The sequence below is a fragment of the Zalophus californianus genome, chromosome 6 (genome assembly GCF_009762305.2).
Source record: "Zalophus californianus isolate mZalCal1 chromosome 6, mZalCal1.pri.v2, whole genome shotgun sequence".
In the NCBI taxonomy this organism is placed as follows: Eukaryota; Metazoa; Chordata; class Mammalia; order Carnivora; family Otariidae; genus Zalophus; species Zalophus californianus.
Window position 1 is genome coordinate 122157920 of NC_045600.1, and position 142945 is coordinate 122300864.

Here is a 142945-nt window from a genome sequence, read left to right on the forward strand (position 1 = left end):
TGGAGTGGTTGGGGGGTGGGAGGGATGGGGTGGCTGGGTGATGGACATTGGGGAGCGTATGTGCTACGGTGAGCGTTGTGAATTGTGCAAGACTGTTGAATCACAGATCTGTACTTCTGAAACAAATAATGCAACATATTTTAAGAAAAAAGAAAAAGAAGAAGATAACAGGAGAGGAAGAAAAGGGGAGTATGTCAGAGGGGGAGACGAACCATGAGAGATGATGGACTCTGAAAAACAAACTGAGGGTTCTAGAGGGGAGGGGGGTAGGGGGATGGGTTAGCCTGGTGATGGGTATTGAGGAGGGCACGTTCTGCATGGAGCACTGGGTGTTATGAACAAACAATGAATCATGGAACACTGCACCAAAAACTAATGATGTAATATATGGTGATTAACATAACAATAAAAAATTAAAAAAAAAAAAAAAAAAAAAAGAAAAAAGGTAAAAACCTGCACTCTGAAAACTATAGAATACATATGAAAGAAATTAAAGATGACACAGAGAAATAGAAAAACATTGCATACTCAATGATTGGAAGAACAAATAATTGTTAAAATGTCCATACTGTCCAAAACAATCTACACAATTAATGCAACCCCTATCAAAATAACCCCAGCAGTTTCCACAGAGCTAGAATAAACAATCCCAAAATGTGTATAGAACCACAAAAGTCTCCAAAATGCTAAAGAAATCTTGAAAAAAACAAAACAGAAATGGAGGCATCATGGTTCTGGATTTCAAGCTATATTATAAAGCTGTAGTCATAAAGACATTATGGTACTGGCACATAAAGAGACAGATAGGTTGATACAGAATAAAAAACCCAGATGGACCCACAACTATATGGTCAAGTAATCTTTGACAAAGCAGGAAAGAATATCCAATGGATAAAAGACAGTTTCTTCAACAAATGGTGTTGGGATAACTGGACAGCAACATGCAGAAGAATGAAAATGGACCACTTTCTTACACCATACGCAGAAATAAACTCAAAATGGATTAAAGACATAAGTGTGAGATAGGAAACCATCAAAATCCTAGAGGAGAACATGGGCAGCAACCTCTTTGACATTATTCATAGCAACTACTTACTAGATACTCTCCAGAGGCAAGGGAAACAAAAGCAAAAATGAACTATTGGGAATTCATCAAGATAAAAACTTCTGCATAACAAAGGAAACAATAAAAAAAAAACTAAAAGGCAGCCTACAGAATGGGAGAAGATATTTGCAAATGACATATCTGGTAAAGGGTTAGTCTCCAAAATATATAAAGAACTTATCAAATTCAACACCCTAAACACAAATAATCCAATTAAGGAATGGGTAGAAGACATGAATAGACATTTTTCCAAAGAAGACATACAAATGGCTAACAGACACATGAAAAGATGCTCAAATCACTGATCATCAGGGAAATACAAATCAAAGCTACAATGAGATCCCACCTCACAGCTGTCAGAATTGCCAAAATTAACACAGGAAGGAACAGGTGTTGGTGAAGTTGTGGGGAATGGGGAACCCTCTTACACTTTTGGTGGAATGCAAACTGGTGCACCCACTCTCGAAAACAGTATGGAGATTCCTCAGTAAGTTAAAAATAGAAGTACCCTATGACCCACCAATTGTAACTCTCAGTATTTACCCAAAGGATACAAAAATACTGATTTGAAGAGACACATGAACCCCAATATTTATAGCAGCATTATCAACAACAGCCAAATAATGGAAAGTCCAGACGTCCATCAACTGATGAATGGATAAAGAAGATGTATATATAAAATGAAATATTAGCCATCAAAAAGAATGAAATCTTGTCATTTGCTACACGTGGATGGAGCTAGTGTGTATTATGCTAAGTGAAATAAGTCAGTCAGAGAAAGACAAATACCATATGGTTTCACTCATATGTGAAATTTAAGAATCAAAACAGGTGAACATAAAGGAAGGGGAAAATAAAAACAAAGGGAGGCTCTTAACAAACAGGGTTGCTGGAGGGGATGTTGGGGGATGGACTAAATATATGATGGGTATTTAGGAGGGTACTTCTTTGGATGAGTACCTGGTGTTATATGTACATGATGAATTACTAAATTCTAGTCCTGAAACTAATACTACACTACATGTTAACTAACTAGAATTTAAATAAAAATTTGAAACTATAAAAAAACAAAAAACCAAAATTGAATAATCTGAATGCTTTACCAAAGTAGATATATAGATGACAAATAATCACATTAAAAGATGCTCATTAGGACTCCTGGGTGGCTCAGTCAGTTAAGTGTCTCTCTTCGGCTCAGGCCATTATCCCAGGGTCCTGGGATTGAGTCCCACATTGGGCTACCTGCTCAACAGGAAGCCTGCTTCTCCCTCTCTCTCTCTGCCTGCTATTCCCCCTGCTTATGCTCTCTCTCTCTGTATCAAATAAATAAATAAAATCTTTTTTTAAAAGGTGCTTATTAGTCACTAGGGAAATGGTAACTAAAACCACAATGAGATATTAGCTACATGCATATTAAAACAGCTAAAATTTAAAAAATCTGGCAATACCAAATATTAAATGATGGTAATCATGCATAACATCAAGACCTCTCATTCATTGTTGATGGGAATAGAAAATGATACAGCTACTTTGGCACACTTTTTGAATAGTAATTAAAAAATTAAACATATAACTACCATATTGCCCAGCAATCTGGAAGTCTTAGCCAGAGCAATGAGAGAAGAAATTTATATAAAAGGCATCCAAATCAGATAATGGGAAGTTAAATTATCTCTGTTTGCAGATGATATAATTTAGCCAAGGAGTTGAAAGAACTATACCCTGAAAACTATAAGGCATCCATGAAAAAACTGCAGAAGACATAAATAAATATATCTTGTGTTCCTATTTTGGAAGAATATTGTTAAAATACCCATACTACCTAAAATAATCTACAGATTCCACACAATCCCTATGAAGTTTCATCAGGCACTTTTCACAGAAGCAGAAAAAAACTATCCCCCAAAATTTTAGACTTCAACTAGCCAAAGCAGTCTTGAGAAAGGAGAATAAACCTAGAGGCATCATACTTCCCAGTTTCAAAATATATTATAAAGCTACAGTAATTTAAGCATTATAGTACAGCGGGATAAAAACAGATATATAGATTAATGGAACAAAATAGTGAACCCAGAAATAAACCCATTCATATAAACAAGGGTGCTAACAATATAAAATGGAGAAAGCATAGTCTCCAACCAACAGTGCTAGGAAAACTGGATCACCACATGAAGAAGAATGAAACTAGAACCCTATCTTATACCACTTAAAAAATCAACTCAAAATGGATTAAAGGGCTAAGCATAACACCTGAAACCATAAAACTCCTAGAAGAAACAGAGAAAAAGCTTCTTGATATTGGTTTTGGCAATAATTTCTTTTGGAAATAACACTAAAAGCACAGGCAACAAAAGCAAAAATACTACATCAATCTAAAATGTTTCTGCACAGGATTGGAGTTAAGGTGGTGAGGAGTAGGGGGATCCGCAACTTGTCTTGCTGCTCAAACATAGCTAGATAGTTATCAAATCATTCTGAACAAAGAAATCAATCAGAGGTCTGAGAGAACAAAACCTGCAAGTCTACGAGTAGAAAAGCGGCCACTTTTGGAAGCTAGGAGGTGTGGAAAGTTGATTTGGGGGAGATATAACTGGATACTGCGGGGGGGGGGGGAGCGAGTACTGCTTATGAAGGCTATAACTCAGTATTAAAAGCAGCAAAGCATGAAATCTGAACTTTTGGAAGTCTGCTACCATGGAGGTTGTGCCTGGCTTAAAGGTGCTCAGGTGGTGAAGTGGGTCAGAGACCCAGGAGTGATAGTGTGGTCTGAGGATCCCCTGGGTCACAAGAAGAATGGGTGGTGCCAATGTGCTGCCCTGTTCTCAGGCATAGGAACGGGGTTGATGGGTGAAAACAGTGAGTCTTCGTGTCAGCTTTCTGTTCTGTTTTGCCATGAAATCTGAACTGCTGTGTGGTCGTGTGACTGCTTCCCTGGGATGAGCTGGCAATCAGCAAAAGCTCGGCAAGACACTCCCCCAGAGGATCAATGTGGGCCATGCCCTGAGAGTCCCTAAATTTGGAGGTTTGAAACTCAGTCATAGTCTGAGATAAAAAAGCTCAGACACAGGCAGAGTGAACACAGGGCTCTGATGGAAATCAGGGACACAAGAGGGGTGATTGATTGCACTTCTGTGAGGCCTCCCTGAAAAGTGGGGGGCTCAAACTTTCAGTTCTGGGGCTAGAGAGCAGGGTGCAGCCACATGCATACGGCCGTTAATGCTGAATGACTTCAGGGAGCAAAACAGTGCCACCTAGTGGAGTCCAGAGCTACTTACAAGGAGCCCTGCTTCCCTGTGGCCTGGAGGCTTACTTCCACTAGGGCAAGTCCACCTGAGAATTAGCAAAACAGGCCCCTCCCCTAGACGACCAGCACACACAACTTGCTCATACCAATCTACTGATCATAGGGTGTTGCAAAGCTTCAGCTCTAGGGGAAATAGAATCTAGCTTCCTTTTTACTTTTATTTTTTTCATTTATTTTCTTATTTTTTCAATTCCTTTTTAAATTTTTATTATTACATTTTTAAATCTTAATTTATATATATTTTACATATATACATTTTATTTTTATTATTTTTATTTTATTTTATTTTATTATTTTATTTTATTTTAATTGGATCTAGATTCTTTTAACAAGCAGGCCAAAACACACCCAGGATCTAGTGTTTTTATTTTTTGGAGGTTTTTGTTCTGTTTTGTTTGCTTTTCTTTTTTTTTCTTCTTCTTTTCCTTTCTGGACAAAATGATGAGATGGAGAAATTTGTCCCAAAAGAAAGAACGGGAAGTAGAACTCATAGCGAGGGATTTAATCAATACAGATATAAGTAAGATGTCTGAATTAAAACTTAGAACAGCAATTAAAGGATACTAGCTGGGCTTGAAAAAAAGCATTGAAGACATTAAGAATCCCTTACTACAGGGATGAAAGAACTAAAATCTGGTCAGGCCAAAATTGAAAATATTATAATGGAGATTAAACCCAAATTGATGCCATAAAAATGAGGGTGGACAAAGGAAAAGAATGAATCTTTTCATAGATAAAATTATGGAAAATAATGAAGCTGAAAAGAAAAGTGAAAGAGAGGTACTGGATCATGAAGGTAGACTTAGGGAACTCAGTGACTTCTTAAAACATAATAACATTCATATTATAAGAGTCCCAGAAGATGAAGAGAGAAAAAGGGGCAGAAGCTGTATTTTTGCAAATTATAGCTGAAAACTTCCCTAATCTGGGGAAGGACACAGAAATCAAAATCCAAGAAGCAGAGAGCTCCCATTAAATTCCACAAAAGCTGACAATCGCCAAGGCATATCATAGTCAAATTAACCAAATACACAGACAAGGAAAGATTCCTGAAAGCAGCGAGGGATTAAAAAGTCCTTAACCTACAAGGGAAGACAGATCAGGTTTGCAGCAGATCTGTCCATAGAAATGAGCGAGCCAAAACAGTGGCAGAATATATTCAACGTGCTGAGTGGGAAAAATATACAATCAAGAATTCTTCATCTGGCAAGGCTGTTATTAAGAACAGAAAGATAGGGGCGCCTGAGTGGCTCAGTCGTTAAGTGTCTGCCTTTGGCTCAGGTTGTGATCCCAAGGTCTTGGGATCGAGCCCCACATCGGGCTCCCTGCTCCACAGGAGGCCTGCTTCTCCCTCCCCCACTCCCCCTGCTTGTGTTCCCTCTCTCGCTGTGTCTCTGTCAAATAAATAAATAAAATCTTAAAAAAAAGAATAGAAGATAGAGTTTCCCAGACAAAGAAAAACTAAAGACATTCGTGACCATTAACCAGCCCTGAAAGTAATTTTTTTTATTATGCTATGTTAGTCACCATATGGTACATCATTAGTTTTTGATGTAGTGTTCCATGATTCATTGTTTGAGTATAACACCAAGTGCTCCATGCAGTACATGCCCTCCTTAATATCCATCACTGGGTTAACCCATCCCCTATCCCTCTCCTCTCTAAAACCCTCAGTTTGTTTCCTGGAGTCCATAGTCTCTCATGGTTCGTCTCCCCCTTTGATTCCCCCCTCATTTTTCCCTTCCTTCTCCTAATGTCCTCCATGCTATTCCTTATGTTCCACAAATAAGTGAAACCATATGATAATTGTCTTTCTCTGCTTGACTTATTTCACTTAGCACAATCTCTTCCAGTTCCATCCATGTCGATGCAAATGGTGGGTATTCATCCTTTCTGATGGCTGAGTAATATTCCATTGAAAGTAATTTCTCTGAGTGGAGAAAAAAAGACCCAAAGTGACAAAGACTAGAAAAGAGCAGAGAACATCACCAGAAACACCTACTTTACAGGTAACACATGGGACTGAATTCATATTTATCAGTAATCACTCTGAATGTAAATGGACTAAATGTTCCAATCAAGAGATGTAGGGTATCAGAATGGATTAAAAAAAAAAAAGATCCACTTTTATGCCACCTGCAAAGGATTCATTTTAGACCTAAAGATAACCACAGATTGAAAGTGAGAGGATGGAGAACCATCTATCATGTTAATGGACATCAAAAGAAACCTGGAGTAACCATACTTGTATCAGGCAAACTAGATTTTAAACCAAAGGCTGTAACAGGAAGAAGGGCATCATATAATAATTAAGGGGCCTATCCATCAAGAATATCTAACAATTGTAAATATGTATGCTGCCAACTTGGGAGCAGCCAAATATATGATCAATTATATTCAATAAATGGTGCTGGGAAAATGACAGCCACATGCAGAAGAATGAAACTCAACCATTTTCTTACACCACACACTAAGATAAACTCTAAATGGATGAAAGACCTCAGGGTGAGACAGGAATCCATCAAAATCCTAGAGAACATAGGCAGTAACCTCTTCGGCATTGGCCACAGCAACTTCTTTCAAGACACGTCCCCAAAGGCAAGGGAAACAAAAGCAAAATGAACTTTTGGGATTTCATCAAGATAAACAGCTTCTGCACAGTAAAGGAAACAGTCAACAAAACAAAGAGGCAACCCACAGAATGGGAGAAGAAATTTGCAAATTACACTATAGACAAAGGGCTGATATCCAAGATCTATATAGAACTTCTCAAACTCAACACCCCAAAAAACAAATGATCAAGTCAAAAAATGGGCAGAAGATATAAACATACACTTTTCCAAAGAAGACATACAAATGGCTAACAGACACATGAGAAAATGCTCATCATCATTAGCCATCAGGGAAATTCAAAGTAAAACTACATTGAGAAACCACCTTACACCGGTTAGAATGGCAAAAATTGAGAAGGCAAGAAACAACGAATGTTGTAGAGGTTGTGGAGAAAGGGGAACCCTCTTACACTGTTGGTGGGAATGCAAGTTGGTACAGCCACTTTGGAAAACAGTGTGAAGGTTCTTCAAAAAATTAAAAATATGGCTACCCAATGACCCAGCAATTGCACTCCTGGGTATTTATCCCAAAGACACAGATGTAGTGAAAGGAAGGGTCATATGCACCCCAATGTTCATAGCAGCAATGTCCACAATAGCCAAACTCTAGAAAGAGCTGAGATTTCCTTCAACAGACAAATGGATAAAGAAGATGTGGTCCATATATAAAATGGAATATTACTCAGCCATTAGAAAGAATGAATACCCAAATTTTACATCAACATGGATAGGACTAGAGGAGATTATGTTAAGTGAAATAAGTCAAGCAGCAGAGAATGTCAATTATCATATGGTTTCACTTATTTGTGGAACACAGGGAACAGCATGGAGGACATTAGGAGAAGGAAGGGAAAGAGGAAGTGGGGGGGAATCAGAAGGGGAGACCAACCATGACAGACTGTGGACTCCAGGAAACAAACTAAGGGTTTTAAAGGGGAGGGGATTGGGAGGATGGGTTAGCCGGATGATGGGTATTAAGGAAGGCACTTATTGCATGGAGCCCTAGGTGTTATACTCAAACAATGAATCATGGAACACTACATCAAAAACTAATGATATACTGTATGGTGACTAGCATAATAAAATAAAATAAAATAAAATAAAATAAAATAAAATAAAATAAAAAGTGGACAAATTCCTAGAAACATGTAAACTACAAAAACTGAAACAGGGAGGGCGGAGCAAGATGGCGGAGGAGTAGGAGACCTAGATTTCGTCTGGTCTCAGGAATTCAGCTGAATAGGGATCAAACCATTCTGAACACCTACGAACTCAACAGGAGATCGAAGAGGAGCGTAGCAACAACTCTCTGAACAGAGAAGCGACCACTTACTGGAAGGTAGGACGTGCGGAGAAGTGAATCCGAGGCAATATTCGGGCGGATAGATGGCGGGGGAGGGGCCTCCGCCGGCCGCTTCTGGCAAGTGATGGAGCCGCGGAGCACAAAATCGGACATTTTAGAAATTGGCTCGGCTGAGGGGCATTGCTACAGTGGCTAAGCAGAGGGTGGAATCCTCCCGGGACAGTGTGGTCTCAGGACCCTTGGGGTCACAGAAAGACCGGGGGTGCCTGAGTGCGCCAGAGCTCCCAGGTATCAGAGCGGGGAAGCCGGCTGCAGAGACGGAGCCGAGGCGCGGGCTCTCAGCTTGGGGTTGCCATAAACTGTGATCCGTGGCCCAGTTGGGCAACTGCTCCTCCAGCAGGGACCCAACAAGCGGCAGAGCTGGGGAGACTCCCCTTCCTTCCCAGGGAGGAGCAGCACGGGAACGCACTGCAGGGATCTGCTGGGTTTGGAAACTCCACACGGGGTCGGGTGCCAGAGATAGCAACGCTCGGTCACAGGCCGGGTGAGCACGGAGTGCGGCCGGAGACCGGGGACACGGGAGTGACTGCTTTTCTCTGGGGGCACACTGAGGAGCGGTGCCCCGAGGTCTCAGCTCCTCCGGGTGGAGATTGGGATGCCACCATTTTTGCCCTGGTCCTCCAAAGCTGTACCGAGAGCTTGCAGGGAACAAAAGCTCCTGAGAGCAAACCCGAGCAGCTTCCTTAGCCCGGACCGACAAGGGTGGGGCAATTCAGCCTCTGGCAAAGACATTTGGAAACCACAGCAACAGGCCCCTCCCCCAGAAGATCGGCAGGAACAGCCAGCAAGCCAAGACCAAGTTTACCGATCAAGGAGAACGGGAGAACTCCAGCGCTAGGGGAATACTGCACATAGAATTCATGGCTTTTTTTTTTTTACCATGATTCATTAGTTCATCAAAGTTAATTTTTCTTAACTGTTTTTTTTATTTTTCTTTTTCCCTTTTTCAACCAACATCTTATCAATCCCGTTTTTTAAAAAAAAATTTTTTTATTTTTCATTTTTAGAGTCATATTTTATCCCTTCATAGTAGTTACCCTTATTTTTGGCATATATATATATAAGTTGTTCTCTCTTTAAAATTTTGAGATACAGTTTCTTCTAACAGATCAAAATATACCCTAAATCTCTAGTGTATGGCTTTGTTCTAGTCTCCTGCCTGATCACATTCTCTCCCTTTTTCCTTTTTTTTCCTTAAATCTTCTTCTTTCTTTTTCCAACAACTTCTTATCTTATGAAGTACTTTTATAAAATCTTTTATAATTTTCATCTTTACAGTCATCTTCCATCCCTTCATTGTATCAACCCTTCTTTTGTAGATATATGTCTTTCTTCCCTTAAAATTTTAGGAGGCACTTTTTTCTAAGAGACCAAAATACGCCCAAAATCTAGTGTGTGGCACTGATCTATGCACTAGCCTGATCATATTTGATCATATTCTGCTTTTTTTGTATTGTTCTGTTTTTGTTTTTATCTTTTTTTTCTTTTTTTTTCTCTTTCTTTTTTCTTTCTTTCCCTTTCTTTTCCCCTGGTTTCAGGTCTTTTCTGATTTGTATACAGTATATTTGCTGGGGACGTTGTAAACCTGTTACCATTTTGTTCTCTCATTCATCTATTCTCCTCTGGACACAATGACAAGACGAAAAAAATCACCTCAGCAAAAAGAACAAGAGGTAGTACCGTCAGCCAGGGACCTACTCAATACGGACATTAGTACGATGTCGGACCTAGAGTTCAGAAGCATGACTTTAAAGATACTAGCTGGGCTTGAAAAAAGCGTGGAAGTTATAAGAGAAACCCTTTCTGGAGAAATAAAAGAACTAAAATCTAACCAAGTCGAAATCAAAAAGGCTATTGATGAGGTGCAATCAAAAATGGGGGCACTAACTGCTAGGATAAATGAGGCAGAAGAGAGAATCAGTGATATAGAAGACCAAATGATGGAAAATAAAGAGGCTGAGAAAAAGAGAGAGAAACAACTACAGGATCACGAGGGCAGAATTCGAGAGATAAGTGATACGATAAGACGAAACAACATTAGAATAATTGGGATCCCAGAAGAAGAAGAGAGAGAGAGAGGGGCAGAAGGTATATTGGAGCAAATTATAGCAGAGAACTTCCCTAATGTGAGGAAGGAAACAGGTATCAAAATCCAGGAGGCACAGAGAACCCCTCTCAAAAACAATAATAATAGGTCAACACCCCGACATCTAATAGTAAAACTTACGAGTCTCAGAGACAAAGAGAAAATCCTGAAAGCAGCTCGGGAGAAGAGATATGTAACCTACAATGGTAGAAACATTAGATTGGCAACAGACCTATCCACAGAGACCTGGCAGGCCAGAAAGGACTGGCAAGATATCTTCAGAGCACTAAATGAGAAAAATATGCAGCCAAGAATACTATATCCAGCTAGGCTGTCATTGAAAATAGAAGGAGAGATAAAAAGCTTCCAGAACAAACAAAAACTAAAGGAATTTGCAAACACGAAACCAGCCCTCCAAGAAATATTGAAAGGGGTCCTCTAAGCAAAGAGAGAACCTAAAAGCAGCAAAGATCAGAAAGGAACACAGACAACATTCAGTAACAGTCACCTTACAGGCAATACAATGGCACTAAATTCATACCTTTCAATAGTTACCCTGAATGTAAATGGGCTAAATGTCCCAATCAAAAGACACAGGCTATCAGATTGGATTAAAAAACAAGACTCATCCATATGCTGTCTGCAAGAGACTCATTTTAGACCCAAAGACACCCCCAGATTGAAAGTGAGGGGGTGGAAAACCATTTACCATGCTAATGGACACCAAAAGAAAGATGGGGTGGCAATCCTTATATCAGACAAACTAGATTTTAAAACAAAGACTGTAATAAGAGATGAGGAAGGACACTATATCCTACTTAAAGGGTCTATCCAACAAGAAGATATAACAATTGTAAATATCTATGCCCCGAACATGGGAGCAGCCAATTATATAAGGCAATTAATAACAAAAGCAAAGAAACACATTGACAAAAATACAATAATAGTGGGGGACTTTAACACCCCCTGAATGAAAGGGACAGATCATCTAAGCAAAAGATCAACAAGGAAATAAAGACTTTAAATGACACACTGGACCAAATGGACTTCACAGACATATTCAGAACATTCCATCCCAAAGCAACGGAATACACATTCTTCTCTAGTGCCCATGGAACATTCTCCAGAATTGATCACATCCTAGGTCACAAATTAGGTCTCAACCGGTACCAAAAGATTGGGATCATTCCCTGCATATTTTCAGACCACAGTGCTTTGAAACTAGAACTCAATCACAAGAGGAAAGTCGGAAAGAACTCAAATACATGGAGGCTAAAGAGCATCCTACTAAAGAATGAATGGGTCAACCAGGAAATTAAAGAAGAATTAAAAAAATTCATGGAAACCAATGAAAATGAAAACACAACTGTTCAAAATGTTTGGGATACAGCAAAGGCAGTCCTGAGAGGAAAGTACAGAGCAATACTAGCCTTTCTGAAGAAACAAGAAAGGTCTCAAATACACAACCTAACCCTACACCTAAAGGAGCTGGAGAAAGAACAGCAAATAAAGCCTAAACCCAGCAGGAGAAGAGAAATCAAAAAGATCAGAGCAGAAATCAATGAACTAGAAACCAAAAGAACAGTAGAACAGATCAACGAAACTAGGAGCTTGTTCTTTGAAAGAATTAACAAGATTGATAAACCCCTGGACAGACTGATCAAAAAGAAAAGAGAAATGACCCAAATCAACAAAATCATGAATGAAAGAGGAGAGATCACAACCAACACCAAAGAAATACAACCAATTATAAGAACATATTATGAGCAACTCTATGCCAGCAAATTAGATAACCTGGAAGAAATGGGTGCATTCCCTAGAGATGTATCAACTACCAAAAATGAACCAGGAAGAAATAGAAAACCTGAACAGACCTATAACCACTAAGGAAATTTAAGCAGTCATCAAAAATCTCCCAAGAAACAAAAGCCCAGGGCCAGATGGCTTCCCAGGGGAATTCTATCAGACATTTAAAGAAGAAGTAATACCTATTCTCCTGAAACTGTTCCAAAAAATAGAAATGGAAGGGAAACTTCCAAACTCATTTTATGAGGCCAGCATTACCTTGATCCCAAAACCAGACAAAGACCCCATCAAAAAGGAGAATTACAGACCAATATCCTTGATGAACATGGATCCAAAAATTCTCACCAAAATACTACCCAATAGGATCCAACAGTACATTAAAAGGATTATTCACCACGACCAAGTGGGATTTATCCCTGGGCTGCAAGGCTGGTTCAACATCCGCAAATCAATCAACGTGATACAATACATTAACAAAAGAAAGAACAAGAATCATATGATCCTCTCAATAGATGCAGAAAAAGCATTTGACAAAGTACAGCATCTTTTTTGATCAAAACTCTTCAGAGTATAGGGATAGAGGGTACATACCTCCATATCATAAAAGCCATCTATGAAAAACCTACAGTGAATATCATTCTCAATGGGGAAAGGCTGAGAGCTTTTCCCCTAAGGTCAGGAACGCGGCAGGGATGTCCACTCTCACCACTGCTATTCAACATAGTATTAGAAGTCCTAGCCACAGCAATCAGACAACAAAAAAAATCAAAGGCATCCAAATCGGCAAAGAGGAAGTCAAACTCTCACTCTTTGCAGATGATATGATACCGTATGTGGAAAACCCAAAAGACTCCACCCCAAAACTGCTAGAACTCATACAGGAATTCAGTAAAGTAGCAGGATATAAAATCAATGCACAGAAATCAGTGGCATTCCTATACACCAACAACAAGACAGAAGAGAGACAAATCAAGGAGTCGATCCCATTTACAATTGCACCCAAAACCATAAGATACCTAGGAATAAATTTAACCAAAGAGGCAAAGGATCTGTACTCAGGAAAACTATAAAATACTCATGAAAGAAATTCAAGAAGACACAAAGAAATGGAAAAACATTCCATGCTCATGGATTGGGAGAACCAACATTGTGAAGATGTCAATGCTACCTAGAGCAATCTACACATTCAATGCAATCCCCATCAAAATACCATCCACTTTTTTCAAAGAAATGGAACAAATAATCCTAAAATTTGTATGGAACCAGAAGAGACCCTGAATAGCCAGAGGAATATTGAAAAAGAAAAGCAAAGCTGGCGGCATCACAATTCCGGACTTCCAGCTCTATTACAAAGCTGTCATCATCAAGACAGTATGGTACTGGCACAAAAACAGACACATAGATCAATGGAACAGAATCGAGAGCCCAGAAATGGACCGTCCACTCTATGGTCAACATATCTTTGACAAAGCAGGATAGAATGTCCAATGGAAAAAAGACAGTCTCTTCAACAAATGGTGCTGTGAAAACTGAACAGCCACATGCAGAAGAATGAAACTGGACCATTTCCTTACACCACACACAAAAATAGACTCCAAATGGTTGAAAGACCTAAACGTGAGACAGGAGTCCATCCAAATCCTAAAGGAGAACACAGGTAGCAACCTCTTCGACCTCAGCCGCAGCAACTTCTTCCTCGAAACATCGCCAAAGGCACGGGAAGCCAGGGCAAAAATGAACTATTGGGATTTTATCAAGATAAAAAGCTTTTGCATAGCAAAAGAAACAGTCCACAAAACCAAAAGACAACCGACAGAAAGGGAGAAAATATTTGCAAATGACATATCAGATAAAGGGCTAGTATCCAAAATCTCTAAAGAACTTATCAAATGCAACACGCAAAGAACAAATAATCCAATCAAGAAATGGGCAGAAGACATGAACAGACATTTTTCAAAGAAGACATCCAAATGGCCAACAGACACATGAAAAAGTGCTCAACATCGCTCGGCATCAGGGAAATCCAAATCAAAACCTCAATGAGATATCACCTCACACCAGTCAGAATGGCTAAAATTAACATGTCAGGGAACGACAGATGTTGGCGGGGATGTGGAGAAAGGGGAACCCTCCTACACTGTTGGTGGGAATGCACGCTGGTGCAACCACTCTGGAAAACAGTATGGAGGTTCCTCAAACAGTTGAAATTAGAGCTACCATTCGATCCAGCAATTGCATTACTGGGTATTTACCCCAAGGATACAAATGTAGGGACCCGAAGGGGTACGTGCACCCCAATGTTTATAGCAGCAACGTCCACAATAGCCAAACTGTGGAAAGAGCCAAGATGTCCATCGACAGATGAATGGATAAAGAAGAAGTGGTATATATACAGAATGGAATATTATGCAGCCATCAAAAGGAACTGGAGGGTGTTATGCTTAGTAAAATAAGTCAATCAGAGAAAGACATGTATCCTATGACCTCACTGATATGAGGAATTCTTAATCTCAGGAAACAAACTGAGTGTTACTGGAGTGGTTGGGGGTGGGAGGGATGGGGTGGCTGGGTGATAGACACTGGGGAGGGTATGTGCTACGGTGAGCGCTGTGAATTGTGCAAAACTGTTGAATCACAGATCTGTACTTCTGAAACAAATAACGCAACATATTTTCAGAAAAAAGAAAAAGAAGAATATAGCAGGAGAGGAAGAATGAAGAGGAGCTAGTCAGAGGGGGAGACGAACCATGGGAGATGATGGACTTTGAAAAACAAACTGAGGGTTCTAGAGGGGAGGATGGTAGGGGGATGGTTTAGCCTGGTGATGGGTATTAAAGAGGGCACATTCTGCATGGAGCACTGGGTGTTATGAACAAACAATGAATCATGGAACACTACATCAAAAACTAATGATGTAATATATGGTGATTAACATAACAATAAAAAATTTTAAAAAAAACTGAAACAGGAAGAAATAGAAAATTTGAACAGACCAATAACCAGCAAAGAAATTTAATCAGTAATAAAAAATGTCCCAAGAAACAAAAGTCCAAGCCCAGATGGCTTCCCAGGGGGGATTCTCCCAGACATTAAAAGAAGAGTTTATACCTATTCTTTTGAAACTTTTCCAAAAAATAGAAATTGAAGGGTAACTTCCAAACTCATTCTATGAGACTAGCATTACCTTGATCCCAAAACCAAAGACCCCACAAAAAAGAGAATTACAAGCCAATATCCCTGATGAACATGAATGCAAAAATTCTCAATAAAATATTAGCAAATTGAATTCAACAGTATATTAAAAGAATTATTCACCATGATCAAGTGGGATTTATTCCTGGGCTGCAGGGGTGTTTCAATATTGCAAATCAATCAACATATGCACTACATTAATAAAAGAAAGGACAAAAACTATATGATCCTCTTGATAGATGCAGAAAAAGCATTTGACAAAATACTGCATCCATTCTTGTAAAAACCCACAACAAATTAGGGATAGGTAGAATATACCTCAACATCATAAAGTCTATATATGAAAGAACTACAGCTAATACCATCATCAATTGGGAAAAATTGAGAGACTTCCCCCCATTGTCAGGAACAAGACCAGGATATCCACTCTCACCATTGTTATTTAACATAGTACTGGAAGTCTTAGCCTCAGCAGTCAGACAACAAAATAAATAAAAGGCATCCAAATTGGCAAGGAAGAAGTCAATCTTTCACTATTTGTAGATGACATGATACTCTACATAGAAAACCCAAAAGACTCCACCCAAAAATGGCTAGAACTAATACATGAATTAAGCAAACTGGCAGAATATAAAATCAACATACAGAAATCTGTTGCATTTGTATACACCAATTATGAAGCATTAGAAATAAAAATCAAGGAATTGATCCCATTTGCAATTGCACCAAAAACAATGATACCTAGGTATAAACATAAATAAAGAGGTAAAAGATCTCTACTCTGAAAACTATATAACACTTATGAAAGGAATTGAAGAGAACACAAAGAAATGGAAACATATTTCATGTTCATGGATTGGAAGAACAAACATTGTTAAAATGTCTATACTACCCAAAGCAATCTACACATTTAACATAATCCCTATCAAAATACCACCAGCATTTTTCACAGATCTAGAACCAACAATCCTAATATTTGTATTGAACCACAAAAGATCCCAAATAGTCAAAGCAATCCTGAAAAAGAAAAGCAGAACTGGAGGCATCATGATTATGGATTTCAAGCTATATTATAAAGTTGTAGTCATCAAGACAGTATGGTACTGGCACAAAAACAGACACATAGATCAATGGTACAGAGTAGAAAACCCAAAGGGACCCATAACTATATGGTCAGGTAATCTTTGACAAAGCAGGAAAGAATATCCAATGGAAAAAAGAGAGTTTCTTCAACAAGTGGTGTTGGAAAAACCGGACAGCAACATGTATAAGAAAGAAAATAGGCCATTTTCTTACACCATACACAAAATTAATTCAAAGTGGTTGAAAGACCTAAATGTGCGGCAGGAAACCATCAAAATCCTAGAGGAAAACATAGGCAGCAACCTCTTTGACCTTGGCTGAAACAACATCTTACTAGACATGTCTCCTGAAGCAAGGGAAACAAAAGTGAAAATGAACTATTGGGACTTCATCAAGATAAAAAGCTTCTGCACAATGAAGAAACAATCAACATAACTAAAAGGCAGCCTATGGAATGGGAAAAGGTATTTACAAATGATATATGTAATATAGGATTAGTATCCAAAATCTATAAAGAACTTATCAAACTCAACATCCATAAAACAAATAACCCAGTTAAGAAATGGGTAGAAGACATGAACAGACACTTTCCAAAGGAGACATGCAGATGGCTAACAGACACATGAAAAGTGCTGAACATCACTCATTATCAGGAAAATACAAATCAAAACGATGAGCTACCACCTTACACCTATCAGAATGCCTAAAATTTACAACACAGCAAACCACAGGTGTTGGTGATGATGTGGAAAAATGGGAACCCTCTTGCACTGTTGGTGGGGATACAAACTGGTGCAGCCACTCTGGAGAACCATATAGAGGTTCCTCAAAAAACGAAAAATAGAACTACCTTATGATCCAGCAATTTCACTAGTAGGTATTTACCCAAAGGATACAAAAATACAGATTTGAAGGGGTGCACACACACCAATGTTTATATCAGCATTATCCACAATAGCCAAATTATGGAAATAGCCAAAATGTTCATTGACTGATTAATGGATAAAGGTATGGCATATATATACAATGGAATATTACTAAACCATCAAAAAGAATGAAATCTTTACTTTTGTAATGGATGGAGCTAAAATGTATTATGCTAAGCGACATTGTCCATCAGAGAAAGATAAATACCATATGATTTCACCCATATGTGGAATTTAAGGAACAAAACAGATGAACATATGGGAAGGTGGGGGGAAGGAGAGAGGGAAACAAACCACAGGAGACTCTTAATGATAGAGAACAAACAGGGTTGATGGAGGGAGGTGGGTGGGAGATGGGCTGAATGGGTGATGGGTATTTAGGAGAGCTCTTCTGATGAGCAGTTGGTGTTGTATGTAAGTGATGAGTCACTGGATTCTACTCCTGAAACCAATGTTGCACTCTTTGTTAACTAACTAAAATTTAAATAAAAATTTTAAAAAATGCTTCTGCAGAGAAAAGGAAACAGTAAATTGAAAAGGCCACCTATAGGGGCACTTGGGTTGCTCAGTAGGTTAAGCGTCCATCTTGTGATTTCAGCTGAGGTCACGAAATTAAGCCCTGCATTGGGCTCTGTGCTGGGTGTGGATTCTCTCTCTCCCTCTTCCTTTGTCCCTCCCTACGTGCTCCCCACTCACTCTCTCTCTCCAAAAAAGACAACCTACAGAATGAGAGAAAATAGTTGCCAACCATATGTCTGATCATTGATTAATATCCAAAATACATAAGGAACTCATACAGCTTAATAGCAATCATCATCATCATCATCATCCAATTAAAAATGGGCAAAGGACCTACCTTTTCCAAAGTAGACATAGAATGGCCAGTGGGTACATGAGAAGGTTCTCCATATCACTAATTATCAAGGAAATGCAAATCAAAATCATAATGTATGTAATTGTTGAATTGATATGTGTACAATTGGAACTAAGATAACATTGTATGTTAATTATATTTTAGATTACAAATAAACAAACACAAGGAGATATCACCACCATGGAAAACAGTATGGCGGTTCCTCAAAAAATTAAAAATAGACTTCCATATGATCCAGCAATCTCATTATATCAGATTAAGTAAAATCAGTATCTCAAAAAGATGTCTGCCTCTCATGTTCTTTGTAGCATTATTTACGACAGACAAGATATGGAAACAACCTAAGTGTCCATTGTCCAATGATGGATAAATTGATTTAAAAAACATATACATTCAATAGAATATTATTCAGCCATAAAACAGAAGGAAATCCTGCCATTTGTGGCAGCATGGATAAATGTGGTGGACTGCATGGATAAATGAAATTAACCAGTCTGCCAGATAAATACTATATGATATCACTTACATATGTAATCTAAAAAAAAAGCCAATTTTATAGATATAGAATAGAATCATGGTTACCAGGAGCTGGTGAGGGGAGTCCAGGGCATATATGTAAAAGAGTACAAGTTTTGAGTTATAAGATGAATAAATTCTGAGGTTCTAATATACAGAATGGGGACTATATTTAATAATACAATATTGTATACTTAAAATTTGCTGAGAGATTTTAGGCATTATCACCACCCACACCCACACATAGCCACATGCCCACATGAGTTAACTATGTGAGGTGATGGATGTGTTAATTATCTGGATCCTAATAGTGGTTTCATGATGTATAATATATGAAATCATCATGTTCTACACCTTATTTATATACAATTATAGTTGTCAATTATTCCTCAATAAAGTTGGAAAAAAGAAAAAAGCTCTCACTGATTCAAGATATCAAACTATGTACACATACAGCCATAAAACTTTCACAAGATATGGTGACTTTGAACCCTGGTGTCAAAGTTAACTGGAGACTGGGGCATTAATTACTGGGATCTTGAGAAATCACTTTTAAATTATTATTAATTTTTTTCTATTTTATTTTTTTATTAAGTTCAATTAGCCAACATATAGTACATCATTAGTTTTTGATGTAGTGTTCAATGATTCATTAGTTGTGTATAACACCAAGTGCTCATTTTTACAGTATTAGTCATCAAGAGTGAGAACTACATTTCTCGTATATGTATTGCTCGTTTGAACTATTCCATAATTTCTACACAAGGAACTTTATTCTTACTCTAAAAATGCCACCATACTTAGACTGAAGACTCAAACATGGATATAACAAATCAGACAGAATTTGACAATTCTCTGGATATATCTTCAAGGATGAAATATCAAGAACAATAATGATTAATCAAAATGTGTACTATCCTTCATAAAGAAAGAAGTGAACTAATGTAAATATCAGATTTAAATTGAAACAGATATCAGACTGTATGTAATTTATTCAAGATCACATATCATAGGCAAAGCATATATCAGAATCTCAAACTTGAGACCACAAATGCCTGGGTCTTTTAGTTGTAAGTAGTTTATTAATGATCAAAACATATCACAACACTATAACCATCCTGAGATATAACAGGAATGAATTTGCCTACACATGATTTTAAGCTATAATAATATGTCACAAGACAATCACAAAACTTCTCAAGTTTCAATTTTAAGCAAATTCAGAAAAAAAAGTGAAAATTTTCTCATAAGGATTTTGTGATGTAGACCACATTAAAGAGAGGAAAACCCATTATGATATTCATGTTTCTTGATGGAATAAAACTATCTTCAAGCCCTGTTTTCATTAGTCCAGTGGTCTATTTAGAAATTTATAGCCACCACAAGCAGTCACCCACATAAAATCATAGACTAGGATATCTCCTACAAACCAGGCACCCAGAAATGCATAATGAAAAAAAATAATAAAGCCACCAAAACATTAGTTCCAATAATGGCAGAGAATTCAGAAATCAGGCCTAAATATTTGGAAAATGTCTGCCACTTAGGATCAGATGTTAAGAATCTACTGAAGACAAGATTAGGTTTTATCATTACCCAAGATATGGATTCCCACAAATATACATCTCCTTGTTCCTGAAAACTCTTACCAGGAATGGAAATCTTCAATCGTAGTGCAGAAGTGGACCATAGGCAGGCACATTGAGTTCAGGATGCCCGAATTGAAAAAGTGAGCCAAGGACAACAGGCCAAAAGGTCCTCTTCTTTAGTACTCTTTACCTAAGGTGATAGGAGTAGGACAGTACTTAAAGATTAGAAAAATACCTCTCATATGTATGTAGTGTATGCATGACATTCTTTTATTTCTACAAGAGAGATATAGCTAATACAAGAAGCACCATTAATTAGGCTGTAGATAACTTACTCAACAAACACAATAAGGGTAAAATATACCAGTTTCTTCTCCTTGAAGAACCTGTTGAGTTGTTTTATACAGAAATGAAAACCTCATTGATAATCCCTTGGTTATATATTCAGCAAGCCATATCAGAAAGCACTGGCTTCTTCCAGGGCATACCCATTACTTTGCAATGAGCATAATTTAAATACATAAATTCTTGAACTGGGAATCAGATATAAGACTGCACATTCACTTATTTAAATTTCGTGTATCATGGGTAAAACATATACATAAATCTCAAACCCGTGGCCACAATTGTTTCTGTCATTTGGTTATGAGTAGGTCTTCAATAATACATAATATCATAACTTTGCAATAACATAATAAGCATGAATTTTTTCACTACTGCATTTAGACTTCACTAAATATCATACCATCAGGGTGATACCAATGAATCACAAAACATAATATCAAATCAAAGAAAGTTCTGGTAGAGTGAAGAGACTGCTATAAGGATCCCATTAGGTAGGCCACTCAGTAATTGAGGAGAACACTAATGATATTTATGTGCCAGAATGGATGAAAGCAATTATCTTTTAAAAATATTTATTTATTTGAGAGAGAGAGAGTGAGTGAGCAGGAGTGGGGGGAGGGGAAGAGGGAGAGGGAGAGCAACAGACTACCTGCTTACCCTGAGCCTGATGCTGGGGCTCAATCTCACAACCCTGAGATCATGACCTGAGCTGAAGTCAAGAGTCAAATGCTCAACCAAATGAGACATCTTTTTTTTTTTTCATTTTTCCCCCAAAACCAGTTATTTTAAAGGCCAAGTTCACTGGTCATATACTTGACTTGGAATTTCTCAGTCACCAAAGGCAGATACTCACATCTATTTCATGGGGTGATGCATCTCATGATATTCAGCATTCCAAAATGCAACTTGAAGAATAATAACTAAAGTATCAGCCTCAAAATAACAGGAGAATTAAGATTTATAGAACACTAAAATCAGATCAACTGTTCTAAAAGTAAATTCTCTTAAATGAGAATAAATATAGATTACCAAAATAAACTTCTCACCAGGATTTGACAATCTCAAACCCAAAATAAAATTGTCTCAGAACAAACCTAAAGAAAGCACAATCTTAGCAAAAACCATTGTTACCTATCATGGTCCATGGCTTTTAATAAACATGGTTTATAGTCTATTATGTCTTCTCAAAGTAATATGAAATCATATAATTGACCAAACTCATAGCATTCCCCATGCATATACTCCTTGGAATTGAAAAGGCTCATCAAGGATCACAACCTTAAACTTTCATATTAGAGCAGATTAAAGTTTAGGCATATTCAATGTGAGAAACTTGGGTGATGTCAAGTTTCTCTAGAGGCAGTAGGCTAGAAGAGTATTTATTCAGTAGTTCTTATCTAAGAGAACAGAGATAGGACTGTAGTTCAAATTAGAATTAAATTTCTCATTTTATATGATCCATGCATATTGTAACTTAATGGAGAGACACGAGTTGTCAAAAAATGACCCATTACATGAGCTCTAGACCATTGATTCATCAAACACCACAAAGGCAAACATGTAGGTTTTATATTTTGGAGAACCTCTCAGGTGGTTCCATGCAGAAACAAGGTCTTACCATTAGTTACCTCTTCTCTACATATCCAGGAAGCCATATCAATAACAACTGGTATCAACCTTAAGTGTGTACACTTGATGAACCATATGAAATTCAGGATATGGATATCGGATATCAGACAATTCATAATAAATTAAAGGCAGTGCATATACCTGAATTTCAAGGTGGTGACTACAATCCTATTTTCTTTATGTTATAAATGTCCTAAGTAACCCCAAATATCACAAAATCATAGCAACTCGAACATAATATAATAAGGATAAATATGCTTATTCCTGTATTTGGACAAAGAGAATATCACACTGTAAAGATGATATGAATGAATCACAAAACTTCTCAACATTTTATCAATCTAGTTTTGTAAAAAGAAATTTAAGCTTTTATCGTTAAGAATCTCATCAAATAGGTCTATCAGGCACACCATTACAAAGAACCTATAATGCAATTCATGTTGATTTTGTTCATAAACCAAGTCTACTTGAAGGCCTTATTAGTAATAACTGGCATTATTCACAGCCTTTTCTTTCATTATTTTGATAAAAATGGAACAACATGCACTCAGTAAATGAAAAGCAAGTATCAGGTTGCTCATCACTTTATTCCATTTCATGTTTCATGGGATAGGCATATTACTGAATCTTACATTCTCACCCTAATTGTTGGCCTCTTTCTGTTATAACAAGTTCATCAATGGCTAAATATATCCTTACACCATTACAATTTCTTAATGAGATTATAGGGGAAAATGGTCTTCTTATGTATTCAGAACAAAATGGATTTGCACATTGATTAGGGAACCAATGAATCACAAAATTTATCAGGTTTCAATCAAATCAAATTCAGATTAAAAATATAAATTTTCTTGTGAGGATCACAGCAAGCAGGTAAACCACTTACTGAGAAAAAAAAACATAATGATGCTCACCTTGTTTAAATGAGTAAACCTATTTGTCTTAAAAGTGATTTTTCAATCTTCCAATTATTTATTTGGAATTTGTCTTTCAGCAAAGGCAGCCAGTTATCTATAAATAATGGGTTGGTGTATCTCTTACCAGCAGGACTTACAAAAAGGCCCAATGTGAAAATCAAGTACAAGGTTATTCATTATTTTATCCAATTTCAACCTGGGCACATATATTACTGAAAGTTACATTCTTACCCTAATTATGAGGATCCTTAAGTTATGAGAAGTTAATCAGAGATAAAAGGATAATCCAGCGCTCTTAAATACTGTACTAATATTATAGAAAAAAATTGTTGGTCTATTTGTGTATTTAAACCCTACTGAATATAGTGGATTGAACATAATTCCAATGTATCGTAACATTTTCAGCATTCAATTAACAATTTCAGGTAAAAAGTAAAGATTTTTTAAATGAGGATAGCATCAGATATGTTAATTTATCATTGAGAAAAATGATCTATAATGCTGTTCATGTTTCCGGAATGAGTAAGTCTAATTGTTATAGAAGTGAGTCTTCACTAGTCTAATAGTCTCTTTGGATTTTTCAGTTAGCAAAGGCAGCCACTGACTTGTAATAAATAGGATAGAGCTAGTAAGATTTACTGAAAAACTCAATGGAAGAAGAACCAAGGTCTCAATACCAAATGTCAAAAAAGAGGAATTATAGATATTTAACACCTAAAGAATCAGAATTTATGGTTCACTTAGTAATGCAGAGATAGAAATGTGCAAAGAAGCTTCACACAGAGATTTCAATGAGGCCCCAAATTACAATCCTAACAAAGGGAACTAAGGAATCCAAACTTCTTGTCACATGATTGTCACCTATGCTGGGCTTCAGCATAATCCAACTGAGCTTGATTTTTGTGTTTTCACTTCTGTTCAAGACATTAACTCATTATTGACCCAAGCCATCACATTTGTATGCATACATACAGTTAGACTTAATATGATTACCAGAGATAGCTTCCTTAAACACTAGTGCTAAAGTGGATTAAATGCAGGACACTTGGGTGGTATAAACTGCCCCATGGACAACAAGGCAAAGAGTGTTCCTTGTTGATAGTATTTCTCTAAGAGGACAAGAGTGGAACTATAGTTAAAAAGAAGAATTACATCTTTTATGTGTGTATGGCTTCTGCTTGGTCTTTCTTTTTTTTAAAGATTTTATTTATTTATTTGAGAGAGTGAATGCATGAGAGAGAGAGTGAGAGAGAGCATGTGCAGGGGGCGGGGTAGGGGGAGGCTCAGTGGGAGAGGGAGAAGCAGGCTCCCTGCTGAGTGAGGAACCTGATATGGGGCTTGATCCTAGGACCCTGAGATCCTGACCTGAACTGAAAGCAGATGCTTAACTGACTGAGCCACCCAGGCACTCCCTGCTTGGTCTTTAATTTTTATATGATTGATACGTTTGCCACACAAAATATGACCCATAACTTAAGTTGTGGACCAATAATTAGCCACATATGTTAAGAACCAAGAATATAGGTTTATGTTGAAAATCTGAGAAGAAATTATTACATTATTAAATTATTATTATTAAATTAAATAATTATTATATTATTACATTATTACTGGCAGAAACAAAAGCTTCTCATTACCATCTCTTCACTAAATATACAGGGATCCATATCAGTAACAACTGGCATCATACATAGCATATACATTCTTTTATAATAAATGTAATAAAACCACATGAAACTCAGAATATGGAAATAAGATTTTAGACCACCTGTAATTGTGTTCAATTTCACAAATCAAAGGCAAACTGCACATGAATCTCAAGCTATTTCCCATAATTGCCAAAAATCTTTCAGCTGTGATTAGTATCTGAATGATCCACAAACATCATAATACCATAGCAACCAAAAAATAGAATAGTATAAATACATCATTTATTTTTGCATTTATAGCAAATGAATATTTTACTAAAGAGATGACTGTAATAAATTACAAAACTATTCATCTCTAAAACACAGTTAGGATTTAAAAGTAAGTCTTTAATGAGGATCCCATTAAGCAAGCCAGTCACTCATTGGGAAGAATAGGTATTATTTACTCATTTTGCATGAATGAGTGGATTTAATTATTTTAAAGGACAGACCACTAGTCAAATGACCTATCTGCAATTTTTTAATCACCAAGGGTAGAACTTACATCTTTTCCATGGAATGGCCCATCTCTTGCTGGTTGGATATTCTGAAGCCCATGTTGAGGAAAAAATAAGCCAAGATATCAACTCTAACAATGTATAAATATTAAGAATAAAGACACTAAAATCAAAAAATGTTTTAAAAACTTCTCTTAGAAACAGATAAAGATGGATAAAACAAGATTCCCCAAAAGGGTTTCTTTCTACAAATTCCTGAATAGAATACCCCAGAAAAATTTAATGACTGCTTACAAAAAATTAATGACTGCTTACACCTTGTTGCACTTCTTTTGGGCCTTAGCATAATACTACTGAGCATAGTTTTTACAACATTACATCTCCTCAAGACACTCTTCACATATATATCCACTTTGCCTTGTAAATACCAGAATGGCATCCTTAAACTGTAATTTAAAAGGGACAGGAGACCACTTAGATTCACTATACTATACTTGGATGGTAGCACTTCTCTCAGTGTAACATGCCAAAGAGTGCTCTTCCTCAATAGTTCTTATCTAGGAAGAGAGAAGTAAGATAGTAGTTCAAAATCAGAAATATGTGTGTGTATGTCTTATAGATACTATTTATTAGTGGAGAGATGGTTTATACCACCACAAAGACACATTACTAAGGCTCTAAATAATTGATTCATCAACATTAAGACAAAGCATACAGTTTTCTTGACATTGGATACCCTGTAATATCACGTCATGCCATAGAGTAAACATGAGTAAAAATGTTCCATTATTTAAATGAAATTTCAGCAAACAATAAACATTTCTGAAGAAGATGTCATCAAGTAGGTCATTCACTCACTGAGAAGAACCCATTATAGAGCTCATGATGACTGAATTGGTGAACTTAGTCATTTCAAAGTCCATATCAGGAACAACTGTCATCATTTATAGCATATATTTTTATTTTTCTGAAAACAATGGGGTCACATGATATCCATAAGATAAAGTTTAGTCATCAAATTATCCAATTTAAGTTTTATAGGTATCAATTTGGTCATCAAATTATTCAATTTAAGTTTAATAGGCAAAGCACATTACTGAATCTCACAATCTCCTCTATTAGCACAGTACTGCAGTTATGGGAAACTTTATGAGCAACCAAAAGCAACATTAGAATCCCATAATAATAGAGCAAATTTTTTTCTAGACATTTATTTACACCTAAATGAATATTGCATTTTGGACTAGGTAACAGAAAATAAAACAATTGTTCAACATTCAATTATCTGAAGTTCATACAAAAATTACATATTTTGTCAAGAGGATCATATCAAGAAGAAAAAAAAACATATTGATATTCAGTTTTCCTGAGGGAGTAAAACTGCCTTAGGTGTAAATCTTCACTAGTTCAATGTTTATATGAAATATGTATGTCAAAAGAAGCCACTGATCTCTTATAATGGAATGTTATATTTCTTGGAATCAAGTCTTACTGAAACAAAAAATGAGATAAAAAGAGCTAAGAAATGAGATCTGAATATGCCATAGTTTTAGAAAATGCAAATATCTGAAACAAAGCTTAAGGAATAAGAGATGTTTGTTTATTTATAGGTACATAGATACTGTTGGGCAAACAAGTTATTCATGAAATTTTATTATCTCAAATTTAAGATAAAAATTCTCCTGGAAGGGAAATAAGAGTTATTATTATCTGTCCCAGAATTGTCATTTAATTCTAGCCTGTTTAATTCTATTGAGCATAACTTTTAAGTTATTTCTCTTCAAGACAATTTAAGGTCCCATCATTGTCAAAAGCCATGACACTTCCCATGCATACACAAACTTGGACCTGATTACCTTACCAGCAAGTCTTTAGCGTGTACTTATTACATGATCCTTGGGTGATATCAATTGCTCCAGTCACAGCATGCCACAGAATGTTTTTCCATATCATTATCTAAGAGGAAAAAACCAGAACTGTTTTTAAAGGGAGAACTACCTCTCTCTGGTGCCTATGGGTCATGCATATTTTTCATTAAATGAGAAAAAATGTTAGTACTCAAAAAAACCCCTCCTCATTTCAGAGTTTAGTTCATTGATTAACAAAAATTAATGAGGATGAAACTTACAGGTCACTTGACTTTGGAGAAGCAATCCAGTGTCTTCATGTAGAGTCAAGAGAATTTCATTGATCATCCTTTGTCTATATAGTCAAGAAAGTCATAACACTAACATCTGACATGGTTTATTGTATATGAATACTCATAAAGCACTGACACTCTTAAAACCACATAAATCTCAGGATTTAGATATCAGATATTAGGGCACATGGAATTGAATGTATTGTATTCATTAGCTTGGGAAACCCATATACAGGTTTCTTTATCAATGGATTCCATCTTAACATATATGGGCAAAGCAAATTACCACATCTTACATTATCTTTTCCATTGTCAGAGACCTTTAGTGATGATATTTATATCAGAAACCCCAAAGCAGCCTAACATCATTAGAAACTTATAGCATCAATACATGAAAATCAGCCTATTTGTTTATATATTCAAATATATATCTCATACTGGATTGAATACCAAAGAATGAAAAAATCCCTCATTGTTAAAATCACTAAGTTCAGGTAAAAATTAAAAATATTTTCTTGGGATCAAATCAAGTAGTTCAGTCATACATTGAGTAGGAAAACATATGGATATTCAAGTTACTCAAATGAGTAAATCTAATTACCTTAGAGTGAAACTTTATAAGCTTGAAAGTCTACTTGGAAGGTATTTATGACCAAGACTAACACATCTCATCAATTTAATGATGGTTATCTTGTGAAACATCTTACTAAAAGAAACAATAACAGAAAAAGAGTTAAGGCGAGCTCCAAATGTGTCAAATTATTAGAACTTATCGACCATTGAAAGAAATGAAATAATAGGGATGCCTAGGTGGCTCAGCTGGTTAAGGGTCTCCCTTCAGCTCAGTTCATGATCCCAGTGTCCTGGGATTGAGTCCCTCATTGGGCTCCTTGCTCAGTCAGGAGGCTGCTTCTCCCTCTGCCTGCTGCTCCCTGCTCCCCGGCTTGTTCTCTCTCTCTCTCTCTCTGACAAATAAATAAATAAAATCTTTAAAAAAATGAAAAAGTAAATCCATATGAAACTTATTTTTAGAAAACAAGATAACAATAACCACAATTGTTTTTTTCTTCAATCTTTCAACCGATTTATGGGAATTTTCAGGCTCTGGCTGATAAACCATTGTTTTTATGTTAACAGTCCTCATCCATGTCCCACCATCAGCAGAAAAACATAATAATTGGGATGAATATGTCTACTTCTATACTCGTGTATAAGATTATAAATGTTGGAGATAAAACCAACACTCAGAAAATTTATTAAACCCATGACTAGCAAAGAAATTAAATCAGTAGTAAAAAATCTCCCAAGAAATAAGAGTACAGGCCTGGATGGCTTCCCAGAGGAATTCTACCAAACTTTAAAGAATTAATATCTATTCTTCTGACATAGAAATGGAAGGAAAACTTACAAACTTATTCGATGAGGCCAGAATTACCTTGATTCCAAAATTAAGACCCCACTAAAAAAGAGAATTATAGAACAATATCTCTGATGAACATCTATGCAAAAAATCTCAACATGATACTAGCAAATCAAACCCAACAGTACATTAAACAAATTATTCACCATCGCACCTGGGGGGCTTAGTTGGTTAAGCATCTGATTCTTGGTTTTGGTTCAGGTCATGATCTCAGAGTCATGAGATCAAGCCCCACGCTGGACTCTGCACTCACCATGGAGTCTGCTTGGGATTCTTTCCCCTTTCCTTTTCCTCTCCCTCCCCTCTCCTCGTCCCCCTGCTCTCTCTCTCTCTCTCTCTCAAAATAAATAAATGAATAAAATCTTTAAAAAAATTATTCACCACGATTAAAAGGGATTTATTCCCGGGTTCCAGGGTGGTTCAATATTTGCAAATCAATCAATGTGAAACACATTAAAAAAGAAAGGAAAAGAGCCCTATGATCCTCTCAATAAATGCAGAAACAGCATTTGAGAAAATACAGCATCCAATCTTGTAAAAGCCCTCAACAAAGTAGGAATCCTGGACATACCTCAACATCATAAAGGCCATAAATGGAAGACCCACAACTAATATAATTGTCAATGGGGAAATACAGAGTTTTTCCTCTATGGTCAGGAACAAGATGGATATTCACTTTCACCACTGTAATGTAACATAGTACTGGAAGTCATAGCCTCAGCAATCAGACAACAAAAAGAAATAAAAGGCATTCAAATTGGCAAAGAAGAAGTAAAAGATTCAGTATTAGCAGATGACATGATACTTTATATAGAAAACCTGAAAGCCACAAACCTACTAGAATTGATACATGAATTTAATAAAGTCAAAGGGTGCAAAATCAATGTACAGAAATCTGTTGCATTTCTATACACCAATAATGAAACAGCAGGAAAAGAAACCAAGGAATTGATCCCATTTGCAATTGCACCAAAAACAAAAAATAAGATACCTAAGAATAAACCAAGGAAGTAAAAGATATGTACCCTGAAAACTATAGACACTTCTGAAAGAAATTGAGGAAGATACAAAGAAATGGAAAAAAAAAATTCCATGCTCATGGATTGGAAGAACAAATATGAAAAAGATGGAAAAAAGATGGTCTCTTCAACAAATGGTGTTGGGAAAATCAGACAGCAACATGCAAAAGAATGAAACCTGGCCACTTTCTTATACCATACACAAAATAAATTCAATTTGTGTGAAAGACCTAGATATGAGGCAGGAAAGCATTAAAATCTTAGAGAACACAGGCACTAACCCCTTTGACATTGACTGTAGCAACTTCTTACTAGATAGGTCGCTTTTTTGTTGTTTCAAATTTTTATTTAAATTCTAGTTAGTTAATACATTAACAAAAGAAAGAACAAGAACCATTTGATCCTCTAAATAGCTGCAGAAAAAGCATTCAACAAAATACAACATCCTTTCTTGAGTAAAACTCTTCAAATTGTAGGGATAGGTACATACCTTAATATCATAAAAGACATCTATGAAAAACCCACAGCGAATATCATACTCAATGGGGAAAACTGAGGGCTTTTCCTCTAAGGTCAGGAACATGGCAGGGATGTCCACTATCACCACTGCTGTTCAACATAGTACTAGAAGTCCTAGCCTCAGCAATCAGACAACAAAAAGAAATAAAAGGCATCTGAATCAGCAAAGAAGTGAAACTCACTTTTTGCAGATGATATAATACTTTATGTGGAAAACCCAAAGTACTCCACCCCAAAACTCCTAGAACTCATACAGGAATTCAGTAAAGTGGCAGGATAGAAAATCAATGCACAGAAATAAGTTGCATTTCTATACACCAACAACAAAACAGAAGAAAGAGAAATTAAGGAGTCAATCCCATTTATAAACATTGTACATACACTCCCCAATGTCCATCACCCAGCCACCCCATCCTTCCCTCATTGTTAAAATCACTAAGTTCAGGTAAAAATTAAAAACCATAAGATACCTAGGAATAAGTCTAACCAAAGAGGCAAAGGATCTGAACTCAGAATACTATAAAATACACATAGATCAATGGAACAGAATCGAGAGCCCAGAAATGGACCCTCAACTCTATGGTCAACTAATCTTCAACAAAGCAGGAAAGAATGTCCAATGGAAAAAAGAGAGTCTCTTCCACAAATGGTGTTGGGAAAATTGGACAGTCACATGCAGAAGAATTAAACTGGACCATTTCTTTACACCCACAAAAATAAAATCAAAATAGATAAAAGACCTAAATGTGAGACAGGAATCCACCAAAATCCTAGAGAAGAACAGAGGCAACAACCTTTTCGACTCAGCCACAGCAACTTCTTCCTAGAAACATCGCCAAAGGCAAGGGAAGTAAGGGCAAAAATGAACTATTGGGACTTCATCAAGATAAAAAGGTTTGCACAGCAAAGGAAACAGTCAACAAAACCAGAAGACAACCGACAGAATGGGAGAAGATATTTGCAAATGACATATCAGATAAAGGGCTAGTATCCAAAATCTATGAAGAATTTATCAAACTCAACACTCAAAGAACAAATAATCCAGTCAAGAAATGGGCAGAAGACATGAACAGACATTTCTGCAAAGAAGACGTCCAAATGGCCAATAGACACATGAAAAAGTGCTCAACATCACTCGGCATCAGGGAAATCCAAATCAAAACCTCAATGAGATACCACCACACACCAGTCAGAATGGCTAAAATTAACAAGTCAGGACATGACAGATGTTGGCAAGGATGAAGAGAAAGAGGAACCTTCCTCCACTGTTGGTGGGAATGAAAGCTGGTGCAGCCACTCTGGAGAACAGTATGAAGGTTCCTCAAAAAGTTGAAAATAGAGCTACCCTATGACCCAGCAATTGCACTACTGGGTATTTACCCCAAAGACACAAATGTAGTGATTCGAAGGGGCACATGAACCCCAATGTTTATAGCAGCAATGAATTATGGAAAGAGCCTAGATGTCCATCAACAGATGAATGGATAAAGAAGATATGGTATATATATACAGTGGGATATTATGCCGCCATTAAAAAAATGAAATCTTGCCATTTGCAACAATGTGGATGGAACTAGAGAGTATTATGCTAAGCGGAATAAGTCAATCAGAGAAAGACAAGTATCATATGATCTCACTGATATGAGGAATTTGAGAAACAAGACAGAGGATCATAGGGGGAAGGAGGGGAAAATGAAACAAGATGAAACCAGAGAGGGAGACAAACCATAAGAGACTCAATCTCAGGGAACAATCTGAGGATTGTTGGAGTAGAAGGGTGTGGGAAGGATGGGGTGGCTGGGTGATGGACATTGGGGAGTGTATGTACTATGGTGAGCACTGTGAATTGTGTAAGACTGATGAATCACAGACCTGTACCCCTGAAACAAATAATACATTATATGTTAATAAAAAATTTTTTTAAATTCTAGTTAGTTAACATATAGTGTAATATTGGTCTTAGGAGTAACATTAGTGATTCATCACTTACATATAACACTGAGGGCTCATCATAACAAGTGCCATCCTTAATACCCATTTAACCCATCCCCAACCCACCTCCCTCCATCAACCCTCAGTTTGTTCTCTATCATTAAGATTCTTTTATGGCATGCTTCCTTCTCTCTTTTTTTCTCCTTTGCAAATGGTTATCTGTTTTGTTTCTTAAATACCACATATGAGTGAAATCATATGATATTTGTCTTTCTCTAAGACAGTGCAATTGCTGTGTCATATGGTACTTCTATTTTGAACATTTTGAGGAACCTCCATACTGTTTTCCAGAGTGTCTGCACCAGTTTGCACTCCCACCAACAGTGTAAGAGGGTTCCCCTTTCCCTGCATCCTTGTTGACATCTACTATTTCCTGTGTTATTAATTTTAGCCATTCTGACAGATGTGAGGTGCTATCTCATTGTGGTTTTGATTTGTATTTCCCTGATGATGAGTGATGATGAACATCTTTCATTTGTCTGTTAGTCACCTGCATGTCTTTTTTTGAAAAATGGCTATTCATGATTTCTGCCTGTTTCTTAACTGGATTATTTTTTGTGTGTGTTGAGTTTGATAAGTTCCTTGTAGATTTTGAATATAAACCCCTTATCAGATAGGTCATTTGCAAATATCTTCTCCCATTCTGTAGGTTGCCTTTAGTTTTGTTGATTGTTTCCTATGCTGTGTAGAAGCCTTTTATCTTGATGACGTCCCAATAGTTTATTTTTGCTTTTGTTTCCCCTTCTCCAGAGGCATATCTAGTCAGAAGTTGCTACGGCCAATGTCAAAGAGGTTTCTGCCTGAGTTCTCCTCTAGGAATTTGGATTCCTGTCTCACATTGAGGTCTTTCATCTATTTTGAATCTATTTTTGTGGGTGTAAAGAAATGGTCCAGTTTAATTCTTCTGCATGTGGCTATCCAATTTTCCCAACACCATTTGTGGAAGAGACTCTCTTTTTTCCGTTGGACATTCTTTCCTGCTTTGTTGAAGATTAGTTGACCATAGAGTTGAGGGTCCATTTCTGGGCTCTTGATTCTGTTCCATTGATCTATGTGTCTGTTTTTGTGCCAGAACCATACTGTCTTGATCACTACAGCTTTGTCATATAACTTGAAGTCCAGAATTGTGATGCCACCAGCTTTGCTTTTCATTTTCAAGATTGCTTTGGCTAGTCAAGGTCTTTTGTAGTTCCATACAAATTTTAGGATTCTTTTTCTTTTTTTAAATTTAAAAAATCAATTTAATTAACATATAGTATATTATTAGTTTCTGACATAGAATTTGGTGATTCATCAATTGCATATAACACCCAGTGCTCATTATAATCAGTGTGGATTGCTGGAGGGGAGGTGTGGGGGAGGGGGTAACTGGGTGTTAGGATTCTTTTTCTAACACTGTGAAAACTGCCATTCATATTTTGATGGCAATTGCATTAAATATGCAAACTCCTTTGGGTAATATAGACAATTTAACAATATTTATTCTTCTAATCCATGAGCATGGAATGTTTTTCCATTTCTTCGTGTCGTCAATTTCTTTCAACAGTGGTTTATAGTTTTCAGAGTACAGATATTTTACCTCTTTGGTTGGGTTTATTTTTATGACTTTTGGTACAGTTGTAGGTGGGATGGATTCATTGATTTCTCTTTCTGCTGTTTATTATTCATGTATAGTAAGGCAACAGATTTCTGTACATTGATTTTGTATCCTGTGACTTTATTGAATTTGTGTATCAATAATAGCAACTTTTTTGGTGGAGTTTTGGAATTTCTATATAGAGGATCATGTCATCTGCAAATATTGAAAGTTTTACTTCTGCCTTGGTGACTTGGATGCCTTTTATTTCTTTTTGTTTTCTGATTGCTTCCGGGATTATGTTTTATAACAGTGGTGAGACTGGACATCCCTGCCTTGTTCCTGATCATAGATAAAAGCTCTCAATTTTTCCCCATTGAGGATCTTACCTGCGGGTTTTTCATTTATGGCCTTTATTATGTTGAGGTATGTTCCCTCTAACTCTACTTTGTTGAGGTTTTTTTTTTTTTTTTTTTTTTTTATCCAGAATGGATGTTGTACTTTGCCAAAAGCTTTTTCTGCATCTACTGAGATTATATGGTTGTTATCCTTTCTTTTATTAATGTGGTGTATCATGTTGATTGATTTGTGAATAGTGATCCACTTTTGCAGCCCAGGCATAAATCATACTTGTTCATCTCAAACGATTCTTTTAATGTATTGTTGGATTCAATTTGCTAATATTTTACTTAGAATTCTTGCCTCCAGGTTTACCAATGATATTGGCCTGTAGTTCTGGTTTTTAGTGTAGTCTTTATCTGGTTTTGTTATCAGTGTAATGTTGGCCTCATTGAATGAATTTTGAAGTTTTCCTTCCATTTCTATTTTTTTAATAGTTTGAGAAGAATACATATTAACTCTTCCTTAAATGTTTCATAGAATTCAACTGTGAAGCCACATGGCTGTGAACTTTGTTTATTGGGAGAGTATTGATTACTGATCCAATTTTTTTGCTGGTTATCCATCTGTTAAGGTTTTCTATTTCTTCTTGTTTCAGTTTTGGTAGTTTATATGTTTCTAGGAATTTATCCATTTCTTCCAGTTTGTCCAATTTATTGCCATGTAGTTTTATATGCTATCCTTTTATAATTGTTTGTATTTCTGTGGTGTTGGTTATTTCTCCTCTCTCATTTGTGATTTTACTTTTTGTGTCCATTTGCTTTTGTCTTTGATAAGTCTAAGAGTTTATCAATTTTATTATTTTTTTTTTTCAAAGAACCTTCTCTGAGTTTCACTGATCTTTTGTTTCTGAGTTTCTATATCATTTATTTCTGCTCTGGTCTTTATTATTTCCCTTCTTCTGCTGGTTTTAGGCTTTTAAAAAAATTCTTTTTGAGCTCCTTTAGGAGCTCCTTTGAGCTCTTAACCTCACGGTTAGGTTGTTTATTTGATATTTTTCTTGCTTCTTAATGTAGGCCTGAACTGCTATATATGTCTTTTTAAGACCACTTTTGCTGCATCACAAAGATTTTGGACCATTGTCATTTCATTTTCATTTGTTTCCATGTATTTTTTCTTCTTCGATTTCCTTGTTGACCAATTCATTTGTTAGTAGCATGTTGCTTAACCTTCATGTATTTGCGGTCTTCTACAATTTTTTTCTTGTGGTTCAGTTCATGTTTCATAGCATCATATGAAACATATGAAAATATGCATGGTATGATCTCAGTCATTTTATTCTTGTTGAGACCTGATTTGTGAACTAGCATGTAACCTATCCTGGAGAATGTCCCATGTGTGTCTGAAAAGAATGTGTATTCTGCCGCTTTGGGGTGGAATGTTCTGAATATATATGGTAAGTCTATTTGGTCCACATTCAAAACCATTGTTTCCTTGATGATTTTCTACTTAGATATCTGTTCATTGATGTAAGTGGGGTGTTTAAATCCCCTACTATTATTGTATTATTATCAATGAGTCCCTTATGTTTGTTATTAATTGTTTTATATATTTCGGTCCTCCCATTTGGGAGCATAAATATTTACAAATGTTAGATCTTCTTGTTGGATAGACCCCTTTATTATGATATAGTACCTTTCTTCATTTCTTGTTACAATTTTTGGATTAAAATCTAGTCTGTTGAATATAAGTGTTGCTACTCTTTTTTTTTTTTTTTTTTGATGCGCTATTGCATCGTAAATATTTCTCAATCCCCTCACTTTCAACCTTTAGGTCTAAAATGAGTCTCGTGCATAGAATATAGATGGGTCTTGGATTTTTATCCATTCTTACATTCCAGATCTTTCGATTGTGGTGTTTAGTCCGTTTACATTCAGTAATTTTTGGCAGATATGTATTTAATGCCATTTTATTACTTGTTTTGTCATTGTTTCTGGAGATTCTCTCTTTGCCTTTCTAGTCTTTGTCACTTTTGATCTTTCCTTTCTATTCAAAGAGTCTCCTTTAATATGTTTTTTGCAGGGCTGAGTTAGTGGTCGAAAACTTCTTTAGTTTCGTCTGGGAAACTCTTTTTCTCTCCTTCTACTCTGACGGATAGCTTTTGTGGATAGGGTATTCTTTGCAGCAGATATTTCCCATTCAGCATGTTGAATATATCACGTCACTTTCTTCTGGCTTGCCATGTTTCTGTGGACAGATATACAGCTAGCTTTATGGGTCTTTCCTTATAAGTTAGGTACTTCTTTTGTCGTGCTGCTTTAACATCTTTTCTTTGTCACAATAATTTGCAAGTTTAAATATGATAGATCATGGTGTTGGCCTGCTTTTGTTGATTTTAACAGGAGGTCTCTGTTCCTCTTGGATTTGGATGTCTATTTCCTTCCCCAGATTGCAGAAGTTTCCAGCTAATATTTCCTCAATTAAATTTTCTGTCAGCTTTTGCCTCTGTTCTTAATCTGGACACCTATAATACAAATGTTATTACATTTTACAGAGTCACTAAATAGCCTATATCTACTTTTGTGTTCCATTATTCTTCTTTCTCTCTTTTTTTTCAGCTTTATGTTTTCCCATTATTTTGTCTTCCATATCACTTATTTGTTCCTATGCTTCTTCCATCCTCATGGTCATTACATATAGTCAGTTTGGAATCTCAGTTATTGAATTTTTAATTTCTGACTTTTTTTTTTAAACTCTTATCTCTGTGGTAAGGGCCTCCCTGTTGTCTTCTAGGCTTTTCTCAAGCCCAGTGAGTATCTTGGTGATTATTGCTTTAAATTCTCTGTAAGGCGTATTACTTATATCTGTTTTGATTAGATCTCTGGCCATGACCTTATCTTGTTCTTTTTCGGGGATGAATTACACTGTCTTGGGATTTTGTCTAAGCCTCTGTCTTCTTCTCTGAGTTAGAAAAGCCTGTTATATTTCCTGCTCCTGAGAGTAATGGCTTTGTTAAGAAGAAATTCATATAATATCCAGGGCCTGGTGCTTCAGAGAGTGTCTCTGTTGTGTGCTGCATGCACTCTGCTGCTGTGTTTTGGCTACTCTATCTTGCAGGTCAGTCATCTGCAGAGGCTCTTCAGTGGGTAGTGTTTGGAACTTGGTCAGAGTGGGTGAGTTTTAACTAGGTGTGCTCTGGTTTCCATGTTAAATGAGATCTGATGCTACTTCTGATAACACTGAGGCTTTGCAGAACTCTATGGTCAGAAGATGTGGTGTGATTAGGGATGTCAGGGATGAGCGGCACTTGGCAGGTGACTCTGCATTTATGCTGAAAGGTGTAGAAGGGAAATGGAAATCACTGGATCCTTTGTATCCTACTAGGCCACTCTGTGAAAGTGACCTACCACAAATATGGTCCAAGAGGAGCAAATAATCACCCATAACTGTGCCCAGGTGATACTCAGGGCCCATTTGGCCAGGGTAGATTGCTTGCCTTCTCTCCAGGAGAAGGACAGTGCCCTCAAATATCAATCACTAAAAAAGCCCACCAAATATAAAACTACAGTCCTCAAAAGCTTCTGGTTACAAAAACAACAAAAATGAACCTCTAAGCTTTTACCAGGCAATGTAGGGGATGTATTTCTCTAGGTGTTGCCACTTGAGCTCCACTCTCTCTTGCCTTTTCCATCATGAGAGGCCCAAAGTGGCCAAGATCTCAGGGATCCAATTCTACCAAAAATCATTTCTCAATGCATCCTAATTTTGGCCACATGGCCTTCTCTGTTTAAGCTGCTCTGGAGAAGGATAAGAATTCCTGCTATTTCGGTTTGATTTGATGATTATCTAGCTGTGTTTCAGTCAGAGATTACAATTGGATTGTAATCTGCCAGAAATCTGCAAGAAATTTTCCAGAAAAAAACAGTGTTGTTCATAAGAAAACAGGAAGCACACCTCAGGGGATGGCTTCCCCTCTTCTGAAGGCTGGCTAGGGGGATCCAGCTGGGAACCTCCAGCTGGAAGTCTCAGTATAGGCAATTTCCTGAAACACCCAAAGTGGACAGAAAGGGCAAAGGCCTGATTCACCACACCTCACTGGACAAATTCTCTTCAAAATAAAATGGCATTTCCTGAAAGAGACCGGCATCAAACAGGCTGCTCAAGCTGAGAACTCAATGAAAGGGGATGAGAAATGTAGCAGGAGATTGGTGGCAGAGTGGAGATCTCCCTGGATATTCAAGACCATGTGAGGAGGATGGCCAAATGTACTCATCAAGTGGATTTGCCAAAGGACAAGGGAGGACATTCAAGGAGAAGTTAACCCTCACTGGCCATGAAGGTGTCCCACCAAGAGAGAAGTGCCAGAGCTGCATCATGTGGAATTTCCCACCGACTGTTTACATTTGAGACCTTCAAATAGCTCCAGAGGCATCGAATCAAATCTCATTGTTGAGGCCGTGCCAAGACGATGGCCACCAAGGTACACTGAAAGACAAAAGGAGATGAGGGTTGCTAAGCAATGGCTCATGAGAAGGTGTCCCAAGAGGGGGAATGGGTCGGGAGGCAACGCTGAAGGCTGGAGTAGCTCTTGGGCACCTGGAGGCCCACAGACAGGCCAGAGCAACAGCAGGGAGACCCGAAGGATCTGTTGCCTCAAACCCCAAATTGCAACGCTCCTCCAGGGCCCCAAGCATCCTCAGGATGCTGACTCCGGGATGGTCCCCTCCATTGGGCCTCAGCGTAATCCTATTGAGCATGATTTTTAGGTCATCATCTCTCTTCGAGACAATATGAGTTCTCATCATTGACCCAAGCAAGGCAGTGGTGACACAGGCAGGTGCTCTTCTGTCCCCTGAACCTGCTTACCGGGGTGCTTATTGTAGAGTGGGATGCCCGGCGGGGAGCACGAACTTTGGGCTTCTTGCAGGGGCTGGGCCTAGCAAGACATGGCCCTCAGGGCAGGATCCTTGGACATGGGATCTGGGGAGAGAGGGGTAAGCCAGCTGTCAAAACTCCCTACTCCGGGGCACCTGCCCCTGTGGCCAAGAGCTGCCAGGTCTGAAAGCCTGGCAGCAAGTGGCAAGGCCTGAGGCTGACTCTCCCATTCCCTGAACCAGCTTACCCAGGATGCTTACCGTAGAGCGGGATGTCCTGGGAGGGAGGCAATGGCACGAGATGTTGGGCCTCTTGCCGGAGATTGGCCTAACAAGACTTGGACCTCAGGGTAGGATCTTCATCTGGGGACAGCCTCTGGGAAAAAATGGGCAGGCCAGCTGTCAAAATGTCCTGCACCGGGCCAAGAGTTTCAGTCCCAAAAGCCTGGTGCCACGTGGCAAGGCATAAAGCTGGCTGTCTCATGGCGAGGGACCGCAAGGAAGTGGCAGGCTACAAGAGCAGAGATACCCATACCTGGACCCTGAAACAATAGATAGCATGGCCCCTGAGGGGGCTGAGCCTTGCTGATACTGTCCCCCAGAAGGCCCAGCACAAAGGTTTCCCTAGCGGTAGCATGCTGTGGGTAGGGGGCATGGCGTGAAGGGTGCATTCCCTGGTAGGTAGGACCAGGCCCTCACCCTCCCATGGATTGGCTATCTGTGACACACCGAGCTGGTAAAATGTCCTCGAGGACATGGGGAGCCACAGCCCCCAGGGCCCCAAGGGCAGAGGAATGGGTGCCGGGGTAACCGTGTCCATGCAACCAAGGCATGCTGCCCACTGCCCGTCATGCAGGGGTCCCTCTGCCTGCACCTGTTGGGCCTCTTACTGGGATCAGCCCCTCAGGTCTAGAGTGATGCGACCATAGGCCCAGGGCCATCGCCCATTGCACCTAGGGATTTGAGATTCCCCTCCTAGGCCTGGTGTGCCCTTCCTGTCTCCGCAGCTCAAGGGATCAGGAGGGGAGCTCTGCAGCTGCCCTGAGTGGGCCCAAGCTCCTTGGGAGTTGAGTGCATGCGACAGGAGCTCTGAGCTCTCCCTCCCAGGGCAACTTGCCAAGGACCAGCACTTCAGGAACAGCTCAGGGCTGAGGTGGACAGACGCCAGTGGCCCAAGGGGCCCACGTCCACCATCTGGATGGGCCAATGGGGTACAGCATGAAGCAGCAAGAGCCCTCAGCTGAACGTGGGCTGACGGTGATGTCCCTGCACTTTCCGGTCCTTGTCAGGGACCCACACACACTTCTGCTTCCCCAGCACATGAGATGGTCCAGGGGCGGACTTTCAAGGATGAAGTCCACCCTCTACAGACATCCAGGGCTCCCAGTCTGATGTCCATGCAGCCAGAACCCAGACACAGGCCTTCCGAATCTACCACAATAGCATCTGTGGCTTCCTTCCAAGCCCAGTTGCTTCTACTCACCTGCCATGGTTGAGGCCCTGTCAAGACGCTGGCCACCATGGCCCACTGAAAGACAAAAGGAGACTAGTGTTGTTAAGCAATGGCTCCGTGGGAAGAGTCCTGGGAGGATGAATCCTCTTTCTTTGAGAAACTATAAGTTATCATTGACCCAAGCAAAGCAGTGGTGATGTGGTTTGGCGCTCTCCTGTTCCCCAAACCTGCTTACTGGGGTGCTTACTGTATAGCAAGATGCCTGGGGGGTGGGGTGGGGTGGGGGCATGAGATTTTGGGCCTGTTGCAGGGGCTGGACATAGCAAGACATGGTCCTCAGGGCTGGATCTGTGTCTAGGGATGGGATCTGGGGAGGAAAGGGTAAACCTGGTGTCAAAACGCCCTGGTCTGGGGCAGCTGCACCTGTGGCCAAGAGCTGCAAGTCCTAAAAGCCTGGCACCACTGTCAAGGTGTTAGGTTTGCTGGCACACGGCAGGGGACCACAAGGAAGTGGTAGGCTACAGTAGCAGAGATGCCCATACCTGGACCCTGAAACAACAGAGAGCGTGGCCCCTGAGGGTGCCAAGCCTTGCTGAAGCTGGCCCCCAGGAGAAGGCCCAGTGCACAAGCTTCCCAAGAGGTAGCATGGTGTGGGAATGGGGCCCGGCTTGCAGGGTGTGTGTCCTGGTATGTAGGGCCAATGCTACGCCCTCCCACTTATTGGCCATCTGTGGCAATAGGAGCTGGTCAGATGCCCTCGAGGACATGGGGAACCATGGCCCCCAGGGTCCCCAGGGCAGAGGAATGGATGCTGGGCCAAACATGTGTATGCAACCAAGGCATGCTGCACACAGCCTGCTCGGGGAGGGGGACCTCTCCCTGCACCTGCTAAGCCTCTTCCCCTGAATCACTCCTTCAGGTCTAGAGTGTCAGGGCGAGAGGCCCAGGACCATCACCCATTGTGCCCAGGGACTTGAGATAACCCTCCTAAACCCAGTGGGCCCTTCCTGTCTCGGCAGCCCAAGGGATTGGGGAGGGGAGCTCCCAGCTGCCCCGAGAGGGCCCAAGCTCCTTGGGAGTCAGGTGCATGTGACAGGGGCTCTGGGCTCTTCCGCCCAGGGCAACTTGCCAAGTGCCGGGGCTTCAGGAACAGCCAAGGGCTGAGGCAGACAGCTGCCAGTGGTCCCAAGGGGTCCATGTCCACCATCTGGATGGGTGCACACCTTGAAGCAGTAAGATCCCTCAGCTGACCTGGGCGATGGCGGTGTCCCTGCACTTTCTAGTCCTTGTCAGGGAACCAGCCCATCTTTCAGTTCCCCTGCATGTGGGATGACCCAAGGGTGGACCTTCACGGGAGAAGTCCACCCTCTCCAGAAATCCAGGGCTCCCGGCCTGATTCCCATGCAGCCACCACGCAGACACGAGTCTCACGAACCCACCCCAACATCTGTGACCTCCCTCCAAGCTCAGTGGCTTCCACCCACCAACCATTGTTGAGGCTGCACCAAGACCCTATACACCATGGACTGCTGGAAGACACAAGGAGATGAGGGTTGCTAAGCAATGGCTCCCCAGAAGGTGTCCTGGGAGGGGGGATGGGTCGGCAGGCAAGGCTGAAGACCTGCGCCCCTCTTGGGCAACTGAAGGCCCACAGTCAAGGCACAGCCAAAGCTGGGAGCCTTGAGGAATTGGTTGCTTCAAGCCCCAAACTATGGCGTTCCCCCAGGGCCCCAAGCATCCTTGGTATGTTGACTCTGGGATGGTCCCCTCCATTGGACCTACGCATAATCCTATTGAGCATGATTTTTTTAAGTCATCATCTCTCTTCGAGACAATATGAGATCTCATCATTGACCCAAGCAAGGCAATGGTGATACAGGTGGGTGCTCTCCCATCCCCTGAACGAGCTTACCCAGGGTGCTTACTGTAGAGCAGGATGCCCTGGGAGGAAGGCAGGGGCACGAGACTTTGGGTCTCTTGCTGGAGCTTGGCCTAGCAAGACTTGGACCTCAGGGTGAGATCGTCATCTGGGGATGGCATCTGGGGAGAGAGGGGTAGGCCAGCTGTCAAAATGTCCTGCACTGGGGCACCTGTCCCTGCAGCCAAAAGCTGCCAGTCCCAAAATCCTGGCTCCACATGGCAAGACATGAGGCCAGCCAGCACATGGCAGGAACTGAAAGAAAGGGGCAGGTTACAGGAGGCAAGATGCCCATACCTGGATCCCGAAACAAGGGAGAGTGTGGCCCCCAAGGGAGCTGAGGCTTGCTGAGGCTGTCTCCCAGGAGACGGCCGGCACACAGGCTCCCTGAGAGGTAGCATGGTTTAGGAGCAGGGCACTGTATGCAGGGAGCTTGTCCTGGTATGTAGGGCCAAAGCATCACCCTCCCATGGATTCGCCACCTGTGACACCCAGAGGTGGGCAGATGCCCTCGAGGACATGGGGATCCACGGCCCCCAGAGTCCCCAGAGCAGAGGAATGGATGGGGGCCCAAACATGTGCATGCAACCAAGGCATGCTGCACACTGCTTGCCAGGCAGGGGTGTCCTCTCCCTGCACCTGCTGAGCCTCTTCCAATAAATCAATCCCTCAGGTCTAGAATGTCAGGATGAGAGCCCCAGGGCCATCATCTGTTGTGCCCAGGGACTTGAGATTCCCCTCCTAGACCCGGTGGGGCTTTCCTGTCTCGGCAGCCCAAGGGATGGGGAAGGGGAGCTCCCAGCTGCCCTGAGGGGGCCCAAGCTGCTTGGGAGTCAGGTGTATGTGACAGGAGCTCTGGGTTCTTCTGCCCAGGGCAGCTTGCCAAAACCAGGGGATTCAGGAACAGCAGAGGGCTGAGGGGGACAGCCGCCAGTCATCCCAAGGTGCCCACGTCCACCATCTGGAACAGCCCATGTGGCCTACCATGAAGCAGCAAGATCCCTCAGCTAAACTGGACAACGGCGGTGTCCCTGCACTTTCCAGTCTTTGTCAGGGACCCGGCCCATCTTTCACTTCCCCTGCATGAGGGATGGCCCAAGGGCGGACCTTCAAGGGGAACTCCACCTTCTCCCAACATCAAGGGTTCCCAGCCCGATTCCCATGCGGCCACCACCCAGACACGGGCCTCACGAACCTCCCCCAATGACATCTGTGGCCTCCCTCCAAGCACAGTGGCTTCCACTCACCTGCCATGGTTGTGGCTGCACTGAGACACTGGCCACCATGGCCTGTGAAAGACACAAGGCAATCAGGGTTGCAAAGCAATGGCTCTACGGGAGCTGTCCCTGGAAGAAGAATGGGTCGACAGGCAAGGCTAAAGGCTTGATCCACTCGTGGGCACCTGGAAGCCCATAGTCAGTTCATAGCCACAGTGGAGAGTCTTAAGGGAACGGTTGCCTCTAGCCCCAATCTGCAGTGCTCGCTTAGGGCACAGAGCATCCTCGGGATGCTGAGTCTGGGATGGTCCCCTCCACTGGGCCTCAGCGTAATCTTATTGAACATGATTTTTAGGTCATCATCTCTCTTCAAGACAATATGAGTTCTCATCATTGACCCAAGGAAGGCAGTGGTGATGTGGGGTGCTGTCCCGTCCCCCAAACCTGCTTACCAAAGGTGCTTAATGTAGAGCAGGATGGCCGGTTGGGGGGGTGGGGACACAAAAAGTTGGGCATTTTGCAGTGGCTGGTCCTAGCACACTTGGCCCTCAGGGCAGGATATTCGTCTGGGGTCAGGATCTGGGGAGAGAGAGGTAGGCGAGGTGTCAAAATGCACTGCTCCACGGCACTTGCCATTGTAGCTAAGAGCTGCCAGTCCAGAAAGCTGGCGCCACGTGGCAAGGTGTGAAGCCGGCTGGCATACGGCAAGGGACCACATGGAAGGGGCAAGCTATAGGAGCAGAAATGCCTATACCTAGACCACGAAACAACAGAGAGTGTGGCCCTTGTGAGAGCCTAGCCTTGCTGATGCTGCCTCCCAGAAGGCCCAGCACACAGGTTTCCTGAGAGGTAGCATGCTGTGGACTCTGGGCCAGGCATGAAGGGTGAGTGCCCTGGTATGTACAGTTAGGCCCTCACCGTCCCACGGATTGGCCATCTCTGACACCCGGAGTTGGGCTGGTGCCCTCAAGGACATGGGGACCCATGACCCTCAGGGTCCTGAAGGCAGAGGAATGGATGCCAGGCCAACAGCGTGACCGCAACTAGGCATGCTGCCCATTCCCACCATGCACAGGGGCCCTCTCCCTGCACCTGCTGGACCTCATTGCCAGGATCACTCCTTCAGATCTAGAGTGCCACTACGATAGGCCCAAGGACATCGCCTGTTGTGCCCAGAGACTTAAGATTACCCTCCGAGGCCAGGTTGGCCTTTCCTGTCTCAGTGGCCCAAGGGATTGTAGAAGGGAATTCCCCAGTTGCTCCGAGGGGGCCTAGCTGCTTGGGAGTCGGGTGCATGGGACAGGAGCTCTGGGCTCTCTGGCCCAGGGCAATTTGCCAAGGTCTAGGGCTTCATGAACACCCCAAGTCCAAGGGGGACAGCCACCAGTGGCCCCAAGGGACCTATAACCGCCATCTGGATGGGCACATGGGGCACACCATGAAGCAGCGATCATCCCTCAGATGATCATTGGGGGACAGAGTCACGAGACTTTGGACCTCTTGCAGGGGCTGGGCCTAGCAAGACATGGCCTTCAGGGTGGAATCTTCATCTGGGGACACGATCTGGGGAGAGAGGGGTAAGTCAGGTGTCAGAACACCCTGCTGCATGGCACCTGCCCCTGCAGCCAAGAAGTGCCAGTCGCAAAAGCCTGGTGCCCTGTGGCAAGGCTTTAGGCCGGCCAGCACACAGTGGGTAACCATAAGGAAGGGGCAGGCTATAAGAGCAGAGATGCCCATACATGGACCCCCTAAAAATGGAGAGCTTGGCCCCTGAAGCAGCCGAGCCTCACTGAAGATGCCCCCTAGAAGAAGGCACGGCACACATGCTTCCCAAGAGGTAGCACGCTATGGGCATGGGGCTGGTCATGAAGGGTGCATGTCCTGGTAGGTAGATCCCGGCCCTCGCCCTCCCATGGATTGGCTATCTGTTGCACCCCAAGCCTGGCATGTGCCCTTGAGGACATGTGGAGCCACAGCACCCAGGGTCCCTGGGGCAGAGGAATGGATACTAGGCCAAAAGCATACATAAAACCAAGTCATGCCACCCACTGCCCCCCTTGCAGGGGGGCCCTTTCCCTGCATGTGCTGGGCCTCTTCATGGGATCACTACCTCAGGTCTAGAGTGCCACTGTGAGAAGCCCAGGGCCATCGTCTGTTGCACCCAGGAACTCAAGATTCCCCTCCTTGGCCTGGTGGGCCCTTTCTGTCTTGACAGCCCAAGGGATCAGGGAGGAGAACTCCCCAGCTGGTCCGAGGAGGCCCAAGCTCCTTGGGAGTGAGATGCGTGTGACAGAAGCTCTGGGCTGTCCCACGGGGTCACCTTAGCAATGGCTAGGGCTTCCAGAACAGCCCAGGGCCAAGGGGGACAGCCGCCAGTGGCCCCAAGGGGCCAGGTCCACCATCTGGACAGGCCAATTAGTCACAACGTGAATCAGCACGAGCCCTTAGCTGAACATGGGCTGACGGTGGTGTCCCTGCACTTTAAGGTCCTTGTCAGGGACACGGCCAAACTTTCCCTTCCTTTGCAGGTGGGATGGCCCAAGGGCGAACCTTCAAGAGGTAAGTCCACCTTCTCCTGATATCCAGGGCTCCCGGCCCAATTCCCATGCAGTTGCCTCCCAGACACAAGACTCCTGAACCCACCCCTATGGCATCTCGGCCTCCCTCCAAGCCCAGTGGCTCCACTCACCTGACATCGTTGAGGCCGCACCAAGACCTTGGCCACCACAGCCCACTGAAAGACAGAAGGAGTCCAGGATTGCTAAGCAATGGCTCCCTGGGAGGCATCCTGGTAGGAGGAATGAGTCAGCAGGCAAGGCCGAAAGCCTGAGCACCTTTGGGCACCTGGAAGCCCACTGTCAGACCACAGCCACAGTGGGGAGCCTTGAGGGAACAGTCGCTATAAGCCCCAAACAGCAGTTCTCCCCCAGGGCCGCAAGCATCTTCTGGATGCTGACCCAGGCATGGTCCCCTTCATTGGGCCTCAGTGTAATCCTATTGAGCATGATTTTTAGGTTATCATCTCTCTTTGAGACAATATGAGTTCTCATCATTGACCCAAGGAAGGCAGTAGCAATGCGGGTGGGCACTCTCCTTCCCTGAATCTGCTTACCAGGGGAACTTACTGTACAGAGGATTACCCAGGAGGGTGCCAGGGCAGGAGATGTTGGGCCTGTTGCCAGGGCTGGGCCTAGGAAAATTTGGTCCTCAGGGCAGGATCTTCGTCTGGGCACATGATCTGAGGAGAGAGGTGTAGGCTTGGTGTCAAAACGCCATTCTCCGGGGCACCTACCCCTGCAGCCAAGAGCTGCCAGTCCCTAAATCCTGGTGCCACATTGCAAGGTGTGAGGCCAGCCAGCATGTGGAGGGAACCAAAAGAAAGGGGAGGCTACAGGAGCCGAGATGCCCATGCCTAGAACCCGAAACAACAGAGAGCATACCCTCAAGGGAGCCGAGGCTTGCTGAGGCTGCCCCCCAGGAAAATTCCAGCATACAGGTTACCTGAGAGGTAGCACAGTGTGGGAGCAAGGCATGGCATGCAGGGAGCTTGTCCTGGTAGGGAAGGCCAAGGTCTCACCCTCCCACGGATTGGCCATCTGTGACACCTGGAGCTGGGCAGGTGCCCTCCAGGACATGGGAGGCCATGGCCCCCAGGGTCCCCAGGGTAGAGGAATGGGTGCTGCGCCAAATGCATGCATGCAACCAAGGCATGCAGTGCACTGCCCGCCACGCAAGGAGGGGCTTCTCCCTGCACCTGCTGAGCTTCTTCCCCTGGATAACTCCATCAGGTCTAGAGTGTCAGGGTGAGAGCCCCAGGGCCATCGCCTGTTGTGCCCAGGGACTTGAGATTCCCCTACCAAACCCAGTGGGCCCTTCCTGTCTTGGCAGCCCAAAGGATCAGGGAGGGGAGCTCCCAGCTGCCCTGAGGGGGCCCAAGCTCCTTGGGAGTCGGGTGCATGCGACAGGAGCTCTGGGCTCTCTGGCCCTGGGCAACATGCCAAGGTCTGGGGCTTCATGAACACTTCAGGTTTAAGGGGGACAGCTGCCAGTGACCCCAAGGGGCCTATATCCACCATCTGGATGGGCACATGGGGCACACCATGAAGCAACGAGGTCCCTCAGCTGATCGTTGGCTGACAACAGTGTCCCTGCACTTTCCAGTCCTTGTCAGGGACCCAGCCCATCTTTCACTTCCCCTGCATGAAGGATGGCCCATCCACGTTTCCCAGCCCGACCCTCATGGGACCTCCACCCAGACACAGGCTTCCCGAACCCACTCTGGACAGCATCTATGGCCTCCCTCGAAGCCCAGTGGTTCCACTCACGTGCCATGTTTGTGGCCACGCCAAGACCCTGACCACCAAGGCCCATTGAAAGATGCAAAGAGACCAAGGCTGCTAAGCAATGGCTCCCCGGAAGGTGTCCTGGGAGGGGGGATGGGTTGGCAGGCAAGGCCGAAGGTCTGAGCACCTCTTGGGCACCTGGAGGGCCACAGTCAGACCACAGCCAAAACGGGGAGGCTTGAGGGATCTGTTGCATCAAGCCCCAAACTGCAGCACTCCCCCAGGGCCCTGAGCATCCTCAGGATGCTGACCCCAAGATGGTCCCTTCCACTGGGCCTCAGCGTAATCCTATTGAGCATGATTTTTAGGTCATCATCTCTCTTCGAGACAACATGAGTTCTCATCATTGACCCAAGCAAGGCAATGGCAATGCCAGTGAGCCCTCTCCCGCCCTGTGAACCTGCCTACCTGGTGTGCTTACTGTAGAGTGGGATGCTCCGGTGGGGGGTGGGGATCCAAGACGTTGGGATTCCTGCTGGGGCGTGACCTAACAAGACTTGAATCTCAGGGTGGGAATTGGTCTGGGGACAGAATCTGTGGAGAGAGTGGTAGTCTAGGTGTCAAAATGTCCTGCTCTTGGGCACCTGCCCCAGCTGCCAAAAACTGACAGTTCCAAAAGCCTGGTGCTGCTGGCAAGGCATTAGGCAGGCTGGCACATGGCAGAGGACTGCAAGGACGCACAGGCTACAGGAGAAGAGATGCCCATACCTGGACCCCTAATCAATGGAGAGGGTGGCCCCCGAGAGAGCCGAGTGTTGCTGATGCTGCCCCAGGAGAAGACCTGGCACACAGGCTTCCTGCCAAGGCATAGCATGATGTGGGCAAAGGGCCTGGCATGATGTGTGCATGGTGTGGTAGCTAGGGTCAGGCCCTCACCATCCCATGGATTGGCCATCTGTGGCACCCGGAGCTGGGCAGGTGCCCTCGATGACACAGGGAGCCATGGCTCCCAAGGGCTCCCAAGGCAGAGGAATGGATGCCGGGCCAACTGCGTGCACACAACCAAGGCATGCAGCCCACTCCCCGCCATGCAGGGGCCTCTTTCTCTGCACCTGCTGGGCCTTTTCACCGGCATCAATCCCTTAGGTCTAGAGTGCCTCGTTGATAGGCCCAGGGACATCGCTTCTTGCGCCTAGGACTACAGATTCCCCTGCTAGGCCTGGTGGGCCCTTCCTCTCCATGGCCAAAGGGATTGGGGAGGGGAATCCCCAGCTGCTCTGAGGGGTCCCGAGCTCCTTGGGGGTCAGGTTCGTGGGACCAGAAGTCAGGGCTCTCCCGCCTGGGGCACCTTGCCAAGGGCTGGGGCTTCAGAAACAACCCAGGGCCAAGGTGGACAGCTGCCAGTGGCCCCAAAGGGCCTAGGTCCACCATCTGGATGGGCCCATATGGCATCCTGTGAAGCAGCAAGATCCCTCAGCTGAACATGGGCTGAGGACAGCATCACTGAACTTTGCAGTCCTTGTCAGGGACCCTGCTAACCTTTTGCTTCCCCCGCACATGGGATGATCCAACAGTGGACCTTCAAGGGGGAAGTCCACCCTCTCCAGCATCCAGGGCTCCTGGCCTGACGCTCATGCAGCTCTCTCCCAGACAAAGGCATCCCGAACCGACCCCAATGGCATCTGCGTCCTCTTTCCAAGCCCAGTCGGTTCCACTCACTGTTGTTGAGACCATTGTTGTTGCCATTGTTGAGACCGTTCTGAGATCCTGGCCACCAAGGCCCACTGAAAGACACAAGGAGACCAGGGTTGCTAAACAATGGCTTCCCTGGAGGTGTCCTGGGAGGGGGAATGGGTCTGCAGGCAAGGGTGAAGCCCCGAGAACCTTTGCGCAACTGGAGGCCCACAGTCAGGCCACAGCCACAGTGGGGAGCCTCAAGGGATTGGTCGCCTCAAGCCCCAAGCTGCAGCCCTCCCACAGGGCCCTGAGCCTTGTGAGGATGCTGACCCTGGGATGGTGCCCTCAATAGGGCCTCGACATAATCCTACTGAGCATGATTTCATCTCTCTTCGAGACAATATGAATTCTCATCACTGACCCAAGCAGGACAGTGGTGAAGTGGGCGGGCACTTTCTCGTCCCCTGAACCTGCTTCCTGGGGGTGCTTACTGTAGACCGGGATGCCCAGGGGGAGGCAGGGGCATGAGACGTTGGGCCTCTTGCTGGGGCTGTGCCTAGCAAGACATGGTCCTCAGGGCAGGATCAACATCTGGGAGAGGCATCTGGGGAGAGAGGTGTAGGCCAGGTGTCAAAACGCCCGGCTCTGTGGCAACTGACCCTGAGCCAAGAGCTGCTGGTCCCAAAAGCCTGGCATGGTGTGGCAAGGCGTTAGGCCAGCCTGCACACAGCAGGGGACTGCAAAGAAGGGGCAGGCTACAGGAGGAGAGATGCCCATACCTGGACCCTGAAACAACATAGAGCATGGCCCCCGCGGAGCTTAGCCTTACTGATGGTGCCCCTCAAGAAGGCCTGGCACACAGGCTTCCCGAGAGGTAGTATATTGTGGACAGGGGGCCGGGCGTAAAAGGTGTGTGCCCTGGTAGGTAGGGCCAGGCCCTTGACCTCCCATGGATTGGCCATCTGTGGCACCCAGAGCTGGGCATGTGCCTTCAAGGACACGGGGAACCATGGCCCCCAGGAAAGAGGAATGAATGCCGGGTGAAATGCATGCATGCCGTCAAGGCATGCAGCCCAATGTCTGCCATGCAGGGGAGGCCTCTCCCTGCACCTGCTGGACCTCTTCCCCAGGATCACTCCTTCAGGACTAGAGTGCCCCGGAAAGAGGCCCACGGCCATCACCTGTTGTGCCCAGGGACTCTTGATTCCTCTCCAAGTCCCAGCAGGACCTATCCAGTCTCAGTGGCCCAAGGGATTGGGGAGGGGAGGTCTCCTACTGCCACAGGGGGGACCAAGTTCCTTGGAGTCAGGTACATGCAATAGGAGCCCTGGGCTCTCACGCTCGGGGCATCTTGCCAACAGCTGTGGTTTCAGGAACAACCCAGGGCCGAGAGGGACAGCTGCCAATGGCCCCAAGGGGCCCACATCCACCATTTAGATGGACCCATGGGGCACACCATGAAGCAGCAAGAGCCCTCAGCAGATAGTGGACTGGCAGTGGGGTCCCTGCACTTTCTGGTCCTTGTCAGGGACCTGGCCAACCTTTCACACCCCTGCACATAGAATGGTCCAAGGGCGGACCTTCAAGGGGTAAGTCCTCCCTCTCTGGACATCCAGGGCTCTCAGACCAATGCCCATGTGGCTGCCACACAGATCCGGCCTCCCGAACCTACCCCGATGGTGTCTGAGTCCTCCCTCCAAGCTCAGTGGCTTCCAATCACCTGCCATGGTTGAGGCCGCACCTAGACCCTGGCCACCATGGGCCCAGTGGAAGACACAAGGAGATCAGGGTTGCTAAGCAATGACTCCCCGGGAGACATCTTGGCAGATAGAATGGGTTGGCAGGCAAGACTGAAGGCTTGAACCCCTCATGGGCACCTTGAGGTCCACAGTCAGGTCACAGCCAAAGTGGGGAACTTCAAGGGATCAGTCACTTCAAGCCACAAACTGCAGCACTCCCCCATGGCCTCCAACATCCTTGGGATGCTGATCCCAGGTTGTTCTCTCCATGGGGTCTCAGTGTAATCCTGTTGAGCATAATTTTTAGGTCATCATCTCTCTTTGAGGTAATATGAGTTTTCATCATTGACCCAAGGAAGGCAGTGGCAACCTGAGCAGGTGCTCTCCATCCCCCGAAACTGCTCATCAGGGGTGTCTACTGTAGAGCAGGATGCCCCAGGGGCACGCGGGGGCATGAGACATTGGTCCTCTTGCCAGTGTTGGGCATAGAAAGACTTGGCTCAGGGTGGGATCTTCAACTGGGGGCACAATCTGGGGGCCAGCTCTCAAAATGCCTTGCTCCAGGGTCCCTGCCCCTGCGGCCAAGAGCTACCACTCCCAGAATCCTGGCAATGCGTGGCAAGGCATGAGATTGCCCAACACATGGCAGAGGAATGCAAGGAAGGGGTAGGCTACAGGAGCAGAAATGCCCATACCTGGACCCTGAAACAATGGAGAGAGTGGCCCCAAGGGAGCCAAGCCTTGCTGATGATAGCCCCCAGGAGAAGGCCAGACACATAGGCTTCCTGAAAGGTAGCATGTGGTAGGCACACAGCCTAGCATACAGTGTGCATGCCCTGGTAGTAGGGCTTGGCCCTTTCCCTCCCACCATTGGCCAACTGTGGCACCTGGAGCTGGGCAGGTACTCTTGAAGACAAGGGGAGCCACAGCCCCCAGGACCCCCAGGGCAGAGGAATCGATGCTGGGCCATCTGCGTGCATGCAACCAAGGCATAATACCCAGTGCCCATTGTGCAAGAGAGCCCTCTCCCTGCACCTGCTGGGCCTCTTCTGGATCACTCCCTCAGGTCTAGAGTGCCATGACGATAGGTGCATGGCCATCGCCTGTTGTGCCCAAGGACTCGAGATTCCCCTCCAAGGCCCAGTAAGCCCTTCCTGCTTCAGCGGGCTAAGGGATCAGGGATGGTGCTCCTCAGCTGCCTTGAGGGGGCCCAGGTTCCTTGAGAGTCAGTTGCGTGTGACAGGAGCTCTGGACTCTCCTGCCCAGGGCACCTTGCCAAGGGCCGGGGCTTCAGGAACACCCCAGGGCTGAGGGGGAGAGCCGCCAGTGGCCCCAAGGGGCCAAAGTCCACCATTTGTACAGGCCCATGGGGCACAAAATAAAGTAGCAGGAGCCCTCAGATGAACGTGTGCTGATGGTGGCATCCCTGCACTTTCCAGCCCTTGTCAGGGACCCCTCCAACCTTTCACATCCCCTACACATGCGATGGCCCAAGGGGGGAGCTTCAATTGGGAAATCCACCCTATCTGGACATCTAGGGATCCCAGCACAACACTCATGTGGCTGACTCCCAGACACGGATCTCCCAAACCCACACTAATGGCATCTGTGGCCTTGCTCCAAAGACAGTGGCTTCCACACACCTGCCATGTTTGAATCCACATGGAGACCCTGGCCACCACGGCCCACTGAAAGACACAGGGGACCAGGGTTGTTAAGCAATGGCTCCCTGGGAGACGTCCTGGGAGGGGAATGGGTTGGCAGGCAAGGCAGAAGGCCTGAGCACCTCTTTGGCACCTGGAGGCCCACAGTCACACCACAGCCACAGCAGGGAGCCTCAAGGGAATGGTCGCTTCAAGCCCCAAACAGCAGCTCTCCAACAGGTTCCCAAGCATCTTCTGCATGCTGACCCAGGGATGGTTCCCTCCATTGGGCCTCAGTGTAATCCTATTGAGCATGATTCTTAGGTCATCATCTCTCTTTGAGACAATATGAGTTCTCATCATTGACCCAACAAGGCAATGGTGATGCAGGGGGGCATTCTCCCATCCCCCGAACTGGCTTACCCGGGGTGCTTCCTGTAGAGCGGGATGCCCCGGGAAGGGGGCGATGGCACGAGATGTTGGGCCTCTTGTCGGGGTTTGGCCTAGCAAGACTTGGACCTCAGGGCAGGATCATCATCTGGGGATAGCATCTGCGGAGAGAGGGTTAGGTCAGCTGTCAAAATGTCCTGACTGGGACGCCTGTCCCTGTGGCCAAGAACTGCCAGTCCGGAAAGACTGGTGCTGCATGGCAAGTTGTGAGGATTGCCAACACACATCGGGGGACCACAAGGTAGGGGCAGGCTACAGGAGCAGAGATTCCCATACCTGGACCCTGAATCAACGGAGAGTATGGTCCCCGATGGAACCGAGACTTGCTGATGCTGCCCCCCAGGAGAGCGCCCAGCACACAGGCTTCTGGAGAGGTAGCAACACTGTGGGTGGGGGGCTGGGGGTGAAAGGTGCATTTCCTTGCAGTTAGGACCAGGTCCTCGCCCTCCCAGGGATTGGCCATCTGTGACACCCAGAGTTGGGCAAGTGACCTCGAGGCCATGGGGCTCCATGGACCCCAGGGCCCCAAGGGCAGAGGATTGAATGCCACGGTAATCACGTGCATGCAACCAAGACATGCCACCCTCTGTCTGCCATGCAGGGGGACCCTGTTTCTGCACCTATTTGGCCTCTTCCTCGGATCATTCCCTCAGGTCTAGAGTGCTGCGACCATAGGCCCAGGGATATTGCCTCTTGTGCCTAGGGATTCGAGATTCCCCTCCTAGGCCCAGTGGGCTCTTCCTGTCTATGCACTCAAAGGGATCAGGAGGGGAGCTCCCCAGCTGCCCCTAATGGGCCCAAGCTCCTTGTGAGTCCAGTACATGCGTCAGGAGCTCTGGGCTCTCCTGCCCGGGGCAACTTGCCAAGGGCCTGCACTTCAGGAACACATCAAGGCCAAGGTGGACAGACACCAGTGGCCCAGGGGCCTACGTCCACCATCTGGATGGGCCAATGAGGCACACCATGAAGCAGCAAGAGCCCTCAGCTGAATGTGGTCTGACATTGGCACCCATACACTTTCTGGTCCTTGTCAGGGACCCATGCAAAATTTGCTTCCCCTGCACATGAGATGGTCCAAGGGCCGACTTTCAAGTTGGAAGTCCCCCCTTTACAGACATCCAGGGCTCCGAGTCTGATGTCCATGCAACTGCCACCCAGACACAGGCCACCCGAACCCACCCCAATGGCACCTGCCACTTCCCTCTAAACCCAGTGGCTTCCACTCACCTGCCATGTTTGAAGCTGTGCAGAGACCCTGGCCACCATGGCCTACTGAAAGACACAAGGAGAACCAGGTGCTAAGCAATGGCTCCACAGGAGATGTCCTGGGAGGTGGATAGGGTCAGCAGAGAAATTCGAAGTTTTGAGGCCCTTTGGGCACTTGGAGGCCCATCAAAAGGTCACAGCCACAGCAGGGAACTTTGAGGGAACCGTCACCTCAAGCCCCAAACTACAGCGCTCCTCCAGGACGCCAAACAACCTTGGGATGTTGACCCCAGCATTGTCCCCTCCATTGGGCCTCAGCGTAATCCTATTGAGCATGATTTTTAGGTCATCATCTCTCTTCGAGACAATATGAGTTCTCATCATTGACCCAAACAAGGCAGTGATGACACAGACGGGTGTTATGCTGTCCCCTGAACCTGATATCTGGGGTGCTTACTGTAGAGCAGGATACCCTGGCTGGGGGGTGGGGGAGACTGAGTCACGAGACTTTGAGCCTCTTGTAGGGGCTGGGCCTAGCAAGACTTGGCCCTCAGGGCAGAATCTTTGTCTGGGGACACAATCTTGGTAGAGAGGGTTAGGCCAGGTGTCAGAATGCCCTGCTGCATGGAACCTGCTCCTGCAGCCAAGAAGTGCCAGTCCCAAAAGCCTAGCACCCCATGGCAAGGCTTTAGACCAGACGGCACATAGCAGATGACTGCAAGGAAGGGGCAGGCTATAGAAGCAGAGATGCCCATACCTGGATCCTGAAAAAATGGAGGGCTTGGCCCCTGAAGCAGCCAAGTCTTGCTGAAGCCTCCCCCCCGAGAAGAAGGCACGGCACACATGCTTCCCGAGCGGTAGCACGCTGTAGGCATGGGGCCAGTCATGAAGTGTGCATGCCCTTATAGGTAGGTTCAGGCCCTCGCCCTCCCACGGATTGGCCATCTGTCGCACCCTGAGCCTGGCTGGTGCCCTCGAAGACATGGGGAGCCATGGCCCCCAGGGTTGCCAGGGCAGAGGAATGGATATCGGGCCAATGGCATGCATACAACCAAGTCATGTTGCCCACTGCCCCTTTGCAGGGGGGCCCTCTCCCTGCACCTGCTGGGTCTCTTCCTGGAATCACTACCTCAGGTCTAGAGTGTCACTGCGAGAGGCCCATGGCCATCACCTGTTGTACCCAAGAACTCAAGATTCCCCTCCTTGGACTGGTGGCCCTTTCGGTCTTGACAACCCAAGGGATCAGGGAGGAGAGCTCCCCAGCTAGTCTGAGGAGGCCCAAGCTCCTTGGGAGTTGGGTGTGTGCAACAGAAGCTCTGGGCTGTCCCACCCGGGGCAACTTGCCAAGGGCCAGCGCTTCAGGAACACCTCAAGGCTTAGGTGGACAGATGCCAGTGGCCCAAGGGGCCCACATCCACCATCTGGATGGGCCCATGAGGCATGTCATGAAGCAGCAAGAGCCCTCAGCTGAATGTGGGTTGACGTTGGCGCCCATACACTTTCCGGTCCTTGTCAGGGACCCATGCAAAATTTGTTTCCCATGCACATGAGATGGTCCAAGGGCGGACTTTCAAGGGGGATCTCCACCCTTTACAGACATTCAGGGCTCCTGAGCCGATGTCCATGAGCCACCACCCAGACACGGGCCAACAGGACCCACCCCAATGGCATCTGCCGCTTCCCTCCAAGCCCAGTTGTTTACACTCACCTGTTAGGTTTGTGGCTGCATGGAGACCCTGGTCACCACGGCCTACTGAAAGACACTAGGAGAACTAGGTTCTGAGCAATGGCTCCCCAGGAAGTGTCCTGGGAAGGGGAATGGGTCAGCTGGGAAGGTTGAAGGCCTGAGGCCCTTTGGGCACTTGGAGGCCCACAGAAATGCCACAGCAACAGCGGGGAATTTTGAGGGAAACGTTGCCTCAAGCCCCAAACTACAGCGCTCCCCCAGGACCCCAGGCAACCCTGGGATGTTGACCCCAGCATGGTCCCCTCCATTGGGCCTCAGTGTAATCCTATTGAGCATGATTTTTATGTCATCATCTCTCTTTGAGACAATATGAGTTCTCATCATTGATCCAAGCAAGGCAGTAAAGATGCAGGTGGGTGATATACCATCCCTAGAATCCACTTACCAGGGGAGCTCACTGTACAGCAGGATTCCCCAGGGGGTGGGTGGATGGATTCACAAGACTTTGGGCCTCTTGCAGGGGCTGGGTCTAGCCAGACTTGGTCCTCAGGGTAGAATCTTTGTCTGGGGTCACGATCTGGGGAGAGAAGGGTAGGCCAGGTGTCAGAACACCCTACTGTGTGGCACCTGCCCCTGCAGCCATGAAGTGCCAGTCTCGAAGCCCTGGTGCCCTGTGGCAAGGCTTTAGGCCGGCTGGCACATTGTGGGTGACTCCAAGGAAGGGGCAGGCTATAGGAGCAGAGGTGCCCATACCTGGACCCCCAAAAAATGGAGAGCATGGCCCCTGAAGGAGCCGAGCCTTGTTGATGCTGCCCCCCAGAAGAGGTCACAGCACACATGCTTCCTGAGAAGTAGCACACTGTGGATGTGGGGCCAGTTGTGAAGAGTGTGTGCCCTGGTAGTTAGGTCCAGGCCATCGCCCTGCCACGGATTGGCCATCTGTCACACCCTGAGCCTGGCAGGTGCCCTCAAAGACATGGGGAGCCATGGCCCCCAGGCCCCCAGGCAAAGGAATAGGTACCAGGCAAACCGCATGCATGCACCCAGGTCATGCTGCCCACTGCCCCCCTTGCAGGGGGGGCCCTCTCCCTGCACCTGCTGGGCCTCTTCCCGGAATCACTACCTCAGGTCTAGAGTGCCACTGTGAGAGACCCAGGGCCATCGCCTGTTGCACCCAGGAACTTGATTCCCCTCCTTGGCCTGGTGGGTCCTTTCTGTCTTGACATCCCAAGGGATCTGGGAGGAGAGCTCCCCAGCTGTTCTGAAGAGGCTCAAGCTCCTTGGAGTAGGTGCATGTGACAAGTTCTGGGCTGTCCCATCTGGGACACCTTGGCAATGGCCGGGGCTTCAGGAACAGCCTAGGTCCAAGGGTGACAGCTGCCAGTGGCACAACAGGCCCAGGTCCACCATCTGGACAGGCCAATGTGTCATAACGTGAAGCAGCACGAGCCCTCAGCTGAATGTGGGCTGACGGTGGTGTCCATGCACTTTCTGGTCCTTGTCAGGGACATGGCCAAACTTTCTCTTCCCTTTAGGTGGGATGGCCCAAAGGCGGACCTTCAAGAGGAAAGTCTACCTTCTCCTTATATCCAGGGCTACCAGACCAAAGACCATGAGGCCGCCGCCCAGATACCAGCCTCCCAAAACCACCCCTATGACATCTCAGCCCCCTCCAGGCCCAATGGCTTCCAAACACCTACCATGGTTGAGGCCGAACTGAGACCCTGGCCAACACAGCCCACGGAAAGACACAAGGAGTCCAAAATTGCTAAGCAATGACTCCCTGGGAGGCAACCTAGTAGGGGGAATGAGTCGGCAGGCAAGGCCGAAGGCCTCAGCACCTCTGGGTGCCTGGAGGCCCACAGTCAGACCATAGCCACATCAAGGAACCCCGAGGGATCGGTCACCTCAAGGCCCAAATTGCAGCACTCCCGCAGGGCCCTGAGCATCCTTGGGATGCTGACCTCGGGATGGACCCTGCCATTGGGCCTCAGTGTAATCCTATTGAGCATGATTTTTAGGTCATCATCTCTCTTTGAAACAATATGAGTTCTCATCATGACCCAAGGAAGGCAGTAACAACACAGGCGGGCACTCTCTTGTCCCCCGAATCTGCTTTCCATGGGAGCTTACTAGAGAGTGGATTACCATGGAGGGTGCCAGGGCAGGAGACGTTGGGCCAGTTACTAAGGCTGGGCCTAGGCAGATTTGGCCCTCAGGGCAGGATCTTCATCTGGGTACGTGATTTGGAGAGAAAGGGTAGACCTGGTGTCAAAACGTCATTCTCCGGGGCACCTACCCCTGCGGCCAAGAGCTGCCAGTTCCAATTTCCTGGTGCCTCATGGCAAGGCATGAGGCTGTCTGGCATACAGTGGGAACTGCAAGAAAGGGGCAGGCTACAGGAGCCGAGATGCCCATACCTGGACCCTGAAACAATGGAGAGTGTGGCCCCCATGAGAGCCAAGCCTTGCTGATGCTGCCCCCCAGATGGGCCAGCACACAGTCTTCCTGAGAGGTAGCATGCTGTGGACTCTGGGCCAGGTGTGAAGGGTGGGTGCCCTGGTATGTAAAGTCAGGCCCTCACCCTCCCACAGATTGGCCATCTCTGACACCAGGAGTTGGGCTGGGACCCTCGAGAACATGGGGACCCACGGCCCTCCAGGTCCCTAGGGCAGAGGAATGGATGCTGTGCTAACAGCATGCTCGCAACCAGGCATGCCACCCATTCCTGCCATGCATGGGGTCCCTCTCCCTGCACCTGCTGGGCCTCATCGCCAGGATCACTCCCTCAGATCTAGAGTGCTGTGATGATAGGCCCAAGGACATCACCTGTTGTGCCCAGGGACTCAAGATTACCCTCCCAGGCCAGGTTGGCCCTTCCTGTCTCAGCGGCCCAAGGGATTGGAGAGGGGAACTCCTCAGTTGCCCTGAGGGGGCCCAAGCTCATTGGGAGTCAGGTGCATGCAACAGGAGCTCTGAGCTCTCTGGCCCAGGGCAACTTGCCAAGGTCCAGGGCTTCATGAACACTCCAGGTCTGAGGAGACAGCTGCCAGGGGCCCCAAGGGTCTTTTATCCACCATCTGGATGGGCACATGGGCGAGATCCCTCAGCTGATTGTTGGCTGATAGCAGCGTGCCTGTACTTTCTGGTCCATGTCAGGGACCTGGCCAAACTTTCAATTCCCCTGCACATGGGATGGCCCAAGGGTGGACCTTCGATGGGGAAATCCACCCGCTCCGGCCATCCAGGTTTCCCAACCTGACCCCCATGTGGTTGCCACCCAGATACAGGCCACCGGAACCCACTCCAGTTGGCGTCTATGGCCTCCCTCGAAGCCCAGTGGCTCCACTCACCTGCGATGTGTGTGGCCACACTGAGACCCTGGGCACCAAGGCACACTGAAAGACACAAAGAGACCAGGGTTGCTAAGCAATGGCACCCCGGAAGGTGTTCTGGGAGGGGGGTTGGGTCAGCAGGCAAGGCCAAAGGCCCGAGCACCTCTTGGGCACCTGGAGACCCACAGTCAGGCCACAGCCAAAGCAGGGAGGCTTGAGGGATCGGTTGCTTCAAGCCCCAAACTGCAGCACTCCCCCAGGGCCCTGAGCATCCTCAGGATGCTGACTCCGAGATGGTCCCTCCATTGGGCCTCAGCGTAATCCTATTGAGCATGATTTTTAGGTCATCATCTCTCTTCGAGACAATATGAGTTCTCATCATTGACCCAAGCAAGGCAATGGTGATGCCGGCAAGCCCTCTCCTGCCCCCCGAACCTGCTTACCCGGGGTGCTTACTGTAGAGTGGGATGCCCGGTGGGGGTTGGGGACCCAAGACGTTGGGATTCCTGCTGGGGCTCGGCCTAGGAAGACTTGAATCTCAGGGCGGGAACTTGGTCTGGGGCAGAATCTGTGGAGAGAGTGGTAGTCTAGGTGTCAAAATGTCCTGCTGTGGGGCACCTGCCCCAGTGGCCCAAAGCTGCCATTTCTGAAAGCCTGGTGCTGCGTAACCCGAGGAAGGCAGTGGCGACCCGAGCAGGCACTTTCCGTCCCCCAAACTGCTCAGCAGGGGTGCCTACTGTAGAGCAGGATGCCCTGCAGGAGTGCGGGGGCATGAAACATTGGGCCTCTTGCCAGTGCTGGGCCTAGCAAGACTTGGCCCTCAGGGTGGGATCTTCAACTGGGGATGCAATCTTGGGAGAGAGGAGTAGGCCAGCTCTCAAAATGTCCTGCTCCAAGGTACCTGCCCCTGCATCCAAGAGGGGCCACACCTGGAATCCCAGTGACATGTGGCAAGACATGAGACTGCCTGGCACACGGCGGAGGAACACAAGGAAAGGGTAGCTGCAGGAGCAGAGATGCCCATACCTGGACCTGGAAACTATGGAGAACATGGTCCCCAAGGAAGCCAAGCCTTGGTGATGCTGGCCCCCAGGAGAAGGCTCGGCAAATAGGCTTCCTGAGAGGTAGCACATGGTGGGCATGCAGCCCAGTGTGCAGTGTGCATGCCCTGATAGGTAGGGCCAGGCCCTTGCCCTCCCACCATTAGCCATATGTGGCACCTGGAGTTGGGCAGGTGTTTCTTGAGGACACGGGGAGCCACTGCCCCCAGGCCCCTCAAGGCAGAGAAATGGATGCTGGGCAAACAAGATGTGCCTGCAAACAAGGCATGCCACCCTCTGCTTGCTGTACAAGGGGGGCATCTCCCTGCACCTGTTGGGCCTCTTCCCTCAGATCAATCCCTTAGGTCTAAAGTGCCGCCATGATAGGCCCAGGGCTATTGGCTGTTGCACCCAGGGACTTGAGATTCCCCTCCTAGGCCTGGTGGGCCCTTCCAGTCTGAGCAGCCAAAGGGATCGGGGATGGGAACTCCACAGCTGCCCCAAGGGGGTCCAAGCCCCTTGGGAGTCGATGTATGCAAAAGGAGCTCTGAGTTCTCCAGCCCGGGACAACTTATCAAGGGTGAGGACTTCAAGAACAGCCCAGGGCCATTGGGGACAGCCACCAGTGGCCCAAAAGGGCCCACGTCCACCACCTGGATGGTCCCATGGGGCACACCTTGAAGCAGCGAGGTCCCTCAGCTGAATGTGGACTGACGGCAATGTCCCTGCACTTCCCAGTTGTCAGGGACCCTGACAACATTTAACTTCCCCTGCACGTGGGAGGGCCCAAGGGCGGACCTTCGAAGGAGAGGTCCACCCTCTCCGGACATCCAGGGCTCCTGGCCTGATTCCAATGCAGCTGCCTCCCAAAAATGGGCTTCCATAACCCACCATGAAAGCATCTGCAACCTCCCTCCACACACAGGGGCTTCCACTCACCTGTTATAGTTGAGGACATGCTGAGACGCTGGACAGCATGACCCACTGAGAGACACAAAGAGACCAGGGTTGACAAGTAATGGCTCTCCGGGAGGTGTCCTGGGAGGGTGAATGAGTTGTCAGGCAAGGCTGAAGGCCTTAACACCTTTGGGCCCCTAGAGGCCCACAGTCACAGCGGGGAGGCTCGAGGGATTGGTTAGTTCAAGCCCCAAGCTTCAGCCCTCCTCTGGGCCCTGAGCATCCTGGGGATGCTGATCTGGGAATGATCCCCTCCTCTAGGACTCAGCATAATCCTATTAAGCATGATTTTTAGGTCATCATCTCTCTTCAGGACAGTATGAGTTCTCATCATTGACCCAAGCAAGGCAGTGGTGACGCGGGCAGGTGCTCTCCCATCCCCTGAACCTGCTTACCGGGAAAACCTGGATGAATGGGGATGGGGGCAAGAGATGTTGGGCTCCTTGCAGGAGTAAGGCCTAGCAAGACTTGACCCTCAGACCAGGATCTTCATCTGGGACGGGATCTGGGGAGAGAGGGGTAGGCCAGGTGTCAAAATGTACTGCACCGGGCGCTGTCCCTGTGGCTAAGGGCTGACAGTCTGAAACCATGGCAGTGCATTGCAAGGCTTGAGGCTGGCCAGCACATGGTGTGGGACCACAAGGAAAGGGCAAGCTACAGTAGCAGAGATGCCCATACATGGACCCCGAAACAATGGAGAGTGTGGCCCCTGAGGGAACAGATTCTTGCTGATGTTGACCCCAAGAAGGCTCAGCACACAGGCTTCCTGAGAGAAGGCCCTCCCACAGCATGCTGTGGGGGCTGGAACCAGTGTGAAGGGTGAGTACCCTGGTAGGTAGGACCAGGCCCCTGCCCTCCCACGGATTGGCCATCTGTTGCACCTGGAGCTGGGCAGGTGCCCTCAAGGACATGGAAGCCATGGCCCCCAGGGTCCTTAAGGCAGAGGAATGGATGCTGGGCCACCCACATGCACGCAACCAAGGCATGCTGCCCACTGCCCGCTGTGCAAGAGACCCCTCTCCCTGTACCTGCTGGGCCTCTTCTGGATCACTCCCTCAGGTCTAGGGTGCCATGACAATAGGCATGGGGCCATTGCCTATTGTGCTCAGGGACTCAAGATTCCCCTCCATACTCGGTAAGTCCTTCCTGCTTCAGCAGCCTAAGGGACCAAGGACAATGCTCCCTAGCTGCCCTGAAGGAGACCAAGCTCCTTGAGAGTCGGTTGCATGTGACAGGAGCTCTGGGCTCTCCTGCCCGGGGCACTTTCCCAGGGCCGAGGCTTCAGGAACACCCCAGGGCCACTGGGGACAGACACCAGTGGCCCCAAGGGGTCAATGTCCACCATCTGGATGGGAAATGGGGCACACCATGAAGCAGCAAGAGCCCTCAGCTGAACATGTGCTGATGGTGGTGTCCCTGCACTTTCTGGTCATTGTCAGGGACCCAGCCAAATTTTCACTTCCCCTGCACATGGGATGGCCGAAGGGGGGACATTTAAGGGATAAGTTCACCCTCTCCGGACATCCAGGGCTCCCGGCCCGATGGCCATAGGGCTGCCTCCTAGACACAGGCCTCCCAAACCAAACCTGATGGCATCTGTGGCCTCCCTGCAAGCCCAGTGGCTTCCACTCACCTGCCGTGGTGAGGCCACATGGAGACCCTGGCCACCATGGCCCACTGAAAGGCACAAGGGGACCAGGGTTGTTAAGCAATGGCTCCCTGGGAGGCGTCCTGGGAAGGGGAATGAGTCGGCAGGCAAGGCAGAAGGCCTGAGCACCTCTTTGGCACCTGGAGGCCAACAGTCACACCACAGCCACAGCAGGGAGCCTTGAAGGAAGGTTCACTATAAGCCCCAAACAGCAGCTCTCTGCCAGGGCCACGAGCATCTTCTGGATACTGACCCACGGATGGTCCTCACCATTGGGCCTCAGTGTAATCCTAGTGAGCATGATTTTTAGGTCATCATCTCTCTTCAAGATAATCTGAGTTCTCATCTTTGACCCAAGCAACGCAATGGCGAAGCAAGCGGGTGCTCTCCTGTCCCCCGAACTGACTTACCTGGGGTGTTTCCTGTAGAATGGGATGCCCTGGGAAGGGGGCAATGACACGAGATGTTGGGCCTCTTGCCAGGGCTTGGCCTAGCAAGACTTGGATCTCAGGGTGGGATATTCATCTGGGGATGGCATCTGGGGAGAGGGGTAGGCCAGCTGTCAAAATGTCCTGCACGGGCACACCAGTCCCTGTGGCCAAGAGCTGCCAGTCTGGAAAGCCTGGTGCTGCATGGCAAGTTGTGAGGTTTGTCAGCACACATTGGGGGACCACAAGAAAGGGGCAGGCTACAGGAGCAGAGATGCCCATACCTGGAACACAGAACAATGGAGAGTGTGGCCCCCAAGGGAGCTGTGCCTTGCTCATGCTGCTGCCCAGAAGGCCCAGCACACAGGCTTCCTGAGAGGTAGCACAATGTGGGCAGGGGGCTGGGCGTGAAGGGTGTGAGCCCTAGTAAGTAGGACCAGGCCTTCGCCCTCCCACAGATTGGCCATCTGTGGCACCTGGAGTTGGGCAGATGCCCTCAAGGACACGGGATCCATGGCCCCCAGGGCACAAAGCCAGAGGAACGGATGTCAGGGTAATCACGTCCACACAACCAAGCACTTTCAGTCATGCAGGGGGACCCTGTCCCTGCAACTGCTTGGCCTCCATCTGGGATCACTCCCTCAGGTCGGTCTAGAGTGCTGTGACCATAGGCCCAGGGCCATCGCCTGTTGCACCTAGGGATTCGAGATTCCCCTCCTCAGCCTGGTGGGCTCTTTCTGACTCCACAGCCCAAGGAATCAGGAGAGGAGCTACCCAGCGGCCCCAAGTGGGCCCAAGCTCCTTGGGAGTCGAGTGCATGTGACAGGAGCTCTTGGCTCTCCTTCCTAGGGCAAATTGTCAAGGGCCAGCCCTTCAGGAACAGCTCAGGGCCAAGGCGGACAGACACCAGTGGCTCAGGGGCCCACGTCCACCATCTGGATGGGCCCATGGGGCACATCATTAAGCAGCAGGAGCCCTCAGTTGAACGTGGGCTGACACTGGCACCCTAACACTTTCCAGTTTGTCAGGGACCCATGCAAACTTTTCCTTCCCCTGCACATGAGATGGTCCAAGGGTGGACTTTCAAGGGGGAAGTCCACCCTTTACAGATATCTAGGGCTCCCAGTTCGATGTCCATGCAGCCCCCACCCAGACATGGGCCAAGAGTACCCACCCCAATGGCATCTGCCACTTCCCTCCAAGCCTGGTGGCTTCCTCTCACCTGCCATGTTTGAGGCCATGGGGAGACCCTGGACACCATGCCCCACTGAATGACACAAGGAGAACTAGGTGCTAAACAATGGCTCCACGGGAGGTGTCCTGGGAGGGGGAATGAGTCAGCAGGGAAGGTCGAAGGCCTGAGGCCCTTTGGGCACATGGAGGTCCACAGTAAGGCCACCACAGTGGGTAACTTCAAGGGATCCGTTGCCTCAAGCCCCAAAATACAGCATTCCTCAAAACCCAGGCAACCTTGATTTGTTTACCCTGGCATGGTCCCCTCTACTGGGCCTCAGCGTAATCCTAGTGAGCATGATTTTAAAGTCATCATCTCTCTTCAAGACAATATGAGTTCTCATCATTGACCCAAGCAAGGCAGTGATGACTCAGGCAGACACTATGACGTCCCCCGAACCTGCTTTCTGGGGTGCTTATTGTAGAGCGGGATGCCCCGGTGAGTGACCAAGTCATAAGACTTTGAGCCTTTTGCAGGGGCTGGGCCTAGCAAGACTTGGCCCTCAGGGCAGAATCTTCCTCTGGGGCCGCAATCTAGGAAGAGAGGGGTAGGCCAAGTGTCAGAATGCCCTGTTGTGTGGCACCTACCCCTGCAGCCACGAAGTGCCAGTCCCAAAAGCCTGGTGCCATGTGGCAAGGCTTTAGGCCATCCAGCACACAGCAAGTGACCATAAGGAAGGGGTAGGCTATAGGAGCAGAGATGCCCATACCTGGACCCCCAAAAAACGGAGAGCTTGGCTCCTGAAGGAGCCAAGCCTTGTTGATGCTGCCCCCCAGAAGAAGGCATGGCACACACACTTCCCGAGAGGTAGTACACTGTGGGCATGGGGCCAGTGGTGAAGGACGCGTGCCCTGGTAGGTAGGTCCAGGTCCTCGTCCTCCCACGTTTTGGCCATCTGTCGCACCCTGAGCCTGGCAGTTGCCCTCAAAGACATCGGGAGCCATGGCCCCCAGGGTCCCCAAGGCAGAGGAATGGATACTGGGCAAACCACATGCATGTAACAAGGTCATGCCGCCCACTTCCCCCGTTGCAGTGGGGCCCTCTCCCTGCACCTGCTGGGTCTCTTCCCAGAATCACTACCTCAGATCTAGAGTGCCACTGTGAGAGGCCCAGGGCCATCGCCTGTTGCACCCAGGAACTCGATTCCCCTCCTTGGCCTGGTGGGCCCTTCATATCTTGACAGCCCAAGGGATCAAAGAGGAGAGCTCCCCAGCTGGTCCGAGGAGGCCCAAGCTCCTTGGAGTAGGTGCGTGTGACAGAAGCTCTGGGCTGTCCCACCCGGAGCACCTAGGCAATGGCCAGGGCTTCAGGAACAGCCCATGGCCGAGCGGGACAGCCGCCAGTGGCCCAAGGGGCCCAATTCCACCATCTGGACATGCCAGTGTGTCACAATGTGAATCAGCACGAGCCCTCACCTGAATGTGGGCTGACAGCGGTTTCCCTGCACTTTCTGGTCCTTGTCAGGGACACAGCCAAACTTTCCCTTCCCTTGCAGGTGGGATGGCCAAAGGGCAGACCTTCAAGAGGTAAGTCCACCCTCTCCTTATATCCAGGGCTACCAGCCCGAAGCCCATGTGGCTGCCACCCAGATACCAGCCTCCCAAACCCACCCCTATGGCGTCTCGGCCTCCCTCCAAGCCCAATGGATTCCAATCACCTGCCATGGTTGAGGCTGAACTGAGACCCTGGTCACCACAGCCTCACCACCATGGAAAGACACAAGGAGTCTAGAATTGCTAAGCAATGGCTCCCTGGGAGGCGTCCTGGTAGGGGGAGTGAGTCAGCAAGCAAGGCCGAAAGTTTGAGAACCTTTGGGCACCTGGAGGCCCACAGTCAGTCCATAGCCACAGCGGGGAACCCTGAGGGATCAATCACCTCAAGCCTCAAACTGCAGCACTCCCCTAGGGCCCTGAGCATCCTTGGGATGCTGACCTCAGGATGGACCTTGCCAATCGGCCTCGGTGTAATCCTATTGAGCATGATTTTTAGGTCATCACCTCTCTTCGAGACAATATGAGCTCTCCTCATTGACCCAAGCAAGTCAGTAGCATTGCAGGTGGGCACTCTCCTGTCCCCTGAATCTGCTTACTGGGGGAGCTTACAGTAGAACAGATTACCCTGGAGGGCACCAGGGCAAGAGACGTTGGGCCTGTTGCCAGGGCTGGGCCTAGGAAGACTTGGCCCTCAGGGCAGGATCCTCATCTGGGTACATGACCTGGGGAGAGAGGGTAGGCCTGGTGTCAAAACACCATTCTCCGGGGCACCTAACCCTGCGGCCAGGAGCTGCCAGTCCCTAAATCCTGGTGCCACATGTCAAGGCGTGAGGCTGTCCAGCATCCGGTGGGAACCGCAAGAAAGGGGCAGGCTACAGGAGCCGAGGTGCCCATACAAGGACCCCAGAACAATGGAGAGCATGCCCCCCCCCCCCCAGGGAGCCAAGCCTTGCTGAGGCTGCCTCCCAGGAGAAGGCCAGCACAGAAGCTACCTGAGAGGTTGCAGGGTGTGGGAGTGAGGCATGGCATGCAGGGAGCTTGTCCTGGTAAGTAGGGCCAAGAACTCACCCTACCACAGATTGGCCATCTGTGACACTCTCGAGGGCAGGTGCCCTTGAAGACACAGGAAGCCATGGACCCACGGTTTTCAGGGTAGCAGAATGGATGCTAGGCAAAACACATGCACACAACCAAGGCATGTAGTGCACTGCCCACCATGCAAGTGGGGGGCCTCTCCTTGCACCTGCTGAGCCTCTTCCCCTGGATAACTCCATCATGTCTAAAGTGTCAGGACGAGAGCCCCAGGGCCATCGCCTATTGTGCCCAGGACTTGAGATTCCCTTCCTAGGCCCAGTGGGCCCTTGCTGTCTCAGCAGCCCAAGGGATCAGGGAGGGGAGCTCCCAGCTGCCCCGAGGGGACCCAAGCTCCTTGGGAGTCAGGTGCATGCAACAGGAACTGTGGGCTGTTCTGCCCAGGGCACCTTGCCAAGTGCCAGGCTTCAGCAAAAGCCAAGGGCTTTGGGGGACAGCCACCAGTGGTCAAAGGGGCCCATGTCCACCATCTGGATGGGTCTATGGGGAACACCATGAAGCAGTAAGGTCCCTCAGCTGAAGTGGGTGACGGCAGCATCCCTGCACTTTCTAGTCCTTGTAAGGGACCAGGCCCATCTTTCGTTTCCCCGGTATGTGGGATTCCCCAAGGGCAGACCATCAAGGGGGAAGTCCACCCTCTATGGACATCCAGGGATCCCAGCCATATTCCCTCACGACCCACCCCAATGACATGTGCGGCCTCCCTCCAAGTGCAGTGTCTTCCACTCACCTGCCATGGTTGTGGCCGTGCTGAGACACTGGCCACCACGGCCCAAGAAAGACACAAGGAAATCGGGGTTGCAAAGCAATGGCTTTTCTGGAGGGGTCCTTGGAGGACGAATGGGTCAGCAGGCAAGGCCGAAGGCTTGATCCACTCATGGGCACCTGGAGGCCCACAGTCAGTTCATACCTACAGTGGGGAGCCTTGAGGGAATGGTCGCCTCAAGCCCCAATCTGCAGCTCTCACCCAAGGCCCCGAGCATCCTCGGGATGCTGACCCCATCATGATCCCCTCCATTGGGCCTCAGCATAATCCTACTGAGCATGATTTTTAGGTCCTCATCTCTCTTCGACACATTATGAGTTCTCATCATTGACCCAAGAAGCGCAGTGGCAACGCAGGCGGGCACTCTCCCAATCCCGAACCTGCTTAGCAGGGGTGTTTACTGTAGAGCAGGATGTCTGGGGGGGAGGGGTGGGGGCACAAGAAGTTGGGCATTTTGCAGTGCCTGGGCATAGCAACACTTGGGCTTCAGGGCAGTATCTTCATCTGGGGACAAGATCTGGGGAGAGAAGGGTAGGCGAGGTGTCAAAATGCACTGCTCCGCGGCACCTGCCATTGTAGCCAAGAGCTGCCTGTCCAGAAAGCCTGGCATTGAGTGGCAAGGTGTGAGGCTGGCTGGCATACGGTGGGGGACCGCATGGAAGGGGCAAGCTACAGGAGCAGAAATGCCCATAACTTGACCACGAAACAACAGAGAGCATGGCCCTCGTAAGAGCCAAGCTTTGCTGATGCTGCCTCCCAGATGGCCCGGGACACAGGCTTCCTGAGAGGTAGTATGCTGTGGACTCTGGGCCAGGCATGAAGGATGGGTGCCCTGGTATGTACAGTCAGGCCCTCACTGTCCCACGGATTGGCCATCTCTGACACCCGGAGTTGGGCTGGTGCCCTAGAGGACATGGGGACCCACGGCCCTCCGGGTCCCGAAGGCAGAGGAATGGATGCTGTGCTAACAGCATGCTCACAACCAGGCATGCCACCCATTCCCGCCATGCACAGGGGCCTTCTCACTGCACCTTCTGGGCCTCATCGCCAGGATCACTCCCTCAGATCTAGAGTGCTGTGATGATAGGCCCAAGGACATCACCTTTTGTGCCCAGGGACTCAAGATTACCCTCCTAGGCCAGGTTGGTCCTTCTGGTCTCAAAGGCCTAAGGGATTAGAGAGGGGAACTCCCCAATTGCCCCGAGGGGGCCCAAACTCCTTGGGAGTCAAGTGCATGGGAAAGGAGCTCTGGGCTTTCTGGTCCAGGACAACTTGCCAAGGTCCAGGGCTTCATGAACACCCCAGGTCTGAGGGGAACAACCACCAGTGGCTCCAAGGGGCCTATATCCACCATCTGGATAGACACATGGGGCACACCATGAAGCAGCAAGCTCCCTCAGCTGATCGTTGGCTGACAGTGGCGTCCCTGCACATTCTGGTCCATGTCTTTTGATTTCCCTGCAACTGGGATGGCCCAAGGGTGGACCTTCAATGGGGAAATCCACCCTCTCTGGCCATCAAGGTTTCCACCCTCTCAGCCTGATACTCGTGTGGCCACCCCCAGACACAGGCCTCCTGCACCCACTCTGGACAGTGTATATGGTCTCCCTCAAAGTCCAGTGGCTCCACTCACCTGTGATGTTTGTGGCCACACTGAGACCCTGGCCACCAAGGCCTGCTGAAAGACACAAAGAAACCAGGGTTGCTAAGCAATGGTTCCCTGGAAGGCGTCCTGGGAGGGGGGATGATTTGTCAAGCAAGACCGAATGCCTGAGCACCTCTTGGACATCTGGAGGCCCACAGTCAGGCCACAGCCAAAGCAGGGAGGCTTGAGGGATCAGTCGCTTCAAGCCCCAAACTGCAGCACTTGCCTGGGGCCCTGAGCATCCTCAGGATGCTGACTCTGAGATGGTCCCTCCATTGGTCCTCAGTGTAATCCTATTGAGCATGATTTTTAGGCCATCTTCTCTCTTCGAGACAATATGAGTTCTCATCATTGACCCAAGGAAGGCAATGACAATGATGGCGAGCGCTCTCCTGCCCCCGACTATACTTACCCCAGGTGCTTATTGTAGAGTGGGATGCCCCAGTGGGGGGTGGGGACCCAAGGTGTTGGGATTCCTGCCAGGGCTTGACCTACCAAGACTTGAATCTCAGGGCTGGAACTTCGTCTGGAGACAGGATCTGTGGAGAGAGTGGTAGTCTAGGTGTCAAAATGTCCTGCTCTTGGGCAACTGACCCAGCGGCCAAAAGCTGCCAGTTCCGAAAGCCTGGTTCCGCGTGTTAAGGTGTTAGGCAGGCCGGCACACGGCAGAGGACCTCAAGGAGGGGAAGGCTACAGGAGCAGAGATGCCCATACCTGGACCTCTAAACAACAGAGAGGGTAGCCCCTGAGGGAGCCGAATGTTGCGGATGCTGCCACCAGGAGAAGGTCCGGAACACAGGCTTCCTGAGAGGTAGCATGCTGTGGGCATCAGTCCAGGCGTGAAGTGTGCATGCTGTGGTATCTAGGGCCAAGCCCTCGCCATTCCATGGATTGGCCATCTGTGGCACCAGGATTGGGCAAGTGTTTCCCCAGGGCCTCCAGGGAAGAGGAATGAATGCCAGGCCAAACGCTTGCTCCTAATCAAGGAGGAGCACCCACTGTCCGCCTTGCAGGGGAGGCCTCTTCCTGCACCTGCTGGGCCTCTTCCCTAGGATCACCCCCTCAGGACTAGAGTGCCCTGGAGAGAGGCCAGTGCCATCACCTGTTGCGTCCAGGGACTCTTGATTCCCCTCCAAGGACAGGCAGGCCCTATACAGTCTCAGTGGACCAAGGGATCAGGGAGGGGAGCTCTCCTGATGCCACAAGAGGGACCAAGTTCCTTGGGAGTCAGGTGCATGCAATAGGAGCTCTGGGCTCTCACGCTCGGGACATCTTGCCAATGGCTATGGCTTCAGGACCAACCCAGGGCTGAGAGGGACAGCCATTAGTGGCCCCAAGGGTCCCACGTCCACAATCTGGACAGACCCATGGGGCACACCACGAAGCAGCAAGAGCCCTGACCTGTTAGTGGGCTGACGGCGTTGTCCCTGCACTTTCCAGTCCTTGTCAGGGACCCGGCCAACCTTTCACTTCCCCTGCACGTGGAATGATCCAAGGGCGGACCTTCGAGGGGGAAGTCCTCCCTCTCCTGACATCCAGGGCTCCCAGCCCGATGCCCATGCAGGCGCCACCCAGACCCGGCCTCCCAAAACCACTCCGATGGTGTCTGAGACCTCCCACCAAGCCAGTGGCTTCCAATCACCTGCCATGTTTGAGGACATGCTGAGACCCTGGCCACCATGGCCCAGTGAAAGACACAAGGAGTCCAGGGTTGCTAAGCCTAGCCCAAGTCCTAGGAGGGGGAATGGGTCGGCAGGCTAGGCCAAAGGCCGAAGGCTTGATTCCCTCGTGGGCACCTTGAGGTCTACAGTAAGGCACAACAAACGTGGGGAGCTTCAAGGGATTGGTCGCTTCAAGCCCCAAACTGCAGCAGTCCCCCTGGGCCCCTAGCATCATCGGAATGCTGATCCTGGGTTAGCCCCTCCATTGGGCCTCAGCGTAATCCTATTGAGCATGATTTTTAGGTCATTATCTCTCTTTGAGACAATATGCGTTCTCATCATTGACCCAAGGAAGGCAGTGGTGACCCGAGTGGGCGCTCTCCATTCCCTGAAACTGCTCATCAGGGGTACCTACTGTAGAGCAGGTTACCCTGGGGGCGTGCAGAGGCATGAGACTTTGGGACTCTTGCCGGTGCTGGGCCTAGCAATACTTAGCCCTCAGGGCAAGATCTTCAATTGGGGACACACTCTGGGGAGAGAGGCGTAGGCCAGCTCTCAAAACGCCCTGCTCTGAGGTACCTGCCCCTGTGGCCAAGAGCTGCCACTCCCAGAATCCTGGCAATGTGTGGCAAGGCGTGAGGCCGCCCGGCACATTGCGGAGGAACCCAAGGAAGGGGTAGCCTACAGGAGCAGAGATGCCCATACCTGGACCCCGAAACAAAGGAGAATGTGGCCCCCAAGGGAGCCAAACCTTGCTGATGCTGGCCCCCAGGAGAAGGCCCGGCCCATAGACTTCCTAAGATGTAAAACATGGTGGGCATGCAGCCTGGCGTGAAGAGTGCGTGCCCTGGTAGGTAGGGCAGGCCCTTGCTCTCCCACCGTTGGCCATCTGTGTTACCCAGAGGAAGTCAAGTGCTCTTGAGGACATGGGGAACTACCGTCCCCAGGGCCCTCAGGCCAGAGGAATGGATGCTGGGCCAACAAAGCATGCATGCAACCAAGACATGCCGTCCCCTGTCCTCTGTACAAGGGGGGCATCTTCCTGCACCTGCTGGGCCTCTTCCCTATGATCAATACCTCAGGTCTAGAATACCACCATGAGAGGTCCAGGCTCTCGTCTGTTGCACCCAGGGACTCGAGATTCCCCTCCTAGGACTGGTGGGCCCTTCCTGTCTCAGCAGCTAAAGGGATTGGGGAGGGGACCTCCCCAGCTGCCCCCTTGGGAGCTGAAGTACGCAAAAGGAGAACTGAGCTCTCCAGCCTGGTACACTTTACCAAGGGCCAGAGCTTCAGGAACAGCCCAGGGCCATGGGAGACAGCCATGTCTCCCATGGCCTGCAAGGGGGACACGTCCACCATCTGGATGGTCCCATGGGGGACACCGTGAAGCAGCAAGGTCCCTCAGCTGAATGTGGGCTGACAATGGTGTCCCTGCACTTTCTGGTCCTTGTCAGGGACCCTGACAACATTTAGCTTCCCCTGCATGTGGGATGGTCCAATGGTGGACATTCAATGGAGAAGTCCACCATCTGCAGACATCCAGGGTTCCCAGTCTGACGCCCATGTGGCCACCTCCCAGACATGGGCCTACCGAACCCACCATGAAAGCATCTACAGCCTCCTTCCACACATAGGGGCTTCCATTCACCTACATGGTTGAGGCTGCGCTGAGACCCTGGCCAGCATGGCCTGCTGAGAGACACAAAGAGACGAGGGTTGATAAGCAATGGGTTCCTGGGAGGCAGCCTGGGAGGGTGAATGAGTCACCAGGCAAGGCTGAAGGCCTTAAACCCTTTGGGCTCCCAGAGGCCCATAGTCAGGCCACAGCCAAAGGGGGGAACCTTGAGGGATCAGTCGCCTCACGCCCCAAGCTGCAGTGCTTTCCAGGGCCCTGAGCATCCTGAGGATACTGACCTGGGAATGGTCCCTTCCCCTGGAACTCAGCATAATACTATTAAGCATGATTCTTAGGTCATCATCTATCTTTGGGACAATATGAGTTCTCATCATTGACCCAGGCAAGGCAATGGTGACACGGGCAGGCACTCTCCCATCCCCTAAACGTGCTTATGGGGTGCTTACTTAGAGAAGGATGCCCTGGATGAGCAGGGATGGGGGCAAGAGACATTGGGCTCCTTGCAGTTGCAGGGTGTAGCAAGACTTGACCCTCAGACCAGGATCATCATCTGGGACAGGATCTGGGCAGAGATGGGTAGGCCTGGTGACAAAACGTCCTGCACTGGGACACTGTCCCTGAAGCCAAGAGCTGACAGTCCGATACTGTGGCAGTGAGTGGCAAGGCTTGAGGCTAGCCGGCAGATGGTGGGGGGATCACAAGGAAAGGGCAGGCTACAGTAGCAGAGATTCCCATACATGGACCTGAAACAATGGAGAGTGTGGCCTCTGAGGGAGAAGATTCTTGTTGATACTGCCCCCTAAAAAGGACCAGCACACAGGCTTCCTGAGAGGTAGCATGCTGTGGGGGCTGGAACCAGTGTGAAGGGTGAGTACCCAGGTAGGTAGGGCCAAGCCCCTGCCCTCCCACGGATTGGCCATCTGTTGCACCTGGAGCTGGGCAGGTGCCCTCAAAGACACGGGGAACCACGGCCCCCAGGGTCCTTAAGGTAGAGGAATGGATGCCGGGCCACCCGCATGCACTCAACCAAGGCATGCCTCCCACTGCCCACTGTGCAAGATACCTCTCTCCCTGCACCTGCTGGGCCTCTTCTGGAACACTCCCTCAGGTCTAGAGTGCCAGGACAATAGGTACAGGGCCATCGCCTTTGTGCCCAGGGACTCGAGATTCCCCTCCAAGGCCAGTAAGTCTTTCCTGCTTCAGCAGCCTAAGGGATTGAGGAGGGTGCTCTCCAGCTGCCCTGAAGGAGACCAAGCTCCTTGAGAGTTGGTCCCACACGACAGTAGCTCTGGGTTCTCCTCCATGGGACACCTTGCCAAGGGCCGAGGCTTCAGGAACACCCCAGGGCCAAGAGGGACAGCTACCAGTGGCCCCATGGGGCTAAAGCACCATCTGGTTGGGAAATGAGGCACACCATGAAGCAGCAAGAGCCCTCAGCTGAACTTGGGCTGATGGTGGCGTCCCTGTACTTTCTGGTCCTTGTCAGGGACCCAGCCAACATTTCACTACCCCTGCACGTGGGATGGCCCAAGGGGGCACCTTTAAGGGGTAAGTCCATCCTCTCCGGACATCCAGGGCTCATGGCCCGATGGCCATGGGGCCGCCTCCCAGACACATCTCCTGAACCAACCCCAATGGCATTTGCGGCCTCCCTGCAAGCCCAGTGGCTTCCACTCATCTGCCATGGTTGAGGCCACATGGATACCCTGGCCACCACAGCCCACTGAAAGACACAAGGGACCAGGGTTGTTAGGCAATGTCTCCCTGGGAGGCATCCTGGGAGGGGGAATGAGTTGGCAGGCAAGGCAGAAGGCCTGAGCACCTCTTTGGCACCTGGAGGCCAACAGTCACACCACAGCCACAGCAGGGAGCCTCGAGGGAACAGTTGCTATAAGCCTCAAACAGCAGCTCTCCCCCAGGGCCGCGAGCATCTTCTGGATGCTGAACCAGGGATGGTCCCCTCCATTGGCCCTCAGTGTAATCCTAGTGAGCATGATTTTTAGGTCATCATCTCTCTTCAAGACAATATGAGTTCTCATCATTGACCCAAGCAAGGCAATGGTGATGCAGGCAGGCACTCTCCTATCCCCTGAACTGGCTTACCCAGGGAGTTTACTGTAGAACAGGATGCCCTAGGAAGGGGGCGATGGCACAAGATGTTGGGCCTTTTGCCAGGGCTTGGCCTAGCAAGACTTGGATTCCAGGGTGGGATCTTCATCTGGTGATGGCATCTGGGGAGGGAGGGGTGGGCCAACTGTCAAAATATCGGGGATGGGGGCAAGAGACATTGGGCTCCTTGCATGCCAAGTGCTGCCAGTCTGCAAAGACTTGCCACATGGCAAGTTGTGAGGATTGCCAGCACACATCGGGGGACCACAAAGAAGGGGCAGCTTAAGGAGCAGAGATGCCCATACCTGGACCCTGAACCCAAGGAGAGTGTGGCCCCCAAGGGAGCCGAACCTTGCTGTTGCTGCCACCCAGGAGAAGGCCTGGCACACAGGCTTCTGGAGAGGTAACACCCTGTGGGTGGGGGCTGGACATGAAGTGTGCGTTCCCTGGTAGGTAGGGCAAATTGCTACAGGAGCTCTGGGCTCTCCCGCCTGTGGCAACTTGCCAAGGGCCAGTGCTTCAGGAACAGCTCAGGGCCCAGGTGGACAGATGGCAGTGGCTCAAGGGGCCCACGTCCACCATCTGGATGGGCCCATGGGGCACATCGTGTAGCAGCAGGAGCCCTCAGCTGAACGTGGGCTGACATTGGCCCCCTTACACTTTCCAGTTTGTCAGGGACCCGTGCAAACTTTTCCTTCCCCTACACATGAGATGGTCCAAAGATGGACTTTCAAGGGGGAAGTCCACCCTTTACAGATATCCAGGGCTCCCATTCTGATGTCCATGCAGCCGTCATCCAGACATGGGCCAACAGAACCCACCCCAATGGCATCTGCAGCTTCCCTCCAAGCCCAGTGGCTTCCACTCACCTGCTATGTTTGAGGCTGTGCAGAGACCCTGGCTACCGTGGCCCACTAAAAGGCACAAGGAGAACCAGGTGCTAAGCAATGGCACCCCAGGAGGTGTCTTGGGAGGGGGAATGGGTCATCAGGGAAGGTCGAAGGCCTGAGACCCTTTGGGCACTTGAAGGCCAACAGAAAGGTCACAGCCACAGTGGGGAACTTCGAGGGATCCGTTGCCTCAAGCCCCAAACTACAGCGCTCTCCCAGGACCCCAAGCAACCTTGGCATTTTTCCCCATCATGGTACCCTCCATTGGGCCTCAGCATACTCCTATTGAACATGATTTTTAGGTCATCATCTCTCTTCGAGACTATATGAGTTCTCATAATTGACCCAAGCAAGGCACTGATGACATAGGCAGTCATGCCGTCCCCTGAAACTGCTTTCTGTGGTGCTTACTGTAGAGCAGGATGCCCTGGGGGGAACAGAGTCACAAGACTTTGTGCCTCTTGCAGGGTCTGGGCTTAAAAGACGTGGCCCTCAGGTCAGAATCTTCATCTGGGGACATGATCTGGGGAGAGAGGGGTAAGCCAGGTGTCAGTACGCCCTGCTGCGTGGCACCTGCCCCTGCAACCAAGAAGTGCCAGTCCCGAAAGCCTGGTGCCCCGTGGCAAGGCTTTAGGCCAGCCAGCACATAGTGGGTGACTCCAAGGAAGGGGCAGGCTATAGGAGCAGAGATGCCCATACCTGGGCCACCCAAAAACGGAGAGCATGGCCCCTGAAGGAGCCAAGCCTTTTTGATGCTGCCCCCCAGAAGAAGGCACAGCACACACGCTTCCTGAAAGCTAGCATGCTGTGGGCATGGGGCTGGTTGTGAAGGGTGCGTGCCCTGGTAGGTAGGTCCAGGCCCTCGCCCTCCCATGGATTGGCCATCTGTTGCACCCCAAGCCTGGCATGTGCCCTCAAGGACATGGAGAGCCACAACCCCCCGGGGCCCCAGGGCAGAGGAATGGATAACCGGGATAACTGCATGCATGCAACCAGGTCATGCTGCCCACTGCCCCCCTTGCAGGGGGGCCTTCTCCCTGTACCTGCTGGGCCTCTTCCTGGGATCACTACCTCAGGTCTAGAGTGCCGCTGCATGAGACCCAGCATTATCGTCTGTTGCACCCAGGAACTCAGGATTCCCCTCTTTGGCCTGGTGGGCCCTTTCTGTCTTGACAGCCCAAGGGATCAGGAAGGAGATCTCCCCACCTGGTCCGAGGAGGCCCAAGCACCTTGGGAGTTGGGTGCGTGCAACAGAAGCTCTGGGCTGGCCCACCCGGGTCATCTTGGCAAGGGCCAGGGCTTCAGGAACAGCCCAGGGCCGAGAGGGACACCTGCCAGTGGCCCAATGGGCCCACGTCCACCATCTGGACAGGCCAATGCGTCACAACATGAAGCAGCATGAGTCCTCAGCTGAACAAGGGCTGATGGCAGTGTCCCTGCACTCTTTCCTGTCCTTGTCAGGGACATGGCCAAACTTTCCCTCCCCCTGCAGGGAGGATGACCTAATGGTGGACTTTCAAGATGTAAGTCCACCGTCTCCGTAAATCCAGGGCTACCAGCCCAAAGCCCATGCAGTTGCTACCCAGATACCAGTCTCCCAAGCCCACCCCTATGGCTTCTCGGCCTCCCTCCAAGCTCAGTGCCTTCCAATCGCCTGCCATGGTTGAGGCCACATGGAGACCCTGGCCACCACAGACCGCAGAAACACAATGAGTCCAGGATTGCTAAGCAATGATTCCCCTTGGAGGTGTCCTGGTAGGAGGAGTAAGTCAGCAGGCAAGGCTGAAAGCCTGAGCATCTTTGGGCACTGGAGGCCCACAGTCAGACCATAGCCACAGCAGGGACCCCCGAGGGATCATTCACCTCGAGCCCCAAACAGCAGCACTCCCCCAGGGCCCTGATCATTCTCAGGATGCTGAACTTGGGATGGACCCTGCCAACGGGCCTCAGTGTAATCCTATTGAGCATGCTTTTTATAGGTCATCATCTCTCTTCAAGACAATATGAGTTCTCATCATTGACCCAAGGAAGGCAGTAGCAACGCAGGCAGCCACTATCTTGTACCCTGAATCCGCTTACCGGGGAGGTTACTGTAGAGTGGATTACCCTTGAGGGTGTCAGGGCAGACGACATTGGGCCTGTTGCCAGGGCTGGGCCTAAGAAGATTTGGCCCTCAGGGCAGGATCCTTGTCTGGGTACATGACCTGTGGAGAGAGGGTAGGCCTGGTGTCAAAAAGCCATTCTCTGGGGCACCTACCCCTGTGGCCAAGAGATGCCAGTCCCAAAATCGTGGCGCTGCCTGGCAAGGCTTCAGGCCAGCCGTCACATGGTGGGAACCGCAAGAAAGGGGCAGGCTACAGGAGCCGAGATCCCCATACCTGGACCCTGAAACAACAGAGAGCATGGACCCCGAGGGAGCCGAGCCTTGCTGAGGCTGCCCAGAAGGGCCGGCACACAAGCTACCTGAGAGGCAGCACGGTTTGGGAGAGAGGCATGGCATGCAGGGAGCTTGTCCTGGTAGGGAGGGCCAAGGCCTCACCTTCCCACAGATTGGCCATCTGGGACTCCCTTGAGGGCAGGTGCCCTTAAAACATGGGAAGCCATGGCCCCCCAGGGTCCCCAGGGTAGAGGAATGGATGCTGGGCCAAACACATGCACGCAACCAAGGCATGTAGTGCACTGCCCGCCACTCAAAGGGGGGGGGGGCTCTCCCTGCATCTGCTAAGCCTCTTCCCCTGGATAATTCCATTAAGTCTAGAGTGTCAGGGCCAGAACCCCAGGGCCATCGCCTGTTGTGCCCAGGGTCTTGAGATTCCCCTTCTAGACCCGGTGGGCCCTTGCTGTCTTGGTAGCCCAAGGGATCGAGTAGGGGAGCTCCCCGCTTTCCTGAGGGGGCCCAAACTCCTTGGGAGTCAGGTACATGCAAAAGAAACTCTGGGCTGTTCTGCCCGGGGCACCTTGCCAAGTGCCAGAGCTTCAGCAAACACCGAGGGCTGAGGGGGACAGCCGCCAGTGGTCCCAAGGGGCCCATGTCCACCATCTGGATGGGGCCATGGGGAACACCATGAAGTAGCAAGATCCCTCAGCTGAACTGGGTGATGGCAGCATCCCTGCATTTTCTAGTCCTTGTAAGGGACCCAGCCCATCTTTCATTTCTCTTGCATGTGGGATGGCTCAAGGGTGGATAATCAAGGGGGAAGTCCACCCTCTCCAGACATCCTGGGCTCTCAGCCATATTCCCTCATGACCCACCCCAATGACATGTGCGGCCTCCCTCCAAGTGCAGTGGCTTCCACTCACCTGCCACGGTTGTGGCTGCACAGAGACACTGGCCACAATGGTCCTCTGAAAGACAAAAGGAGATCAAGGTTGCAAAGCAATGGCTCTTCAGGAGGCGTCCTTGGAGGAAGAATGGGTCGGCAGGCAAGACCGAAGGCTTGATCCACTTGTGGGCACCTGGAAGCCCACAGTCAGTTCAAAGCCACAGTGGGGAGCCTTGAGGGAATGTTTGCCTTAAGCCCCAATCTGAAGCCCTCGACCAGGGCCCCGAGCATCCTTGGGATGCTGACCCCATCCAGATCCCCTCCATTGGGCCTCAGCGTAATCCTATTGAGCATGATTTTTAGGTCATCATCTCTCTTCGAGACATTATGAGTTCTCATCATTGACCCAAGGAAGGCAGTGGTGACGTGGGATGCTCTCCTGTCCCCTGAACCTGCTTAACAGGGATGCTTACTGCAGAGTGGGATGTCCAGCGGGAGGGGTGGGGGCACAAGACATTGGGCATCTTGCAGTGCCTGGACCTAGCAAGACTTGGCCCTCAGGGCGGGATCTTCATCTGGCAACAGGATCTGGGGAGAGAAGGGTAGGCGAGGTGTCAAAATGCACTGCTCTGGGGCACCTGCCATTGTAGCCAAGAGCTGCCAGTCCAGAAAGCCTGGCATTGCATGGCAAGGTGTAAGGCCGACTGGCATACAGTGGGGGATTGCACGGAAGGGGCAAGCTACAGGAGCAGAAATGCCCATACCTTGACCACAAAACAACAGAGAGCGTGGCCCTCATGAGAGCCAAGCTTTGCTCATGCTGCTCCCCAGAAGGCCCAGCATACAGGCTTCCTGAGAAGTAGCACGCTGTGGACTCTGGGCCAGGCATGAAGGGTGGGTGCCCTGGTATGTACAGTCAGGCCCTCGCCCTCCCACGGATTGGCCATCCCTGACACCCGGAGTTGAGCTGGTGCCCTCGAGGACAAGGGGACCCATGGCCCTCAGGATCCTGAGGGCAGAGGAATGGATGCTGAGCTAACAGCATGCTCACAACCAGGCATGCCACCCATTCCCGCCATGCACGGAGAGCCTTTCCCTGCACCTGCTTGGCCTCATCACCAGGATCACACCCTTAGATCTAGAATGCCCCGATGATAGGCCCAAGGACATCACCTGTTGTGTCCAGGGACTCAAGATTACCCTCCCAGGCCAGATTGGCCCTTCCTGTCTCGGTGACCCAAGGGATTGGAGAGGGGAACACCCCAGTTGCCCCGAGGGGGCCCAAGCTCCTTGGGAGTCGGTTGCATGTGACAGCAGCTCTGGGCTCTCCAGCCCAGGGCAACTTGCCAAGGTCCAGGGCTTCATGAACACCCCAGGTCTGAGGGGGACAACTACCAGTGGCCCCAAGGGGCCTATATCCACCATCTGGATAGACACATGGGGCACACCATGAAGCAGCGAGCTCCCTTAGCTGATTGTTGGCTGACAACAGCGTCCCTGCACTTTCCGGTCCTTGTCAGGGACCTGGCCAATCTTTTGATTCCCCTGCACCTGGGATGGCCCAAACACGGACCTTCAGTGGGGAAATCCATGCTCTCTGGCTGTCCAGGTTTCCCAACCCAACCCTCACGTGGCCACCTCCAGACACAGGCCTCCCACACCCACTCTGGACAGTGTCTATGGCCTCCCTCGAAGCCCAGTGGCTTCACTTATCTGCCGTGTTTGTGGCTACACCGAGACCCTGGCCACTAAGGCCCACTGAAAGACACAAAGAGACCAGGGTTGCTAAGCAATGGCTCCTCCGAAGGCATCCTGGGAGGGGGGATGGGTCAGCAGGCAAGGCCGAAGGCCCGAGCACCTCTTGGGCAACTGGAGGCCCACAGTCAGGCCAGAGTCAAAGCAGGGAGTCTTGAGGGATTGGTCACTTCAAGCCCCAAACTGCAGCGCTTCCCCAGGGCCCTGAGCATCCTCAGAATGCTGACTCCGAGATGGTCCCTCCATTGGGCCTCAGCGTAATCCTATTGAGCATGATTTTTAGGTCATCATCTCTCCTCGAGACAATATGAGTTCTCATCACTGACCCAAGGAAGGCAATGGAATGACGGCGAGCCCTCTCCTGCCCCACAAATATGCTTACCCCGGGTGCTTACTGTAGAGTGGGATGCCCCAGTGGGGGGTAGGGACCCAAGGTGTTGGGATTCCTGCCAGGACTTGGCCTAACAAGACTTGAATCTCAGGGCGGGAACTTCATCTGGGGACAGGACCTGTGGAGGGAGTGGTAGTCTAGGTGTCAAAATGTCCTGCTCTTGGGCACCTGCCCCAGTGGCCAAAAGCTGCCAGTTCCAAAAGCCTGGTTCCACGTGTTAAGGTGTTAGGCAGGCCGGCACACGGCAGCAGACCAGAAGGAGGGGCAGGCTACAGGAGCAGAGATACCCATACCTGGACCCCTAAACAACGGAGAGGGTGGTCCCCGAGGGAGCCAAGTGTTGCAGATGCTGCAACCAGGAGAAGGTCCGGAACAGGCTTCCAGAGAGGTAGCACGTTGTGCGCATCAGCCCGGGTGTGAAGTGTGCATGCTGTGGTAGCTAGGGCCAGGCCCTCGCCATCCCATGGATTGGCCATCTGTGGCACCAGGATTGGGCAGGTGCTTCCCCAGGGCCTCCAGGGAAGAGGAATGAATGCCGGGCCAAACGCTTGCTCCCAATCAAGGAGGAGCACCCACTGTCTGCCTTGCAGGGGAGGCCTCTTCCTGCACCTGCTGGGCCTCTTCCCTAGGATCACCCCCTCAGGACTAGAGTGCCCTGGAGAGAGGCCAGGGCCATCACCTGTTGCGTCCAGGGACTCTTGATTCCCCTCCAAGGCCAGGCGGGCCCTATACAGTCTCAGTGGACCAAGGGATCAGGGAGGGGAGCTCTCCTGATGCCACGAGAGGGACCAAGTTCCTTGGGAGTCAGGTGCATGCAATAGGAGCTCTGGGCTCTCACGCTCGGGACATCTTGCCAATGGCTATGGCTTCAGGACCAACCCAGGGCTGAGAGGGACAGCCATTAGTGGCCCCAAGGGTCCCACATCCACCATCTGGACAGACCCATGGGGCACACCATGAAGCAGCAAGAGCCCTGACCTGTTAGTGGGCTGACGGCGTTGTCCCTGCACTTTCCAGTCCTTGTCAGGGACCCGGCCAACCTTTCATTTCCCCTGCACGTGGAATGATCCAAGGGCGGACCTTCGAGGGGGAAGTCCTCCCTCTCCTGACATCCAGGGCTCCCAGCCCAAAGCCCTTGCGGCCACCACCCAGACCCGGCCTCCCGAAACCACCCCAATGGTGTTTGAGACCTCCCGCCAAGCCAGTGGCTTCCAATCACCTGCCATGTTTGAGGACATGCTGAGACCCTGGCCACCATGGCCCAGTGAAAGACACAAGGAGTCCAGGGTTGCTAAGCCTAGCCCAAGTCCTAGGAGGGGGAATGGGTCGGCAGGCTAGGCCAAAGGCCGAAGGCTTGATTCCCTCGTGGGCACCTTGAGGTCTACAGTAAGGCACAACAAATGCGGGGAGCTTCAAGGGATTGGTCGCTTCAAGCTCCAAACTGCAGCAGTCCCCCTGGGCCCCTAGCATCATCGGAATGCTGATCCTGGGTTAGCCCCTCCATTGGGCCTCAGCATAATCCTATTGAGCATGATTTTTCAGTCATCATCTCTCTTTGAGACAATATGAGTTCTCATCATTGACCCAAGGAAGTCAGTGGTGACCCGAGCGGGTGCTCTCCATTCCCTGAAACTGCTCATCAGGGGTACCTACTGTAGAGCAGATTATGCCGGGGGCATGCAGAGGCATGAGACGTTGGGCCTCTTGCCGGTGCTGGGCCTAGCAATACATGGCCCTCAGGGCAAGATCTTCAATTGGGGACACACTCTGGGGAGAGAGGGGTAGGCCAGCTCTGAAAGCACCCTGCTCCGGGGTACCTGCCCCTGTGACCAAGAGCTGCCACTCGCGGAATGCTGGCAATGATTGGGGAGGTGTGAGGCCACCCGGACATGTTGGAGGAACGCAAGGAAGGAGTAGGCTACAGGAGTAGAGATACCCATACCTGGACCCCGAAACAAAGGAGAATGTGGCCCCCAAAGGAGCCAAACTTTGCTGATGCTGGCCCCCAGGTGAAGGCCCGGCCCATAGGCTTCCTGAGACGTAGCACATGGTGGGCACTCAGCCTGGCGTGAAGGGTGCGTGCCCTGGTAGGTAGGGCCAGGCCGTCACCCTCCCACTGTTGGCCATCTGTGTTACCCGGAGGTGGTCAGGTGCTCTTGAGGACACGGTGAACCACTGCCCCCAGGGCCCCCAGGCCAGAGGAATGGATGCTGGGCCAACAAAGTGTGCACACAACCAAGACATGCTGTCCCTTGTCCTCTGTACAAGGAAGGCGTTTCCCTGCACCTGCTGGGCCTCTTCCCTGTGATTAATCCCTCAGGTCTAGAATACCACTGTAAGAGGCCCAGGTTCTCGCCTGTTGCACCCAGGGACTCAAGATTCCCCTCCTAGGACCGGTGGGCCCTTCATGTTTCAGTGGCCAAAGGGATCAGGGAGGGGACCTCCCCATATACCCCTTGGGAGCTGAAGTATGCAAAAGGAGCTCTAAGCTCTACAGCCCGGGGCACCTTACCAAGGGACAGAGCTTTAGGAACAACCCAGGGCCACGGGGGAGATCCAACAGTGTCCGCAAGGGGCCCATCTCCACCATCTGGACAGTCTCATGTGGGACACCATGAAACAGCGAGGTCCGTCAGCTGAACATGGGCTGACAGCGGTGTCCCTGCACTTTCCGGTCCTTGTCAGGGACCCTGACAACATTTAGCTTCCCCTGCATGTGGGATGGTCCAATGGTGGGCCTTCATCGGAGATGTTCACCATCTCCAGACATCCAGGGCTCCCGGCCTGACGTCCATGTGGCCGCCTCCCAGACGTGGGCCTCCTGACCCCACCATGAAGGCATCTGCAGCCTCCCTCCACTCACAGGGGCTTCCACTCACCTGCATGGTTGGAGGCCATGATGAGACACTGGCCAGCATGGCCTGCTGAGAGGCACAAAGAGACAAAGCAATGGCTTCCAGGGAGGCGTCCTGGGAGGGTGAATGAGTTGCCAGGCAAGGCTGAAGGTGTTAACACCTTTGGGCCCCTGGAGGCCCACAGTCAGGCAACAGCCACAGGGGGAGGCTCAAGGGGTCAGTCGCCTCAAGCCCTAAGCTGCAGCACTCCCCAGGGCCCTGAGCATCCTGGGGATGCTGATCCAGGAATGGTCCCCTCCATTGGGACTCAGCGTAATCCTATTAAGCATGATTCTTAGGTCATCATCTCTCTTCAGGACAATATGAGTTCTCATCGTTGACCCAAGCAAGGCAATGGTGACATGGGCAGGTGCTCTCCCATCCCCTGAACCTGCTTACCGGGGTGCTTACTTAGAGCAGGATGCCCCGGATGAGCTGGGATGGGGGAAGAGACGTTGGGTTCCTTGCAGGTGCGGGGCCTAGCAAGACTTGACCCTCAGACCAGGATCTTTATCTGGGACGGGATCTGGGGAGAGAGGGTTAGGCCTGGTGACAAAACACCCTGCACTGGGACACTGTTCCTTTGTCCAGGAGCTGACAGTCCGAAACCATGGCAGCGCGTGGCAAGGCTTGAGGCTGGCCGGTATAAGCCGGGGGGCCACAAGGAAGAGGCAGGCTACAGTAGCAGAGATGCCCATACCTGGACCCCGAAACAATGGAGAGTGTGGCCACTGAGGGATCAGATTCTTGTTGATGCTGCCCCCTAAGAAGGCCCAGCACAGAGGCTTCCTGAGAGGTAGCACACTGTGGGGGCTAGAACCAGCGTGAAGTGTGAATACCCAGGTAGGTAGGGCCAAGCCCCCGCCCTCCCACGGATTGGCCATCTGTGGTACCTGGAGCTGGGCAGGTGCTCTCAAGGACACGGGAGCCATGGCCCCCAGGGTCCTTAAGGCAGAGGAATGGATGCCGGGCCAACCACATGCACACTATCAAGGCATGCTGCCCACTGCCCGCCATGCAAGAGAGCCCTCTCCGTGCACCTGCTGGGCCTCTTCTGGATCATTCCCTCAGGTCTAGAGTGCCACGATGATAGGTGCAGTGCCATTGCCTTTGTGCCCAGGGACTTGAGATTCCCCTACAAGGCCCGGTAAGCTCTTCCTGCTTCAGCGGCCTAAGGGCTCATGGACGATGCTCCCCAGCTGCCCTGAGGGGGCCCAAGCTCCTTGAGAGTTGGTTGCATGTGACAGGAGCTTTGGGCTCTCCTGCCCGGGGCACCTTGTGAAGGGCCGAGGCTTCAGGAACACCCCAGGGCCAAGTGGGACAGCCGCCAGTGGCCCCAAGGGGCCAAAGTTCTCCATCTGGATGGGATATGGGGCACACCATGAAGCAGCAAGGACCCTCAGCTGAACGTGGGCTGACTATGGCGTCCCTGCATTTTCTGGTCCTTGTCAGGGACCCAGCCAACCTTTCACTTCCCCTGCACCTGGTTTGGCCCAAGGGGGACCTTTAATGGAGAAACCCACCCTATCTGGACAACCAGAGCTCTCTGCCAGATGGCCATGCAGCCGCCTCCCACACACAGGCCTCCTGAACCCATCCCGATGGCATCTGCGGCCTCCCTGCAAGCCTAGTGGCTTCCAGTCACCTGCTATGGTGAGGCCACATGGAGACCCTGGCCACCACAGCCCACTGAAAGACACAAGGGGACCAGGGTTGTTAAGCAATGGCTCCCTGGGAGGCATCCTGGGAGGGAGAATGAGTTGGCAGGCAAGGCAGAAGACCTGAGCACCTCTTTGGCACCTGGAGGCCCACAGTCACCCACAGCCACAGTGGGAAGCCTCGAGGGAATGGTCATTATAAGCTCCAAACAGCAGCTCTCCCCCAGGGCCCTGAGCATCCTTGGGATGCTGACCCAGTGATGGTCCCCTCCATTAGGCCTCAGTGTAATCCTATTGAGCATGATTTTTAGGTGATCATCTCTCTTCAAGACAATATGAGTTCTCATCATTGACCCAAGCAAAGCAGTAGCAATGCGGGTGGGCACTCTCCTTCCCTGAATCCACTTACCGGGGGAGCTTACTGTAGAGTGGATTACCTTGGATGGTGCCAGGGAGGAGACGTTGGGCCTGTTGCCAGGACTGGGCCTAGGAAGATTTGGCCCCCAGGACAGGATCTTTGTCTGGGTACATGATCTGGGGAAAGAGGTTTAGGCCTGGTGTCAAAATGCCATTCTCTGGGGCACCTACCCCTGCAGCCAAGAGCTGCCAGTCCTGAAATCTTGGTGCCGCATGGCGAAGCACGAGGCCAGCTGACACATGGCGGGAACCGCAAGAAAGGGGCAGGCTACCGGAGCTGAGATGCCCATACCTGGACCCTGAAACAATGGAGAGCGTGGTCCCTGAGGGAGCCGAGCCTTGCTGGGGCTGCCCCCCAGGAAAGGCCTGGCACACTGGCTACCTGAGAGGTTGCAGGGTGTGGGAGTGAGGCATGGCATGCAGGGAGCTTGTCCTGGTAGGGAGGGCCAAGGCTTCACCCTCCCATGGATTGGGTATCTGTGACACCGAAAGCTGGGCAGGTGCCCTCCAGGACATGAGAAGCCATGACCCCAGGGTCCCCAGGGTAGAGGAATGGATGCTGGGCCAAACACATGCATGCAACCAAGGCATGCAGCGCACTGCCCACCACGCAGTGGGCTGCCTCTCCCTGCACCCCTAGATAACTCCATTAAGTCTAGAGTGTCAGGGCGTGAGCCCCAGGGCCATCGCCTGTTGTTCCCAGGGACTTGAGATTCCCCTCCTAGACCGGTGGGCCCTTGCTGTCTTGGCAGCCCAAGGGATCGAGGAAGTGAGTTCCCAGCTGCCCTGAGGGGGCCCAAACTCCTTGGAGTTGGGTGCATGCAACAGGAATTCTGGGCTCTTCAGCCCAGGGCAACTTGCCAAGTGCCAGGGCTTCAAGAACAACTGAGGGCTGTGGGGGACAGCCACCAGTGGTCCCATGGGGCCCACATCCACCATCTGCATGGGCATATGGGGAACACCATGAAGCAGTAAGACCCCTCAGCTGAACTGGGTGATGGTGGCGTCCCTGCACTTTACAGTCCTTGTCAGGGACCCGGCCCATCTTTCACTTTCCCTGCATGTGGTATGCCCCAAGGGCGGACCATCAAGGGGGAAGTCCACCCTCTCCTGACATCCAGAGTCCCTAGCCCGATTCCTATGTGGCCACCACCGAGACATGGGCCTCGTGAATCCACCCCAACAACATCTGCGACCTCCCTCCAAGTGCATTGGCTTCCACTCACCTGCCATGGTTGTGGCCACGCCGAGACACTGGCCACCACAGCCCATGAAAGACACAAGGAGATCTGGGTTGCAAAGCAATGGCTCTTAGGAATGCATCCCTGGCCTAAGAATGGGTCAGCAGGCAAGGCCAAATCCTTGAATCTCTCATGGTCACCTGGAGGCCCACAGTCAGTTCATAGCCACAGTGGCAAACCTTGAGGGATCGGTCACCTCAAACCCCAAAATGCAGCACTCGCCCAAGTCCCCAAGCATCCTCAGGATGTTGACCCTGGCATGATCCCCTCCACTGGGCCTCAGCATAATCCTATTGAGCATGATTTTTAGGTCATCATCTCTCTTCGAGAGAATATGAGTTCTCATCATTGACCCAAGGAAGGCACCTGCGACACAGGCGGGAGCTCTCCCATCACCCAAACCTGCTTACCGGGGGTGCTTGCTGTAGTGGGGTATGCCTGGGGGAGGGGTGGAGGCATGAGACGTTGGGCATCTTGCAGTGCCTGGGCCTAGCAAGATTTGGCCCTCAGAGTGGGATCTTCGTCTGGGGACAGGATCTGTGGAAAGAGAGGTAGGCGAGGTGTCAAAATGCACTGCCCCAGGGCACCTGCCATTGTAGTCAAGAGCTGCCAGGTTGGAAAGCCTGGCATCGCATGGCAAGGTGTGAGGCTAGCCGGCATATGGCAGGGAACTGCATGGAAGGGGCAGGCTACAGGAGCAGTAATGCCCATACCTGGACCCCTAAACAACAGAGAGCATGGCCCCCATGAGAGCTGAGCCTTTCTGATGCTGCCCACCCCCCAGAAGCCCCACAGGTTTCTCAAGAGGTAGCATGCTGTGGACATGAGGCCAGGCATGAAGGGTGCGTGCCCAGGTAGGTAGGGTCAGGCCTTCGCCTTCTCATGGATTGGCCATCTGTGGACCCAGAGCTGGGCAGGTGCCCTCGGGGACATGGGGAGCCATTGCCCCATGGCTCCCAGGGCAGAGGAATGGATGTCAGGCCATCTGCGTGCACACTACCAAGGTATGCCGCCCATTGCCTGCCGTGTAGGGGGCCCTCTTCTGGCACCTACTGAGGCTCTTCCCCAGGATCACTCCCTCAGATCTAAAGTGCTGTGACAATAGGCCCAGGTGCCTGTTGCATCTAGGGACTCAAGATTACCCTCGTAGGCTGGGTGGGCCCTTCCTTGTCTCAGTGGCCCAAGGGATCAGAGAGGGGAACTCCCCAGCTGCCTCAAAGGGGCCCAAGCTCCTTGGGAGTCGGGTGCGTGCAAATGGAGCTCTAAGCTCTCCAGCCCAAGGCACCTTACCAAGGTCTGGGGTTTCATGAACATCCCAGGTCCGAGGGGGACAGCCGCCAGTGGCCCCGAGGGGCCCAAGACCACCATCTGGATGGGCACATGGGGCACACTGTGAAACAGCGAGATCCCTCAGCTAAATGTGGGCTGAGGACGGCATCACTGCCCAGCCAACTTTTGACTTCCCCTGCATGTGGGGTGGCCCAAGGGCGGACCTTCAAGGGGGAAGTTCACCCTATCCAGACATCCAGGGCTCCCAGCCCAATGCCCATGCAGCTGCCACCCAGACCTGGCCTCCTGAACCCATGCCGATGGCATCTGTGGCCTCTCTCCAAGCCCAGCAGCTTCCACTCACCTGCCACATATGAGGCCACGCTGAGACTTTGGCCACCATGGCTGCTTTAAGACACCAGGAGACCAGGGTTGGTAAGCAATGGTTCCCCGGGAGGCATCCTGTGAGGTGGAATGGTTTGGCAGGCACGGCCAAAGACCTGAACCCCTCTTGGGCACCTGGAGACCCACAGCCATAGCATGGAGCCTCGAGGGATCTGTTGCCTCAAACCCCAAACTGCAGTGCTCCCCCAGGAACCCGAGCATCCTCGGGCTGTTGACCCCGACCCCAGGATGGTCCCCTCCACTGGGCCTCAGTGTAATCTTATGGAGCATGATATTTAGGTCATCATCTCTCTTTGAGACAATATGAGTTCTCATCATTGACCCAAGCAAGGCAGTGGGCGAGCGCTATCCTATCTCCTGGACCTGCTTTCTGGGGTGCTTACTGTAGAGCAGGATTTCCCAGGGCTGGGATGGGGGCATGAGACATTGGGCCACTTGCCATGGCCATGCCATGGCTGGGCCTAGCAAGTCTTAGCCCTCAGGGCAGGATCTTCATCTGGGAATGGTATCTGGGGAGAGAGGGGTAGGCCAGGTGTCAGAACGCCCAGCTCCATGGCACCGGCCCCTGGGGCTAAGAGCTGCCACTCCCAAAAGCCTGGCATGGCGTGGCAAGGTGTGAGGCCAGCCAGCACATGGCGGGGAACTGCAAGGAAGGGGCAAACTACAGGAGCAGATATGCCCATACCTGGACCCTGACAAAACGGAGAGTGTGGAACTCGAGGGAGCTGAGCCTTGCTGATACTGCTTCCCAAAAGTCCCGGCACACAGGCTTCCTGAGAGGTAGCACCCTGTGGGAATGAGTGCCCTGAGAGGTATGGCCAGGCCCTCAACCTCCCACGGATTGGCCATCTGTGGACACGGAACTGGGCAGGTGCCCTCGAGGACACGGGGAGCCATTGCCCCATGGCTCCCAGGGCAGAGGAATGGATGTCAGGTCATCTGCGTGCACACTACCGAGGCATGCCACCCATTGCCCCCCATGTAGGGGGGCCCTCTCCTGGCACCTGCTGGGCGTTTTCCCTGGGATCACTCCCTCAGTTCTAGAGTGCCACATTGAGAGGCCCATGCCATCACCTGTTGTGACCAGGGACTCGATATTCCCTTCCTAGGGCAACAGGCCCTTCCTGTCTCGGCAGTCCAATAGATTGGGGAGGGAATCTCCCCAGATGCCCACAGGGTCCCAAGCTCCCTGGGAGTCGGGTGTGTGTGACAGGAGCTATAGGCTCTCCCTCCCAGGGCAACTTGCCAAGGGACTGGGCTTCAAGAACAGCCCAGGGCCAAGGGGGACAGGGACCACTGGGGCCCATGTCCACCATCTAGATGGGCCCATGGGGCACACCATGAAGCAGCAAGAGCCCTCAGCTGAACGTGGGTTGACTATGGCGTCCCTGCACTTTCTGGTCCTTGTCAGGGACCCAGCCAAACTTTGGCTTCCCCTGCATGTGGGATGGCACAAGAGTGGAACTCCACCCTCTCTGGACATCTATCGAGTCCCTGGCCCAAAGCCCATGTGGCCACCACCCAGACAGCGGCCTCCTGAACCCACCCTGATGGCTTCTGCAGCCTCCCTCCAAGCCCAGTGGCTTCCACTCACCAGCCATGGTTAAGGCCACACCGAGTCCCTGGCCACCACCACCCGCTGAAAGAAACAAGGAGACCAGGTTTGCTAAGAAATGGCTCCCCGGGAGGTGTCCTGGCAAGTGGAATGGGTTGGCAGGCAAGGCTGAAGACCTGAGCCCCTCTTGGGCACCTGTAGGCCCACAGTCAGGCCACAGTCACAGCAGGGAGCCTCAAGGGATCAATGGCCTCAAGCCCCAAACTGCAGTGCTCCCCCAGAACCCCAAGCATCGTCGGGATGCTGACACTGGGATGATCCCCTCCAATGGGCCTCAGCGTAATCCTAGTGAGCATGATATTGAGGTCATCATCTCTCTTTGAGACAATATGAGTTCTCATCATTGACCCAAGCAAGGCAGTCGTTATGCAGGCAAGTTCTCTCCCATCCCCCGACCTGCTTACCAGGGGTGCTTACTGTACAGCAGGATGCCCCTGGCAGGGTGGGGCAGAGGCACAAGATGTTGCACTTCTTGCCGTGTCTGGGCCTAGCAAGACTTGGCCCTCAGTGTGGGATCTTTGTCTGGGGACACGATCTGGGGAGAGAGGGTAGGCCATGTGTCAAAATGCCCTTCTCTAGGGCACCTGCCCCTGTGGCCAAGAGCTGCCAGTCCTGAAATCATGGTGCCACGTGACAAGGCGTGAGGCCAGCGGGCACATGGCAGGGACTGAAAGGAAGGGGCAGGCTACAGGAGCAGAGATGCCCTTACTTGGACCCCAAAACAACAGAGAGCATGGCCCTTGAGGGAGCTGAGCCTTGCTGAGGCTGCCCCCTAAAAGGCCTGGCACACACGCTTCCCAAGAGGTAGCATGATGTGGGCACAAGACCCGGCATGAAGGACGCATGCCCTGGTAGGTAGGGCCAGGCCCTCGCCCTCCCATGTATTTGCCATCTGTGGCACTCGGAGCTGGGCAGGTGCCCTTGAGGACACGGGGAGCCACAACCTCCGGGGCCCCCAGGGCAGAGCAAAGGATGCCGGGCCAACAACCTGCACACAACCAAGGCATGCTGCCCACTGCCCACCATGCAAGGGGGCCCTCTCCCTGCACCTGCTTGGCCCCTTCCTGGGATCACTCCCTCAGGTCTAGAGTGCCATGGCGAGAGGCCCAAAGCCATCTTCTGTTTGCCCAGCATCTCGAGATTCCCTTCCTAGACCTGTTGGGCTTTTTCTGTCTTGGCGGCCCAAGGGATTGGGGTGGGAAGCTCCCAGCTGCCCGAGTGGGCTCAAGCTCCTTGGAGTTGGGTACGTGCCACAGAAGCTCTTGGCTTCCCGCCTGAGGCATCCTGCCAAGGGCCTGGGCTTCAGGAACAGTCCAGCGCTGAGGGGGACAGCAGCAAGTATCCCCAAGGGGCCCATGTCCTCCATCTGGAGGGGTCCATGCAGCACACCATGAAGCAGCAGGAGCCCTCAGTTGAACGTGGGCTGTTGGCGGTGTCCCTGCACTTTCCGGTCCTTGTCAGGGACCCAGCCAAACATTCCTTTCCCCTGCAGGTAGGATGGCTGAAGGGCAGGATTTCAAGGGGGAAGTCCACCCTCTCTGGACATTCAGGACCCCCTACCCAATGCCCATGCAGCAGCCACCCAGACATGGGCCTCCCGAACCCACTCCAATAACATCTGCAGCCTTGCTCCAAGCCCAGTGGCTTCCACTCACCTTCTATGGTTGAGGCTGTGCTGAGACCCTGGCCACCACGGCCCACTTGACACAAGGGGACCAGGGTTGTTATGCAATGGCTCCCTGGGAGGTGTCCTGGGAGAGGGAATGAGTCAGCAAGCAAGGTCAAATGCCTGAGCCCCTCTTGGGCACCTGGAGGCCCACAGTCAGACCCACAGCTACAGCAGGGAACCTCAAGAGATGGGTCACCTCAAACCCCAAACTGTGGCGCTCCCCCAGGGCCCCAAGCATCCTCAGGATGCTGACCCGAGGGTGGTACCTTCTATTGGGTCTTAGTGTAATCCTATTTTAGGTCATCATCTCTCTTCGAGACAATATGAGTTCTCATCTTTGACCCATGCAAGGCAGTGGTGACGCTGTTGGGCGCTCTCCCATCCCCTGAACCTGCTTAAAGGGGTGCTTACTGTAGAGCAGGATACTCTGGCGGGGGGGGTGCAGGTGTACAAGACACTGGGCCTCTTGCCGTGGCTGGGCCTAGCAAGAGTTGGCCCTCAGGGCAGGATCTTAATCTGGAGATGGGATCTGCGGAGAGAGGGGTAGCCCAGCTTTCAAAATGCCCTGCCTCGAGTCACCTGCCCTGAATCAAGAACTGCCACTCCCAAACACCTGGCACTCCGTGGCAAGGCCTGAGGCTGGCCAGCACACAACAGGGGACCACAAACAAGGGGTAGGCTACCAGAGCAGAGATGCCCATACCTGGACCCCGAAACAATGGAGACCGTGGCCCTAGAGGGAGCTGAGCCTTGCTGATGCTGCCCCCCAGAAGGAGGTCTGGCACACAGGCTTCCAGAGAGGTAGCACCCTGTGGGCATGAAACCTGGCGTGAAGTGTGCTTGCCCTAGTAGGTAGGACCAGACCCTCGCCCTCCCACTGATTGGCCATCTGTGGCACCCAGAGCTGGGCTGGTTCCCTCGAACACATGGGGAGCCATGGCCCCCAGGACTCCCAGGGCAGAGGAATGGATGCTGGGCCAACTGCGTGCACGCAACCAAGGCATGTCACCCAGTGTCCACTGTGCAGGAGGGCCCTCTCCTGGTACCTGCTGGGCCTATTCCCCGGGATCACTCCCAGAGGCCTAGAGTGCCATTGTGAGAAGCCCAGGACCATTGCCTCTTGTGCCCAGGCGCTTGAGATTCCCCTCCTAGGCCTGGTGGGCCCTTCGTGTCTCGGCTGCCCAAAGGATCAGGGAGGGGAATTCCCCAGCTGCCCCAAGGGGACCCAAGCTCCTTCAGAGTCAAGCGCATGTGACAGGAGCTCTAGGCTCTCCCACCATGGGCACCTTGCCAAGGGCCTGGGTTTCAGGAACAGCCCAGGGCTGAGGGGACAGCTGCTAGTGGCCCCAAGGTGCCCACATCCACCATCTGGATGGGTTCATGGGGCACACAATGAAGCAGCAAGAGCCCTCTGCTGAACATGGGCTGATGGCGGTGTCACTGCACTTTCCGGTCCTTGTCAGGGACCCAGCCAACCTTTCCCTTCCCCTGCACGTGGGATGTCCCAAGGGCGGACCTTTAAGGGGTAAGTCCACCCTCTCTGGGCAACCAGGGCCCCTGGCCTGATGCCCATGCGGCCGCCTCCCCAACACGGGCTTCCCAAGCCCACCGTGATGGCATCTGTAGCCTCCCTCCAAGCCCAGTGGCTTCCACTCACCTGCCATGGTTGAGGCCGCACCAAGACCCTAGACACCATGGCCCGCTGAAAGACACAAGGAGACTGGGGTTGTTAAGCAATGGCTCCCTGGGAGGTGTCCTGGGAGGGGGAATGAGTCAGCAGGCAAGGCCAAAGCCCTGAGCACCTTTGGGTACCTGGAGGCCCACAGTCAGACCATAGCCACAGCAGGGAACCCCTAGTGATCAGTCACCTAAAGCCCCAAATTGTGGCACTCCCCCAGGGCCCTGAGCATCCTCGGGATGCTGACCCAGGGATGGTTCCCTCCACTGGACCTCAGCATAATCCTATTGAGCATGATTTTTAGACCATCATCTCTCTTCAAGACAATATGAGTTCTCATCATTGACCCAAGCAAAGCATTGGTACCCAGGCAGGCACTCCCCATGCCCCAAACCTGCTTACCGGAGGTGCTTACTGTAGATGTACAGTACAGGATGCCCCATTGGGGGTACATTGGCACCTGACATTGGGCCTTTTGCTAGGGCTGGGCCTAGCAAGACTGCTCTCAGGGCGGGATCTTCATCTGGGTACAGGATCTGGGGAGAGAGGGGTAGGCCAGCTGTCAGAATGCCCTGCTCCAGGGCACCTGCCCCTGCGGCCAAGAGCTGCCAATCCTGAAAGCCTGGCACCACGTGACAAGGCCTGAGGCCGGCCGGCACACAGTAAGACCCGCAAATAAGCGGAAGGCTACAGGAGCAGAGCTGCCCATTCCTGGACCCCCAAACAATGGAGAGCATGGGCCCCCAGGGGAGCTGAGCCTTGCTGATGCTGCCCCCCAGGAGAATTCCCAGCACACAGGCTCCCAAGAGGTAGCATGCTGTGGTCACGGGGCCCAGCATGAAGGGTGTGTGTCCTGGTAGGTAGGGCCAGGCATTCACCCTCCCACCAATTGGCCATCTGTGGCACCCGCTGCTGGGCAGTTGTCCTCGAGCGCATGAGGAGCCACAGTCTCCAGGACCTCCAAGGCAGAGGGATAGATGCTGGGACAACCGCATGCATGCAACCAAGGCATGCTGCCCACTGCCCACCATGCAGGGGGGACCTCTCCCTGCACCTGTTGGGCCTCTTCCCTGTGATCACTCCCTCAGGTCTAGAGTGCCACCATGAGAGGCCCAGGGCCATTGCCTCTTGTGTGCAGGGACTTGAGATTCCCCTCCTAGGCCTGGCGGGCCCTTCTTGTCTCCGTGGCCAAAGGGATCAGGGAGGGGAATTCCCCAGCTGCCCCAAGGGGCCCCAAGCTCCTTGGGAGTTGATGCATGCGACAGGAGCTCTGGGCTCTCCCACCCGGGGCAACTGGCCAAGTCCGGGGCTTCAGGAACAGCCCAGGGCCAAGGGAGATAACTGCCTGTGACCCCAAGGGGTCCATGTCCACCATCTGGATGGGCCCATGGGGCACACCATGAAGCAGCATGAGTCCTGAGCTGAACATGCACTCACCACAGCGTCCCTGCACTTTCCCTTCCTTGTCAGGGACCCGGCCAAACTTTCGCTTCCCCTGCACGTGGGATGGCCCAAGGGCGGACCTTCAAGGGGTAAGTCCACCCTCTCCAGACATCCAGGGTTCCCGACCCGATGACAATGCGGCCTCCACCTGGACACAGACCTCCCAAATCCACCCCAATGGCGTCTGTGGCCTCTCTCCAAGCCCAGTAGCTTCCACTCACATGCTATGATTGAGGCTGTGTCAAGATCCTGGCCACCATAGCCCACTGAAAGACACAAGGAGCCCAGGATTGCTAAGCAATGGCTCCCCGGGAGTCATCCTGGGAGGGAATGTGTCGGCAGGCAAGGCTGAAGGCCTGAGACCCTCTTAGGCACCTGGAGACCCACAGTCAGTCCACAGCCACATTGGGGGGCCTCAAGAGATTGGTCGCCTCAAGCCCCAAACTTCAGTGCTCCCCCAGCGCCTTAAGCATCCTTGGGATGCTGACCCCAGAATGGTCCCCTCCATTGGGACTCAGCATAATCTTATTGAGAATGATTTTGAGGTGATCATCTCTATTCGGGACAATATGAGCTCTCATCATTGACCCAAGCAAGGCAGTGGTGACATGGGCAGGTGTTATCCGTCCCCCAAACCTGCTTACTGGGGGGTGCTTACTGTAGATTGGGATGCCCTGGGGGAGGTGCGGGAGCAGAAGACATTGGGCCTCTTGCCTGGGTTGGGCCTAGCAAGACTTGTCCCTCAGGGAGGGATCTTTGTCTGGGGATGGCATTTGGGGAGAGAGGGGTAGGCCAGCTGTCAAAACGCCCTGCTCCTTGGCACCTGCCCCTGCCCCCACGAGGTGTCCGTCTTCAGATCTGTGCTCTTAACCTTGGATTTCTGATTGAAGCATAGCATTCCTGAAAATCTGTGCCTTTTCTTTGATCCCATATGAATGGAACATTTGGTCTCCAAGAGATTCTGAGTATTGTTAATGTTCACCACCCCCCGCCCCCGGTGGAAAGCCAGGCACACAGGGTTCTGAAGTTTATGATTTTTGGCCATGATTTACTGGGTTTTTGATCAGGAGCCCCAGTTGGTGTGACCCAGTCTTGGAAGCTGCATGGAATAAGCCCCTTGTGGCATTCAAGTTTGTACCATGTTTCGTTTTGAATAGGGTTTGATAGGGCATGGAGCACCATGGAAGATCTCCCTTGCCACATCATCCAAGCAGAATGCCGGGCTTACTACAGAGCATGATGCCCATGTACACACGATTTTGGGCCTCTTCTTGGAGCTTGGTGGTGTTGCACTTGTGTGGATATGTTGTTTTTCTTCCTTTTCAGAAGTAATCTGTTTAATGAGAAGTAGGATATTTGTCAGAACAACCTTTCCCTCTGCGTTATTTTTTGTGTTCTTTTTCTTTATATCTGTATAAGCCATTTAATACATGAATATGTTCATAATATGTGAACCCATGGATGCATAATTATAGTGTATTGGCAAATTGATATATATCTACTTTCTTAAAAACATTGTAAATTGGCCCCTAGTCTTCATTTATGTTTCTATATATCTATTATCTATTTATCTATCATCTATCTATCTATCATCTATCTATCTATCTATCTATCTATCTATCTAATCTATCATCTATCTCTCTATCATCTATCTATCTATCTATCTATCTATATATCTATCTATCTATCTATCATCTATCTATCCGTCCATCTATCTGTCCTGTCACAAGTAGGCCTAGCTGTTCTGATTCATTATTTAAACTCTTTCTGCATTTTCAATAATTTTACTTTTTAAGCTCATTTATTTTTGGCTTCAATTTCATTTTCTTAGTATAATAATTTAATATATTTCAGGAACTCTCATGAAGTATCAATGTGATTTTATATGGAATTGTTTTTCAGTAAAACATATTTCCCATCATTAAAAGATATTTGTTCTTTATGATCAAGGCAACTTTCTGTCTATTTTTCAAAAGCTATGTTTTTTTTTATGTTTTCCTTCCATATTCTGCTAAGAGCATTTAAATTGTGATTCATATACTCCATCATTCCGGTATACAGGTGAGCCTATGGGATCAAAGAAACATGAAGTCATGAGGGAGTTCCTTTCATATTTTGAAGAATTTCCTATTTATTTCTACAAAAGTACCTTTGAAATAGTTTTTGTATTCCTGGTTGTTTCATTCTTTAAGACATAGATTTTTCCCAAATAAATTTTCCAAGTACTTTGAACACCAGTGTCCATATTGGGTAAAACTTATTTGGTCAGAGTTCCCAACATGAACAACTGGCAATACCAATAGCTCACAAATTTTTTGTTTACTTTTATTTAAATTCAACTAGCCAACATATAGTACATCATTAGTTTCTGATGTAGAATTTAGTAATTCATCAGTTGCTTATAATGCCCAGTGTTCATCACATCACATGTCCTCCTTAATGTCCATCACTGAATTACCCCATCCCCCCACCCACCTCCCCTCCAGCAACCCTGTTTGTTTCCTATAGTTACGAGTTTCTCATGGTTTTTCTCCATTATTTCTTCCCATTCAGTTTTCCCTCCCTTCCCCTATGATCTTCTGCACTATTTCTTATATTCCCCATATGAGTGAAATCATATGATAATTGCCTTGCTCTGGTTGACTTATTTCACTCGGCATAATACTCTCCAGTTCCATCAATGTCAATGTAAATGGGAAAATTTCATCCTTTTTGATGGCTGAGTAATACTCCATTTTATTTATGCATATTATATATATATATATATATAATTCCTAAATTGTCATAAGTTTTATCAATCCACCAGAGTCACAAGTAAGCTATATGAATTCTTTTCAGTGTCCTCCAACTAAGATCCATGGGATGAATTTTTGCATCTCACCCTCTGACCACCATGGATGTCAAAAGAAAAAGTGGTCTGAGACTCAAATGCAGACTCTCACTGTTCTCATCTCTGAAGTGTATTTGATATATTTCTTCAACCTGGACACATACTGACTTGTGTCATGTTTCCCAGCGGCCATGAAGGACAGATATCCTCCACTGCCATCTTACACATTTCTTTGAAAATAACAAATTTATGCTTTCCAGAGATTCTATCATGTCAGGATGACACAGGAAGAAATCAATCCTCTATTATTTAGTTTTCCAAAAGGAGTCAAACATATTTATTGTCTTTACATGGGCTTACTCTTTTGCCCTAGCTTTTTTGTGTCCTGTATCTATGATCAAATGCATCAACTCACCTCATATCATTATGACAACCACTGCTTGAATGTTCAACTGAAGACACAATGAGGGAAAAAGAGTTATGGAATTGTTCCAAATGAAGACTCCTTTGAGGAAACATGGATCATGTAATAAAGCCTGAAATATTAACATTTGTTAGGTACATGGAATCTTAGAGACATTGTATAGCACAAAGGATTGCCTTGAGGTTATCTCAAGTCTGAAATTCCATGATTTCCCCAGTGATAATGCATAAAAAATGAATGAATGAATGAATGAATGAATAAAAAAGAAATTTGTAAATTAATTAATCAATTAATTAATATCTGAAGAATAAATATAAATTTACCTTATGAAAATGCTGAGCACCATTCCTTCACCATAAAGGAGAAGTTCTTGTTTACAAACAAGCTTCTAGATTGGAAAAGCAGTCAGGATGTGTCTGGTAAAATCAAGTTCCCTATGGTCTATTTCTTGTTTACACAGCAATAGTGGTATGTGGATAATTGGGCTTGGCTATTGACCATGAACACCCATAAAATGACCTTGTAAAATTATGTAGAATTAGTTTTATGGAGTCTTGAAAATGTGTTCACTACCCATCACTGAGGCAAAACCTTGCATGAGGTTTTTTAGGTCATGGCCTAAAATATATTCTTTTTGTTCAGACTCCTCTTGCATTTCTTCTTAACATCTTCCAATCAGCACTGCAGAAATTTTTCTTTGTAATATATATCTTTATTTCTGTACTTTGGGCAAACAAGACCTCATGATGTAGATGATACTATAGCTCCAAAATCTCATCATCATATTTATATAAGTACTTCCAAAATTGTTTTTTTTCTTTATGGTGCCACCTTCTAAAGGATCTGTGTCTTGAGAAGAACTTCAAATGTGAAGCTAGTGTTCCACCTGGCAAAGCTAAACAGATTAAGGTGCCAATTAGGAAAAACTGGCATCACCAATAACCCATAATTCCTTACATTGATATTTTAAAGACCTAATAATCCTCAGGGGCCATGATGTAGTTATCTGAATACTCAGGTGTCTTTTAGCCAAGGCCAATTGGCAGATTAATTCCTGCATTTCACTCTCTGGATGCTATGGACATGATCCTTCCTTAGAGGAATTTGTTTTGAGGATCTGATGATAATCCCAGCAGTTATTATCCCTTCAGTATATTAGAATCAGTTTTCAACCTGTGCACAGAGAGATGGTAGTGTTTCCTGAGGGGGTGCGGCTGGGTAGTAAAGGAAATATTTCCTCTATTTGGAGTGTGATCCATTTCAGGTATAATTAAAATGTTTCCAGCGATGCTTTCCCAGTTGCCTGACTCCCAGACAGAAATCAAACATCTACAACACTTAACTTTCTGAAAGTAGTCACTTATTTATCTTCTTAAGTCAGACCTCTTATATAGTCTAATTTTCTGTGTCACCTATATCTATGATCAAACACATCTACTCACTTTGAATTTTAATGCAACAACAAAATCCCTTTCAGAACTTCCAACTAAATAACATGATGGGAAAAATATAGCTAAGGACTAGCCTTGAGGATGGCCCTCTGTGACTAAATATGGCTCACCAAATATAGCCTAAACTTGAGGATGTGTTGTTATCATGAAACCTATAGAGAAGTTTCCCTGAATGGACTTGTTGCTTGAAGACCAAAAACCCATTTCTCTAGAAGGGAAATATGGTTCTTCAACCTTTTGCTTTGGCATTAGTGACTACACTGGGCTTCAGTGCAAAATTTCTGAGCATAATTTTTAGGTCATCACTTCTCTAGAAGACAATATGAATTCTCATCTTTGATCCGACTACAGCATTACCTGCAAAATTACACACTTTGACCTGTATATGCTCATCAGAGATAGATTTTGCAATTTGTGATGCCAAAATAGACATGACTTGTACCATATACCATCATGAGCACCTGGCTGACATAGGTTAATTCTGTGGCAACAAACAGTGCTCTTTTTTAAGAGTCATTTTCTGTGTGGACAGTTGTAAGACAGATTACAAAATGTTTTACTACATCTCTCATGGACTCATGACTTATCCATACTCTATGTTAAGCAATTATTATGATCATTTCTGGAAAAAAAATGACTTCTTACAGAATTGATGCAGCTTTCATTCACCAAGCAGAAAAAGGACATCATATATCCAGGTTTCTTAAGTTTGGATGAACATTCAGGTGGTGTTTGCAGACATGGGAGACTTTCATTGGTCATTCTTATTCTATCTAGTCAAGAGATCATGTCAGGGTATTTGTCATGGTTCATTGCATATAAACTCAAATAAATCTTACTCTTTCAGCCATATGAAACTCTGGATCTAGAAATCAGTTGTCAGGACACTTGAAATTGTGGTCACTTTATGAATCCTTTGTAACCATATAAGGAAGTTTTCATATCATGGCCAATAAGTCATTGTATTATGTTGTAAGTCCTCTTCAATGTCTTACAGTCTTGACAAAAACAGAACAAAGGAAAATACAATAATTAGTGTAAATATGTATACTTGCATATTTAGACCAAAAAACTCACAAAATGGAGTAGGAACCATAGCTCTGAAAAATTCTCATATACTTTCAATAAACTTTAAGAAGTAATGTTTTCTCACTCATCATCAGGAAAATACAAATCAAAACCACACACCTATCAGAATGGCTAAAATTAACGATACAGGAAACAACAAATGTTGGTGAGGATGCAGAGAAAGAGGAACCCTTTTACACTGTTCGTGGGAATGCAAACTGGTGCAACCACTCTGGGAAACAGTATGGCAGTTTCTCAAAAAATTAAAATTGAACTATATAACCCAACAATTGCACCACTGGGTATTTACCTAAAGGATAAAAAAAAAATACTGATTTAAAAGGGCACATTCACCCCAATGTTTATAGCAGCATTATCAATAATAGCCAAATTATGGAAAGAGCTCAAACCTCCACTGACTGGTGAATGGATGAAGAAAATGTCATATATATATTCAATGGAATATTAGTCATCAAAAAGAATGAACTTTTGCCATTTGCAATGATGTGGATGGTGCTAGAGTGTATTATGCTAAGCAAAATAAGTCAGAGAAAGGCAAATACCATATAATTTCACTCATATATGGAATGTAAGAAACAAAACAGATGAACATAGGAGAAGGGGAAAGCAAATCATGAGAGACTCTTAACTATAGAGAACAACTGAGGGTTGTTGGGGGGGTGGGTGGGGGGATAGGGTAATTGGGTGATGGGCATTAAGGAGGGCACTTGATGTAATAAACACTGGGTGTTATTTGCTACCAATTACTCACTAAATTCTACCCCTGAAACTAATACTACACTATATATGAACTAACTTGAATTTAAATAAAATATTGAAAAAGATCAAAATCAAAAATAAAATCATAAGGGCAAGATGATTAAGAAGAAATTAAGAAATCAGCTTATCTCTCCTGTCTATTAGAACTTTCTCTTCAGCTTTCATATTATTATAAGTAACTATTTAAAGAATTTATCCTTAAAGTGCTTAATGAGAATTAAAGCCTGCTCAGTTATACGTGTTGGTCTCACATGTGAAACATGCATCCACTTGGGTTTCTCCTTTACCTTAATGGTAGTGTGTTAATCAACATCGTCTGGTAGGACTCTGTTTAATGGATGACCATCAGTCTGTCAGTGTAACACTTTAACAGAGACCAGGTCTCCTGTTCAGTGATGATAACACATCTCCCCAGGGAGAATTTTTTCAGCACCTGGTCACATGATGGCATAATTAGCCCAAGGAAACCCACAAACTCATTAAGTATTATATACAATCATGACTGTTTTCTTTAATCACATAATAGGGTAGGCTTAAACCCTAAATTTATAGATTTTCCAAACTCAAAGAAAGAAATACCATGCTTACAACAGAGAGTTAATATTATTTTTAATAAAACCAGTTGTAAGGTTTTGAGTTAGTGTGAGACATTGCCTTGATACAATTTAGTCCAATAATTGCTTAGGATATGGTTTATCCATTCTACTTGCCCTGAAGTTTGGAGATGATTGCAAGTAGTCAAATTCTGAGTACTTGTAGGATATTACAAAGCTCCTGAATTGCCACAAATATAAAATGACCACCAGGTGATGGGTATTAAGTAGGGCATGTGAGGTGATGAGCACTGGGTGTTATATACAACTAATGAATCTTTGGACACTACATCAAAAACTAATGATGTACTATATGTTGGCTAACTGAACTTAATAAAAAATAAATCAAATCAAATAAAATGACTCTTCTTATGGTATTCTTCATGTTTAGGAATTCCAAAAGTTTAGATGATATAATTTAGTAAGGCACTGTTCACAATTTGAGTATCAGCTTTAGCCTACAGACACATGTGTGGCCATATGGACATTATATATAACATTACTAAAAATATTTAATACCTTCTAAAGTTGGAGTCTCAGTTAAGTCCAATTGCCATCATACTCCAGGTAACATTGGCCTTAGACCTGACTTATGTGTTCCCTGTAAAGAACTTTTCTGACAAACAGCATATCTTTGCATTTTTTCTTGAATTATTTAATCCAATACAAGCATTACAAGATTCCAAAATTTTCAACATATTCCTTCTTTTTTGTTTAAAGATTTTATTTATTTATTCATGAGAGACAGAGAGAGAGAGAGAGAGAGAAGCAGAGGGAGAAGCAGGCTCCCAAGGAGCAGGGAGCCCGATGCGGGACTCGATCCCAGGACACTGGGATCATGACCTGAGCCGAAGGCAGACGCTTAACCATCTGAGCCACCCAGGCGCCCACAACATATTCCTTCTGTATGAATGAGTTGGTTGATTTTATGAAAAAGCCACCCATACATATGATTGAGGTAAAAGAAAAGTCCTATAATGTAATTCCCATTTTCCTATGGTATTCTTAGCTCCTCTTAATTTCTAATTTTCTAATTCTTAGAGAGTTAGATGTTTACAAAGTTATCATTCAGAGCTCCTGGATATGAGTAATAGGCATTTCATTTTACCAGTCCAAAACTTAGTACCTCTTTTCATAGCTTACTCTAAAAATTCTTTTTTTAAAAAATATTTTATCCTGTTTTCAAATATGTTTTAAAATAAATAATATAACTATTTTAGAGAATTTTCAATGATCCTAATAAATCAGTAATTAATTTCCCATATAATATTTTAATTGCTGTCAATGTTGAAAAGTCTTTATTCTTTCAAAGTTGGATGGTTACACAATAGACCACAAATATTTATTAACAATACAAATATTTACGTTAAGACTGAAGGCTAGGGGCACCTGGGTGGCTCAGTCATTAAGCGTCTGCCTTCAGCTCAGGTCAGGATCCCAGGGTCCTGGGATCAAGCCCTGCATTGGGCTCCCTGCTCAACCAGAAGTCTGCTTCTTTCTCTCCCACTCCCCCTGCTTGTATTCCCTCTCTCGCTGTCTCTCTCTCTGTCAAATAAATAAAATAAAATAAAAGACTGAAGGCTAATCTATAGTGACATCAGCAAGATGTCAGAATAGGAGGTCTCTGGCCCTAATTCCCTCACAGAAAAATCAGTTTAGCAAATATACAACAAAAATGCCTTTGTGAGAATCCCAGACCTCAAAGGTAATGTTTTAGCACACAGGGGAATGGAAAAATTAATTTAAAAACATTAAAATGGACAGAGTAAAGGTTTTACTTTGTTTTTTTCACCCTTCCTCCAAGCCGGCACAGTACCACACTGAGAAAGCTCTTGGCACGTGATTTCTCCAGCGGGGGAAGAAGAGGCTAAGACATACATCCAACTTCTCCAGTGTTTTGTACACTAAGATATCCACTTCTCTCTTGTCTCACATGGGACAGGAGGGAATTAGAATTGGTAGACCACATGAAGACTGTTAGAAACAAAGAAAAGGGACCTGGGCTCACAGGGACATGGCCTAATGGGTGCTGCAGTTCTTAGCAGGAGCCCTGTGCCCCCATCAGCAGTTTGGGCAACCAGAGCTCTTTATAGCAGCATTGCTACAATAAGGAATGCCTCCAACCAGTCCTCCCACTCAACCAGGGAGCCCAGCCTGCAGCCACCATAGACCCCAATCAGCACTTCTGCTGGCCTCAAGCGCTGAGTCACCAACACACCCAACTGTGTAGCCCAGCCAGCAGTCCTGCCTAGGTAGGCAGCTCCAGTGAAACTTAGAGCTCAACCAATAGCCCTGCCAAATCACAGAGCCCATTCAGGGGCCACGCCTAATGAAGGAGCCCAGCCAGGATCACCATCTGACTAGACAACCCATTCAGTGTCCCCTGCAACTGCAGAGCCCAGCCAGTGTCCTCAGTCAACCTCACAGCACAGGTGTCTTGCCCTGCTGGTCCATGGATGCTAAAACTGGTCTACCCAGAATCCTAGGCTGGGCTGATTGGTGAAGGACTTTTCCCTGCTAAGCTAAGCTAAGCTAAGAATGGAAAATGTTACTACTTTCTCAAATGTGCAGACACCAATATGAGGATACAAAGATCAGAAAGAATTAGGGAAATATAGCACTACAAAAGGAAACAAATAAAGTCCCAATAACCAATTCTAAAGAAACATATCTACAAACATCCTGATGAAGAACATAAAATAATTGTCTGAAAGAAGCTCAGGGAACTAAAAAAAGAACATACATAGACAACTGAATGAAATCAGGAAAATAATACATGAACAATCAAAAGAAGTTAAAACCATAAAAATCAAACAGAAATCTTAGATAGAGATGAATAATACAATGACAGCACAAAAATTTCAATAGAGAAATTCAACAGCATGTTCAACCTAACAGAAGAAGGAATTAGTGAACTTGAAGACTAATCACTTGAAATTACCTAGTCAGAGGGACAAAAAGGTAAATGAATTAAAATGAGTAAAGAAAGCCTACAGAAGTACAGAATATCATGAAGTAAAAACAATATTTACATTTTGGGAGTCCCAGAAGAAGAGAGACAAAAAGGGGTAGAAGTTCTATTTAATCAAATAATAGCTGATGGGGAGAGAAATGAAATTAATGAAGCCCAAAAGTCACCAAGTAGATTGAACCCAATAGGTCTATACCAAGAGACATTATAATTAAATTGCCAAATTCAAAGACAGAGAATTTTGAAAGCAGCAAGACATAAGCAACCTAGCACATACAAGGGAACTCCCGTTAGACTATAAGTAGATTTCTCAGTAGAAATCTTGCATGTCAGGAGACAAAGTGATGATACATTTAAAATACTGAAAGAAAATAAATCTGCTAACCAAGAATATTAAACCTGGAAAAACTTTTTTAAAATTTAATATTTTAAATTTATTTTTCATATTTTAACATGTATCATTTGCAAGATTTCTTTAAAAAGAATAAACATCTTTTTCGCCTTTTTTATTTGAATATAGTTGACATACAGTGTTATGTTAGTTTCAGGTGTACAACACAGTGATACCACTTCTCTATATGTTATGCTATGCTTACCACAAGTGTAGCTGCTATGTGTCTTCATACAACGGTATTAAAATTTAATTGACTATAATCCTTATGCTATACTTGCATTCCCATGACTTATTAATATCATAGTTGGTAGCCTGTATATCTCACAAAAGATTTTTTTAGTGAAGGAAAAATACTTTCCCAATTAAACAAAACAATGAGGGAGTTTGTCACCACTAGATTTGCCTTACAAGAAATGATTAATGAAATTCTTCAAGTTGAAAAAATAAACACTAAACAAAAACAAAAAATAGCATATGAATGTACAAATCTCACTAGTAAAGTTAAGAATATAGACAAACAGAATATTGTGATACTGTACAATGGCATATAAATTACTTGAACCCTAGTAATAAAAGTGTAGATTTTTTGTATGCAACTGAAGTCGTTATCAGATTAAATCAGAGCATTATAAGTATAAGTAGTTCAATGTAAGCCTCATGGTGACTACAAAGAAAAACTTATAGTAAATATACAAAAACTAAAGAGTAAATAAGCCGTACAACTACAAAAAATCATCAAACCAAAAGAAACGCAGTAAGAAAAGAATCAAACAGAAAATAATTAACAAAATGGCAATACTAAATTCTTACCTGTCAAGAGAAAAGAATTGCTACAATTCTACAAATAGAAAAGCGACCACTTTTTGCAAGCTAGGCGGTGTGTTGATGTGAATCTGAGGAGATATACCAGAAGATAGACTGAGGTGGGGAGGAAACCTCTGGAAGCCAGGTACTGAAAAGTGTTACAAAGCAATAGAACTCAAAATTGGAACTTATAGAAATTTACCTGAAAGGTGCAAAGGAGGTGAAGCGAGGCAGAATCCCAGGTGGGACATTGTGGTCTGAAGATCCCCAGGGTCACAAAAAGAATAGGGGTGCCCGAGTTGGCAGAGTTCCCAGGCACTGGAGTGGAGAAGCTGGTTACAAACAGTGAGACCAGGCATCAGCTTTCTGCTCAGTGTTGCCATAAACCACGAACCACTGCTCAGTTGGGTGACCTCTCTCCAAGCAGGGGCCCAGCAAGAGACAGAACTGCAGTGAGGCCCCCTCCCCACCCCAGGAGGACCAGTGTGGGTGCCTGCTGCAAGAGTCCGTAAAGTTTGGAGACTCAAAACAGGGTCACGTGCCTGAGATAAAAATGCTCTGTCACAGCCTGGGTGAAGAGAGTTTGGAGGGAAACTAGGGAGACAAGAATGATTGCTTTCTGTGAGGGCTCACTGAAGAGTGTGAGGGATCAAAATTTCAGCCCCTGGGTTAGAAATCAGCTCACCATTATTTTCAGCCCTCCCTCACTGGCTCTGGAGCCACGTAAACTGAGCTCAGCCCCTTGCAAAAGGCAGTGCAATTCCTCTGGGGCAAAGACACCTGAGAATCAGCCCAACAGGCCCCTCCCCCAGAAGACCAGCAGGAACTTCCAGCTAATACCAAGTTTACTGATCATACATAACTGTAAAACTCCTGTTCTTGGGGAACGAAGTATATAGCAATTGTGGTTTTCTTATTGTTATTCATTAGTCCTTCAGTTTTATATTTTATTATCTTTTTCAGCTATGTTTTTATTTTATCAATTATTTTTAAGACACTTTTAATTTTCATTTTTACACTTACAGTAAATATACGTATGTATGCATATATACATATATATATTATTTTTGGCTTCCTTTCATTGTATTCGTTTATTTTTGTATATATATATATATATATACATATATATATATATATATATATATATATACACATACACAGACGTGTATATATATATATATATATACGTTTTTCTTCCTTAAATATTTTGGGATCTAGTTTCTTCTAACAAACAGACCAAAATACACTTAAGATCCAGTTTATCATTCTGTTCTGTTTGAGTTCTTGCCTGATTTTATTCCCATTTTATTCCCAATTTTTCCCTTTTCTTTTCTATTTAGTTTTGGTTCTCTTGTGATTAGTGTAGTGTATATTTTTCTGTTATAGTTATTATTCTTTAGTCCTTCAGTTTTATATTTTATTATCCCTTTCAACTATTTTCCTAATAAATTATTATTTAAGTCCTTTTTAATTTTAATTTTTATATTTAAAGTATGTATATATTTAATGTTTGGCTTCCTTTCATTGTATTCAACTACATTTGTGTGTGTGTGTGTGTGTGTGTGTGTGTGTCTGTATTTATATATATATATATATATATATATATAAAACTATACATATATAGATTTATTTCTTGCCTGTTTTGGGATCTAGTTTCTTCTAACAAACAGACCAAAATATACTCAGGATCCAGTTTATTGTTCTTTTCTGTTCTACTTCTTGTTTGATTTTATCTTTTTTTTTCTTTTCATTTTGGTTTCTGCTCTCTTCTGAGCTGTGTAGTGTATAATTTTCTGATGTCATTGTTTCTGTATTTGTATTTCTCCTCCCTTTCATCTATTCTTTTCTGGACGTAATGACAAGATGAAAGAACTCACCCCAAGAAAGAGAGCAGAACTCACATCCAAGGATATAATAAATATGGATATAAGTAAAATGTCGGAACTAGAATTCAAAAGTGATTGTAAAGATACTAGCTGGGCTTGACAAAAGCATAGAAAGCTCTAGAGAATCCATTAAAAGAGAGATTAAAAAAACTAAAATTAATCAGGTTGAAATAAAAAAGGCTATTATTGAGGCACAATAAAAAATGGAGGCTCTAAGTGCTATGATAAATGAGGCTGAAGAGAGAGTCGGTGATATAGAAGAAAAAATGCTGGAAAATAAGGAAGCTGAGAAAAAGAGATAAATAACTACTGGATCACAAGAGGAGGATACTAGAGATCAGCAAAACCATAAAGCAAAACAATATTAGAATCACTGGGGTTCCAGAGGAAGAGGAAAGAGAGAGAATGACAAAGATTATTTGAACAAATTATAGCTGAGAACTTCCCTAATCTGGGGAAGGAAACAGGCATTCAAGACCAGGAGGCACAGAGAACCACCCTCAAAATCAATAAAAATAGGTCAACAACTCGACATATAAGAGTGAAGCTTGCAAATTTCAGAGATAAAAAGAAAATCCTGAAAGCAGCCTGAGACAAGAAGTCCATAACCTACGAGGGCTGAAACATAAGGCTGGCAGCAGACCTATCTACAGAGACCTGGCAGGCCAGAAACAGCTAGCATGATATAGTCAGGATAATAATGAGACGAATATGCAGCCAAGAATACTTTATCCAGCAAGTCTGTCATTCAAAATAGAAGGAGAGATAAAGAACGTCCAGGACAAACAGAAAGTAAAAGAATTTGTGGTCACTAAACCAGCCCTGCAAGAAAGATTAAAGGGGATCCATTAAGGGAAAGGAGAGCCCAAAAGTAACAAAGGCCAGAAAGTACCAGAGACAATATACAGAAACAGTGACTTTATATGTAATACAATGGCACTAAATTCATATCTATTAATAATTACTCTGAGTATAAATGGACATAATGCTCCAATCAAAAGACACAGGGTATCAGTTTGGATACAAAATACAATAAGCCAAGCAGAGAAAGACAATTACCATATGGTTTCACTCATATGTGAAACATAAGGAAGAAAGCAGAGGACCACAGTAGAAGGGAGGGAAAACTGAATGGGAAGAAATCAGACAGGGAGACAAACAGCAAATAAAGCCTAAACCAAACAGGCAAAGAGAAATAATAAATATTAGAACATAAATCAATGAAATAGAAACCAAAAGAACAGTAAAACGGATCAACAAAACTAGGAGCTGTTCTCTGAAATAATTAGTAAGACTGATAAACCCCTAGCCAGACTTAGCAAAAAGAAAAGAGAAAGGATCCAAACTAATAAAATCATGAATGAAAGAGAAGAGATCACGACCAACACGAAAGAAATACAAATAATTTTAAAAACATATTATGAACAACAATATGCCAACAAATTAGGCAATCTGGAAGAAATGGATGCAGAATATGTAGAAATATATAAATATATAAACTACCAAAACTGAAATAGGAAGAAACAGAAAATCTTAACAGACCCATAACCAGCAATGAAATGGAGGCAGTAATCAAGACTCTCCCAACAAACAGGAGTCCAGGACAAGATGGCTCCCATGGGACTTCTACAAAACATTTAAAGAAAAATTAATATCTATTATTCTGAAGTTGCTTCAAAAAATAGAAATGGAAAGAAAACTTCTAAACTTGTTCTAGGCCAGCATTACCTTGATCCCAAAACTGGACAAAGACCCCACCAAAAAGAATTACAGACCAATATTCCTGATGAACACGGATGCCAAAATTCTCAGCAAGATACTAGCCAATAGGATCCAAAAGTACATTAAAAGGATTATTCACCACAATCAAGCAGGTTTTATTCCTGGGCTGCAAGCGTGGTTCACCATTCACAAATCAATCAACTTGATACATCACATTAACAAAGGAAAGAAGAATCATATGATCCTCTCGATTGATGCAGAAAAAAGAATTTGACAAAATATAGCATCCATTCTTGATTAAAACACTCCATAGTGTAGGGATAGAGGGAACATAAAATATCATAAAAGCCATCTATGAAAAGCCCACAGCAAACATCATTCTCAAGGGGGGAGAAACAGAGCTTTTCCCCTAAGGTCGGGAACACAACAAGGATATCCACTCTCAGCACTGTTGCTGAACATAGTACTAGAAATCTTGGCCTCAGCAATCAAACAGCAAAAAGAAATAGAAGGCATTCAAATTGGCAAAGTCAAACTCTCACTCTTTGCAGATGACATGATGCTTTATGTGGGGGATATAAAATCAATACCCTGAAATCAGTTGCATTTCTGTACACTAAAAATGAGACAGAATAAAGAAAAATTAAGGAATCGATACTATTTACAATAGCACCAAAAACATAAGATACCTAGGAATAAACCTAAGGCAAGAGGTAAAAGATCTTACTCTGAAAACTATAGAACACTTATGAAAGAAATTAAGGAAGACACTAAGGAATGGAAAAACACTCTATGCTCATGGAATGGAATAACAAATATTGAGAAAATGTTTATGCTACCCAGAGCAATCTATGCATTCAATGCAATCTCTATGGAAAAACCATCAACATTTTCCACAGAGTTGGAACAAACAATCCTAAAATTAGTAGGGAACCAGAAAAAACCCCAAATACCATGAGGAATGTTAAAAAGGAAAACCAAAACTGCTGGTATCACAATGCTGGACATCAAGGTATAATACAAAGCTGTAATCATCAAGACAGTATGGTTCTGGCACCAAAACAGACAAATAGTTCAGTAGAACAGAATAGAGAACCCAGAAATGGACCCTCAACTCTATGGTCAACTAATCTTTGACAAAGCAGTAAAGAATATCTAATGGAAAGAAAGACATTCTCTTCAACAAATGGTGCTGGGAAAATTGGATAGTCACATGTAAGGGAATTAAACTGGACCATTTTCTTACATCATATACAACAATAAACTCAAAAGGGATGAAATACCTAAATGTGAGACAATAATCCATCAAAATCCTAGAGGAGAACCCAGGCAGGAACCTCTTTGACCATAACTGCAGCAAGGTCTTGCTAGACACATCTCCAAAGGCAAGGGAAACAAAAGCAAAAATGAGCTATAGGGACTTCATGAAGATAAAAAATCTTTTGCACAGCTAAGGAAATAGACAAAGCCAAAGGCAAACTACAGAATGGGAGAAGATATTTGAAAATGTCTTGTCAGATAAAGGGTTAGTGTCCAAGATCTATAAGGAATTTGTTAAACTCAACACCCCAAAAACAAATAATCCAGTCATGTAATGGGCAGAAGACACAAACAGACATTTCTCCAAAGAAGACATACAAATGGCCAGCAGACACATGAAAAAATGTTAAACATTACTTGGCATCATGGAAATACAGATCTAAACCACAATTAGATACCACCTCACACCAGCCAGAATGGCTAAAATTAACAAGTCAGGAAACAACAAATGTTGGAAAGGATGCAGAGAAAGGGCAACCCTCTTACACTGTTGGTGGGAATGCAAGCTGATATAGCCACTCTGGAAAACAGTATGGAAGTTCCTAAAAAGCTGAAAATAGAGCTAACCTATGACCCAGCAATCCTACTACTAGTTATTTACCCAAAGGATACAAACATAGTGATCCAAAGGGGCACCTGCACCACAGTCTTTATAGCAGCAATGTCCACAATAACCAAACTATGGAAGAGTCCAGATGTCCATTGACAGATGAATGGATAAAGAAGATGTAATATATATATAACAGAATATTATTCAGCCATCAAAAAAAGAAATCTTAACATTTGCAAGGATGTGGATGGAACTGGAGAGTATTATGCTAAGCAAAATAAGTCAATCAGAGAAAGACAACTATCATATGATTTCACTCATATGTGTCATTTAAGAGACAAAACAGAGGATCATAGGGGAAGGGGGAAATAAAATAAGATGAAATCAGAGAAGGAGACAAACTATAAGGGACTGTTAATTGTAGGAAACAAACTGAAGGTTGCTGGGAAGAAGGTGGGTGGGGAATGGGGTAACTAGGTGATGGGCATTAAGGAGGACACAGAATGTAATGAGCACTGGGTGTTATATGCAACTGATGAATCACTGAACTCTACCTCTGAAACTGATAATACCTTATAGGTTAATTAATTGAATTTGAATAAAGTAAAAAATTTTTAAAAATCATGTGGTCCATATATACAATGGAATATTACTCAGCCATCAGAAAGGATGAATACCCAACTTTTACATCAACATGGATGGGACTGGAGGAGATTATGCTAAGTGAAATAAGTCAAGGAGAGAAAGTCAATTAACATATGGTTTCATTTATTTGTGGAACATAAGGAACAGCATGGAGGACATTAGGAGAAGGAAGGGAAAAATGAAGGGGGGGAATTCGGAGGGAGAGATGGACAATAAGAGACTATGGACTCTGAGAAACAAACAGGGTTTTAGAGGGGTGGGGGGAGGGGTATTGGTTAGTTTGGTGATGGGTATTAAGGAGGGCATGTACTTCATGTAGCATGGGTGTTATATGAAAACAATGGATCGTGGATCACCACATCAAAAACTAATGATGTATGGTGACTAACATAACATAATAAAATAAAAATAAATAAATAAATAAATAAATAAATAAAAATAAAAAATCAATATAACCAGAGGCTGGTTCTTTTTAATAATTAGTAAAATTGATAAACTTCTAGGCAGACTTTATGAAAGAGAAAAGAGAAAGGACCCAAATAAATAAAATCACAAATGAGAGAGGAGAAATAACAACTAATGTCACTGAAATACAAACAATTATAAGAGAATATTATGAAAAACTATATGTCAACAATTGGACAACCTGGAAGAAATGGAAAAATTCCTAGAAACATAAATTACCAGTTTTGAGGAAGAAATAGAAAACTTTGACTGATAACCAACAAAGATATTGAATCAGTAATCAGTAATCAAAAAGGGCCAGACGGCTTTACAGGCAAATTCTACCAAACATATTTTAAAGCTTTTTTTTTACAATTCCAGTTAGTTTGTATGCAGAGTAATATTAGTTTCAGGTGTAAGATTTAGTGACTCAACACTTACATACAACACCTGGTGCTCAATACGAGTGCACTCTTTAATCCTTATCACTTTATTTAACATATCCTGCCACTCTCCTCCCCTTTGGTAACCATCAGTTTGTTCTCTATAGTTAAGAGTCTGTTTCTTAGTTTTCCTCTTTTTTTTTTAAATTATGATCATTTGTTATGTTTCTTAAATTCCACATATGAGTGAAATCATATGGTATTTGTCATTTTCTGACTGACATTTTGCTTAGCATAGTACTCTCTAGCTCCATCCACATTGCTGCAAATGGCAAAATCTCATTCCTTTTTATGTCTGAGTAATATTCCATTGTTTATATATACCACCTGTTCTTTATCCATTCATCAGTTTGTGGACATTTGAGCTCCTTCCATAATTTAGCTATTATAGATAATGCTGCTATAAATATCAGGATGCATGGATCCCTTCAAATCAGTATTTTTGTATCCTTTTTGTAAATACTTAGTATTGCAATTGCTTGGTTATAGGGTAGCTCTATCTTTAGCTTTTTGAGGAACCGCCATACTGTTTTCCACAGTGGCTGCACCAGTTTGCATTTCCAATAACAGTGTAAGAGGTTTCCCCTTTCTCCACATCTTCATTAATACTTGTTGAATCTTGTGTTGTTAATTTTGATCACTCTGACTGCTGTGAGGTTATATCTCTGTGTGGTTGTGATTTGTATTTCCCTGATGATGAGTGATGTTGAGCATCTTTTCATTTGCCTGTTGGCCATCTGTATGCATCCTTTGTAGAAATGTTTGCTCATGTCTTCTTCCCATCTTTAATTGGATTGTTTGCTTTTTGGGTGTTGAGTTTATAAGTTCTTTATATATTTTTGATACTAACCCTGTATCAGATAGGTCATTTGCAAATATCTTCTCCCATTCTGTAGGTTGCCTTTTAGTTTTGTTATTGTTCCCTTCGTTCTGCAGAAGCTTTATATTTTGATCCAGTTCCAATAGCTGATTTGTGCTTTTGTTTCCTGTGCCTCAGCAGAAATATCTAGAACAAAGTTGCTATGGTCTCCATCATAGAAATTATTCCTGTGTTTTCCTCTATGATATTAAGGGTTTCCTGTCTCACATTTAGGTCTTTAATCCATTTTGTTTTATCTTTTTGTATGGTGCACAAAAATGGTCCATATTCATTATTTGCACATTGCTGTGTAGTTTTCCAAACACCGTTTGTTGAAGAGATTGTCTTTTTTCCATTGGATAGTCTTTCCTGCTTTATAAAAGATTAATTGACTGTATAGTAATGATGCACAAATTCAGTAAAGTCACAGGATACAAAACCAACATATAGAAATCTATTACATTTCTATACACTAATAATGAAAGAGCAGAAAGAGAAATAAGAGAATCAATCCCATTTACAGTTGCATCCAAAACCATAAGACATATTGGAATAAACTTTACCAAAGAGTTAACATATATGTGCTCTGAAAACTATAGGACACTTAAGAAAGAAACTGAAGATGACACAAAGAAATGGAAAAATATACACACTCATGGATTGGAAGAACAAATATTGTTAAAATGTCTATGGTACCCAAAGCAATCTACACATTTAATGTAATCCCTATAAACATACCACAGCAGAACTAGAACAAACAATCCTAAAGTTTGTATGGAAACACAAAAGACTGCAAATAGCCAAAACAACTTTAAAAAGAAAAGCACAGCTGGAGACATTCCAATTATGGTCTTCAAGTTACATTACAAAGCTGTAGTGATCAAGCTATTATGGTACTGATACAAAAGTGACACATAGGTCAATAGAACAGAATAGAAAACCCAGAAATGAACCTACCAAACATTTAAAAATAGGTAATATCTATTCTTCTCAAACTATTCCAAAAAATAGAAAAGGAAGGAAAACTTCCAAATTCATATTATGAAGCCAACATTCCCTTGATACCAAAACCAGATAAAGACAGGCCAATATTCCTAATGAACATGCAGCATAAATTCTTGATAAAATATGAGCAAACTGAGTCCAATAATGCATTTAAAAATCATTCACGGGGGGGGAGGAGCAAGATGGTGGAGGAGTGGGGGACTGCCTTTCAACCAGTCCCCTGAAATTAGTTGGATACCTACCAAGCCATTCTGAACACCCATGAAATCAGCCTGAGATGTAAGAATATGTCTAGATCTCTATGGGGGCAGAGGAGGAGCAGTCTCTGAGGTACAAAGGATGGAGTTGTGATTCTGTGGACAGATATCAGAGGATAAACAGAAGGGGGAGAGAGTCACCAGAATCTGGCCACTAGAAAGTAATATAATATCTGAGCACAAAAGTGTCCTGTGCCCGGGGATGGGGATAGCTTGCAGAGCGGTGGGGGCAGGTCAGGAAGGGCCTGATAACAACACCCAGACAAGGATCCAAGAGCTGAGGGGGAGAGCACTGGGATTGAGATGGCTGCTTATGAGATCCTGTGCCCACAGACCCAGGGCTGCAGACCCGGACTGCTCACGGTTTCGGAAACCCAAAGTGTAGAGACAAGTGGGGGCCTGAGTCCACTGCTGAGAGGGTCGCTGGAGGTGGGCATAGCCCGTGGGAGACTGCTTTTCAGCAGCGCATACATAAAGGGAGACTGTGTGTTCTGGAGGGTTCAGAGAGGACCAGACTGTGACTTCTCTGCCCTGGGGTGGAGGTCTGTGTGCAGACATTTTCCTTTGCTCTGACCCTCCAAAAAGGCATGAAAAGCCACCAAAGAACAAAAGCCACCAGAGAACAAAGTCCCCCAAAAAACGGTTTCCATGGAGACCAGCCCCCTGATAGGGGGCAGGGCAGCTCTGCCCAAGCAGGGTTGCCTGAAAAACAACATGGCAGGCCCCTCCCCCAGAAAACAAGCTGGAAGAATGGGAGGACAACAACCCTATGGTCCCCATAAAGCCGTAAATCCCCAACACCAGGGGAAAATAGTATATTGAGCTCCTGGTGTTGCTTCACAACCTGTGTATTTCTCAGATACAACTTTTATTCCTTTTTTTTAATTCTTTCTAATGTTTCTTCTCTGTTTTTACTTTTTACCTATTTCTCATTTCAACTAGATGTTTATTTATTTTCTTTTTAATTTTATTTTATTGTGTTATGTCAGTCACCATACAATACATCATTAGTTTTCAATGTAGTGATCCACGATCCATTGTTTTTGTATAACACCCAGTGCTCCATGCAGTACGTGCCCTCCTTAATACCATCACTGTGCTTGATGTTTAATACAACATATTCCATAGTAGGTTTTTAACTTGTACTTTTTCACACCTATTTTTAAATATATATATATATATAAGCTTCAATGTAGTCCTTTTCTCTATTTAATACTACCTTTGTACACCAGTTTTAATTTCCCTGTAACTCTGAGAAGTAGTGCTCTCTAGCAAAGAGAACAAAATACACCCAGGAAGAACTGAAACACCCTACCTTGCCCACATTGAGAGATTATAGTCCCCCGTCCCCTCACTCCCCCACTTTTTTTTTAACTTTATAAATCTTATTCTTGGGTTTCATTTTGGCTGTGTTTTTTTGGTGGTGGCTTCCGACCCCTCCGATTTTCCCAGGGTGCATCTTGCCTCCTGGATTGTGGTTGATATTTTCAACTCTGTACATCCCCTCAACCACCCCTCAACAGAATGACTATGAGGAGGAACTCCCAACAAGGAAAAGAACCAGAGACAATGACCTCTCCCACAGACCTAATGGATACGGATATAAGCAAGATGTCAGAAATAGACTTCAGGATAGCAATTATGAAGACAATAGGTAGGCTTAAGAAAACCATTAGCAGCAACATAGAGTCTCTAAGGGCATAAATGAGAGCTAATCTGGCTGAACATAAAAATGTTATGAATAAGATGCAGTCTAAATTGGGTACTCTAACTGCTAGGGTAAATGAGGTAGAAGAATGAATTAGTGACCTAGAAGATAAGCTGATAGAAAGGAAACAACAGGAGGATGCCTGGGACAGCTTAAAATCCATGAGAACAGACTTAGAGAAATCAATGATGCCATAAAACATTCCAAAGTCAGAATTACTCTGGTCCCTGAGGGGGTGGAGAGAGAGAGAGAGAGAGAGAGGACTAGAATACATATTTGAGCAAATCGTAGTTGAGAACTTCCCTAATCTGGGGAATAAAACAAGCATTCATGTCCTAGAGGCAGAGAAGGCCTCTCCCAAATTCAAGGAGAACAGACCAATGCCCTGGCACGTAACAGTAAAATAAATCTTAGAACCAAGGAAGCCATCCTAAGGGCAATTAGGGGAAAGAGATTACTTACGTATAGAGGGAGGAACATCAGAATAACGTCAGACCTATCCACAGAGACCTGGCAAGCCAGAAAGGGCTGGCAAGACATATTCAGAGTACTAAATGAGAAGAATATGCAGCCAAGAATACTTTATCCTGCAAGGCTGTCATTCAGAATGGATGGAGAGATAAAGAGCTTCCAGGATCAGCAGAAACTGAAAGAATATGTGACCACCATGTCAGCCTCACAAGAAATACTAAGGGGGATTCTATAAAAGAAGAAAGACCCCAAAGGCAATATAGACCAGAAATTTACAGTAACAATCCATAGAAACAGGGCCTGTACAGACAATAGGATGGCAATAAATATACATCTTTCAGTAGTAACTCTCAATGTGAAAGGCCTAAATGCTCCCATGAAACTTCACAAGGTTGCAGATTGTATACAAAGACAGGACCCATCCATATGCTGGCTACAAGAGACTCATTTTGAACTTAAATACACCTCCAGACTGAAAGTGAGGGGATGGAGAACCATTTATCATCCCAACCGACCTCAAAAGAAAGCTGGGGTAGCAATTCTTATATCAGACAAATTAGAATTTAAACCAAAGACTGTAATAAGAGATCCAGAGGGACACTATATCATTCTTAAAGGGTCTATCAAAAAGATAATCTAACAATTGTAAGTATCTATGCCCCCAACATGGGAGCAGCCAACTACATAAGCCAGCTGTTAACCAAAATAAAAGCAGATCGACAATAATACATTAATAGCAGAAGATTTTAACTCTCCACTCAGCATTGGACAGATTATCTAAACAGAAGATTAACAAAGAGACAAGAGCTCTGAATGACACATTGGACCAGGTGGACTTCATAGATATATACAGAACATTCCACGCTAAAAACAGCAGAATACTTATTCTTCATGAATGAACATGAAACCTTCTCCAAAATAGACCAGATACTAGGTCACAAATCAGGTCTCAGTCAATACCAAAGACTGAGATTATTCCCTGCATGTTATCAGACCACAATGCCTTGAAACTGGAACTCAATCACAAGAAAAATTTTGGAAGGAATTCAAACAGTTGGAAGTTAAAGAGCATCCTGCTAAAGAATGAATGGGTCAACCAGGAAATTAAAGAAGAACTTAAACAATTCATGGAATCCAATGAGAACAAAAATACATGAGTCCAAAACCTATGGGATACTGCCAAGGCAGTCCTAAGGAGGAAATACATAGCCATCCAAGTCTTTCTCAAAAAATTAGAAAAATCCCAAATGTATAAACTAACCTTACACTTAAAGTAGCTGGAGAAAAACAGCAAATAAGCCTAAACCAAGCAGGAGAGAAATAATAAATATTAGAGCAGAAATCAATGAAATAGAAACTAGAAGAACAGTAATGAAACAGTAACGAAACTAGAACATGAACAAAACTAGAAGCTGGTTCTTTGAAAAAATTAATAAGATCGATAAACCACTGGCCAAACTTTTACAGAAGAAAAGAGAAAGGATCCAAATTAATAAAATCATTAATGAAAGAGGGGAGATCACGACTAACACCAAGGAAATAGAGACAATTATTAGAAATTATTACCAGCAACTATATGCCAACAAATTAAGTAATGTGGAAGAAATGGATGCCTTCCTGGAAACTTGCAAACTACCAAGACTGAAAGAGGAAGAAATTGACAATCTGAATAGACCGATAACTGGTAAAGAAATTGAAGCAGTCATGAAAAATCTCCCAAAAATGAGAGTTCAGGGTCAGATGGCTTCCCAGGGGAATTCTACCAAACATTTAAAGAAGAAATAATGCCCATTCTACTGAAGCTGTTCCAAGGGAAAAAAAAAAAAAAAAAAGGAACAGGAGGAAAACTTCCAAACTCATTCTATGAGGCCAGCATTACCCTGATCCCAAAACCAGGCAAAGACCACCTCAAAAAGGAGAATTACAGAGTAATATCCCTGATGAACATGGATGCCAAAATACTCAACAAATCCTAGCTAATAAGATCCAACAGTACATTAAAAGGATTATTCACCACGACCAAGTGGGTTTTATGCCAGGATTGCAAGGGTGGTTCAACATTCACAAATTAATCAATGTGATACAGCACATCAATAAAAGAAAAGACAAGAACCATATGATCTTCTCGATTGATGCAGAAAAAGCATTTGACAAAATACAACATCCGTTCCTGTTTAAAACTCTTTAGAATATGGGATAGAGGGAACTTTCCTCAATATCATAAAAACCATCTATGAAAAGCCCACATCAAAAATCATTATCAGTGGGGAAAAGTTGAGAGCTTTTCCCTTAATATCAGTAACACGACAGGGATGCCCACTCTCACCACTATTGTTCAACATAGTGCTAGAAGTCCTAGCCTCAGCAGTCAGACAATAAAAAGAAATAAAATGCATCAAATTGGCAAAGAAGTCAAACTCTCCCTCTTCACAGATGACATGATACTTTATGTGGAAAACCCAAAAGACTCCACCCCCAAATTACCAGAACTCATACAGCAATTCAGCAATGTGGCAGGATACAAAATCAATGCACAGAAATCAGTTACTTTTCTATATGCTAACAATGTAACTGTAGAAAAAGAACTTAAGGAATCAATTCCATTCACAACAGCAACAAAAACCATAAGATACCTAGGAATAAACCTAACTAAAGAGATAAAGGATCTATATCTAGAAACTACAGAACACTTATGAAAGAAATTGAGGAAGAAACAAAAAGATGGGAAAATATTCCATGCTCATGGATTGGAAGAATAAACATCATTAAAATGTCTATCCTCCCCAGAGCAACTTACATTTTCAATGCCACCTCTATTAAAATACCATTGGCATTTTTCAAAGAGCTGGAACAAACAATCCTAAAATTTGTATGGAACCAGAAGTGACGCTGCATCGCCAAGAGAATGATGAAAAAGAAAAACAAAACTGGAGTCATCACGTTGCCTGACTTCAAGCTATATTACAAAGCCATGATCACCAAGAGAGCATGGTATTGGTACAAAAACAGACACATAGACCAATGGAATGGAATTGAGAACACAGAAATGGACCCTCAACTCTATGGTCAACTAATATTTGACAAATCAGGAAAAATATCCAATGGAAAAAAGACAGTCTCTTCAATAAGTGGTGGTGGGAAAATTAGACAGCTGTATAAAAGAATGAAACTGGACCATTCCCTTACACCATACACAAAGTTAAACTCAAAATGGATGAAAGACCTCAATGTGAGACAGGAATCCATCAAAATCCTAGAGGAGAACATAGGCAATAACCTCTTTGACATCGACTACAGTAACTTCTTTCAAGACACGTCTCCAAAGGCAAGGGAAACAAAAGCAAAAATGAACTTTTGGGACTTCATCAAGTTAAAAACTTCTGCACAGCAAAGGAAACAGTCAACTAAACAAAGAGGGAGTCCACAGAATGGGAGAAGATATTTACAAATGACATTACAGATAAGGGGCTGATATCCAAGATCTATATAAAATTTCTCAACCTCGACATTCAAAAAACAAATAATCAAGTCAAAAAATGGCAGAAGACATGAAAAGACACTTTTCCAAAGAAGACATACTAATAGCTAACAGGTACATGAAAAAATGTTCAACATCATTAGCCACCAGGGAAATTCAAATCGAAACCACATTGAGATACCACCTTATACCAGTTAGAATGGCAAAAATTAATAAGGCAGGAAACAACAAATGTTGGAGAGGATGTGGAGAAAGGGGAACCCTCTTACACTGTTGGTGGGAATGCAAGCTGGTACAGCCAGTCTGGAAAACAATATGGAGGTTCCTTAGGATGTTAAGAATAGAGGTACCCTACAACCCAGCAATTGCACTACTAGGTATTTACCCCAAAGATACAGATGTAGTGAAAAGAAGGGGCACATATACCCCAATGTTTATAACAGTAATGTCCACCATAGCCAAACTGTGGAAGGAGCTGAGATGCCCTTCAACAGAGGAATTGATAAAGAAGATGTGGTACATATATGCAATGGAATATTATTCAGCCATCAGAAATGATGAATACCCACCATTTACATCGACATGGATGGAGCTGGAGGGGATTATGCTAAGTCAAGTAAGTCAAGCAGAGAAATACAATTATCATATGGTTTCACTCATATGTGGAACATAAGCAGTAGCTCAGAGGACCATAGGGGAAGGGAGGGAAATCCAGTGGGGGAGAAATGAGAGGGAGAAGAACCATGACAGACTATGGACCCCGGGGGAAAAAAGTGAGGGTTTCAGAGGGGAGGGGTGTGGGCAGAGGGGGTAACAGGGTGATGGGTATTACGGAGGGCACATGCTGTGATGAGCACTGGGTGTTATATGTAACTAATGAATCATTGAATGCTACACCAAAAACTAACAGTGGCTAACTGAACATCATAAAAAAAAAGAAAAAAATCATTAACACAATCAAGTGGGATTTATTCCTTGGTTCCAAGTGTGGTTCAGTATTCACAAATCAATCAATGTGATACACCACATTAATAAAAGAAAAGTTAAGAACCATATGAGCCTTTCAATAGATGCAGAGAATGCATTTGACAAAGTACAACATTGATTCATGATAAAAACCCTCAACAAAGTAGATTTAGAGGGAACATACCGCAACATAATAAAAGCTATCAATGAAAATCCAAAGCTAACATCATCCTTAGTGTGAAAAAAACTGAGAGCTTTCCCCCTAAGGTGAGGAAAAAAACAAGGATGTTCACTCTCAACACTTATATTTATCATATTGCTGAAAGCCACAGTAATTAAACAATGAAAAGAAATAAAGGGAATCCAAATCAGTAAGGAAGAAGTAAAATTTTCACTATTTGCAGATGATATGCTATTCTATTTAAAAAACCCAAAGACCATCAAAAAACTGCTAGAACTGATACAAATTCAGTAAAGTTACAGGATATAAAACTAATGTGCAGAAATCTGTTGCAATTCTATACACCAGTTAATGGAGCAGCAGAAAGAGAAATTAAGAAAACCATACAATTCATAATTACACCAAGAATAATAAGATACCTAGGAATAAACCTAACCAAAGGGGTAAATCTCAGTACTCTGTAAACTATATAACACGTATGAAAGAAATTGAAGATGACAGAAAGAAATGGAAATACATTCCATGCTCATGGACTGGAAGAAAAAATATTGTTAAAATGTAGTACCCAAAGCAATCTACAATTTTATGCAATACTTCCAAATTACCAGCAACATTTTTCATAGAACTGGAACAAACACTCTTAAAATTAGTACGAAACCAAAATAGACCCCAAATACTCAAAGCAATTTTGAAAAAGAAAAGCAAAACTGGAGCCATCATGATTCCAGACTTCATGTCATATTACAGAACTATTGTGATCAAAACAGTATGGTACCAGCACAAAAATAGACAAAAATAGACACATAGATCAATAGAACAAAATAGAAAATCCAGAAATAAACCCACAACTATATGGTCAATTAATACTCCACAAAGAAGGAAAGAATATTCAATTGAAAAAAAGATAGTCTCTGCAACAAATGATGTTGGGAAAAGTGGACAGCAATATGCAAATAATGAATCTTGACCACTTTCTTACACTATACACATAAAATAAATTCAAAATGGATGAAAGACTTAAATGTGAGACATAAAATCATAAAAATCCTAGAAGAGAACATAGACAGTAACCTCTCTGACAGAGCATAGCAACTTCATTCTAGATATGTCTCATGAAGTAAGGAAAACAAAAGCAAAAACAAACTACTGGGACTACATCAAAATGAAAGCTTCTGCACAGCAAAAGAAACAACCAACAAAACTAAAATGCAACATACAGAATGGGAGAGGATATTTGCAAATGACATGTCTGATAACAGGATTAGTATCCAAAATATATAAAGAACTTATAAAGCTCAATACCTAAAAAACAAATGATCCAAATAAAAATGTGCAGGAAGTCATGAAGAGACATTTTACCAAAGAAGACATAGATGGCTAAGAGACACATGAAAAGATGCTCATCACTCACTCATCATCAGGGAAATACAAATCAAAACCACAATGAGTGGCTGCCACTCTGGAAAACAGTATGGAGGTTCCTCAAAAAATTGAAAATAGAGCTATCATACAATCCAGCAATTGCGCTGCTGGGTATTTACCACAAAGATACAAATGTAGGGATCTGAAGGGGTACGTGCACCCTGATGTTTATAGCAGCAATGTCCACAATAGCCAAACTATGGAAAGAGCCAAGATGTCCTTCGACAGACGAATGGATAAAGAAGGTGTGGTATATATATACAATGGAATATTATGCAGCCATCAAAAGGAATGAAATCTTGCCATTTGGAATGAATGGATGGAACTGGAGGGTATTACGCTGAGCGAAATAAGTCCATCAGAGAAAGACATGTATCATATGATCTCACTGATATGAGGAATTCTTAATCTCAGGAAACAAACTGAGGGTTCTGGAGTGGTTTGGGGTGGGAGGGATGGGGTGGCTGGGTGATAGACATTGGGTAGGGTATGTGCTATGGTGAGTGCTGTGAATTGTGTAGGACTGCTGAATCAGAAACCTGTACCTCTGAAACAAATAATACATTATATGTTAAATAAAAAAAAAGAAGAAGATATCAGGAAGGGAAAAATGAAGGGGGGGAATCGGAGGGGGAGATGAACTCTGAGAAAGAAACTGAGGGTTCTAGAGGGGAGGGAGGTGGGGGGATGGTTTAGTCTGGTGATGGGTATTAAAGAGGGCATGTTCTGCATGCAGCACTGGGTGTTATAGGCAAACAATGAATCATGGAACACTACATCGAAAACTAATGATGTAATGTGTGGTGATTAACATAACATAATAAAAACAAACAAACTATAGTAATTAAAACAGTATGCTATTGGTTTAAAATCAGACACAGGGGTGCCTGGGTAGCTCAGGCATTAAGCATCTGCCTTTGGCTCAGGTCGTGATCCCAGGGTTCTGGGATCAAGCCCAACATTGGGCTCCCTGCTCTGCGGGAAGCCTGCTTCCCCCCTCTCCCACTCCCCCTGCTTGTGTACTTTTCTTGCTGTGTCTCTTTCTGTCAAATAAATAAATAAATAAAATATTTAAAAAAATAAACGAAATAAAATCAGACACATAAACCAATGGGACATAATAGAGTACCCAGAAATTAACCCACAAACATAGAATCAACTAAAGTGCCCTTCAACACAGGCAACATGAATATAAAATAGGGAAAATATAGTCTCTTCAAAAAATGGTGCTGGGGAAACTAGGTATCTATGTAAAAAGGAATAAAATGGGACCCATATGTTTCAACATACACATAATCAATTATTAATAAAGACTTAAATGTAAGACCAGAAGCTGCAAAACTTCTGCAAAAAACACGGAGGGGAAAAACTCCTTGACATTGGACTGTGCAAGACATTTGTTTTTAAATAACATGAAAAACACAGGTAACAAAAGCAAAAATAAACAAGTGGGACCACATCAAATCAAAAGCTTCTGCAGAGCAAAAAGTCATCAATAAAATGAAAAGGGAAAAATATGCTTACAAGCTATATATCTGATAAGGTGATAATATCGAAAATATACTTTAAAAACTCCTTCAATATCTATAAATAGATGATACTGTGTGTAGGGCCCTAAGTCTAGTGCACTGTTATTAAATATATGCATATTAGATAAAGATTAAATACACATTATGTACTGTTAAATAGGCACATAAGCACTTACCATAATAATGCATTTATAGTAAATTTTTTGTAAGTCATTTTGTTAACTAATCCTTCACATGCTTGTAACACAAGAACAAATAATGTTTATAGCAAAATAAAATGTTGAAAATATTTAAAAAAACAGATGATAGGTAGATGATAGATGAAAGATAGATGATGATAGATGATAGATGATATATGAGATTAGATAGATAAATATATCAATATAGGTAACCAGAATATACAATTCTCCAATGTAAACAATCAAATGGTCAACAGATACATGAAAAGATGCTTAACATCACTAATCATCAGAGAAATGCTAATCAAAACTACATTATGATATCATCACACATGCATTAGAATGACTATGTTCAGGCATACAAATTACAACAGGTGTTGACAAAGAAGTGAAGAAAAGGGGAGCCTGGTACTTTTTTGGTTGGGACAAAAATTTTTATAGCCATTATGCATCATATCATAAAGTTTCCAAAAATATATATATATACACACCCTATATGACCCAGCAAACCCACTTCTGGGTGTATATTTAAATAAGGATCTAAAAGATATATCTGTACTGCCATTTGAATTGCAGAATTATTCACAATAGCCAAGATATAAAAACAACCCAAATATTCATCAACTTATCGATGGATTAAAAATATACGTACAATGGAATATTAGCCTTAAAAAAGGAAATACTATCATTTGTGACAAAATGTACACACCTGGAAGACATGCTAAGTGTAATCAATCATTCACAAAAGAACAAATTCTGTGTGATTCCTCTTACATGTGGCATATAAAATAGTCCATGGTATAGAAGTATACAATAAATGATAATTGCCGGGGACCTGGGGGGAAGAGAGATTTGGGTAGTAGATGGGTGTAAAGTTTTAGTTATACCAGATGAGTAAGTTCCAGAGACCTGACATACAAATTGTGCCTGTGGTTAATAATAAATTAATGTGTATTGAAAAATGTGTTAGGAGAATGGATTTCATGTTAAGTGTTATCACACACACACACACACACACACACACACACACACACACACACCCCAGAAAACAAATAGACACACACAAACAGTACTTTTGGAGGCAATGAATATGTTTACTGCCTGTATTGTGGTGATAGTAACTTGAATGTATATGTTCAAAGTCACCAAACTGTATACATTGATAGGTTTGGGTTTTTCGTTTTTTTTTTTTGTATAGGAATATCTCAGAAATATTGTGGGTTTGGTTCCAAACTGCTGCAATAAAGTTAATATTGTAATACAGTGAATCAAATTTTTTTTCATTTCCCAGTGCATATAAATCTATGTTTATGCCAGATTGTAGTCTATTCAGTGTGTAATAGCATTTTGTCTAAAAAATGTATATACTTAAATTCAAAAATATTTTATTGGTAAAAAATGCTACCATCATCTGAGCTTTCAGTCACAATCACTCATCACAGATCACCATAACAAATATAGTAATAATGACAAAGTTTGAAACATTATAGGAATTATCAAAATGTGACACAGAAACACAAAGTAATTACTGTTGGAAAAATGGCACTGATAGATTTTCTTGATGCAGGGTTGCCACAAACCTTCAATTTGTAATAAATGCAATATTTGTAAAGCACAAAAAAAGGAAAGCACAATAAAATGAGGTATGTTTGTATACCAATTATACATCAATAAACTTGGAAACATGTTTTTAAAAGACTGATGGTTAATGTAACAGCTGGTATAACAGCTATACATGAATGACTTTATGTTTGGGAAAACAGAAGTCTCTAAAATTTCAGGAGTGTTGACTACTGCATAAGGTGCTTTTATATTCCCCTGTGGGTCTCTAACACAGGACATATCAGTGAACAATATTATATCAGCACTGGCTTTCAGAATAATAGGAAAATCATAGCAAGGTTTGCTATCTACCTCAATGACTGTGAGACAATCATATTCAACCTATTTTATCAGAACCTTGCAATATAGTAGAAAGGTTTAAAAGGTACACTTGCACAGAATAGCACTAGGATTAGATAATAATATTTGTTCATAGCTAGTCAGGCAGCACACTGAGAGATGAATGAGTCTTAAGAACTTGTAAAATAATAACAGCATGAGATATCTATTACTAAGTTAAGTGTTCCAAAGTCAAAGCCTGAGCTTTTCCAGTCGGGAGAGTGATTGCTACTATGCACTGATAACAGCCTTGCACTCTCAGAGCAACAAAATCCAGTAACACAGAAGAGTAAGCAACATGCCTATAACCAGGGCCTAATTTTCTGAATAAGCACACTATTAGAAGCACCCTTAATCTCATGACAGAAAACGTATAAGGTTTTATCAAAGTTAAAACTAATACAGTGAGGAAACAACAACTATTTTAAGACTGAAAGGGTTCTCCAGCTTATTTTGACTACAATTTCAATACTTTATGTAACATCTCAGAGAGACTTAACCTTTTCAAAAAAGGCAAGGTTCTACAACAACCCTCAAAATTGTTGGAGGTTTGTTTTGTGTGTGTATGTGTGGTACATTGTTTTGTTGGTATATTAGGCTGAATTTAAGATACAACTGTCTTCCATCTGTTGGCCAGTAGTACATATCACAACTATTTGACTTCAGTTTGGGTATTGCAACTTATCCAAGAAGGCTTTAGTCCTGGGAGACTAAGAAATTTGGTAAAGCTAAAGTATCTTTCTTACTAGCATGTAAGGTGTTAGCAGCTAACAATAAATCAACCACTATTGAATTAGTATGGAATCTTAAGGTGGACAAAAATTTTTAAGCTTTCTTATAAATGCCTAGAGAATACAGTAGGTGAATCTTTGAATCCCTGGGGAATCATTTGCCACAAAAATCTAAAGCTTCCATAAGAAAACTTAGGCAGGAACCTTGACTTCTTAGGTAAAAGTTAAAAAAAAAAAAGCTGAACATGTCTATTACAGAAGAATATTTGACTCATCCATAGTGGGTAAGGAGTGGCAAGGTTGGGTACCACAGGTGTTAGAGGAATTATTTCTCTTAGATTATGTACAAATCTATAAACAAATTGACCTTCCTTGTATTTTTTTTCCTTTCTGACAGATAATATAGGAGAATTATAAGGTAAATGTCCTTTTTAAATTATGTCCTATTTATATAATTTTCCTTTTTTTAACTTTTTTTAATTTAAATTTAATTAGCCAATGTATAGTACATCATTAATTTTTTTAAAGATTTTATTTGTTTATTTGACAGAGAGAGAGACACAGCAAGAGAGGGAACACAAGCAGGGGGAGTGGGAGAGGGAGAAGCAGGCTCCCCGCTGAGCAGGGAGCCCGATGTGGGGCTAGATCCCAGGACCCTGGGATCATGACCCGAGCCGAAGGCAAACACCTAACAACTGAGCCGCCCAGGTGCCCCGTACATCATTAATTTTTGATATAATGTTCAATGATTCATTAGTAGCGTACAACACCCAGTGCTCATCACAGCACACACCCTCCTTAATGCCCACCACCCAGTTACCCCATTCCCCCACCCACCTCCCTTTTTGTAACCTTCAGTTTATTTCCCGCACTCAAGAGTCTCATATGGGTTGTCTCCTCTTTTATTTCTTCTCCTTTGGTTTTCCCTACCTTCCCCTATTGTCCTCTGCACTATTCATTATGTTCTACATGTGAGTGAAACCATATGATAACTGTCTTTCTCTGACTGACTTATTTCACTTAGCACAGTACCCTCCAGTTCCATTCATGTCAATGCAAATGGTAGATATTCATCTTTTCTGATGGCTTAGTAATATTCCATTGTATATATGAACCACATCTTCTTTTCTGATTACTCGTTATATACATTTGAGCTAGAAATAGAGAACAAGTTCTATATGTGGTCATTTTTTTCTTTATTGTAAGTTATAACAATGGAATCAATCCCTTTTATTAAACTGCTATAATTTGTTTTGGAGGCCCATAAAGAGAGATCTATTTCCTATAATTTGGGTGTAACTTGTTAGCATTGGGTGAGACTGCCACTTTCCCATAGCCTCGTTTTGTTTCAGAAAGCACATATTTACCAATCTAGATGGCTGGCATCTCAGGCACTGCAAAAAACACTACACCCATGGTATGGAATATCATAGCCTGAAGTTTACACAACTAGACAGTAATTCCCTTCCTGACACATTATGAAGCACATTGGGAGACAAGGCATATTCTTCTGTGGGGGGACCAACTTGCATGGAAATTCAGAAGAAAAAGAACAGATAGATGATTGTCCCAAAACACCCACACCTTGGGTGTTTTTCTGGGCTAGGCAAAACAAGAAAGATCAATAGAAATTGGAGAATTCATGGCTCCAGTATCCACACACACACACACACACACACACACACACACACACACACACACACACACACACGGGAAAAGATTAAGTTGAGGAAAATAAACAGATACGTAAATTTATCCTGTTCCCAGTTTTGAGATTCCCTCCTTTTTGCCTATTTCCCTCAATTTTGCCCATTAGTTTGCACCATTTGCCGATTATTTCCCATCTGATTTCCTGGGGACAGGGAAGATCCTGTTGAGAAGGTTATAAAGATTCAGTGAGATTGTAAACCTTGCATTTTCCTCAGTCTCTTCCTTTTTCCAACATCTTTATTTCCAATAGTGACTTACTGACTTTACATTACAGTTTGCCTTCTTGTTTGTTGGTGGCCCCAAATAAAGGGGCTTGTGAATTCTTATGAATTATTCACAATATTTTTTGCGAATAATTATAGGTGGGCAGCTAAAATTGCATAACACAATAAAATTATGTCTTATTTTCCCAGAACTGGATTGCTGCCACCAATATCTGAGAAATTATCTGTCCTGGCCATCAACTTACTTTTTCTCCCACTTCTGTTGAATTCCTGGAAACAAATCCCATAATAATGGAGAGGTTCAATGGTCTATTATAATTTTCACATGGATTTATATATTTAAATTGAGAAAATGCCTCAGTGAAAATCAGTGGAGGAGTCATCTAGCTTCTGAATACAGTATTTAACTTCTCCCCACTCATCTTGTATAGAAATATTTCAAGGACTCCTGCCAGTAGCCCCTCATGTTGGGTTTCCAAGGTACAAAGAATAGCCTGAGTTGTTGCAGGAAGTGTATAGTTGGAATCCTGAGGATTTGTTACTCCCTGATGTGGGGGTTACCATTTTGCTTCCATTGTGACTTTACCATTAGTCAAAGAAAGTTAACTGAAGGCAAAAATCCATGTAGCAGCCAGTATGCATCCCCCTGAATAGGGCTTTAGATTGAAAACAAACTGCCGAGTGCCTTGGAAATTTATGTGGGTATCTCCAGAGTACTTGAATTTTTAGAATAGCTTAGTTGGGGCACAGGACATATGAACTTTTATCATCTTCCGTTCTTGCAGCAGTCTTGGATACATTCTAAAAGGCATTTGAGTTGCTGGAGTTACAAAAGAATAGGACTGCTATACTGTATATTGAAATAAAAAAATAAGTTGGTTTCTATGGCACTGTATTTCAGTTCTAATTTTGCCATTTAGTAGCATAACTGTTTTACTCCAGTTTTTTTTTTCTAATTTACTAGGGCAACTACCATCCATTCTGATGCTTTCCTTCTGACAGTGTCTTATCTAAATTTTCAATGACCATTTGTTCTCTCTTTATTATATATGCTTTCATAGCTATGTTTTTTTAGCCTAGAACTCTTCTCATCCCTTCCTAAGAATGGCATCTATGCTGGTGTCAGCATAATTTTTATGTTATCAAGTTTCTTTATGACCCAAGCCATGGCATTCTCATTATAGATCTATTTGATCCTGAAAATTCTAACTAGAGTTGGCATTCTTAAACCCTCGTGACAAAGTGGATTAGAGTTTGGGAAGATTCAGCAAAGTTAGTCTGGATAGTTGTCATGTGTCCCTAGTGTAGAATGTCGGAAAGTACTCTTCTTCAGTAGTCTTTATTTAAGAGGACAGGAGAAGGAGAGCTGTCAAAGTTGAAAACTGTATCTCTTGGGAACTATCCTAAACAGTAAATAATATACCAAGAAACTTCTAATTTTATTGATTGTTACATCCACAGGAAAATAAATGTCTGACTCTCAAACCTTTGTCCACAATTGTCAGGAGACTTAAGTATTCATAGTCCAAAAATGACCCGTTAATACGATCACATTGAAAACATGAAGTAATATAATGGTTGACTTTGTCTACTTGGGCATTTAGACCCAAGCAAATGTTGCACTATAGAAATGCCAAATGAATCATAAAACTCTCTCAACTTTCAGTTAAAGCAAGTTCAGGTGAAAAATGAAATTCTTCTGTTGAAGATCCCATCATATACATAACCCTGGGAGAAAAGGAAGCCATAATGATGGTCATGTTGTTTGAAAGAATGAACCTAAATGCCCTAGAGGTAAGTCTTCACTGGTTTCAAAATCAATTTGGAATTTTTCAGTCACCAAAGGTAGTTAACTAGCCCTAATTCATGTAATGGTGCATATCATGCCAGTCAAATGACTGCAATACACAATATAAGAAAGAAATGAGGTATAATTTCCCAAAAATATGAGAAGGAAGCACCCAAATCCAGTTAATATAGGAGTATTTCTCACTTGGAAGGAGACAGGAAGGGGTGGGTGAACAAGTTTCACACAGGAGATTTATTATCTGAAGCCCATCATTAGAATGTCTAGTCTAGAAAAGCTAAGAATCCCTTCCACCACTTCACAATCTAGGATTATCATTTCTGATGGGCCCCGATGTAATCCTAGTGAGCATGATTTTTATGTTATCACACCTCCTCAAGACATCATCATTCCCTCAAATCGTGGCACTCCCTCTACCTACAACTTCTTTGTCCTGAAAACCCTTATTATGGATGGCACTCAATCTCTGGTCCCAAGTGAACTAGATATATGAAAAATTCAGTGCAGGGCAACTGGGTAGTTAATGGTGCCCCAGGGGAAGTGAGCTAAATGGTTCTCTTCTCCATTTGTTTTTGTCTATGCAGACAGGGTTGGGACAGTAGTCAAACATGAAAAATATATATATCATATCTGCATTATTCATGTGTTCCTCTATGGTTTCTACATTAAGGGATATTGGGTGTCCTTATTCAAAAAAGGCCACATTCCTTTGAATATAGACCAGAGGTTCACTAAATGCAGTCAAGTCAGAGCAAATAAAGTACATTAGTCTCAAAACCTGTCAAGAGCATTTATACAGAAACAACATCTTACTATTAACCAGTTCTTGTATCTTCCTGTATCTTCCAGATTCCAGAGCAGAAAAAAAAATGGCATCACTCATAGCATATGTTTTCCTCCTAAAGTAAACCTAATGATGTTATGTGATAGTAAGAAGCTAGATATCAGGTATCAGGCTGCTTATAATTTTATTCAATCTCATGTATCATGGCCAAAGCATATAACTGAATCTCAAACTTCTGGCTGCAAATTCCAAGGTCTTTCAATTGTGAGTTGTTCATTTATGATCCACATATTTCACAGCACCTTAGAAAACTCAAAATAATCTAACAGAAATAAATCTATCTGCACATGAATTTAGATCCAACCCAATAATGTATCATAAAAATAATACCAATTAATTACAAGGTTTTTCTGGGGCACCTGTGTGGTTCAGTCATTAAGCGTCTGCCTTCAGCTCAGGTCATGATCCCAGGGTCCTGGGATTGAGCCCCGCATTGGGCTCCCTGTTCTGCGGGAAGCCTGCTTCTCCCTCTCCCACTCCTCCTGCTTGTGTTCCCTTTCTCACTGTCTCTCTCGCTGTCAAATAAATAAATAAAATCTTAAAAAAAATTACAAGGTTTTTCAACTTCAATCACAGCAAAACTTCAGGCATAAAGTTCTCATGAGGATATCATCTATGTGAGTCACTCATGGAGAAAAATTAGCCATCATAATATTCATGTTTCCTTAAAGAATGAACATAAATATCTTAGAGGCTACTCTTTCTTAGTCTGTAGATATATTTGGAATTATGTCTCTCTGTAATTATTGAGGGGAATTCAGATTGATTTTTATTTTTGGTATCATTCTACCTGTTTTTCACACTTGTTGCAACTGCAGTTTCCTTTTTTTAAATTATTTTTTAAGATTTGTTTATTTATTCATTTTAGAGAGAGAGAGAACATGGAGGAAGGGCAGAGGTAGAGGAAGAAATAGAATCTCCAGCAGACTCCCCACTGAGCAAGGAGCCCAACACAGGGCTCCATCCCAGGACCCTGAGATCATGACCTAAGCCAAAATCAAGAGTGTGACCTTAACCAACTGAGCCACCCAGGTGCCCCTGCAGTTTCCTTTTTAAACTCAGCTCTGTAAACTGTGGATAATTTATCCCTGTGCTAAAAAATATTTTAGCTTAGCACTTCAGCTTTTTATTCCACACAGTTTGGGTATTTACTATACACCCCTGTATTTGCTAATACAGCACCTTTGCTAAACTACCAGAATTTGGTAAAACAGCACTGTGCTTATCGGTTAAACTTCAACAAATGTGCTCATTCTGCATGTAATCATTCATATTTTCCCCAGAAGTTCCCTGCATGAGCAAAACATATCATTTAATATTCTCAGTGTAAGAAAATTACTGAAGACAGCTTCCCTCTAGATGCTCTCCCCCATCTGCTATTTTAGTCTCTCCATTTTTATTTCCCTTGTATGGTTTGAAAATGGGACTCATCTTTTTTTCATATTGATATCCAATATATCTAGTACCAACTTTTGAACAGATCATCATTTACTCATCATGCAACAGAAGTACATTTATTATAAATCAAGTAATCTGTTGATCTGTTTGTGGAGTCTATTTTATTCCCCACTGGACTAGTTTTCTGTTTTTTGTCAGTACACAATCTTAACTACTGTAACCTATAAAATTGAAATTTTGAAATTTTGTCATTTAATTCATGAAACTTTCTTCATTTTCATCAAGATGATTGAGATTTTTTTGGCTCTTTGCATTCTACATAACTTGTGAAATTAAACTGACAATTTCAAAGAAAAAAACCTAACAGGATTTGGACTTGGAATGCTATTACATTGAATCTTTAAAATGAGTTTGGGGGAAGGAATTAAAATTTATATGTAACTGTATCTGCCAATTTGAATATGTTATATCCCTTCATTTGTAAGATATTATTTACTTTCTTTGAATGATGTTTTGTAATATTATGTGTAGATCTTTTCCTATGCAATTGATGTTCCTGATATTCCTGAAAGTGTTATATTTGGAATCTTCATTTTTCATTTTTTATTTCACACAGAAGTGCATATCATTATAGTTATTTGTTTACTAATACAGCGCCTTTGCTAAACTAACTCTTAGTTTCCATTATTCATGTTCAGATTAGACAATAGAGAAATAGATGATAGATGATTCACACACACTATTTTGTTGTCTGTAAATAAACTTATACCTTTCCATTTCTAATTCTTATACATTGTTTATTACCTTTCCATAACTTATTGCATTAGGACATCCAGTATAGTGTTGAATAGAAATGGTGACAGAAAATTCTTTATTCCCAATCTCAGGGGGAAAGCTTTGAATATATTCATTATCAATGATTTTGCAATTGATTTCTTTTGTAAATTCTTTTTGTCTCATTAAATAACTTTGTTCAATTCTTAGTTCCCATGAGATTTATGAAGAATAGGTTTTGTACTCTATAAAATACTTTTTCTTTATTTTTGAGATGATCATATTATGTTTTCCCTATTTTGTGTTACTATGATGAATTACATTGAATGACTTTTTTATTATGTTCAATTAGTCAACAAATAATACATCATTAGTTTTTGATGTAGTGTTCAATGATTCATTAGTTGCAAATAACACCCAGTGAATAATTTTTAAATATCTTTAAATAAACTTATTTTAGAAGTTGTAGATTTATAAATAAAGGTTGTGAAGATAACATAGTTCCCAAATACACCACACCTTATTTCACCTATTATTAATATCATATATTATATACTATTAACATATTATATTAATATGTGATATTTGTCCTACAACTAATCAATATTAACACATTATTACTAACTAAAGTCTATATTTTATTCATATTTCTATTGTTTTTACTTAATGTCCTACTACTGTTCCATGATACCATACAGGATGTCACACTACATTTTAGTTTTCATGTCTACTTAGGATGCTCTTGACTGTAACCACTTTTTTTCAGATTTTCCTTGATTTTTTAAAATAATATTTGTTTGTTTGTTTGTATTAACTAGGCACCATGCCCGTGTAGGGCTTGAACTCATGACACTGAGATGAAGAGTTGCATGCTCTACCAACAGAGCCACCTAGGCACACCAGATTCTCCTTGTTTTGATGATCTTCACAGTTTTGAGAACTGGTCAATTTGCTGTAGAGTGTCTGTTAAGTGGGATTTGTCTAATTATTTTCTCATGATTAATAGTGGGGTTTATGGGTTTTGGGGAGAAAGACTGTGAAGGTTAAGTACCATTCTCATCATATCAGATCAAGGATTCATATTATCAACATGAGTTATAACTATTTACTTTAATCTTTATTACCTGAAGTAGTGTTTGTCAGGTTTCTCCACTGTGAAGTTACTTTTTCTCCTACCTGCAATTTTCATATTATACTCTTTGGAAGGAAGTCACTCACCATGCAAGCTCACTTTTGAGAAGTGAGGAGTAATGTTGCACCTCCTTGAGACTAAAATATCTACAATTATTATTTCAAATTCTTTTATACAAGAAATGTGTCTATTCTCCCCAGTTTATTTATTCATTTTTATATTAGTGTGTATTCACAAATATCTATTTTTTTCCTTTGTGTAATACCATGCCATTAATTTTGTTCAAATTTCCTAGCTTTGACAATACAAAGCTCTTTTGGTTCATTCTGGTATCATTTTGACATGCTTTTATTAATGTGTGTGTGTGTGTGTGTGTGTGTGTGTGAGTGTGTAGCACTTCCTTACTTTCTGGCACTATAAGATGTTCTAGGCCATCTGTTATATTTCTTGTCCTTTCATAGAATCAGCCATCTTTTAAAAGATCCTGGTTTGTTTTATGGGAGATTGGTATAGAAACCAAGATCTGGGTTTTAGATGTGCCTTTTGTTACTGGATTGTCATTGCTTTCTCAGCTAACAGAGTAAAGAAATATGTATATGTACAATAATTGTACATATACATATATAAATATTTATGTGTAGCCATACATACACATGCATAAATGAGTTATACTGAGTTAAACACGACTTATACTGATGTTTCCAATTAAAATCCATTATCACTTGAATTATTCTAACCTCTCTTTTCTTGTCTGTAAACTTCTACCCCAACAGTGAGAAACTTTACATCATCTGCCAACCATTTACTTAATTGTTCAATTCCAGTTTGTGTATCTAATGCTTTCAACATTATTAACCAAAATACCCATCTTAAATAACTTTATCAAATACAGTGCCATTTTGCCTTTAGTCTTACAGATTCCACTGAGTCCTCTAGTAACTGAAGTCAGCACCTTTTCCTTCCAACCCTGTCAAGTGAGGTTGTTTTATACATTTATAATGTAGTAGGTTATTTTTTTTTACATTCTGCATTGATCCTAGGATCCCTTAACCTGCTAAATATTTTTTTAAATTTGCATATATTAAGGTTCATTCTTAGTGCTGTAAATTTCTGTGTTTTTTGACAAAAGCAGTGTCATATATATGCTACTACTGCACTATACATAATAGATTCGCTGTGCCTTATCCCATTCAGGCTTTAATCTCCCACTGCCAACCACTTATACATTTACTTTAACTTTCATCATGGCTTTTTCAGAATGTCATATAAATGAGAGCATGCTATGTATCCTTTTCCAACTGCTTCTTTACCTAGCAAAATGCATTAAAGATTCATCTGTGTCTTTTTGTAGACGTAGATGTACCATAGTGTTTGTATCCATTCGCCTATGAAGTATATCTTAGTTACTTCCAGTTTTGGGCAATTATAAATAAGCTGTTAAAATTCCTATGTGAGTTTTTGTGTGGACATAAGTCTTCAAATCATTTGGGCAAATACCTAGGAGCACAGTGGCTGAATGTATGGTAGAACATTTAGATTTGTAGGAACCTCCACACTGTCTTCAGATGCGGTTGTACCATTTTTTAATTCTTATAACCAATGAATGATACTTTCTGTTGCTTGCATCTTCACCAATGATTGGCATCCTCAGGTGTTTGGATTTTAGCATTTTCTTAGGTGTGTAGTGGTGTTTTTTTGTTTAATTTGCATCTCCCTAATGACAAATAATGCACCTTTACATATGGTTACCTGCCATCTGTATATTTGTGGTGAGGTGTCTATTTATATCTTTCATCCATTTTTTAAAAAGTCTTTTTTCTTATTGCTGAGTTGTAAGAGTTCTTTATATATTTTGATAAAAGATCTTTACCAGATATGTGTTTTGAAAATATTTTATCCCAATCCATGTCCTGCCTTTTCATTAACTGGACAGTGTCTTTTGCTAAGGCAGAATTTTTAATTTTAATAAATCTCAACTTGTTATTTTATTGTTTGTGCTTTTGGTGTCATATCTAAAAACTCATCACAAAACCCAAGTTCACATAGATTTTCTCATTTTTTTTCTAAAAGTTTTATAGTTTTGCATTTAACGTTTATTTCTATGGCTTATTTTTAGTTAATTTTTGTAAAACATTTAAGGTCTTTGTCCAGCTTCCCTTTTTCCATATAGATATCCCTTTGTTCTAGCATCATTTATTGAAAAGACCATTCTTTATTCATTTAATTACCTTTGTTCTCCTGCCGAAGATCAGTCAACTTTGTATCTATTTCTGGGTTCTCTGTTCCCTACTATTAATTATGTGTCTATTCATTGCCAATACCATGCAGTCTTGATTATTCTAGATATATAGTAAGTCTTGAAATAAGATACTATGAATCCCACAAATTTGTTTTTCTTCAGTATTGTATTAACTAATTCTTTGTCTTTCCATATAAACTTTTTAAGAAAGAGTTTGTTGATATCTACAAAATAACTTGTTGGGATTTTGAACAGGATTGCACCAAATTTGTAGATCAAATTGGGAAGAATTGACTTCTAAACAACATTGAATTCTCCAGTTCATGAGCACCAAATGTCTGTGTACTATTTACATCTTGAGTTTTTCATCTGTTTTGTACTTTCTACATTTAGAGCATGGGTATATATCATATATGATATATATTTCTTTGTTGGTGCTATTATAAATGGTATTTAATTTTTTTCAAATTCCAATTATTCATCTCTTGTTTTTATATTAACCTTGTATTCTTCTACTTTGTTATATTCCTTTAGTTCCTGGAAGTTTTTGTTTTCTTTTGCTTTGTAGATTCCTTGGATTTTTCTATACAATCACGTCATCTCTAAATACAGTTTTTTTCTCCCATTTTATTTATTTATTTTTGAAAGATTTTATTTTCAAGTAATTTCTACACCCAATGTGGGCTCAAACTCACAACCCTGAGATCAAGAGTTGTACATTCTACCACCTGAGCCAGCCAGGCACCCCTCTTTCTCCCGGTTTAAGTCCATATGGCTCTTCACACTTTTCTTGTCTTATTACACTAGGGGATAAGACTTCCAGTATGATGTGGGATAAGAGTGGTGCAAGAGGATATCCTTGCCTTTTTCCTGAAATTAGCATAGTCTCTCACTAGTAAGTGTGATGGTAGCTATAGGGTATTTTGTAGATGTCTCTGATCAAATTTAGAAAATTTCCCTGTATTCCTAGTTTTCTGACAGTTTTATCAGGATTTTGTCAAATGTTTTTTTATAGTATCTACTTAAATAATCATATGATTTTTCTTTGGTAGATTTTGATGTGATGGATTACGTTGACTTTTGAATGTTAAAAAGCTTTGTATAACTCCAGTAAATTCCAATTGGTTGTATAATTTTTTTCCTATACATTGTTGGGTTTGATTTGCTAATATTTTCTGGATGGTTTTTATGTAAATGCTAATGAAGGATATTGGTCTGTAGTTTTCCTTTTTTGTAATGTTTTTATCTGATTATGGTGTTGGGTACTAATGGTTTAATGCGATGAATTAACAAGTGTCCCCTCTTTATTTTCTGGAAGTAATCGTAGAGAAGTGGTATTATTTCTTCTTTTAATGTTTGGTAAATTTCACCGGCAAAAGTATCTGGGCTTAATGCTTTCTTTTTGGAAGCTTATTACTTATTTTTTTAAAGATAGGTATTTACCACAAAGATACAGATGTAGTGAAAAGAAGGGGTACATGCACCCCAATGTTCATAGCAGCAATGTCCACAATAGCCAAACTGTGGAAGGACCTGAGATGTCCTCCAACAGATGGATGGATAAAGAAGGTGTGGTATATATATACAATGGAATATTATTCAGCCATCAGAAAGGATGAATACCCAGCATTTGCACTGACATGGATGGAACTGGAGGAGGTTATGTTATGTGAAGTAAGTCAAGCAGTGAAAGACAATTATCATATGGTTTCATTCATATGTGGACCATAAGCAATAGCACGGAGGATTATAATGGAAAGGAGGGAAATCTGCAGGGGGAGAAATCAGAGAGAGAAATGAACCATGAGAGACTATGGACCCTGGGAAAGGAACTGAGGGTCTCAGAAGGGAGGGGTAATAGGGTGATGGGTATTAAGGAGGGCACATGTTGTGATGAGCACTGGGTGTTATATGCAACTAATAAATCATTGAACACTACATCAAAAACTAATGATGTACTAAATGTTGGCTAACTGAACATAATAAAAAATAAAATAAAATACAAGATTTTATTTTATTTGAGAGAGAGTGAAAGCGAGAGAGATCATAGAAGAAGAGGCGGAAGCAGACTGGCCGCTGAGCAAGAGAGCCCAATATGGGGCTCGATCCCAGGACCCTGAGATCATGACCTGAGCTGAAAGCAGATGCTTAACCGACTGAGCCACCCAGGTGCCCCAGTTTATTACTCATTAATTCAATTTATTTTATTTAATTTATTCTTGCGTGAGGTTTGATAGTCTGTATCTTTCAAGGAATTGGTCTATTTCATCTAATTTATTCAATTTGGGAGCATAGGGTTGTTCTTAGCATTCTGTAATTATCTTTTTAATATGTATGGGATCAGAATTTATTATTCTTATTTCTGATATTGGCTATTTGTCTCTCTCTCTTGCTTAGCTTAGTTAGAGGTTTAGCAATTTTACTGATCTTTTAAAATAACTAGCTGTTGTTTTTATTCATTTTCTCTATCGCTTTCCTGTTCTTAATTTGACTTCTATTTTATTTTTTATTATTTATTTTCTTCTATTTGCTTTAAACTTAAAATGTTCTTTCCCTATTTTTTCTAAGGTAGAAAATTAGATTATAGATTTTAGATTGTTTTTTAATTTTCTAATGTATGACTTAGATATTCTTTTTTTCCCCCATAAGCAATGTTTTAACTACATCCCCCAAATTATGATAAGTAGTATTTTCATTTGGATTTAGTTTAATATATTTTCATTTTTTTAATTTTTCTAATGGCTTGTTCTTTGATTCCTATTTTTTAGGAAGTGTGTTATTTAATAAAAATATTTAGAGACTTTGCAGCTATACCTTTCTTATTTATAATTTTAATCTATTCTTGCCAAAGAAATTACTTTGTATGACTTTTTAGTCTTCTAAATTTGTTAAGGTCTGTTTTATTGCACATGTCATGATCTATTTTGGTGAATGTTTTATTTGAGCTTTAGAGGAATGTGTATTCTTGTTGATGTATGGATAATCTATGTCAGTCAGACAAACTAATTGATAGTGATGTTTAGATCACCTATATCCCTACTGTTTTTTTTTTTTTTTTTTGCTTATTTAATCAATTATTGCCAGACAGGTGTCGACAACTCCAAATATAATATTGAATTTGTTTATTTTTCCTTTTAGTTTTTTCCATTTTAACCTCATGTATCTTGACACACTCTTGTTGATATCCACATTTATGATGGCTATGTCCTCTTGAATAATTGGCCTTTTATCATTATGTAATGCCATTCTTCTGCCTGATCATCTTCCTTGTTCTGAGGTTTGCTTTTCCTGAAATCAATATAACTTCCCAGTTATTTTTTGATTAGTGTTAGCATGGCATATCTTTCTGAATCCCTCCTGAATCCCATCTAAATTTTTAATCTTAAAGTAGGTTTCTTGTTGAATGGGTGTTTAGTATCTATATTGTACACCTGAAACTAGTATTACACTGTATGCTAATTGGAATTTAAATAAAAGTTTAAAAAACA

General features: G+C 45.2%; 33 non-coding genes and 6 pseudogenes across 33 annotated transcripts; all 39 read right to left on the minus strand.

Moving 5' to 3' along the window:
* Nucleotides 1-24215: 24215 nt before the first annotated feature.
* LOC113910701 lies at nt 24216-24291 on the minus strand (annotated as a pseudogene).
* A 1536-nt stretch (nt 24292-25827) lies between these two features.
* Nucleotides 25828-25903, minus strand: LOC113910707 (annotated as a pseudogene).
* Nucleotides 25904-27228: 1325 nt separating this feature from the next.
* On the minus strand, nt 27229-27304 carry LOC113910706 (annotated as a pseudogene).
* Nucleotides 27305-39228: 11924 nt separating this feature from the next.
* On the minus strand, nt 39229-39309 carry LOC113910667. Its single transcript, XR_003516169.1, has one exon. It is a non-coding gene; the product is annotated as a small nucleolar RNA SNORD115 (small nucleolar RNA).
* A 3290-nt stretch (nt 39310-42599) lies between these two features.
* LOC113910697 lies at nt 42600-42682 on the minus strand. The gene has a single exon (XR_003516199.1). It is a non-coding gene; the product is annotated as a small nucleolar RNA SNORD115 (small nucleolar RNA).
* A 1597-nt stretch (nt 42683-44279) lies between these two features.
* Nucleotides 44280-44360, minus strand: LOC113910670. Its single transcript, XR_003516172.1, has one exon. It is a non-coding gene; the product is annotated as a small nucleolar RNA SNORD115 (small nucleolar RNA).
* Nucleotides 44361-46938: 2578 nt separating this feature from the next.
* Nucleotides 46939-47019, minus strand: LOC113910675. Its single transcript, XR_003516176.1, has one exon. It is a non-coding gene; the product is annotated as a small nucleolar RNA SNORD115 (small nucleolar RNA).
* Nucleotides 47020-48575: 1556 nt separating this feature from the next.
* LOC113910669 lies at nt 48576-48656 on the minus strand. The gene has a single exon (XR_003516171.1). It is a non-coding gene; the product is annotated as a small nucleolar RNA SNORD115 (small nucleolar RNA).
* A 1615-nt stretch (nt 48657-50271) lies between these two features.
* Nucleotides 50272-50343, minus strand: LOC113910702 (annotated as a pseudogene).
* A 1587-nt stretch (nt 50344-51930) lies between these two features.
* Nucleotides 51931-52011, minus strand: LOC113910692. Its single transcript, XR_003516193.1, has one exon. It is a non-coding gene; the product is annotated as a small nucleolar RNA SNORD115 (small nucleolar RNA).
* A 1579-nt stretch (nt 52012-53590) lies between these two features.
* LOC113910678 lies at nt 53591-53671 on the minus strand. Its single transcript, XR_003516179.1, has one exon. It is a non-coding gene; the product is annotated as a small nucleolar RNA SNORD115 (small nucleolar RNA).
* A 1596-nt stretch (nt 53672-55267) lies between these two features.
* On the minus strand, nt 55268-55348 carry LOC113910666. Its single transcript, XR_003516168.1, has one exon. It is a non-coding gene; the product is annotated as a small nucleolar RNA SNORD115 (small nucleolar RNA).
* A 1606-nt stretch (nt 55349-56954) lies between these two features.
* Nucleotides 56955-57035, minus strand: LOC113910681. Its single transcript, XR_003516183.1, has one exon. It is a non-coding gene; the product is annotated as a small nucleolar RNA SNORD115 (small nucleolar RNA).
* A 1595-nt stretch (nt 57036-58630) lies between these two features.
* LOC113910688 lies at nt 58631-58710 on the minus strand. The gene has a single exon (XR_003516188.1). It is a non-coding gene; the product is annotated as a small nucleolar RNA SNORD115 (small nucleolar RNA).
* A 1577-nt stretch (nt 58711-60287) lies between these two features.
* On the minus strand, nt 60288-60368 carry LOC113910665. Its single transcript, XR_003516167.1, has one exon. It is a non-coding gene; the product is annotated as a small nucleolar RNA SNORD115 (small nucleolar RNA).
* Nucleotides 60369-62236: 1868 nt separating this feature from the next.
* Nucleotides 62237-62317, minus strand: LOC113910689. Its single transcript, XR_003516189.1, has one exon. It is a non-coding gene; the product is annotated as a small nucleolar RNA SNORD115 (small nucleolar RNA).
* A 1582-nt stretch (nt 62318-63899) lies between these two features.
* Nucleotides 63900-63980, minus strand: LOC113910690. Its single transcript, XR_003516191.1, has one exon. It is a non-coding gene; the product is annotated as a small nucleolar RNA SNORD115 (small nucleolar RNA).
* A 1578-nt stretch (nt 63981-65558) lies between these two features.
* On the minus strand, nt 65559-65639 carry LOC113910672. Its single transcript, XR_003516174.1, has one exon. It is a non-coding gene; the product is annotated as a small nucleolar RNA SNORD115 (small nucleolar RNA).
* A 1601-nt stretch (nt 65640-67240) lies between these two features.
* Nucleotides 67241-67321, minus strand: LOC113910696. Its single transcript, XR_003516198.1, has one exon. It is a non-coding gene; the product is annotated as a small nucleolar RNA SNORD115 (small nucleolar RNA).
* A 1570-nt stretch (nt 67322-68891) lies between these two features.
* LOC113910687 lies at nt 68892-68972 on the minus strand. Its single transcript, XR_003516187.1, has one exon. It is a non-coding gene; the product is annotated as a small nucleolar RNA SNORD115 (small nucleolar RNA).
* A 1588-nt stretch (nt 68973-70560) lies between these two features.
* On the minus strand, nt 70561-70641 carry LOC113910695. Its single transcript, XR_003516197.1, has one exon. It is a non-coding gene; the product is annotated as a small nucleolar RNA SNORD115 (small nucleolar RNA).
* A 1570-nt stretch (nt 70642-72211) lies between these two features.
* On the minus strand, nt 72212-72292 carry LOC113910677. The gene has a single exon (XR_003516178.1). It is a non-coding gene; the product is annotated as a small nucleolar RNA SNORD115 (small nucleolar RNA).
* Nucleotides 72293-73879: 1587 nt separating this feature from the next.
* LOC113910699 lies at nt 73880-73960 on the minus strand. Its single transcript, XR_003516201.1, has one exon. It is a non-coding gene; the product is annotated as a small nucleolar RNA SNORD115 (small nucleolar RNA).
* A 1587-nt stretch (nt 73961-75547) lies between these two features.
* Nucleotides 75548-75628, minus strand: LOC113910683. Its single transcript, XR_003516185.1, has one exon. It is a non-coding gene; the product is annotated as a small nucleolar RNA SNORD115 (small nucleolar RNA).
* A 1217-nt stretch (nt 75629-76845) lies between these two features.
* Nucleotides 76846-76926, minus strand: LOC113910691. The gene has a single exon (XR_003516192.1). It is a non-coding gene; the product is annotated as a small nucleolar RNA SNORD115 (small nucleolar RNA).
* A 1594-nt stretch (nt 76927-78520) lies between these two features.
* On the minus strand, nt 78521-78603 carry LOC113910682. The gene has a single exon (XR_003516184.1). It is a non-coding gene; the product is annotated as a small nucleolar RNA SNORD115 (small nucleolar RNA).
* A 1566-nt stretch (nt 78604-80169) lies between these two features.
* On the minus strand, nt 80170-80250 carry LOC113910668. The gene has a single exon (XR_003516170.1). It is a non-coding gene; the product is annotated as a small nucleolar RNA SNORD115 (small nucleolar RNA).
* Nucleotides 80251-81844: 1594 nt separating this feature from the next.
* On the minus strand, nt 81845-81925 carry LOC113910671. Its single transcript, XR_003516173.2, has one exon. It is a non-coding gene; the product is annotated as a small nucleolar RNA SNORD115 (small nucleolar RNA).
* A 1568-nt stretch (nt 81926-83493) lies between these two features.
* On the minus strand, nt 83494-83574 carry LOC113910680. The gene has a single exon (XR_003516182.2). It is a non-coding gene; the product is annotated as a small nucleolar RNA SNORD115 (small nucleolar RNA).
* Nucleotides 83575-85145: 1571 nt separating this feature from the next.
* Nucleotides 85146-85226, minus strand: LOC113910679. The gene has a single exon (XR_003516181.1). It is a non-coding gene; the product is annotated as a small nucleolar RNA SNORD115 (small nucleolar RNA).
* Nucleotides 85227-86815: 1589 nt separating this feature from the next.
* Nucleotides 86816-86896, minus strand: LOC113910676. The gene has a single exon (XR_003516177.1). It is a non-coding gene; the product is annotated as a small nucleolar RNA SNORD115 (small nucleolar RNA).
* Nucleotides 86897-88472: 1576 nt separating this feature from the next.
* On the minus strand, nt 88473-88553 carry LOC113910674. Its single transcript, XR_003516175.1, has one exon. It is a non-coding gene; the product is annotated as a small nucleolar RNA SNORD115 (small nucleolar RNA).
* Nucleotides 88554-90115: 1562 nt separating this feature from the next.
* Nucleotides 90116-90196, minus strand: LOC113910694. The gene has a single exon (XR_003516195.1). It is a non-coding gene; the product is annotated as a small nucleolar RNA SNORD115 (small nucleolar RNA).
* Nucleotides 90197-91756: 1560 nt separating this feature from the next.
* On the minus strand, nt 91757-91837 carry LOC113910693. The gene has a single exon (XR_003516194.1). It is a non-coding gene; the product is annotated as a small nucleolar RNA SNORD115 (small nucleolar RNA).
* Nucleotides 91838-93430: 1593 nt separating this feature from the next.
* On the minus strand, nt 93431-93500 carry LOC113910703 (annotated as a pseudogene).
* A 1602-nt stretch (nt 93501-95102) lies between these two features.
* On the minus strand, nt 95103-95183 carry LOC113910686. Its single transcript, XR_003516186.1, has one exon. It is a non-coding gene; the product is annotated as a small nucleolar RNA SNORD115 (small nucleolar RNA).
* A 1603-nt stretch (nt 95184-96786) lies between these two features.
* Nucleotides 96787-96867, minus strand: LOC113910698. Its single transcript, XR_003516200.1, has one exon. It is a non-coding gene; the product is annotated as a small nucleolar RNA SNORD115 (small nucleolar RNA).
* A 4377-nt stretch (nt 96868-101244) lies between these two features.
* On the minus strand, nt 101245-101325 carry LOC113910704. Its single transcript, XR_003516202.1, has one exon. It is a non-coding gene; the product is annotated as a small nucleolar RNA SNORD115 (small nucleolar RNA).
* A 32070-nt stretch (nt 101326-133395) lies between these two features.
* On the minus strand, nt 133396-133464 carry LOC113910705 (annotated as a pseudogene).
* Between the last annotated feature and the right edge of the window lie 9481 nt (nt 133465-142945).